Consider the following 119,700-nt stretch of genomic DNA (forward strand, 5'->3'; position numbering starts at 1 on the left):
CCCCCTCTAGTTCTTTTCTGCAGGTCAATTTCTTTCCCTCCCCCCTCAAAATCTTTCCTACAGTTTCTTTGTCGTTCATTCAATATGCAATTATTATTTATACATTTCTATTTTCATGGATTCTTCCTCAAATGCTGCACCTGATATATAAATGTATATTCATACACAAATGCATGTATGGTTTCTTTTAACGAATTTGATCTGTCCCTTTTTTATCCAATTTCACTTTTTTACAAAATGCTGTTTCCAGCACTCAAGTGCACATCCATGTATATGATCCAAAGCAAAAATATAATTTTAGTAAATAATCTCAAAGCCTTAATTATATAAGAGATGCAAAATCATAAAATGGATTAAGGCCTTATATATAATTTTTAAACTGCATAATATGGAAGCAGTTTGTTACCTCAAAGACCTGGCTAACACTGAAATCTCCTATCTTCACTCTACCCGATCGAGTAACCAACAGATTGTCAGGTTTAATGTCGCCATGCACTATATTCTGTTGATCAAAGAAAAGACAAGCAGTTGAATACATATAACAATCCAGTACTCTGAGCATCATAGGACAGATGGTGTTCATATCAAAGAGAAAATGCAAAAACAGGTTTTGCAAAACATACTGACTGAAATATGGAAATCAAAAAACCATTTCATATACATAATTTATAAACAGAGCCCATAAAATCATAATGTCACCAGCAAAATTTGACTGGGATAATCAAATAACTCGGTCAAGTCTATGAAGCATGAAAACTACCACAAAACTGCATTGCAGCATTCTGGAGCGCCTCCAAGACTCTGGGCTCTTTTTATAAATTTTAAAAAAGTGAAAACCGTTTTCTAGTCTGGAGAAAATGTTTCTATCATTAAAAGATATCTTCAGTATTATTATTTTTATATGATTTAATGGATAAAAGTTGATTCACACACTTGATTTGTTGTCTATCTTAATAGTATATCATTTATAGTTTGCTTGCTAAATATCAATTAATGGTGAAAATTTGATTTAAACACATACCAAAGTTGGCACATGCTTGAGGATTCATTTTCATTTCTTTGTGTATATGGCTGTAAGCATTAATATTTAATACTACTCACTTGCTATAGGAGAATTAAAGAGAACAAGTGACTTTATATAGGCATACTTCCATGGTGAGAAGCTCATATTTTCCACATCAACATGCATAAAGAGGGATTTACCCCTAAATATAAGGCAAGGGAATACCACTAGCTAAAGCACAATGATATGTAAAGGCAAGGGCTTCTAAACATTCGTTTAATGACTCATAAGAGAACAGCCCTCTTCTTAGTATAAGTTTACCACATGAGAGGTGCATAAAACCACATGCATATGCACAAGGATATTGTTACGCAAAAAGCGTGCAAGAAGATAATATTCAATCAAGGTCTGCTATCAATAACTTACATGAGCATGGAGATACATAAGCCCAGCTACGATATCTCGTAAGTACTTTCTAGCAGTAATTTCTTCAATTCCACCGGGAGGACCAGAACCTTCCCAAACCCATTTTCCATCAACATATTCAAGAACTATAAGAACAAGAATGAAGTTGCAATCAGTCAAAGTAGTAATACGATAATTATTTATGCATATGGAAACAAACAAGGATCACAAACATGGGCAAGCAGATGAGGAACATGCTCAAATTAAAAGTTAAATAAGTAGAAAGATTGTAGCCATAAATACCCATGTAGAAGTGATCTGTGTTTGGGTCATCAATCACCTCAATGAGATTGACAATATTAGGATGGTCCAGCATTTTCATGATCAGAACCTGCAACAGAACAAATATAAATTTAACTTTACCTAACAGTAGAGTGGACTATATGAAATACCTAATACTATAAACACATTAAGTAACAGCACTATAACGTCAGAACCAAGCTCTTCAATATAACAGAAGATGCTGGCCCTTTTGGAGATTTATTGGTAACTGTAACTACAAGAAATTTTACAGGCAACTTTTTAATCTAAAGTACATACCAATAGGGGTCTGTTTGAGATCATTGTTTGGTGTTAAAAAAAGTAGGTTTTTTTTAATTTTTTTATAAATCACTTTTGTCAAACCTACTTTTAGGAAGAGCATCAATTTATCTGCATCTCTCCAAAAGCAGTTTTCAGAACTCAAGAAAATGAAAAATAAAATAAAAAAAATCTTTTTAGAAAGTGCTTTTCCCATCAGAACGCCAAACGGGCACATAATATACCTCACGGAGAACATCACTCATTGCAGTCTCTGAAGGTGCAACACGCAGCTTCAACAAATGAGACTTATGAAAAGCCTGCAATTAAATAAAAAAGAAAACTCATATGGTAAGCAAGTGAAATGTCTTGATAGTGTGTAATTTGAGAAATTGATCTAAGTATCAAACTGTCTAGAATTTCACATCCAGAAGAACTAAAGAGAAATGCTACACAATGGAAATTCGAACATGCATAGCCACGTTCTTAAAAATGATTCCAACCACATAACCCCACATATAGTGGTGAGATAGGAGCAGGCAACACTAAATAACAATTTCCTGAAGGCAAAGTATTAATTTTTAGTTTCCTCTTCTTCCCTTCCCTCATAATTCTTGGTTAAAGGAGGAGGAATTGGGAAGTATAAGTGCATTTAAACCTCTCTCTACCTGCACTGTAGAGGAGGAACCAATTGCAGAACATTTTCTCTCTCTTCTTCTTGTTAAGCAGGAAGGGGAGAGGCGGTTGGAGGGCTTACTAAAAAAGCTGTTCTTACCTAGTCAGAATAAAAGAAAAAAAGAATTACAATGATGAAAGGCAGCTACCTTAATTGCATAATGCTTCCCATCTAAACTGCTCCGATACAAAACCTGTCAGATGGAAGAGGCCAAAAAGCTAGCAGGTCAGTTTCATCAACCAACTCATGCAATAAAGCACTTTCAGAATTATGCTTACCACTTTACCATAGCTACCAGCACCAATCTTACACTCACGAACATATTCATTGATCATTTTATTGCCATTCTCATCCTACAAAAGAACTCAGTAAAATGATTTTCATGTTATGATAGATAATGGCCAACCAATCAGCGATACACATAAGTAGTCAGAGTCCAAGAATATATGCATGCATAGACATCTGGAAGGTAAAACATTTGATGCAATTATGCATAAATATGACCTTCTTCAGCAAGTAAAACCTGATAATATTAATTAACCAAGAATAAGAAGTTTCAACATTAGAACCAGCCCATGAGGAAAAAGAAGGAATGACTAATATCACAGCTCAAGAGCAGACATGCCATGCATTATAGAAGGATCAAATGTGCCAAAAAAAAGAGACATGACCACTTTTTACATACGCTATTGCAAGCATCATTTATTAACTCATATGTAAGCCTCCTGTGCAAGAAATACATGGTTATCAGATATCATTGTACATGAATCAAATATGGGTTCCAGGTATGTGTATGGGAATTGGACCTACATTACTTTGTTCTAAGAGATGCAAGCAGTTTCTAAGTGATTTTGAAACAACAAAATAACAGGAGAAAGTAAAGAGTGAAGTAAATATGCACAAAAAAGAATAAATAACACAAATTCTTATTACCTCTGAGCGAATAAGTATCTGAGTTTCCTTAACAGGAAATTGCCTGCAAATCATTCCATTCTGTTCTCGAAATCTTAAAATCTCTTCTGAGCGTTTGACACGGTTTGGCAACTCACCATCATCCTCATAAGTAGTGTCGGTAATGTCACCATTGTATGAGCCATCGTCCTCATCTTCAATTTCTTCATCCAACAAAAGTTCCTGGGAGAGATTATAATTCCTCCCAGTAACAGGTCTTGATTGTCGTTTGGGCTTCCATGAGAATCCAAAGCAGCTACAACAGCCCATTGCTCTAGCAATTGAGTAGCTCTTACGATACATCAAAGCTCAACTTTCAAGCACTACCAGAATTCTCAGCCACAAAAAGAAATCCTATTCCTAATTCTGCAAAAAAAACACATTCCCCTTCAGCTAACAAAAATATTCATAAACACATTAGAAAGCTACCTAATATTAGAGATAACACAAGAAAGCATCCTCCTCTTGGCTAAGTTGGTTTTTTTTTTTATTCAGCATAATGCTATAAATGCAAAGACATCTTATATAAACTTCTTACATCATAACAGAAAAATACATCAAGTACTATCATTTGTGTCTGAAACGATTTCCTTTTTTATAATTATCTACCAATAGCACAGACCTTATTTAATTGAAAACTACTTCAATGACTGCTAAAAGGGTTTCCATAGCACTCACTTGAAGTGCGCATAATGTATAGAAGTTGGACAAATACACAGGTTATCATCAACAATTGAACTTGACCCTTCAAAGAAAAAGCAAAAAAGAGAAGAAAAGGACAGAATCCCAAACCTGAATTATAATAGTGTCAGATAGAAAGGGCTCAAATTGCCCAATTCAGCTTTTGCTATTCCAGAGGATGCCATTCGGCCAAGTGAAAGAAAAAACTTAGAACATCAAATCTACTAATGTTGGAAAAGCCACACATCCTTATTTTATGCCAGTAACAATAATAATAACAAGAATAAGTTGACCATCCTACAAGAATTCAAAAAAAGAAAATCGTTATTCAAACATAACAACTTCCTAAATTCATAACAAAAAGACAAACTTGCATAGATATCTAAGACAATAACAAAAAAAAAAAACACTTCGAACTCAAATTAAAAAAATTAAAAATCATACCTTTTACTTAGAAAACGAATAACTCATCCACAATAAATTAATTTAAGAAAACCTCAAAAGAAAGGGTAATTATGGATTAACAAGGGAAAGAGAATTGAATCCAAAAGAAACTCCAATAAGATTTTGAAAGGATAGAGAAGACCCAACAAGGAAAAAGATTGGAACTACGAAAAAGAAACCCTAATGAGCTAGATTTGCAGAGAGAGAGAGAGAGAATTGTAAAAAGAGTATAAAGAAAAAGAAGGGAGTTTTGGAAGTTGCAGAAGTACAGGTGGGTCAAACTAAAATTATACTTGAAAAGAAAAAAATAAAATAAAAACAGAGACAATTTTAGAAAATTGTGGTACAAGCGTGTCCGGAGATGCTGTGACTTTTGTGTTTATTTATGGGGAAAGGTACAACTTTAGCCCCTAACATTTCATGAGAGAAGCGGATTAGCACTTACACTGTTTTTTAGTGTAATTAAATCCTTAATCAATGGAAAGAATATTATTCATATCTATCGTGAAACAGGAAATTAAACTTTTAATATCTATTTTTTTTAAATTAAACTTCTGTTATTTAAAATTTCTTTTTTATTCAATGGAGCAGTAACAGATCATGGACAATATAATATAAGGCAGTCACTCCTTTAACACCTGTTATGAGAAACATAAAAGAAAGAAAAATCACCAGCATAGGAATGAATGGCTTAAAGAAGTAAGGCAAGGGGGAATCGGTTACTATTCCCTTGATTAAAAACCATTAACAATTTCCAAACAATCAGTCTCAATTAAAAGTTATGGGAAAAGGCTAACCATACCCGTTTACCCTATTTACATTGCTTGAAATACTCTTCCTTAAACAGAACAACAGAGATAAGAAATCATAATCTCACATCATCCAATTTCTGCTTCAATTAGGGTTACAAAAAGAAAGAAAGATTTAAGGAATCTGATTTTGTTTACAATAGTTTTAGAATAAGAAAAGGAAAAAAAAGAATATAGTCCTTGAATTAAAAGTCATGTCAAAATGTGTATGATTTATCTTTTTTCAATGGATTTCAGCTTTCATATGACTAGTTTCCATGTCAATTATTATAAACTGAAAAATATATCAAAGTGCTCTCCATGAACAGTGGAAACAAAATGACAGGAAAAATATATTCTACAAGTTAAATATCCTTAAAAGTAAGATTTAATTGCTAAAAAAATATTATTATTATTATTAAATTTCAGTACTTATTATTAATTCTAGCACTTAATTTTTAAATTTTTAATTTCAATATCATAATTTAATATTGATTTCAATTTTAGTTTTCACTAAAATTATCCGTAATATGTTGACTCAGAGTGAATTTCAGCAACTACAAAAAAAAGTTGAATCAATAGTAGAGTTGTTGACTCATCCAATTACTAAAATATTATCACATAAAATTAAATTTTTCTTTTAAATTTTAAAATTTTATTAATTTTATATGTTTAAATGATAACATTTTAATAATAAAAATACTAATTCAGTCCCTCTTTTTTATTATTGTCAGAATTCATTTCACGTCAATAATTTTGGTTCATAATTTATCAGAAATTAAAATCAAAATTAAATTATGACACTAAATTTTTAAAAATTTTAAAATTACATTCTAAATCTTTTAACAAATGTAAAGTGCATAATTCGTGGCCAACTAAGCCTAAAACTAATCCATATTTGTATGTGAGAACTAATTTTAGGGTGGAAATATACCTTCTCTATTTATTTAATTATAACATTATTTTCTTTCTTTGTGTGTGACACTAACACTATGAAGCGGTGCCACTACTATAATTTTTATTTTTATTTTTTTTTCTGAAAGAATTTGTACATAAAATTTTATTTTTGTTAATTCGAAAACGTTAGTTATTGCTTAAAATGAATATTTGATCTTTTTCTTTTTGATATTCTTCACCCAAATATAATAAAGAACAAAAGGACTCCATACTTTTCTTGGCCAATCAATGATTCGTGAGCTTTTTCATTTTCTTTATATTTTTCGAATTATAATTTACTACAAAATAGGCAAGGTTGGTCCAAAAGTAATTGAGTTTTCTTTGGGCTTTAATACGTTTCACACTATTATTTAATTTAATAAATACAATTTACTGATTTTGTCATATGAGTTCAATTTTTTTTTTTAAATTTATAAATTTTTGATCTGAAATTTAAATTAATGCTATTTTATAAAAAATAGACTGAAAGTCCCCATCTCTTGAAAATAAAAAGTAATTAAGAAAATTAATAATAATATTTAAATTATATTTTATACTTTTAATACAATTAATATAATTAAATAATAAGTAGTTATTGCCACCACTATTCTCGCCGGAACCACTCTTACTTCTATGGCTCTCGATACCGCTATCACCACCACCATAAAATAACTTTTACACCGTCATTATTAAAAAAAATAATTGTAAGAATACTGAAAATTAGCAATATTTATTTTTATAAAAATTAGCTATTATATATATATATAAATAATTTAATTTAATATAAAAATTTATTTTTTATTATATCTACCCTTTTCTAGACATTGTGTCCATAAATTTAGAAAATGGCTAAATTAAACCTACGTAATAAAGTCATTGAATATATTGAACTTTATTCCTATATTTAATTATGCTTAGTAGTTGAAGCTTATCATTTTCAATTCAGCCTTCAATTGGGAATAACCGACAAACTCGTCCTGCCCTGTACATTGGAAGTTTTGCAATTTTGTACCTCTATAATTTTGAATTATTCAGTTTAATTTTCTAAGAATTAAAATTAAATTCACTGTGGATTAATTTTTATTTAAAATAATATTTAATCAAATTAATTGAAATAGCAAAATTTCCTCATTTATTTATAAAAATATTTTTACTATACTAACTTTTATAGTAAGTTTAATATGTATTCGATTAAGTTTAATTTGATTTAATATCCTATTTTATTATATTTATATTTATAAAATATCTAATTCTATTCTATCAATATTTACTTTAATTCAATTTTATTTAAGTTTATAAATAATTTGATTCATTCAATTTAGATAATTCAGTTTGATTTTAAAATATATATAAATAATCGATTTATTTAATTTAGAATATTTTGATTCTAAACTAAACCAACCGAATGTGGATTATTGAAGATTGCATATCTTTAAAATAACTGTTGTACGATCCAAAGTCCAATTTTTTATAATATAATGCATTAATATTGGTAAATTAAATGTACTATGGTTATATGTCCAAATTCAAGTAAATATAATTTATAACTCAACAAAAATTGAATTTCCATGTATAACAATATTTGAATGTTAATATATATTTTGTTTTAAGTTTTATACATGAAAATATTAGGTCAACTGCTTAATTGTGACATTTAACTGCTAATTTATCATCTAATGTTTGATAGCGAAATTTCTCTTGTGATCTATGGTCCTATACAAGATCATCAATACGTGGATAAAGTAAAATCGACAATGAAAACTAATAATCAGATAATTTATTATATATATATATATATATATATGACCAAAATATTTTTAAAATACTTTCCATATTTTTAAGAAATTGACCAATAAATCATGTCTAAATTTGAATTATATACCAGAAGCATGATCTAATTAAGATCTTCAAGATGCATAAAAAAATGAATAAATTGTATTATTTTATTAACAACATATGATCTTAAATTATAACTCTGAAAATATTAAGAATATAATTAAGATATTAAGTTAATTCTAATCCTTAAGAATTTCAACTAAAAATCTTGATCATAAAAATAAATATATTTTGAAACTTTTATTAGAATATTTAATGAATTTTTATTTGAAAACATTATAAAATTAAATAAGGTAGGAAATCCGTGGTGTGTGCGTATATATATGTATATTAATGCTTACGGTGAGGACGGGTAATGATGCGATTAGAAGTAAATACCTTAATTAATGACATGGGTACTAATATTTCAAATCAGCAAGTGCTATTAATATATTATGTTATAAATATTTACTAAACTCTAATGTGTAATTTTAATAATTTAAACACTTACTAATTAAATTTTAATAAATCTCTACACTATTTTTATAATCATTAAATTTGTTAATTATAATGATATGTTTTACATTATTTAAATATTATTATTTTCTGATTTTATGTATTAAAGTTTATATATAAAATGTCATGTGTTAAAGTTTATATATTTAATTTCACACACTAATATAAATGATGAAACATAAACAAATAGAAAATCCATAAAAATATAAAACGTGCCAACTTCATCTGACGACACTTCCATGGCTGAATGAATTTAAATACTCTTTTGTTTCTTTTATATATAACTCTTGGCATGATCCCAGAAGGAAACTTCTTAGCATGATCTTTTCCTAGTTTTGTGACCATGACATTTGAATTCGGATAGGATATTAGCAATAAGGATTTGCAATTTTTTAATTATAAAAATTAAAAAATTTTAATGGGTTTTTTAAAGGAAAATTTTATAAATTTAAAATAAAAATAATGAAATAATAATTTTTACTGTGTAGTTTAATAAAGAAATTTGAATGTTGTTTATTATGTGACTAGTTAACCCATGTATCTCAAACTTTAATTTTTTATTAGACTCTATACATAAGTACTCCACTCATGCATAGGCATGGACATGTACCATAAATAAGTGCATCAAATTGATTTTTCATGAATGTATACATACACGAAGCTCAAAAAATTGGAAGTGTTGCTAGTATTATAGGGTTAGGAGGTAATAATTTTAGGAAAAAGAGAAAATAATTAATTAAGAAAAATTGTAACCACTTTTTTCTATCATATATATATATATATATATATATATATATATATATAAATGAAAAAGTATATATAAATTAAAACTATATATTAAAAAAGTATTATATCACAAGTATACTCTAGTAGAAAAGGTTTTGAAAATGGAAGTCCACATCCATAAAGTGCAAAATGTCAATGTCCCACTAGTTTTAATGGGGCCTGAATCTTATCGGTTGAATTATTAAAAGGGGTTTATGCATATTATTAAAGTCATAAAGTTGATTAAAAAATAAAAATAAAATAAACAGACATTGACAAGTTTTTAAAAAATAAAATATTGACACTCTAAGAAAGTGAACCCAATGGCCCCACTATATGGAAAAAATATAAATTTTATGAAAATATTATAAAAATTATAAAAATCTCAAAATTAACATTAATGATTTAATATCTATAATAATATAATATTATGAATTCGTGAATTATTCCTATGGTGAGTGTCCTTTTGTGAATAAGGTACTTAAATAAAATAAAGTTGAAAATCATAGTTTATACTTTTAAATTTTGAAGTTTTTACAGATTAATCGTAGTAAAATCTTGGATGTTTTCTTTATTTAAGAATATATAAATTAAGAATTAAATCAAAATTTTAAATATTAAAATTAAACAAATTATATGATATGAGAAACTTATGGCTTATAATATTTAGAATTTAATCTGCATTCATTAAGATATAAAGTGGAAAAAGCATTAACAAAATACTAGGGACCAAAACTCTCTTTTGCAATCCCCTAAAAGAACACTATCATCTAATCTAATTGGTGTGAATTCATATACTATGATTTAATAATAATTTAAAATAATTGTTTAATTCTTTGTCTTTGCTTCAATTTTTATATACACACGGTAGATCTACACTTGAAAATAAATTCTATGAAATTATTCATTTCCATCAAAATACAATATAAAATAAAATAGATAATCAGTATTCTTTTAAATATTTTTTCTAATAATTAATAATTAATAATTACAATATTTTTTAAAATCTTATTAATTGTTAAATAATAAATATTAATTATCAAAAGAAAAATAAAGTTAATTGCTCAAAAATTTATCAATTAATAGAGTTGTTAAATATATATAATAAACTATAGATTGTTGAAGCCTAAATCGGCTTTGAACTATAAGGACTTAAAAATATGCATGTTTGAAAAGATATAAAATTAAACCGATTAAATTTATAATAATTCAAAAGCAGATAAATAAAATTTAAAATGATTCGAACTCAAAATAAAATTTTTTTAAAAAGTTTTAAAGTCATTATAAAAAAATTTATAATTATTTGAATTTTAAAATAATTTTATCTAAAATTGGACTCCCGTTTACCATCTATTTATGTAAGAAGAAAAACTATGTTATGCTCATCACTGACTTGTTATGCTAGTATTGGCTTAATACATTATTTACTCCTTGAATTTTTTTAAATTAACCTATATCATCCCTGAAATTTCATTTTAACCTATTGCATTCTTAAATTTTAATTTCTAACTTGTTTCCTTTTTAATAATGTAATTATTGACCAATTTAACATTAATTATGACAACATAGATTGGCATGTTCTTACTCGCTTTTAAGCATTTAAAAAAGCCTTAAAATGGTGATGAGGCCATTATTAATAAAGAAAAAGTTCATGGATTGAAAAAAAAAAGATTATGTATTTTTGTCGAATTTAGTTTATTAATTAATTATATAATATTTTTTATTTCTCTAACTAGACATTTAAGAATTAATGCCACGGTAGTCATATATAGCCACATCACCATATTTACATATCACGCACTTAATTAAATCAAATTAGAAGTGAAATAAATTAAACATAAAAATTTAGAAAAGCACTAGGTTAAAATAAAAGTTGATGGATGAAATAGGTTAATATAAAAAGATTCACAAGTGAAATAATGTATTAAATATGCTATTATTTGCAATATATATATATATATAGTTGGGCGTGATCTAAGTATAACAGTTTATATACTTAAGATCTAATTCAAATGTTAAGAGCGTTTACTCTTGAGAATATAATATTTTAGGTTCAAATCATAACTATGAATCTTTGCATTCATAACGAGCGCAAATAATGACTATGCATGTTGTATAATTCATAACTTATCAGCCCATTTTTCTTGAAATATCTCCTTTGTCTTTTTTATATATATAATTGTAAGAGACTATATCCATGCTTAAATTTTCTAAAGCAAGTTTTGGATTCGTGAACAAGTCTATTATAGATTAATACTCTGGCAAGGGAATTACTGAAAAAGATAAAAGAACAAAAAAGTCAGAGAATGGACTGCTATAAACTTAATTCTTCTAGAAAGGGAATCAAAACCAACCCTTAAAATATTAGGCAGATTTCTGATTTGGCTTGGGGATAATAAATAAGTTATTATTAAAAATTATTTCCTTTTTATTCTCCCATTTAACTTACAAATGTACCTTACTAATTTTTTTTATAATATTTGTTTTTCCAATTACAGTTCCAAATAGAAAACTGGACCGATGGTTTGGTACGGTTTGAATTCAGATTGGAGGGTAAACTAAAATCGGAACCTTAATCAATCCTTTAGTTCAGACCGGAGTCGAAATTGTTCTACGAATCCGGTTCTGGCTCGGTTTTCTAACCGGTTCCGGTCCGTGGAAGGGTAAGGTGGCGCTAGAGCGCCATAAGAAACGAAAGGTCTAAGAATTCCAAATATTTCACGACTCTCATATTCATTTAACGCATTTAGCCGCCAACCCAGCAAAAGCCACTGCTGCCACAACCAGATGGCTGTTGTCGGCGTCCTTGCTCTTCAGGGTTCTTTCAACGAACACATTGCAGGCAACTCTTTTTTTTTTTTTTTTTTCTTTTTTTAATCACTTAATATACAGACAAGTTTCTCCTTTACCTTTTCTATTTATTGTTTCTTGTGAATGGGTATTATAATTTCACTAATTTGAATAATTCTTCTCATTTCATTTTTTTTGCAGCCCTTAAAAGATTGGGAGTGAAAGGAGTAGAGATAAGGAAGCCAGAACAGCTTGATAATGTCACTTCTCTTATAATTCCTGGTGGTGAAAGCACCACTATGGCTAAACTCGCCGAGTATCATAACTTGGTACTTTACACCCTCTCTCTCTCTCTCTATATATATATATATATATATATATATATATATATATATCCTTATTCATTTGTAAATTGTGATAAGTTATGAATGTGAAAGAAAGGTCTTTTTTTATTAGTTAAGGGTGACTGCAATTTTATCCAAGTTTCGAAAATTTATGTTTTCGTCATTGAAAATATTTGCATGCTGTTGGTCTTACTGTTTTCCGTTTGTACTTTGTTGGTCTTACGGCAATGGTGCCTTTTAGTGCTTTGTTTTTGAATTTGTTAAGTTAGAATGGATGTGTTCTGCTGTCTAATATTATCGTTTGCTATGCTTTCTGATGCATTTATTGATATGTTCATTTCTTTGTTGCAGTTCCCTGCTTTGCGTGAGTTTGTGCAGACAGGAAAGCCTGTATGGGGAACATGTGCAGGTCTCATATTCTTGGCAGACAAGGCCGTGGGTTAGTTTTTATCTCTTCTCTGCTTGTAATAAATTGGATTTTTATGTGTATGTAAAGTTTTGAGAACATCAGTTGGAAAGCTCATGCAATTTGATTTTGTATATAAAATGAGTGACTTGTTGATTTTCAGGGCAAAAGACAGGAGGTCAAGAATTAGTTGGTGGCCTAGATTGCACAGTTCACAGGAATTACTTTGGCAGTCAGGTAAGACATATGCAGTTTGTTCCTTTGAGTAGATGGATTCTGCAAAGATAGTGAAGCATGCATGCATAATGTGTTTACCAACTTTTGTCGCAATTTTCTATTGCAATAACATGCTCATTGTTCCTTGGAAATGAGGTGAAGAAGTTTTGGATTTGGTAACTTTAGAAATTTTTTCCTAAGATGTATGATATTGAAATGCATTTTCTTCTCGCAATAGGATTTATGATTCTGGGATAGGAATGGGTTTTAGGATCTTGTGAATGTTGCGGCCCTCGACAATTTTTTAAATTGTTATTGCCATGGTTTCTGCTAATTTCTTTTATTCTGGGCATTCATATTGATTGATTTTATTACAAATTATTGTAAAATGCATAGCACAATGCAACATATCCATTTCATCTGTAGAACATGCTGGAGTCCTTGATAATACTTTAGTCATTTTAATTATTTGGTCGTTGGCTTGAAAGCAAGAAAACTAAAAATTGCTGGAACCAACCAATTTATGAATTCCTAATTTATTGGCGTAACTCATTATCTGAACTTTTGGAACTTTAATTTGTTTGCTAAATTCATGTCTGCTCAGATTCAAAGCTTTGAGACGGAGCTATCAGTTCCAGAACTTGTATCTAAAGAAGGTGGTCCTGAAACATTCCGTGGAGTTTTTATTCGCGCTCCTGCTGTAGTTGAAGTTGGACCTGGAGTTGAAGTGCTGGCTGAGTATCCAGTACCATCTACCAATGTTCTGTATTCAAGTTCTGCTGTTCAAATCCAAGAGGTTTTCCTGGGATCTTCTTTATATTAAAATCTCTTGTTTGTTACCTCTCTTTCTCAGTGTGTTGTTGATCATATTGATATTTACTAAGACTTTATTTGGTGTCTCTTTTTTGCATTTTGTTCCCTTTTTCGCTTGCGATGACATCATTGATTTCCATTATAATGACAAGAAAGTGAAAGATGACATATGTTTTACTCCAAGATATTGCATTTTTAATTTGACATTTATACTGGTAATAATGTACTTTGAAGTGATTTATGTCAAAGAGTCCATTGGGGAATTAAAATCTACAATTCAGTCATCTTTCTTTGGTTGATCTTGATTTCTTTGTTGCTGTTATATCTTATATAATCACATAAAAATATGGAATATGTGAGATCAAACTATCATAATGAGCATTGGATTCGACAACAGATGATTGTCAAAATTGATGAATTTTTTAAATAGTTAAATCTACAATTTTTATTATATGAAAAAACCGATTTTTGGAATCCATGTGCGCAGCTGTGAGTAGTTAGGTGTTGAATGTTCCGCTTATAACCGGAATCGGAGACGAGTAATAATTTGGCTGACTTGCTGGATATCCAGTTGGAATGGCTGTTAGCTGTACGTTGGGTTGGAGCTTACACTCATGATCTCCTGATTCATGGGAATTGCATTACTCGAACATGATCTGAGGCTCACTTGTGGGGAGCGCATTAGAAATTCTTGGGTCCTAGGTGTCACTATCGAACTGATACTAGGGAAAACCTGATGTAAGGGAGAGCCAAATATGTGCAGTTGACTCAGATTTCATTTACTTAAAATTTCTGTAATAGGATACGTGTCTAATCAAGTTTGTACAACTTCTTTCTCCTATTCATTCTCAGCTATACTCCTACACGTTTTATGTGTAAATAAGTCTTGCTCCCTTCTAAACTGTGAGACATCATTAGCTACTTAATAATGGGATATAAAGATGGTTTTCATGACCCATGAAGTGTAAGCCGAGGACTGAAAATAGTAGACTATGCCTAATGATTTCTTGTTTCCAAATAAAATCCAGTTATTGTCAGTGATTGGTCTTAGACTGGATGATGTACATATGGATTTAAATTTTTAATGATATTGGATCTTCTGACCAGTAAGTGGACTCCATATGCATGGGACAAACTTCATTTAATTGGGGTTGATTCTACAAATTGGTTGGTTGATCTGGTTTATCCTGAGCTATATCTTGTACAAATTCTTAGTTGCTTCCATCTAAAATTGAAGTACTATAATTTGGGTTTGCAGGGATTTCAGTGATGGCTTGATACTTATAGTCTGAGTGACTGCTTTCAGCTTTTTGGGCAATCTGTTGAACTTATCTTTATGGTTTGATCCTGTTGATATGTTCAGTTGTATACCTCTCCTGGTCATTTGTGGATAAAGCAATTTAGTGTGAATACAATGGAGGGGTTAACATAATAGGTCTTTTGATTCTGATCGGACCTAAGAAACAGCTAGCTACTGAATAGTGTTGGTTAACTTCTTGGACAAATGTGGCTACTGGAATTTTGGAGGACATAGGTTTTGCGCTAAATGTTTTATTTTCTTGGTTTTCATTTGTCTTTTTCTTTTCTCTCTTGTTCCTTCCATTTCTATGTCTTTTTTGTCATTTTAAAAAGAGAAAAAAAGAAGAAAATAAAAGATGCAACCATGCGGGGTTCTATGGTTCTTCAGACACTGGACCATTTATTAATCTTGAAAATGCTATCTAGCTTTAGTTAAATATGACTTTTGATTTGATATCTACTCAGGAAAATGCTGTGCCCGAAAAGAGAGTCATCGTAGCGGTGAAGCAGGGGAATATGCTCGGAACTGCTTTTCATCCTGAACTGACAGCAGATACTCGATGGTATATATATTATATTATAGATTATATATATTTCTAGTCATATAAGGTTTATTGTCTCATGGAGGATCTATGATTTTGTTTGTTTGTACAGGCACAGTTTCTTCCTGAAGATGGGAGGTGATGCTCGAGAAGAGGCCTCAACTAGCATCGTCCCAGTTGGAGGAGTAGATGAAAGTGTCGATGAAAAACAAAGGATTGATCTTCCTATCTATCAATAATGGCAGTCTGATAGTGATCGGCATCTTTATCACCTTAATTATATTTTTTTTGGCCCCTTTTGAAGATTCAGAAGAAAATGATATTCCTTTCCCGGACAATTAGCTGCCACCTTGATATCAAATGCTTAACGGAGGCCAGTTTATTCTCTTAGGTTGGCATTTTCGATTCATAAATCAAATACATGTTCATGTGTCTCAACTTTGTACATAATGCTCAAAGGAAACAAGCTTTTCAATTTTTAGAAATATGTGTTCAAACACTTTGAAGTTGAAACTCAGCGTTTATGCATATTGGCAACAAACACAGATATGCATGTTTTCATCTATCAAGTTCTGTTTCTCCAATTTTAGCAGGCAACTATTGTTTTCATCATGTATTTATATATATTTGGCAAGAAACTATTTACTTAACTGTAGAATATGATTTCGTTTGCTGAAGATGGAAAATGGGCTACCTGCAAGTTTTGTTAGAATTAGCAAAGCTCCATTGAATTGTAAGGAAACTCTCAGTTGAATCCTTTATACTTTTTGACACCCTTATTTCTCCCTTATGAATTGAATCCAGGCAACAAACTGTTCCCTTTGTTAGGGTAGGGTTACAAAAGCTCCTTTACCAACTCCAACAAGCAATGAATGTGCCCATCTTTTCTTGATCTGTCAGCATCTCTTCCTTCTCCAAGAGTTTTCCAGTCACATGGATGGCGTATTAATAAAAAGCAGCTGTGCTGCTTTTAAGGGTCAAGAAGGCTTTTTTTTTTTTTTTTTTTTGGTCTTTCCCTGAACGCCTTCAAACTTTGAAGCTCAATGGCTAAGGATTAATTAAGAGGTAGTGAACATTGTAGATGAAGGCATGCACATGCATTCTTGAGATGAAACCCTCACATTTTTTCTTGCACGTTAATCTTGTCCAGGAATCTCTGATTTGTTTACCAATAAAATGTAGCAAACCTTGGAGGTTTATTGGGAGCTCTAACATGTTCCGAAGAATAATGTTTGCACGTTTGCTGTGTGTTGCTTCTCCATGGCTGTTGCTTGCAAAATCTAACCTCCAATCTTAAAAGTTTAGCTACACGATGACTTTACATTGTGTTTGCTTTAAATTTTATGTGGAATTCGTTTTTATAAATAAAATTTTAATATTATTTTAATAGAGTTAGTTTACAAATGTATTTAATAAAATTTATTTAATATTCATGCAATGCCACATATTAATAAAAAAAAAATTCCAAATAGAATAAATTGTGATTAACTGTGAGATTTGATTTAATATTTTAATTTTTAAAATTACTTTTTTCTTAAGAAACAAGTAATTAAAAACGGAGGAAAGAAGGAGAGAGAAAAAATTTGAATCAAGATATTAATTAAAAAAAACCTTCATAAGTTTAAAATCATTTGAAAATATTATAAAATTTGATTTAGTTATAACTAGTTTATTAATTTAATAACACAGAATTTTGTATAAATTTTTTATTTGTACCAAATATAGTAAATTTTGAACTTCTAAAACTGAATTCCATAAAAATAAAAGGCATTTAGACCCTATACAATATTAGAGTTTTCAGAAATCCTCAATGGTTGAAAGTTGCCAATAGAACCTGAAATATAGAATTGAAGAAACAAAGGCACCAAAATATACAGAAGAAGACACATTAACAATTCTCATTTGAAAAAACCTATTAACCTTTCATCAAAACCCTAAGGTAATTTTGATGTCTTACTTACAGAATATCAAATATTCATGTGGTTTAGCCTATATAATTAGTGAAGAAAAAAACAAGGAGGAAGACTTTCGTTGCCTTAGCATCTACATTTGCTCAATTTTCTGTTCCTACAAGTTTTTAGCTCCTTTATGATAAATTGAAACGAAAATAATATATCAAGAAATTCCCTACTTTCCAGAGTCGGTCATCTTTCACAGACTGAAGCAAAAGATTTCATGAATAAAGTCCAAAACATGGAAGGCCTAGCAAGTCCTTATAAATATGCTCCTGCAGTTCCAATCATTCAATCATCTCATCAGTGCTTGAGAATCATTCGAAAAGGAAGTGAATAATTACATTGATTATTTCTATAGAGCAAAATGGCTAAAGTAAGGTCATGGATTTGGGTGGCTTTCTTTGTTGTATTACTTGTAGCTGAGGCTACCATTGTCCAAGGTGCAGGAAATGGTAATGGGAATGGTAACAATGGCAATAATAATGGAAATGGAAATATAGGTGACTACAATGGCAATGGCAACAATGGCAATGATAACGGCAATGGCAACGCAGGCGATAGCAATGGCAATGGCAACAATGGCAATGGCAACGGCAACGGCAATGGCAATGGCAATGGCAGCAATGGCAACGGCAACAATGGCAATGGAAACGGCAACGGCAACGGCAATGGAAATGGCAATAATGGAAAGAAAAAAGATAAAAGTGAGGACTTCGATGAGGCCGAGCCTCTAAAGACAGGACAGGAAAGAGCTCGTTGCAAAGCGAAGGGAGCTTGTTACAAGAAGACACTCGAGTGTCCAGCACAGTGCCCCAACAAGAAGCCCCATAAGAACAAGAAACAGAAAGGGTGCCATGTTGACTGCAGCAGCAAGTGTGAGGCCACTTGCAAGTGTAAGTCTACTTCCCTACTCATTTCTCTTTGTGCTATAGCACAACGTACATTTATCTTAGGTAACTGCACATAAAATTAACTTGCAATATATGTCCATTTGCAGGGAGAAAACCAAACTGCAATGGATATGGCTCTCTCTGCTATGATCCTAGGTTTGTTGGTGGTGATGGGGTGATGTTCTACTTCCATGGAGCAAAAGGAGGAAACTTTGCAGTTGTATCAGATAACAACCTTCAAATCAATGCCCACTTCATTGGAACTAGACCTCAAGGAAGGACTAGAGACTTCACATGGGTGCAAGCACTTTCTGTCATGTTCGATACTCACAATCTTGTCATTGCTGCCAAGAAAGTATCAACCTGGAATGATAACATTGACGCCCTGATAGTGAAATGGGATGGCGAAGCAATCAGCATTCCTACTGATGGACAAGCTGAATGGGGAGTCAATGGAGAAGAAAGAGAGGTTGTCGTAGAGAGAACTGATGATACTAATAGTTTGCGTCTCAGAGTTGCTGGTCTAGTAGAAATTGACATAAAAGTCAGGCCAATTGGTAAACAAGAAAATCTTGTTCATAACTATCAATTACCTGATGACGATGCTTTTGCCCATCTGGAGACACAGTTCAAGTTCAAGAACTTATCTGATCTTGTGGAGGGAATTTTGGGCAAGACTTACAGGCCAGACTATGTCAGTCCTGTCAAAACTGGTGTGCCTATGCCAATGATGGGTGGTGAAGATAAGTACCAAACTCCATCTCTCCTGTCACCTCTTTGCAAAGCATGCAGGTTTCAGCAAAGTCAATCTACTGGGATCGCAACAATCTAATGAAGGACTCTTATTACCTTAATTATGAACTTACTGTCGAAAATAAAATAAATACACATAAATAAAACATAATTCTTTTGTATACAAACCGAGCATAAAAATGCTTGTGCATATGAAGAAATACTTGTTTTGATTTGTTAAGAGGTTCATATTTTGTTCAATACAAAAATAAGGGCTGTCAGAATAATTTGCCCATTTTATGCACTGTTTGATTTTATCAAAAGTAATTTATAATACTACAGTATCAGCTAGAAAGAACATGTAATCCATACAGTTTAAAGAAAACAAAAAATAAAAAAGTAGAATACCAGTTTTATAGGCATACAAAATCATAGTAATTGCGGATTAATCTAATATCATATCTAGTTGGTAATGTAATGGCCTTTCCCGTAAAGTTGAGTGGCCAAATTGCACCTTATTCTTATAAATGCTGCTGTCTGCTCTATCTCTGATCTAGTTTTAAAATAACCATATTGATTAATGTGGATTGATCAGATAGATTGCGAGTAGCACATGAGTAACATCAGAAGCAGGTTATATAGCAATAAATGGCCAGTCAATGTGAATCTTGAATCCATGCAGAAGTCCTAAAAGTTTCTCAATTCTCAAGAAGATTCACAATGCATAATAAATGTTAATAATAGTAGAAAATTGAGTGATCTCAGATCTTAATAGTCACCTGTGCAGGGAATTTAATTTGTGAGATCCTATGCATTGGTCACATGAGCATAGCTTAGCTAGAACGTCAAACTAGAAGGTTAATGTCTCCTTCAGTATTTTTATAGAAAAACATTGCTAAATGAGTTCTTACCTCAATTTAATGATAGATGAGGATGGAGATTCAGTTTTGCTAAACATTGCTTGTGAGTATTCAATGTTTACAATAGTTCTGTATTCAGTATAAAAATGATAGATGAGGATGGAGATTCGGATTCCAATTCTTCTATTTTCATCAATAAGCTATTTTTTAATTCACTTCAAATGAAACATCTGTGGCAAGGTTCATAGTAATGTACATGCCTTTGTATTAGTACTTGGGGAGCTCATATTTTATTCATATTTGTGTTTAGCAAGATTTTAGATTGCTTAATGTTGCTTAGCAAATTGTGAAATCTTCATTAGATCTCTACATCCAGAGATAGGACGGTCACATTTATATATCTATGTAACAAAATTTGAATACTAAAATAAGGCAAAGACTCTAGATTTGAGGAAATGTCACATGCATTCATAAGTCAAATGGACATAGAGCCTCTCCATTTTATAGGTGCATCTAAAGGCTTAGGGGGCTTGGTTGATAATAAGGTTTACATTAGGCAGAAGTTATTAATTCAAAATTAAACTCCAATTTTCAAGAAAAAAAAAAGAATCTAATGTGGACTAAAAGATCATCTAGTGCAGTGCAGAAAATATGACTCGAACCTGAAACTTTTCAGTCCCCAAGAGTAAACGCTATTGCCACTTGAATTAATTTCACATATACAATTTGTTTATTTTAAGCTTAACACATGGAATAATTTATAAATTTTTATAAGTAAAAACATCAGCTATTATCTAATTGGCTGCAATAATTTACTTTCTCTATTAAGCTAAAATATTGTGTTCAATAATACGCAATGCCAAGTGGGTGGGATTTAGTTTGATTTTGCTAGTTGATTTTCTACTTCATTTAGATAATGTGTAGAACCATCCTTAGAATTTCTTTTTTCTTTGGCCCATGAATGCAGGCGAAAGGCAAAACCTCCTATTGGTTTCTCCCCCTAAAAGAAGTTAAACCTTACTCTTAAGGTACTATTTCTATGTGCTTACGTTAATCCAAGTCATATTCAATGTGCCCTTTATCCCTGCCTAAGTGATAATTCTCTTCCTACTATTAATTATTTTGGCCAATTCATATTCTATTTTCTATTTTTCACAATTTCGAATTTAAGACTAAAAAACTATTGTTCATAACTAATATTTTAGCTATTTTATTTTTTGTTTTTGAATTAAGTTATTTAGAACGTAATGATTCAATTTCTTATGTTATTTTGTAAATTTAATGTGTTTTTAAAGATTATATTGTCTAGGTTCACCACTTATTAAATCTTGATAGTTTTGCTTTATTTTTTTTCTTAAATCATGCATGTATTTTAGTAATAAATCACTTGGCTATATTATATTTTAGTTTCAAAATTACTAAAAGAGACTTATTATGTCTTCTATAATATGTTTCAAACTTTGTATATCAAGCAATTAGATAAAAAATATATCAAATTGTGAAAGAAGGGTAAAACAAGAAAGCAGCAGTGTAAACTGTGAACTCTTAAAACCATTACTTGGAAAAAGCTGTTCAAGTCATGAAAAAGCTTGTTTACGAAACTTAAGCAAACCCCACTTAAGCTACCTACTAGCTTTTAATTTTAACTAAAGAGAGAAAAAAAAAAAAGAAAAAGAAATCTTGATCAGAATTAGAACCCATTTGGTCAAAGAATTACTAGCAGGAAACAACTGTACTTTCCTCTACTATTTGCTAATGGGAAGAAGCAAATTTGCAAAACTTAAGCCTTAACCAATGGCTGAGTTGGCTTATTTGAAGCTTAACCCTCCCTCTCTCTGCATGTGTGTGTATGTATATATATATATGCTCCTTCACTACCCTATTCATTGCAGCTCTCTTCTCCGTACTAACGTTGCTGTAAGAGTTAATTAGGAGAGGAGCAGCGTAGCTAAACACAGCCATGGATAAAAGAAAGTCATGTATGCTACTAGCTTTCTTTCTTGTTTTCGTCTTGATGGAAGCAAACACCGTTCAAGCTCAAAAGAAAAGCAATAGCAGCAGCATAAAGAAGTCCCCCTATGACGCTGCTATAACTCATTACTACATGTTGCCGACATTACCTACAGGGAATGAACAAGCTTATTGCCTGGCCAGAGGGGCCTGCCAGAACAAAACCTTGGTCTGTCCAGATCAATGCAAAGAGAGGAAGCCTGCACAAAACAAGAAGCAGAAAGGTTGCTTTATTGACTGTAGTAGCAAATGTGAAGCCACCTGCAGATGTAAGCTTCCCTGATCTTGTATCTAATTTTTTCCTTTCTTGCTACTTGCGAGTTTCGGCTCAGGATTACTAGAGTTGTCTCTTGTGATGTTAAGATACAAATCAGAACCGCAATTAGAGCCCACATAACCAAACATGAATCAGTTTGGTCTTGCACTCTCTAGCTAGCAACGCTTTTCCTATTAAATAACCATTATTAACTTCAAATTAATTTTTTGCGGCAGGGAGAAGGCCTAACTGCAATGGTTATGGCTCTCTGTGTTATGATCCTCGATTCGTCGGTGGTGATGGTGTGATGTTCTACTTCCATGGAGAAAAGGGAGGAAACTTTGCCATTGTCTCTGATGATAACCTACAAATCAATGCACACTTAATCGGAACTCGACCACAAGGAAGAACTAGAGACTTTACATGGGTGCAAGCTCTCTCCATCATGTTTGACACTCACACACTAGTTATTGCAGCAAAGAAAGTCGCACACTGGGATAATAACATTGATGCTCTTATAGTAAAGTGGGATGGAATGGTAGTTGACATCCCCACTGATGGCGAGGCGGAATGGAGGACTAATGGTGAAGAAAGAGAGGTTGTTGTTGAAAGAACAGATGATGCTAATACTGTACGAACCACAGTTGCCAATCTAGTGGAGTTAAATATAAAAGTGAGGCCAATTGGGAAAGAAGAGAACAGGATTCATAACTATCAGTTGCCAGAAAATGATGCTTTTGCTCATCTGGAGACACAGTTCAAGTTTTTCAATCTGACAGATCTTGTTGAAGGAGTTTTGGGCAAGACTTACAGGCCAGATTATGTTAGCCCTGTCAAGATTGGTGTTCCTATGCCAATGATGGGTGGAGAAGACAAGTACCGTATTCCATCTATCTTTTCACCTCTTTGCAGTGTTTGCAGATTTCAAAGACAGTTTAGCTTTGAAGCTATTAAGGAAGTATCTGAATACTAATAACAGAAAATAAAAGTAATGATGAACAGATTTAGTGTCTAAAAAATTTATCTGATTTTGTCTTCTCTGAGGTTTGTATTTGGAATATGAATAAATAAAATGCAAGAAAACTTGTCAGTGTTATTTATTAAGTACCTTTTTTGGTAGAACAGAGCATTTAGTGGGAGTAGCTTTATTCAAAGATTTTGCTTGCTGATGATTTATTTCTGTTGATTCATTATGTTTTAAAGATATGGAGCCATCATTTTTATAAACTAAGCCTTTATCAGACTGAATGACAATTTGACATATTATCAGAGTATCTTCAGTCAAAAGATAAGTTAGATTGTGTTTGTCTACACTTCAAATCCAGTAGTCAGCCCTAGTGAGCTTTCATGCATGGAGACATGCTAGAGATAATATTAAACTGTAATTGCAGGGCTAATTACCTAGGATGTTGGGTGGTTCTATACAAATTTTGTATTGCTTGCCTCATAATGTGATCTAAACAATTCTTTTATCATAGCTTATATTATCACTGAAGAAGGATGGAAGAGATTATGAGAAAAGGTTCTGATTGAATCCAATGAACATTTCCATGGGAGAAATGGAGGGAGGATCATTAGATCTTCCCAACAAAATGATCTGTGCATCTTATTCATACATAAGTTGTAATTAGCAACAATTATTCATTCCCTATAGAAGTGCTTCTCTATTATAAATAAGCAACTTATCATTTTTACAGAAATATATGCTGTCATCTGTAAGAGAAGGGCAAGTCGGAAACCATGAGAAACATATATATCATAGAGATTGAAAATAACCATATAATAAGAATGACAAATAATTGCACCCGTTTGGAGTTTTCAACAGTTTGCAGAAAACTCAAATATCTTATCGTCCCCTAGTTTTGCAATTTCAATATTTTCATTGCGCAGCAAGACATTTTTTTTCCCCTATTGCACAATTTACTAGAGCACTTTTAAAGAGGCAGTAATACTTTATGCAGAGTAAAACAATGGGGGTTGGATTTTGACAATTTTCCTTTTTCTGGTATACTTTTCTTTCATTATCAGCCATAAATGCTTATTAAAATTGCCAATTACTTGGGGACAATGCTTTGTTTATGTCCCACACGGAGCGAGTGTTTTGAGCCATGTCATGTACAGGATGCTTCTACTGCTAAACTCTTCTTTACTCCTCTGCATGGATCACCAAATGTGTTGATCGACACTCCAACATTACAACTCTTTGATCCAACACAAGCCTGTAGAATTAATTTTCATTTGTTTAAACCGGCACATGATCAAAACTGATACATGGGACTCCACTGAAAGAATGAATAGGGTCATACTCGTACCTTCTGTACAATGGAAAGAGCACTTGTGCTGCTACATTTGCCATGGCTATAACTTCCACAACTGCCATGTGGGGTTCCAAAGCTTGCAAACTTGATTGAAGAAATGACCTTATCTGGGTGTGGGCACTGTAATGATAGTACAGGTCCTGATCTTTTTCCTCCTTCTGAATCTGTGTTCCACATATCTACAGGTTGTGGGTGGGATTCCGACACATGAGAACACAAACTTCCAACCTGTCTTGTAGCAAAAGCTATTTGTGTTGGATCCCCACCAATTTCTTCAAGCAACACAAGAATGTTTCTGCTTGATTTGATCCAAGAACGAGGTATATGGTAGCTGCAAAGTTTGTTTACATCAGGCATGAATTTTCCAAAAAGTTTCTCAAAACTGTTTTCATTAGGCAATTCAGCACTTACAATGTCTGAGAAGGCTTTCCGCAGTTCTTCAGGCATTTGTTTGAACTATAACCTCCCCTGTAATTGCAAGAGTCGGCGCATCCGCTACTTGGAGACACATTAGTTGGCCAATATCGTCCAATACTTTGTCCATTCACCCAGGCCTCACCCTTTCCCATTCCAGTGAAATCAATTGCAACGGGATCATTACCGGCGGGTGCATCGAAACTGGTCTGGCTTACAAGTAAACAAGTTGTGAGATTCTAATCATTCAAGACAGGAACATAATGCAAATGAATAAGAAGAAAGAACCTGAAGGAGAATACAATTTCAATTAAATGAAGCAGTAAAAAGATAAGTAGATGTCTAATGGTAAAAGAATTGTTGTTACCTTGTACCATATCAAAGGCTGATTCTTAGGCAGGGTAGGCTGTGAAACCCATTCTGAAGAACTTCCACTGGAGATACCTGAATCTTCGCCTTTAAGTCCAATCTTCACAAACAGTATAAAATATAAAGAAAGAAACTTGAAGAATGTATTCTCTACCTTTTCTTAGGTTAGAAATTTTCTTCTCTTCATTCTGTCATGTATTTTTAGATTGCAGAGATTATGCTACTCACCATTTTCAGTTACTATCTATTCAATACTCTAGCCCTGTACTCTAGGACAATGTAGAAAAACAAACACTGACCTGGTACGTCCATTGCTGTGAAGAGAGATCAACAGTATTGCCATTTTGTGCTTTCAGCTTTACTGGACCGGTGATCCCGGCGCCAGTCAACTCATAAAAAGCTCCATAATTCTGAAACAGAATATACAACTTTTGATAAACTAATTCTTATATCTGGTAATGCTTGAATCTTGGAATTTATTCATCCAACATATATTATATTCGAAAAAGAAAACTCATTCGAGAGAACAACTAGCAGAAAATAACTACTCTACTGCAATTTGCTTATAAAAACTTGAAGTCAGGAGGGCTAAACCTGAAGTCCAACAGTCAAACTTAGGAGATCAATTGTATTCTTTCCAGGTGTGAGTGTAATGGGAATATCTACTGTAACCTTTGCATTGCTACTCTTGCCTGTTCCACTACCTGTACATGCTCCGATTTTTCATATGCAAGTAAAGTCAGTATCATTGCAGCTGTGCAAACCAAAACCATACTGTAAGCACTTTTGATGAAAAAGCAAAAAAGCATAGATGCATAAAATTTTCCTCTGCATTAACATTATCTTCCTTATATTTCATCAGGTATACAAACTGTATATGACCAAATATATTTATCTTCCTGATCTTCGCCTTTGACCAAAGATATTGAAAAGAAAAAAAAGAGAGATAGAAATAATAAGAAATAAACAGATAGTACTAAAGTAGATATGATTCTGGTGGGAGAAAAGATATAACCATTTATGAAAACCAGATTTTATTGTTTATTTGCAATCACCTGCAAGCTTTCCGTTAATAAAAGCATGAAGGGCATGGCCAAGTGATTCCACATGAAGAACAGTTTGAGATCCATCTTCGAGGAAGGGCTCATCACCTTTAATATTAGTGCTGTCAAAAATTAACCAGAAGGCCTTTCAGATTATGATTACATCATTTTAATAGACCCACAGAACATGGGACCTAACGATATTAGTAGATAATAGATTAGAGCAGCAAAGCCCATGCCACAAGGAAACAGCTGCAAAAACAATAGACTTGCATACCTCAATGAGTACCATAAGTAGTCACTCTTATCAGCTGTAGTATTTATTTGCTCCAGTAGTCCAGATTTCACAAATGCATCATTCTTTGAGATACCTACTGGTTCATTTATCCAACTCCAACCAGAGCCAATTGCCTTGGAGGAATCAACATCACCAACCAGAGATTGACGGGCGAAGCTTGGAACTATAGTCACTGAGTTAATCTGTCATGAACAACTCAGCTACTATTAGGCATATTAGGGGATAAAAACCAAACAAATAAAGGATTATAAGAAATATTTTATTTTGCTTGGTCATTCTTGTGAATAGTTTATGCATCTGCAGATGAACCAGCAGAACTAGCCTAGGCAAGCAAATAGATAAGCAATACAAGCTAATGATACAAACCTTTGCAGTATTGAGAGCTACATTCTTGCAGTCTGGTAAGATGCTCACAGACCATGCAGGCAAATTATATGAATTGCCATTGAAGGTTACAGTTTTGTCAGTGGTGGCAATGTTGGCAAGAAAAGCAGCACATAGTGATCCTGTTTTATAAACTGTTGCCTGAAAAATAAAATTAAGACAATTTAAATTTGGAATCATGCAAGGCTTACAATTGTAGTTTGTTACTGTTATCAACACCCTTATGAATTCACATCCTTTATCTAGTTTTTCGAGGAATTAATAGCACCAAGTGCACATTACATAGTTTCATCAGTTAAAGAGTTACAGCCTGCACACAGGAAAAATTAAAATTATGCATTTTCTTCCACACTTAAGGGTTGGAATGCTGTAGCATCATTAAAGTTACCAAGAGTCAGGCACACCTTTTAGGACTTCTGAATTTTGAGTTATAACCATTTCATCGCATTAACTTGCAGAATGAAAATTATAACCATTTCATCGCATTGGCTTGCACAATGAAAAGTTTGAAAACTAAGTTGACGGCTTGAAAAAGTATATTATAGAGTCTATCAGTCTGCACACAGGAAAACACTCTTGTACCATAACCAGTGAAGTAATATATAACACAAAAAAAAAAAAAAATTTACCTCCAAGTTAGAACCTAGAGAAGTAGTTGTTGGATCAGTGGCTATTAGTGCTTCCTCGCAGAGTTTTATGGCCTTATGCACATCTTTCAAGTGACCCCACTTAGGTTGTCTAAGAAGTCCTGAAGTACATTATACACATGTGAAATCTGTCAAGTCCTTTAACAGGTGAAACTTGCCAGAATTCTTAAAATATCAAACCAAGCCATTATAGATCAGCATATCTCTTTCACATTTTTTTCCTCCATAATGAAAGAACAGCATATATCTAGCATGTCCAGTACAGTTGCAGCATCAAATTGGCAGCAAATATAAACTAAGGTGCAGCTATTGAAGATGACAGGTAGAAAGATCAGAGAACGGATACCATATTCATCAAGAGGGGCATCATAATCATAACTTGTAGAGATGAAGGGTCCACCAGTAGTCCGGCCAAAGTTAGTCCCACCATGGTACTGCAGACAAGTAACCCAATATTGAATTTAATGTCATGTTCAATACTTGAATTATAGATATATCTTCATATGAAATAGAAATTTTCATACCATATAATAGTTTTGGAAAGTTCCACTTAGCTGGTAAAATCTTGCTACGGCAAATGCAAGGTCTTCAACTGGTCTGTAGGGAACAGCACCACCAAAGGATTGAAACCTAGCATTTGAAATAATTAGGAAAAAAAGCATTAGTTAAAAGCTAATTAGATAACAAAATGATAGGTGAAACAAGAAATAAACTAATATGTAAGGACTACTATTATCAAACATGTAACATCAGAATTATTAAATCTTTCAGTTTGAGTACTGAGTACTGACCATCCACTCCAGTTCTCTGTCCACATTTTGGGTTTGTTTTTAGAATTTGGGGTAAATTGGTCACAGTAGAATCCATTGCAGGTATTTATCTGCAAATTTATCCAAGCAATCAAGCAGAAAATCATATTAAGCAGGGAAGTGATGCCCCAATTAGAAGAAAAGAAAAATACACATAAGATGCTGTATCAATGATTGAACAACAACTTATGTAAAGACTCTGCAGTAGAGAAATGATGGGAACAAAAAAGGAACAATTAAGAGAACTCACAACAGGATCAGGGGCATCCGCTTGCTGGCACATGACCCAGGGCACTCCAGTGTCCAAAGATATGGCCATGCCTGCTGCCCAATTGATATAGGTTTTAGCAGCAGGTCCAAAAGCTGAATCAATGTTTCCATACTCATTTTCAATCTGTAATTGAAGAATTAAGGATAAAAAGTCTTAGTAAAAGTAAAGAACTAATTAAAAGAATTAATTAAAAGAATTGGAAAAAGAAATAACTGTATGCTTCTAGAAACACTTACTCCTCAACGACCTAAAAGTCAAACAGTAATAATTTAGGATTCATTTCCTAATGATGGAAGAGAACCCACTAATAGAATATCCATGATTAGTATCATCAAACATAAACATGGATTATTTACTTGCAAAACTAAACCTGTGATAAAATGATGGGTCCTCCTTGAGATGCATAAAGCTTCTCCTGCTTCATCATGTCCACAATCTTAGCCGTGAATCGCTGCATTTCAGCCTGCAACAATGAGAGAGAACCAAAATAACTGAGTAAATGAACAATTGTTGGCAGGACACACCAATTAACAAGTTACAAGAATCAAGAAAGTTAATACAGGAAACCTTGAATGGTTCATTATCAGTTCGAAACTTGATTCCGGGTATAAAATGCAGCCAAAGAGGAAAACCACTGCTCAGCCCCCATATGAACAACAGCAAGTTATATAACCAATTTCAATCTAACACATCAAAATCAAGAAAGAAATTTTGAAAAATGATATAAATATATTTACCCATAATTCCATTCTGCACAAACATATGGGCCGATTCGAATATGAACATAAAGTCCAGCTTCTGCTACTAACTTCACAAATTTCACTAGGTCATATCTTCCTTCAAAATTATACTGCACCAGATGAATATTTAATTACTGTAGTAATCAAGAAACAGAGAACCTCTGTTTTTTTTACTAAACAAAAAGATATCCTCTTCTATCAATAAATTAAAAGCAAAACAAACTGAACAAAGAAGTTCTGCTAATAAAGAAAAAAAGAATACAAAAATTAAAATCCATCTTTCATTTTCTTGAGAAACAAACAGAAGAGAAGCAGTAAAGAACCTGGTTACGAACTGGTTCATGTCCATTCCAGAATACATAAGTCTCAATAACATCAAGACCTCCATCTTTTGATTTCTGTATAAGACCTGGCCACATCTATACCAACAACAAGTACATTATGAATAGAAATACAAACAAATTAACATTTTCATTGAAACTAAAAACATAAATAACCATTACACCTACCTCAGGAGTGCTACGAGGATAATGAATGGAACCAGAGATCAAAACTCGGCGTTTGCCATCGATCAACAGAGCTCTATGATCATAAGTCACATTAGCAGCAAACGATGTCTCTGCAAGAACAACACTAAAAAAGAACACCACCAGAATCTCTTTCCTTCCCATTTCTTAATTTTCTTTTTTCCTGAAACTGTGAATTCTTTTCTTCTTTTTTTTTTTTTTTCAATCCTCTTTGTTAGTTACTTTCTTGAAACTGTATTTAATGGTTCTTTTAGACACAGTTGCTTTTGCTTCTCTATAACAAATTGCTTTTTAACTTAGCTTTGCTTTGGTATTTGGTTTTGTGAAGAGAGTTTAAGTTATCTTAAGACTGATACGACACGCCATTAATGCTCATCTTCTTCTTATTTTTATTATTGTTTAGTTCATTTCTTGAAGCTTAACAATGAGGTATGCTAATGAGCTGTGGTGCAGAGTGTGCGTTTTGTTTTGTTTTGTATGTTAACGCAGAAGATAAAAGGCGAAAAGGAATTTGGTGTTGCTCGAACCACCAAAATGTTTGTGTTCTTGCCACTCATTTTGTGCCATTTCTCGGGATTATGATTAAACATGTGTACGACAGACAAGACAATGGTACTATTATTTTATCGAAGCTATTAATTTTATAATTATCATATAACTTTATTATATTCTTATGTAGGAATCTTAAAATAATGTTTAATCAATAATATGTAATTGTTGTTAAGTGGAAACTCCAAAATTAGAAACAAGTTGGTAGTATCATTGGACAGCAACTATTACAGTTTAACATCTCTAAATTAATGCTTAATAATTAATAATTTATAACATTTAGTAAATATAATAAAATCAACCACATTTAGATATTATTTAATATATTTATCATTGAATGATAAATAAAATAAAATATTAAAAATAATTAGCGAAATCATATTTTTAAGATAATTATTTATATCGAACTGGAATATTTTCACCTATCTTATAAACTATAAAATGAATGAAATTTAAAATCATGACAATTTACAAATAAATTACTATGCAACATATTCTCTTAATTTGAAGAGATTAATTACAGTTATTAATAAACCAAAATTCAAATTTATTTATCAATAAAATTAACTTTTAAAATTTGTTTCATGAAAGTAAATATTATACAAATAAGTATAATTAGGCTTGGATATATAGTTCTAACGAGATTATGAAAGCAAGTGAAATCTTGGAATTTAGATCATGAAGTTTTCTTATTTCTTTTCTGAAAGTAGACAATGAATTTTAATGTGAAAAAGAAAATGTATTTTGTGATGTAAGAAAATGAGACCAAACCTCAACTTTCAAATAGAGTGTGGTGAAAGATTGTTGGTTTTGAACATGGGTACTTCTAGGACATAATTATTTCTTTCTCTTGCAAAAGAAATGAAAAAGGTTTATACTTCCTTTATATAAAAAGAATACTAAGAAGTTCAAACAATTGATTAGGAGTTAATTGCATGATGATAGAAGGAAATTTGAGTAAGAGTAATAAGGGTGTGGATGTGATTCTCAGCTTGAACTCTAATCTTAGTAGGAATCAAATCCTAAACAAGGATGTCCATAGGACAAGAAAGAAAAGAAAGAAAGGTGCAAGTTATTGTAAGTGTAGACAAGAAGCATAGTTATGGCTCATGATTGGTGCAACTTCTTTTTGTTAGTCAATGATGAACCCCATGATCAAATTGCAATAATTCTTGTTTACTTTCACTTTGTTTATGTGGATTTTCAAAAATCTCAGAATATATAAAAATATTTTTATATTTTAGTATCGAGTAATTAATATATATTTAATTATTTAAAATTAATAAATATATAATATCTATTTATATTATTTTAGTGTATAAATAGAAAAAAATACATTTGGAATGTCCAATTTCTTTAATTTTTTTATTATTGTAATGCTAAATAGTTATTAAAAAATAAATTAATTTCAATTAATAAGTGGATTACTGTTTATTTTTGCCTAAGATCTAAATAATTAGACAAGAATATAAGAAACATGTCCTTTTTTCTTTAAATACCAATTATTAATATTAGCAATCAGAAAAATAAACTTAACATAGAAACTTAATTGGATAAGTTTTTATATTCTATAACAAGCTTAGATTTAATCATTGGACTATCCTGAAGTAACAAAATAGACAGTTTAGGAAGTAATATGTCACTGAACGTTTTCTTCATACATTCACATATTAATCAAAAGATAATTAAATATGACAATAATTATTTCCATTGAGGGAAATATATAAATGAAAATAACTTGATATTATAACCCAAAAAAACAATTTAAAAGAACAACTATTAATATAATTTAATACCTTAATAATTAATAACCTTTGAAAACTAATACAATTTCAGGAAATCAACTGTTATAGACATATAACAATTAATTCAAACTATAAGAAAAAGAATTATTAAGATCACATTAGCATATTCCTTTCCGGTTGTTTGAATTATATCTTGGAGGCGTCGGTGAGGAAGCAAGAAGAGGCCATGTGCTCACTAATTCCACAATCACCTACCTTTGGAATTTGCCCCCACCAAGGACCAGTGTGTAACAGTGACATGCATCCATCCCTAGCAAATTATTGTCCAACCTGCTCCATTTTCTACCAATTCCAATTAACAATCACAATGCATCTAGATTTAGATCTAGAAGTGACCCTCCAGCAGCAAGGACTTAAACATTATTTATTAATAGATTTTAGGTTTAGTTCTTGCTAAATGGGATCAGAATTTTAATATATGTCATACTTAACATTTAGATGATAAAAGAAAAAAAAACTATTTTTAAATAGGTAAATTCAACGAGTTTAGCTAATATTCGACAGAAATTTAATAGTTTTTCAGCTGCCATATCTATTATTATCATTTAAAGTGTATCAGTTGAACATTGACTATTTAAATTAAAATGAAAATGGTCTAACTTTTTTCCTTTCTTTTTGCTAGTGATGTTGAATTACCCGGAATGAACATAAATTGGTCATGAATTGATTTAATGAACAAAATGTACAGATGTATTGCTTGAAAGGAGGAGAAAAGGGAAGGAAAAGAAAGAAAAAAAGATCCTTAAACGAGTGTAATGATTAGTTGCAGTATCAGATTCACGAGCCATTGGACAGACCCTTGAATGTAATAAACTCCAAAACCAAAAAGAAAAGAAAAAGAAAGAAGGGTAAATGTCACACAGAAGGTTTCGTACGTAGAGATCAGTATTAGGATGGTGTCCTTATCATTTTCTTCTTAAAAAACCAAAAAAGGAGAAGAAGAAACTAATAATTATCTGATTCAATTACATGAGATGCTGAGTTCATAAAATTGGCATGTTCTTCAGTCTTGCTTTTGTCTTGGCTGTAAGCCATTTGAGTGAAGTGGTTAGGTTCATCATCCAATTTGTGGAATTTCTCCAATCCAAACACATTGGCAATGCCACCCTTCTGAATTTAAGATTTTGGGGTTTTGCATACATGTGATCCTTTGTTGTTGTTTTGCGGATTCCCTTATTCACCTTATTTTTTCTCTCCCTTCCTTCCTTTTCCTCCTCACGGGGCTAAACAAATTAAAAGATTGAAAGCAGTTTGAAAAAACAGAAATAATAAAAAATATAAAAACTATTTAAAATAGGGGTCGACACCATTGTCAATATGGGTTCTGTATATATAAGTAAAAAGGAGAAGTAAAAAAAAAAAAATCTGTAGTTTTGTAACTTAACAATTTTCAATATGTAATTTTTTAAAATAAAAATAGATATATAGTTAAAAATTATAATAAAAAGAAATATTTTATCATTAAAATAATAATAATTTATAAGAATACGGTCATTTTTATTTTAATTGGTTATCATTATTATATTACATGTATTTGTTAATATGAATTTAGAGTTTGACAACTTAAAACGTTGTTATTTGATTATTAAATCGATCTCATCATATCAATGATTTCTTAAACTGTAATTTAGTAATCAAATAATAAAATTATGAGTTATTAAACTCTAAACTCATATTATCAAATATTAATAATATAATAATGATGACTAATCAGAGTGAAGATAACTACTGCGAATCACTAATTTTTAATAATGAGATAACCTTTTTTTATCATGAGTTATAAAAACCAGTATAATCACATGATATTATTTTATACTTATTTTCAAATAAAATTTAAAATATCAAAGCTGTCAATCAAGCCTAATTTAATTAATTAATTCTATTCGAGAGAGAATCTGAAATCTGAAATCATTGTAGTGATGATAAACATGAGGCAATGAATTTAACAATTTGATTAAGAGGCATATTGTAGTTGAGAAGTGCCCAACAATTTAGAGGATTCATTTACATCATGTTTGGGGCAGAATCTTGTTTATCATGGTCACAAAACATGAATTCAAATTCTTGCAAAGGAGAAAGACTCATTGCATATTGCTATCCAAATCAGCTGTATTAAAAGTTATTATCTATCTACAATATTAAAATCTCTTCAAAGCCATGAAGATTCTTGTAAGTACTCAGCACTGCAATTCATCATTCTTAAAAAAATATCAAAAAAATAAAAAAAAATAAAAAGAAAGAAGTTTTGGAAGCATTGGTATGTTAATGTTATGTCCATGGAATTTAGAGGAAGTGGAAACCTTAACACTTTCGCAAGCTTCCACTATTATCTAAAGTGACTTTCAATACTAAAATCTGAACACGAGACAAATTCGACCCTAAACGCACACATCAATTGACCTTTAGTGCTACAAGTTTGGTTTTGGACAGGCGGTGCTCCCACAGACAAATGTGGTCCTAAAAGAAAAGATTTCCACTGCTCCACTTAATAATGGAAAGAAAAACAAGTCCAACAACTCTACGCCATTGTAATCAAAGATTTCCTTGTTTAAACCATTTGATTGACCATTAATTACTTCTTTAATTTGAGATTTTGTTTGATTACTAGAAGTTTAAAACCCTTTTCAAGGAAGTTAATTTTACTTGCAAAGCTTCACATACAGATGGCTTTCTATTAATAATTGCACAGTATATGAGTTACTTATAGAGTGCTCACCTAATTTTTAAGTAATTAGTAAACTGAGAGAGGAAGAAACTGTAATGAGTAAATTACTTAATTACAGCAGTTTCAGTGCATGTCCGGTGAGGAACTTAGAATTATACCAAAAATACAACTAAAATAAATCGTACAACTATCAGCATCACCGCTCAAAAAGAATAATTAATATAGTTAAATATAATATATATATATACAAAGCACTATTTTAAGGGTTTTAAAGTAATTATGAGGTGATCTATGCATAGCCATTCCAGGTCCACGCATATTGAAGATAATTATTATAAAATTGATAGAACCTAAAATAGATGAAACACTAGGTAGATGATTTGGTCGTGCAGATATATGGCCTTATCCGCAACGTTGGAGTTAATAACAAAATATGTCTTTGTTCCAACCACTGTGTAAGCTTCATACAGAGAATAGGCTGGTTCACTTGAAGAGAATTTTTTCTATGATCAGATCCAATCATGTTGTACATGAACAGACCCGTAAAAACTCAGTAATTTTAAAACATAAATTTAAAATTTTAATTAAAATATAATTGTTTTTTTTTTTAACATTTGGGACAGCATGGATGGTACCACCTGTATGACAGAGTGGTGGTGATGTAAGATTTGAAAGTTTTTGGTGATGATTGAGATGTAATTACTGTAATATCTGAACTAGGAGGGTTTGAGATTAAAGAACTGCTTGCTGAAGGATATTTTAGGCTTAGCATCTCTTTTGTATCTTGGGCGTTTAGGATTTGTAATCCAATTAAATAGTTCGGTCCAGTATAATTATTTAAATTTCAATCCCTTTAAAATGAAAAATTGGAGCGTACTAAATAAAAAATAGCATCGGACTTAATTGAATCAATAATAATTTGGTATGAATCAATGCTATTTTGGTTCTTATACATTTACCGTTATAATTATTATTATGTATTAAATTTTTAAAATTTCTTGATAACCATTAATTAACACCAGCATCTCTACAATGTCTTGTAAATAATCATACAAAACAAAATTTATTAATAAAGTCCATTTTTCCAATGATATTTATTAGATCATATGAAGTTTCGTTTTTCCAATAAAGTCCATTCAGATTTTTATGTTCAAAGTCTAAGCATGTTTTGTTTTAAAGTCATTTAGCTCAATTTAAACTTGATTTGTTAATAGTTAAATTTATTATATTAAATGAGGTAAATTTAAATTAGAATCGTTAAATATTTATTATTATTATTATTATTATTATTATTAAATAATATTATACTTATTAATCATTACATATATATAACTATATATGCTATATGATATTATATATAATTTTAGATTTGAGGATAAAATTAATTTAAATTCGAACTTGAGTCATTAAATAAATCTATAGACGAGCTCATAAACGAGAATGTTTATGAGTCAGATCACGAACCTAATAGCGAGCTCCTTAAACCAATTAAGCTCGAACTCCAGCTTCTAAGCAGGCTCGCGAGCTAACGAACTAAGCTCTGTTATACTTGAGTTCGGTTCAATAAAGTTATTGAGCTTTGAAATTGAGCTCAAGCTTTACTTGATTGATTCATCGAACAATTTCAAATGAATTTTTTATTAATTGAATTATGAATGGCTAAGAAAACCCTAATTATAAGAATGGATTTTGAATGGCTAAAGATCTGCTTCTTGAACTTAGAGTTAAATGAGTAAATTTTTTAGATTTTAAACTTTCTTACTAATTCACTTACTAACTTATTAAAAATGGTCATCATCCCAATCAATTATTGAATTAACAAAAAAATTCAATTTCGTCTTTAAGTTTTACACTAATGTCAAATTGCATAAAAACACATCTTTTTAAAGTTAGTAAAACTATTTAATTTTAATATAATTTAATCTTAATATAAAATAATACTCTTATTAAAATCTTAATTAAATAACATTATCATAATTATTTAAGATTGTTAATTTTATAAAATTAAATTATTAATAATATCTAAATTTAGTTTTTTAAGAAAAATAATGATTTAATATTTTTTTATTTTTAACTTGATTCAAATCTTAATCCAATGAGCACGCTAGAATTAAAATAATAGGTCTTTGATTCAACTATATATATATATATATATACCAAAACTTATTTGAAATATTTTTATTATAATTTTGAAATTCATTATTTATATGGTTTGTATATTGCTAATTACTTTTATAGATATAATAATTATCACAATATATTATTATTAATTATTAATATCATATGACTAGTAATTATTAATTTATATTAGATATTAAGATCAGAATATGTACTGTCAAATAATTTTATTGATAATTAGTATAGTTGAAGAACCAAATCGAATTTTTTTTGAATTAAATACTTTAATTGATTGAAGTGAATTGGCCACTTTTAATAATAATTCAAATAAATTAGTCAAAAAATTAAAATATGAATAAATTGCTTATTAACTCTAAATTTGGAGTCACAATTAATTCTTTAGCCAATTTCATAATTCAAGGAGATGAAATTTGTAGGTGGATTGTGAATGGAAAAAGGTGCATTTTTTCCTTTAAATGTAGTTTGCTAGAATCATATCTACTTTGTGAGCAAATAAGCTATTAAAATTTTTAAATTTTTTAATCCAAGCGCTTTAATTAACAGAAAAACTAACGGTGTTAAGTGTTGAATTTGATCCTTTAATTCATTCTATCTCATTTCAATTATCTGGGTCTCTTTCAACCGTAGTATATTTCATTAATATTTCTATAGACTATTGGATTTTAGCAATAACTTTTGGTATTAAATATGATCCTCTAATTCATCCTATCTCATTTCAGTTACCTCGGTCTCACTTTATCTCTTATACTTTTCTCAATAAAATTTAGGAGCAAATATACTCGGGTCCATATCTTATTCGTCTTGCTGATGTATGTGGGCTTGATCTTGGCCAGGCTGCAATGACAAAGATTGTTAAAAATGCTAGGAAGTACCCAGTTGATGATCAGTCATCAACTTGATCCACCTATTACAAGTACAACTATGAATTGAATTGAATTGTTTTGCAGCCTCTTTATAGACAACAAGTTCTTTTTATTCCCTGTCTTGATGTTTTGTAATTCTAATCAAGATTTAGTTGAGTTCTGCTAGTTCACTCGCTCAACTAATATCATAAGATAAAAAGTATATAAGTTAAATATTAAAAAAAATACAAGACTATAAATAAATAAATAAAAATTCACATGTGAATCTAAAAAGCTTAAATTTTCATTGGATTTGGATCAATTTTTTTATCAAGTTTTATTGGTTTTTGTAATTATAATTTTTAATTGAGATATAAATTGAGCAGCAAAAGCATCACTTTTGAAAGTGAAAATTTTCAAATTTACATCATTTCTTACGAACTAAAAATTCTAAATAAAAAACATTATATATATATATATATATATTTAAAATTATTGTTAATATAGATATTCGTATCTAGCTAATACATAGAAAAATCACTAAATTGATTTTTTATTTTATTTTTAATATAGTAGCTAGGAAGTTCCAATCACTAAAAAGGCAACGCAAAGTGGAAGGCATCTCTTATCCAAGAAGATGGACATGGTGAGGTTACTTAAAGGCAACGCAAAGTTGTATTTTTGTATCCATATGGAGGAAGAATGTTTCGAGTTCTTTCACAGTAAGTTGCTGCAAGATATTAGATATAACGACAAATAGGAACAGCCAGCTGCTCTTCTTTCTTACTGGGCCAATAATTTCAAGATTACAAATAGAATTCCATATCAATTAATTAATATTGGTTCAACTGCTAAAACTTCCTAATAATTCCGGATGAAGCTCAATCTCTAGAAGAAATAGCGAGGCTTAATCACCAGGTACATGTTTTTGTTCCTATTTATATATATCTACATACATACGTATGAGGATGTTTATTCTTCTGAGTTCTTAAACAAGTTCTTAAAAACCCTAGCTATGCTTTGAATTATATTTGAAATCCCACACCTTTTAATGGTAATACTACAGGCCAAATACTCCACATCACTTGGCTATTGTTGCCCAATATGTAACTCGAGTTGCAACTTGATCATGACAGGATTTCATCAGTGCAAATTGGCTTCCAGGTTGTGAATTGTGACAAACAAGAATTCCCGCCTTTAACTATATAGATAGTGTTCTGTCAAGTATTATTGAATCATATTATCAATAATTGAAGACGATGGAATGGTAAGGACGCAATTTACAGCTATATATATATATATATATATATATTATTCTTTTATTGTTGGAGAAGTGGGGCTGGCTGGTACTGTGGTGGTGGTGGTGAAAAATGAGAATGCAGTGTCTACGTATAGACGTTGATTTAACATCTTTTCAAGGTGGTCAGGAACCGGTTCAATCGTTGTCGGATCCTCATACAGGGGAGAATCTTTCCGTGACAGAAATGTGGCTCATTCCACTTTCAACTATAGTGAGCTCATACAAAGGGCGACGGTATAGGAGATAGGCGAGTTACTAATACTTGAGTTTGTGAGATGTCCTCGTTTACTAATTAATGATGACTTGCTCACATGGCATGGGTCAGAATTTTTGAGGCCATGCTAGATTTTGTCTACCCTATCCATACATAAACATTTTGGTGACCACTTCTTTTTCTTATTATTATTGTATCATAATTATAAACATCTGAGGCTGTTATTCCTTAGTGATTATTGCATTGCTAATTTATCTTAGATAAACATAATATTTAAATTCTTTTTATAGGTCTTTATATTTTCCATGTCAATTAAAAATTATAATTAGATTAATTTAAATTAAAATATCAATATTTATAATTTAATTACAAAATATAAATTATATAATACCTTTTACATATAAAAGATATGGCCTCCACTATTTTCACATATATTAGTTAATGTTCCAAGCTATATTAATAAAACTGTGGACGTGCTAAATTGATTAACTTTATATGATAACATTTAAAATTTTATACATATATCAAATTTTAAAAATATCTATTATTATATTTGATGTTTACCTAGAGTATTCACACTTGAAACTACTTTTTTTTATTGCTTTTAAGATAAATGTAAAAAGATAATTATTTTTGCTACGTGGTTCACATTGAGTCTTATATAATTTCGGATATTCAGCTGCGTTAAAATTCTTGAGTGCTTTACAATCTGTAAACTCCCTATTCGGCACACTCTACATTAAATCTAAATATTTATATACTAAAAATTTTATTATTTATTTAAAATATAAAATCATAATAAAAAGTAATATATATATATATATAAGTTATAATTAATAATATGTATAAAGAAAAGAAAATCTTGAGCAAATCACAACAATAGATTATTTGACCGAGCAGATCAAATACTAATAAAAAAGATGTTAAGATAAAATAGGAATTATAAAATTAAAAAGATATTTTAGTGTTATGAAATGTATTAATTTAATAATGTAAACTCTATTTATTTTGTTAGAATTTAATTTAACTGTAATTAATTTTTTATAAATTTAATTATATAAAATATTAAATTAACTTTTACTACATTAAAAATATATAAATTTTAAATTTATAAATAAATTTTATAAATTTTAAATTATGAAAAAGTATTGTTAGCAATTTTTTTCAATTGACATGGACGGCTACCAACAAAACACAAGAACACTTTTAACGGAGACTCCACCACCACCACCACTGTAACTATAGCAACAACAAAACCAGATAATTTATATTTTTGCAAACTGAAACCAGAAAACCTTAGCACTTAATCATCTACCCTCAAATACACTTGTTGAAATGAATAAGCTAATAAAATGAAACCCACTTGGTAATTAGAGTTCATGCAGTGGATTAAGAGAAACGAAGACAAAATTAAGGATTTCGTACATGAGTAATTTGATTGATTAGGGAAAATTAATGGCATTGAGATAATTTGTTCATGCGCTGAATCAATCAAACAAAAGAGAGAAAGCGATTGCGATAGGACAGAATTTGAATGCAATGATGACATCTCGGGAGAGAAAGACGGAGCCAAGTGGTGTGGAAAAGGATTCGTCATTTGTCTGGAGATTAATCATGACTTTGACTTTTTTTATTTGGGGACTTGCACACAAAAAGAGAGAGTCCATTTCTTTTAAAAGTTGTTTTTGGTCATAATTTAATAAAATTATTTTTTAAATTTTTTAATATATATTAATAATGAATAGGAATATAAAAAAATTTATAATTTGATATTAAATAATTAATGTATATTCTATTATTTAAAATTAATAAATATAATTAATTATCTATAAATATTAATTATATTTCACTAGATATAAGTCAATTAAACATATAAAATATTATTAAAGTAACAATACATAAATAATAGAATAAGATAAATTAATAATAAAAATATGATTAATATTATTTATTTTTTAAATTGAAATTATTATTAATTAGTAAATATTATATTTATATAAATTAATATAATAATTATAAAAATATGTCTTTATATGAAAATTATTACTATGTGTCAATATTTTGACGTTGTTAATTTCATTCATGGACAGATCTTTAGATATTCTTAAAAGTCATTCTTTTTGTGTGAGATCTTAAATTGGGCAAATTCTTTTGCCCTCCATTCATTTATATTATTATCAGTGTGTATATTTGAACTCTAAATACAATGAAGATGGAAGTGGAAAAATCATGACCTTTAAGATTGCACTTGCAAAAAGTATTATTTTAATTTGGATTTTGAAGACTATTTTTAATAAAAACAGTTTATAATAAACTAATTTATAAAAAATTAATTTATTAAATAAAAAGATATGAAAACTTTTTTAACTTTTAACAACAACCTCAATCAGACTCCCCCATAAAATTTATAACTCTTAGGCTTTTTAATTCTAAAGACTTTAAATCTTATTATTTTTATTACTTGAGAATTTAGCTTTTTATTTTATATATTTAAATTTTATATTAGTTTAATAGAATAAGTGATGGAACGATATTAACCACATATATTAAAAGTAATAATTTAGATTGATTTAAGAATTTAAGAATTTATATATTAAATAAAAAAATCTCAACCATTCATTTTAAACTAAAATAATCAAACCCTATAAACATAAGTTAAATTCTTTTTACCAAAATGTTATAGAAATGTAATTCTTATTTATAAAACACCTAAAATCTAGAAATTTAATTGTAACGGGAGACTACCTTAAAAAATATATATATTTTTATTAATTTGATAAGAATTCAAATTTTTATTTTATATGATCTAAAGACAATTATCTAGTGTCCTAGAAATGGGATCGGGCCAACCAGTTCAATCGAGAATCAATAGTCGATGTGATTCAATTGATCTAAAACATTGAATCAATAGCCGATGTGATTCAATTGATGTAAAAAACTGAATTTACTATTGCATTGAATTAGACTGGCTAAACTGAAATATTATTTTTTTAGATATATTTGTAAAAAGACTTTATTAAAAATAAAACAATAAATTGAAACATCAAAAAAATTCAACGAATTTGTGTTTAAAATCGTTAGATCTTGTATCTAAAAGAAAAGTAGTTTTTAAAAAAAATTTAGTTATATAACTTATTTTGTTATAGTTTATATATTTTGTTTCTATTTTCTATTTATAGAATATGATTCTATGATATATGTATTATTTGATTATTTAAATTTTATTATTAAGGCATTATTAAATACTATTAAAAATTGATAATCTATTATTAATCTATTATAATATTTTAATTATTATTAAAAAATATAATAAATTTTTATTATAATAATTTAATTAACAGTCCAACCGGTCAAATTGAAAACGCCTTAACTGATTTATTTTTCAGATGATTTTAAAAAACACTGCAGTAAATCTTTATTCGACTTTTAAAATTTAGGATTCCAACTTTATTTAATTATCAAAAGATCCAACTTTACTTTACTATCAAAGGAATAGACCTAATAGAGAATAAAAAAATAATTTTATATAGCCTAATCATTAAAAATAAGAATAAAATTTAAAAATATTAAAAGGAGAAAAATAAAAAGTAAATCAATGAAAGACCAAAAAATTTAAATCTTCTCTTTGTTTCGAAATTAACATATAGATATAGAGATACAAGAAGATATAGAGACACAAGAAATAACCGATTTGTTTTATTTTTCTTTTCAATTATTATTCTTTTAGAATTTTGGAAGGAAGAATGTTCAACGTTGATGGGAGTTGTTGGATTATACAAGAACCATAAAGAAAAGCACAAGGCATGTGTGTAAGACCAATTTGATTGCTATAAAAACCCCACTTCCCTATTTCCCTGAATTAAAGCTTCACAGTCATGGGGAAGAATAAGACTTACTTAATTCTTTGCATGAAGATAATATTGTTGTATAGTTTCTTTGTAAGCATAGCCGATGGAGTAACAAACATCGCCAGTGATCAAGATGCTCTTCTTGCCCTGAAAGTTCGTATCATTCGTGACCCTAATAACCTATTGGCAGCCAACTGGTCCATTACTACCTCTGTATGCACCTGGGTAGGGGTTACTTGCGGAGCTCGCCATGGTAGAGTTACGGCTTTAGATCTTTCTGACATGGGCCTAACAGGGACAATTCCTCCTCATCTTGGGAACTTGTCATTCCTTGCATTCATCTCTTTCTACAACAACAGGTTCCATGGCTCTCTGCCCGATGAGCTCTCCAAGTTACGCCGGATAAAAGCCTTCGGCATGTCAACTAACTATTTCAGTGGTGAGATCCCATCATGGATAGGGTCCTTCACTCAACTTCAACGATTGAGTCTGAGCTCTAACAAGTTTACAGGTACGTAGGCAAAACTAACTCTGTAGTCATTATCCTTTTAAAGAGCTAGTTGATATTCAAAGCTAACTTTAGTTAATTCAAAACTATATGTCCCAAAGGTCTGATGTTGGTATTTCCAAATTTGAACTGAAAATGATAAAACCCAAGACTAACATCTTATCTTAATTTATTTGCTTTAATTCCTGTACTTGTGTTATCTTTACTTTTGTTAACTTGAACTCCTTTTCTTACAGGTGTTTTTCCAACATCGATATTCAATCTCTCAGAACTCAATCTTTTATCTTTGTCTTCTAATAAACTTCAAGGCTATATTCCAGCAGCCATTGGAAATCTCTATAGCCTGAGAATACTGAATTTGAGTCATAATCATTTTTCAGGTTCCATACCCTCTAGTATCTTCAATATTTCTTCACTCCAAGTGATTAATTTCAGCCATAACGAGCTTTCAGGTTTGTTGCCAGCCATCTTAGCCAACAACACCATATCTTCACTTTGGCTACTCGATTTTGGGACCAATAATCTAACGGGTCGCCTCCCACCAAATATCTTCACCCATCTTGCTAATTTGAGAGCTTTGTATTTAAATTCCAACCTATTTAATGGTCCAATTCCTTCCACTTTGATGGCATGCCAGCAATTAAAACTTTTAGCTTTGTCATTCAATCATTTTGAAGGAAGCATACACAAGGATATTGGGAATTTGACCATGCTTCAGGAATTATATCTTGGTGGTAACAACTTCAGTGGTAAGTCACTTTTCTCTTTCTGTAAGTTGGAAATTTAAAAACGCCCAGTTACAAGTTGATTCTATGAAAAACAGGGAAAAGAACCAGACAGATCCTTCAACTATGACTCCTAGACCACTTGTGCCTTTATTTTTCTCTTTTCCAATGGAAACATTTTGTTTTAACATCAGCTAGCCCAAAGAAGTAGAAAAAAAAAATCGGATCCATAGCTATGGCATGCATTGCAGGAATCGTGGTTCAGATACTTCTAATCATCCCAAAACTCTTTTACTTCCCTGAAGGCTGTTCCAAGCATTCTCAATCATTATTTGATTTCTCTTCGGGTATCTCTTTGTCTTTTACTTTGCTGAGTCACCATTGTTAATTTACCTTACTGATTCAAAAAATATTGAAGTATATATAAAGTTAGTCTTCTCCCATTGCTAAGCAACGATCATGATTTTGGAGATGCAGTTGGTTTAATATGGAATAGAGATCAAGAGTCAAGCTTGATAATTTGATTGAATCAGTTCCTTTTTCTTTTTTGTTAAAAGATTGAATTAGTTTATCTTTTGAAAATTTATATTTTGGAAGAGAAAAATAATGGTGAAAATAGTGAAAGTGATAGCGACCTAAGGAAGGAGAAGTGGGACTAAATTCACCAACTAAACTTTAATATCATAAACGCAAAAAATTAATTAGAGCCCAAGTGGTCTACCAATGATAATTAAGGCTTTTGTCTGCATCTTTTCTCTTAAAAATATAAACTTTCATAATAATTTAATAATTTAATTTTTTAAACAAAATAATTCTATATTAATAAAAAATTTATAATTAAAAATTTATATATATATTAACAAAAATTTTATGATTAAAAATTTATAATTATATTAAACAAAATTTTTGTAATCAAAATGTTTTTAGTTTGGTTTCTAACTATTCCTAATATTATTAATTAATTTTGAGCTGAAAATAAAAACAAGTCAAATAATTCCTGAATCAATATTTCTTTTAAGAAATAGTTGGAAATAGCTGAATCGTTAGTAATAGCTGATAATTGAGAACGAATGTTAATAAATCTTAATGATAAGATAAGATCTTACCAAAAGTTGCTATCTATAAGTTGAGTTATTGTACAAGAGTGTTATAAGCTTTAATTATTATGCATTTTTAGAGCATTTTTGATAATATTTTTTTTTATATGTTTCTCTATTAAATTATAGAATTTTAAATAATTTATTTTAATATATTTTGAAAATATATATGTATTTAATGTCTTAAACTTATTAATCGTAAGTGTACGAACTAAATAATAGTACGTGCAAGTTCGCAACAAAATTAATCTCACAAAAAATGGTAAAGCATATATTATAAAGACCAACTATTACACAAAATACTAAAAATGAATCTAAATACTGTAAACTAATGTTTTGAGAATGATTTTAAGATTTAAGCAAAAAATTAAATAATTAGAAAATAAATATGTAACTGGAATGATTAATGTAAAGTATATGATAAAATAACATTTAGTCTAGCTTATACTTAGTAATCCCCTTATTTTTTTTAAGTCCAAATCTAATGAATAAGATGGTGATGTGCGTTTTCTCTAAGTCATTCAAGCTAATTATGCAACTTAAGTTTCTTATACCAACATAGATTAAAGTAAAGATGATGTTTCTAATACTTTTAATCTAAAGATTTTCATAACAAATACTACTATTAAATTGATATAATAGTTAACTAATAATAATAAATAAAACTAATACATGTATGAAGGTAAAAAAATCATTTATTGAACTCATAATATATAAGATTCATACATAAATAAAAAGCTAAACTAAACACTTATGAAACTCAACCTGACATATTTAATCCAATGGTAATTATAATTAATTAGAAAAAAATAAGATATATAAAACAGAAAATTAAAACTTCTTCAAAATTTATAAGTTCTTCAAGGAATGAAGATGATTGATCCTCACTCTCCACATTTTGAAAAGTTTCTCTGATTCTTGAAAGAATAATACTAAGACTAACTAAATGTTGTAGAAGATGATATATAGGAAATTCGTAGAGAGAAAAATAACAGATCCTCCTTTCCCTTATTTAATTCATCTTTATTTCTTGTAGAGATTTTTTTTCTTTTTAGAGTCATTCTTTCAGGATAACACTACTATAGTTATCATTTTCACTGTCCTAAACAAAATAGACAACTTAAAAGATAATTATCTTTAATTACATTATAACTAATTAATTTCCCTTCATAAGTCTTGATAAATTCGGTTAGGCCCGCAATATTGGTAGTCCATTTATTTTTATTTCAAGCCTTGTACAGCCGTACTCCAATTAAAGCTCATTTATACATTTTTGGCTCATATTCTCTTTCTTTTGCCAATATCACATAAAATTATACAAAAATGCTAAAGTGAAGTAAAAAGCATATATTTCTATATATATATATATATATATATATAATATATCAATAAATTACTAAATATCTCAATTATATATATAATTGAGAGAGAACGCGACTATTAAATTATTTAAAAAAAAAGATAAATTAAAAAAATTTAAAACCTATTTTTTTTACATATACTTCTTGTAATAAAAGAATAGTATCATTTAAGAGTTCGTTGCTTGATAATTAAACTGCTATTGATTTTTGAAAAGATGAACTGCTATCCTCTGGAATGGAAAAAATAACGTTGAGCGCATATTTTGACATTGTAGGCACTGAAATTCCGAAATCTATGGGAAATCTTTTGTACATGGAGACACTGAGTCTACCGAGCTGTGGTTTAATTGGCCCAATACCTTCGAGTATAGGAAACCTGACTCGGCTAAAGACTCTTGAACTCCGCGAAAATGGCTTAACAGGTTTGGTATCATTAGTCATTAATTGTTTGTACTGTAGGCTTGAAATAATTTAAATTGTCTATGTATAGTAGGATTAGAGTAGAGGAAACAAAGAGTATATATAGACTAACAATAAACAATGATTTAGATCTAACTATTATTGATCTAAGCAATCTACGGATATAATTTCTTATGAGTAATAAAATATTATTTTAAAAATTTTAATGCAAGACTTTAATTAAGTATTTTACTATTTCATTTATACATTTTTAGACATATCTAACTATTATTAAGATTGACCAAAATTAAACTAATAGGTTTGCCCTCAAGTTATAATCGTCTTTTCTTTTTTACATTATTTATATTGCTTGGTATGAGATAATCAAATACTCCAATACTTTAATTAAAGTAAAAAAAATGCATCATAAGTTTTGTCCAATGTCGTTTATATTACTCAATGTGGGATAATAGATTTATTTGAAAAAAAATTGCGAGTTGTCTATATTCTGAAAATAATTAAAAAAAAATCTGTATTTTAACTTTTATTTTTAAATTTATCTGGTGTTCTTTTCAGAAAAATCAAAGTATATTTTTTTAATTTTAATTTTATTTATTTAGTTTCATATACTTAACAAATAACTAACATTATATTTAAACAACATTTCTTTTTCTATTTTATAAATGTTTGTCTTCATATTTTTTTAAAAATAATCACAAATTCATTAAACGTATTCCAGATTTAGTTTGTATTAAAAATATACAAACATATACTTCTCTTATTCAATATATAATAAAGAAGATTTCTTTCATCTTATTGCGATTTTTGTCTCTTTTTAGATATGATATTCTACATATCTCAAAATCATTAAATCAGCAAAATAATTTTTAGATTGTTTTTTTTTTTAATTTCATTATTGATATAATAAAATCAACCAAAGTGAAACAATATTTTACAAAAAATAATATATTTCAGATTTAGTTTTTGTCAGAAGTATATTAAACATATGTTTTATTTTTTTTACATTGTTGCAATTTTTTCTTTACTTTTTTTTTTTTTCAGATATGATATTAAAAATATATTTCCAAATTCTTAAATTAGTAAAATAACTCCTAGATTTTTGTTTATTGATTATTGGTAGAATAAAATCGAACAAAATACAATAATATTTTATAAAAACTAAATCTATATAATTATATCTGAAATTGACCTATAGCCTCTGATATTTCTTCTTTGTCAATGATGATCAATGCTAGAATCACTTCTAAAATCAATATTGTTGGCTGGTTTCTTGTATTAATTGATTTCCACAACTAGTTTTCGGTATTCAATCCAAGAATATGACATTTTATGCTTGATTTTTTATATATATATTTTTATTCTTGGTTTCCTTCAAAAAAACATAATTGTGTATAATATTATGAATAAAACCCCGTTTCTGAATACTCTGAGATCGACAATTCTTCAGGAATTTTTATAAACTTTTTTCTGCTTTCATAGCATGATGAAAAGACTCTTTATACTTTTTTCACAAGTCCAATAAGGGACAACTAAATACTCCAACATTTCCCCCCAAGTAAACATACCTCGTGAGCTGTGTTGAATATGGGATAACTATGTCTCATGGGCTCTGTCCAAGCTTTCATTTTAAAAGCTAATTCATGAAATGTAAACCCACTAATAGATTTAGGCTTTGATTCAACTAATATTAAAATAAATAGAATTAATACTTGATTGGTTAGAATTTATTACTTTTAAATTGCTTGTATTTATTATTATTTAGCAACATGTGATTTCTAATAGTAGGCGTGGATCTTCTTTTTAATACTGTGCAAAAATAGATAAACATGATAAAATTAAATAAATAACTAGTCATTATCCGTAAACTGTACGAGTGTTATTTAGTTACAAATAATAATAAAATAAGATTACAAATAAAATTTAATAAAATTCTCAATAGTTTATAATAATTTATTATATTTTAGAATAAAATGATAATTTAAATATTTTTAAGTGTCTTTCTTAAAAATATTTCTAATATTATAAAATTTTATCGCAATAGTATAACAACTATTTTAAAGATATTTATTAATTAATGACAATAAGTAATCACAATGTTAGCATCACATACATATGTAGGTATATCCATAATAATAGTAGTAAAAATAAAAGCATAAATAATAACAATATCGACCATGCCAATACAAATCTATCATTAGACATGTTAGTGAGAATGCAAAAGAGAAGGAGTAGCATGTTATAAAATGAAATAAAGTTTAGTTTGGCCACTGACCTTGTGGTATGGATTTAATTTAGTATATCTTTTTTTTAGATTTATGAACATTTTAATTTAAATTTTTGTATATTTAACTCAAATTGGCCTTATTTTGAACAAAAAATGAAAGAGTGAGTTAAACACTATGCCCAACTCACTAAAGTATTATTAATCAACAAATATACAACCACAATACGACATAATGATAATTAAAAGAATATAAAATATTAATTACTTAATATTAAAATCCTTATAGTAAAAGTAAAATAGCATGCTTAGCACTATAAAGAATAAGTCTTCACTAAATCTAGGAACTGATTAACAATATATATTACATTCATTTTGTAATTATTTATTTATAGTTTCCTACTTTGTATTCTCTTTCTAATTAGCGTAGGTGTGGGCACTTCATTCTTTTTTCAAAAATAGATCAAGATTAAATAACAAAAGCGTTTTTGCTACATTATGAGCTAGAGTATAAAAAACCCTAGGCACAAAATGAAAAACCACATTAGAAAAACTTTTTGACGAGCTTTTTGAGCCCATAATTGCTCTTTATAAATACAAAGATGCCGAAGTTCAGTTTCCAAGCTTCTAATAGATAGAACATCGCTACCTCTAGATAAAGTATGGACATGATCCAAGTTCTCTTTGATAGTATTCGTTTCTTTTCTTGCATTTATGGAGTGGTTTCAATTCGGTTCACTAAGGTAGGGCAACCTACATTTAGTTTGGAAAGAGAAATAAACATTGGAGAACCAATAAAAGATTGGTGCCAATGTGTGTACATAAGAGATTGCACCTGAAAACTATGTTCCCAACGTTTATTAAAACGAAATTGTCTCTTTCAGCGCATAGAGTTATATTCGTTTTAACTAGTAAAGGGCAGTGATCAGACCCCAGATCTATTAGGTGATACATTCGAACATTGGAGAGGAGTAATTGCTAAGAATGAATGATTAGAGCTTGATTAAGTCTATCTTGGATGTTATCATGCCAAGCTCTACGGTTATTCTAAGTGAAAGAGGAACCAAAAAATGGGAAATCCATTAAACATAGATCAAATACAAAGGGCACAAAAGGTCAATGATGAGATTAGTTAAAATCTTTTCCTCCTTGCCTTTCTTTTAAGGACAATATCGAATTGAAATCACTCAGAATAATAAATGATATAAGTGTAAGTTACAATAGTAAGAGTAGAGAAAATTCAATTGGCATTATCTAATATTGTTGATGAAGTTACAATAAACTAAAACAATATCTCAAACTATATTTGAATTACAAACTTTACAATGAAAGAAAAAGTCTTGCTGATGTTGAACAAAAATACATAATTTTCTCCAAGCAAGAGCTAAGCCACTTGAGTTGCTAATAGGATACAAAAAGAGATAGTCATTAGAACCCACAACTTGATAAAATTATGGCCATTCTAGTGTTTGGATTACTGGTTTCTATAAGGAAGAACAAATCCGAAAATTAGGTATTACAAAGCCCTTTGAGAGAGCGAATAGTCAGATTTTTTTCCCACACTCTGGCAATTCCAACTTAATAGCTCCATCGGTCCATCTTGGACCAATAATGGCTGGCCTTCCTTACTGTGTCAGTATAAAAGAGAAAGGGGCATTCCATAACAAAGGTAGAAAACTCAGTAGTGCCTTTTCTTAGTTCTTTCTTTATTGGAATCAAAATCCTCATTAGTCATGGTAGTAAACTGTGCATGACCCAAACAAGCTTAATCATTTCCATTTCTTAATAGGAGCCAAAGAAAAGGTTCCTAAGTCGTTGTCAGGCAAAGTAGATGATATAAGAACTTCTGAAGTAATGAATAAAATGAGGCAAAGTGTCTGTTAGTAAATCTAAATCTATTTGTAGAGGTGGAGTTGATAGATGGACCAATTTGGACTAAAAGAGTAAACTTTTGGTTGGGGCTAAGCTGGTAATAGATGGGGTAGCTCATGTTGAGTATATTGGAGTAATTTGAAGGAGCCTTGCAGATTGGTTGTGTAACAACCAGAATCATATCACATGAGATATTGTCCGCTTTGGCCTCCACTAGCCTCACGGTTTTGTCCTTTTGGCGGGTTCGAGAACTTTCCAAGAGGTCACCTATCCTGGAATTTCTCTGAACCAAGCGCGTTTAACTTTGGAGTTCCTACAACTCCATAGCCAAACAACGAAAATGCACCTTATATGATTAGTTCTGACTCTTTACATATATGTTATCAACCATTCCCCGCTCCATTTCGATATGCAATTCGATTCATTTATGTACCCCGTACCTTAAAGTGCTGCCATCCTAGAAGTCTGCCAGAAGCCGCTCCTTGTCCAGGTATCGTATTCTTGCCCTGGCGTCCACTTTCCGCCCTCGTCGGACCGCTTCTCTAGGCCAGGCTATCACATGCCTGCCAGCTTCGTCCTCGAACCACACATCTACTATAGGAGTTTTGCTCTGATACCATTTGTAATGACCTTGAACCAGATCACATGATATATTGTCCGTTTTATCCCCTGTTGACCTCATGTTTTTGTCCCTTTGGCGGGAAGGTCACCCATCTTGAAATTTTTCTGAACCAAACACGTTTAACTTTGGAGATCTACAACTCCACAGCCAAACAACCAAAAGGCACCTCATATGATTAGTTACAACTCTTTATATATATGTTGTCAACCATTCCCCACCCTGTTTTGATGTGCAATTCGATTCATTCATATACCCTCGTACCTTAGAGTGCTGTCATTCTAGAAGCTTGCCAGAAGCCGCTCCTTGTCCAGACATCGTATCCTTTCACCGGCGTCCACTTTCCACCCTCGTCGAATCGCTTCTCTAGGCTAGGCTGTCACAGGTTGCCCAACAATGAGCCTTTGATGTCTAGCAAGTGGTATGAACTGGACTTAGAAGAGGAGAAAGGAACTGGACTGAATGTCCTACATATAAACCCCAATTGATCTAGGGTGGCAGGTGTAGATGGTAGGAGACATATCAAATGGAGAGGACTGCAAATCTAGAGTGTCTATAGAGCTAACTATACCTATCTTAGAAAAGGATGCGTCAATAGAGAAAGAGTATACAACAAGTTTACTAGCACTCGAACCTTGTAGAGTAGATGTAAAGTAAGCTGAGGACACATTCATAGTAAAGAGATTTGCATGCAAGCAAAATGAGTCAGATCCGTGAGTATTTAGATATACTTGTCATTTTACCATCCAAGTTCTGCAATGCCAATAATAAGTGTTAGGATTTGAAGAAGGATTTTGGTGTATTGTATTGTATTGTGTAAAATGCCAAAATCATGAACCCTAATACAAAAGCTATACTAAGAATGTAGAAAAGACTAAACTACCCCTACAATATACAAAGAATTACATTATTTAACATCCCTCCTCAAACTCACGAGGCGATGGCAACAAGCATCGAGAGTTTGTCAGACAGAAAATGAAACCGTGAAGCAGTTAAAATTTTTGTAAACAAGTCTGCAAGTTGTAAGGAAGAAGAAACAAAAGGCAATGTCAAGGTGCCATTCTGAAGGTGATGACGAGTAATATGACCGTCAATCTCGATATGTTTGGTCCGTTCGTGAAAAACCGAATTGTGAGCAATCTGAATAGCACTCTTATTATCACAATGTAAAGGAGTCGGTTGCCCCAGAAAGACACCCATATCAGCAAGCAACCATCGCAACCAAACTATTTCACAAGTGGTGGAAGCCATAGCTCGACATTCAACCTCCATTGAGGATCGAGAAATGACGTCCTGCTTCTTACTTTTTCAAGAGATAAGGGAATCACCTAGAAAAATACAAAATCCAGTAGTTGATTTGCGGTCAGTAGGATCACCGGCCCAATCAGCATCAGAGTAAGCACATAACTCTAATGATGAAGTAGATGAAAGTAGAAGAGTTTGAAACTGAGTGCCGCGGAGGTATCTCAAAATGTGAAGAACAACAGCCCAATGAATTGTAGTAGGAGAAATAACAAACTGACTGACTATATGAACAGCATATGCGATATCAGGACGAGTGATAGTGAGATAAACCAAACTTTCAACAACAAATCTCAGCAGTTTTATTATCAGAAAGCCGAGCACGCTAAAAAATATCAGAAATATACTTAGATTGAGAAAGAAGATACCCTTTTAGAGAGGAGGCAACTTCAATACCCAAGAAGTAACGAAGGGAATCCAAGTCCTTCATAGCAAAACAACGAGTCAGTTCGGACTTTAATAGACTAAACCCGACAGCATCATCCACCTATAATAATCATATCATCAACATACAGAGAAAGCCGAATTTGACCAGCCAAAGTACATTTGACAAATAGAGCAGAGTCATGATTGCTAGGATGAAAACCAAGTGAAGTAATCACAGTAGAAAACTTTTCAAACCAGGCACGAGGAGCCTGTTTAAGACCATAGAGAGCCTTCCTGAGTTTGCAAACTTCACCAGGCTGATGATCAAGACTAGGAGGAGGAACCATATAAACTTCTTCGTGAAGATCGCCATGCAAAAAAGCATTTTTAACATCCATTTGAGTTATATCCCAGTGACGAACAGAAGCAACAATAATGAGTGTTCGAACTGTGGTCATTTTAGCAACGGGAGCAAAAGTCTCCTCATAATCCAGACCATATTCCTGAGAATAACCTTTAGCCACTAGACGAGCTTTATACCTTTCAATAGACCAATTAGACTTAGTTTTAATCTTATAAATCCAGCGAGAGCCAATAGAACATTTACCTGTAGGAAGGGACACTAAATCCCAAGTATGTGTTTGATGAAGAGTAGTTAGCTCCTCAGCCATAGCACGCTGCCAGAGCGGATCAAGAATGGCTTCTTTGAACGATGAAGGCTCAGAAAGACAATGAATAGAAGGTAGAAAAGAAGAAAATGAACTCGAATAATAAGAATAATGAAAATCAGGTTGTTTAGTGGATTTACGATTTTGTACCGGACATCGAGGTTCGATAGTATCCGCAGTCTCAGGAGATGATATAGGGGAGGAGCCAGTAGAAATGTCAGGAATGCCAGCAGAGGGTAGCTCATCAATATCAATAGCAAAAGGATCAATGTGGACAAGATCAGACATAGATATATTATGAGGACGATTAGGGATAGTAAAATAAGGAATATGTTCAAGAAAAACAACATGACGAGAAACATATAATTTATGATTGACTGGATCAAAATAACGATATCCTTTTTGACCTGCACTATAACCAAGAAAAACACATACAGTAGAGCGAGATGTTAACTTACTACGTTCAACATGAGGAAGAAGGACAAAGCATGTAGAACCAAAGACACGAAGGGAAGAGTAATCTGGAGGACAACCATACAATCTTTCATAGGGAGACAAACCAGAATTATGAGAAATAGAAATTCTGTTAATTAAGTGAACAGAAGTAAGAATTCCCTCCCCCCATAATTCACTAGGAACGCTTGCAGACAACAAGAGGGATCGAGCAATCTCAAGAATGTGCCTATGTTTTCTTTCAGCAACTCCATTTTGTTCAGGAGTATCAGTTCAAGAAGTCTGGTAAATTGTACCATCTAAAGCAAGTAGGTTTTTAAAACCATTTTCTCCTCCCAAGTCACATCTAAAACACTTAATGACAGTTGAATGTTGGATTTTCACAAGAGATCAAAATTCATTATAAATGCCAAAAAAGTCTGAACGACGTTTCATAAGTGCAATCATCAATAAAAGATACATAGTAATGAGAACCCCCTTTTGTAGAGACAGAAGAGGGTTCCCATACATCAGAATGAATGAGTTCAAAAAGAGTAACAGAAATAGTAGTACTTCTAGAAAAAGGCAATGCAGTAAACTTTGCTAGTTTACAACCACTACAATCAGAAATATCATGAGTTTTCAAATTTTCTAAAGCTCCTGTAGATACTAAAAATTGCAAACGAGACACAGAGACATGGCCAAGGCGAGAATGCCACAAATAAAACACAGACGAGGACGGACTTAACCGAAAGGATGACAAATTAACACCAGAAGCAGATGCTGCAGTATGAGGAGTTGTGAGCTGATCCAATACATAAAGTCCTCCTTCTCCATGGCCGATCCCAATCACCTTCTAAGAATGTGGATCCTGAATTGAACAAGTAGAGGAAGAAAAAGAGACTGAGCATCCAGTATCACAAATCTAACCAACAGAAGCAAGATTCAAAGCAAGACTAGGAATGTGATAAACATTGGATAAAGATAGAGAAGGCGTAATAACTGAACCAACACCTTATAATGGCATAGGTGTACCACTAGCATTCATAACAGGGACTAAAACTTTAGGGGTTAGATAAGTGAATAATGATAAATTAGGTGGCATATGGTTTGAAGCACCAGAATCTAAAATCCAGGAGGAAGGGGATATACCTGAAGAACTAGATGACAAACCTATTTGAGAGGAAGCAGACATGGCATGAGGCTGAGAAGCAAGGAACTGCTGAAACTGTTCGATCAGTGATGAGTCCAAGGAGGAGGTTGATAGAGCATTGTGAGGACGAGGTAGAAGGGGTGGTCCATTGTGAAGAGGCGGTGGTCGATAAGACCACTGTTGAGACTGCTACTGTTTTCCTCTGCCCAATTTCGGACATTGAGATTTCCAATGACCTTTTTGCTTGCAGAACTCGCATTCATCCCGAGCAACAGATCCAGATGGTCTGAAATGAGATTTAGAGTTTCGAGGAGGCATGGAAAAAACGGATGGAGTAGAAGCTGAAGAGATCTATTTTACAACCGGGTGCTTCAGATTCAGACGAATTTCTTTGGCCAAAAGCTCACTAACAACAGAGTCAATGGAAGGCAGTGGATGACGATGCAGAATAGACCCGCGAAGTCCCTCAAACTCATCACGAAGGGCCATTAAAAATTGTACTAACCTCTGCTCCTTTTTTCGTGCAACATAAGCCCCAAAGGTTCGCAATTCAGCAGATTCTGTGAGAGCCAATTGACCCCACAAAACTGTCATAGATTCATAAATTTCCCGAATGCTCATATTTCTCTGCTGAAGGACACGAATGTCAGACTCCAATTGGTATTGTTTTACAAAATTAGACTGGGTGTACAGTCTGGCCAGATGATCCCAAACCTCCTTAGCTGTCTCAAATCTTGCTAGCTAAATGCCTATGGAATGTTTGACAGAATTATTGATCCAGGTTATAATTTTTGAATTATCGACCTCCCATTTATCCAGTAGTGCCACATGGTCCCCGCTTACCTTTTAGAAAAATTTTCATCGCATAACTCCAATAGGCATAGTTTTTACCATCTAATTGAACACTGATTGCTTGGAGCGAATCATCCCTAATTTCAGCTATCATGCCCACAGATTAACAGTGAAAAAAAAATGTTTAGCAGATAGTCTCACAAGCCAAAGAGATTAACACAAGGAGAAAATACCCACTCCTTTTATACAGAAAATCAACAACAATCAACAAAACAACACACTAAAACACCAACAAACGAAAGCGAAACCAATTTCCAAAACCAATTTTAGTCCAAATACCTTCTTTTAGCTCATATGAAATAACACCGTTTCACAGCAGCCAAACAACAAACTCACGCAGCAAGAAGACGAAGACGCACACAGACCCAAGAAGGACCCAACAAGAAGAAGACGCAGCAAGAAGACACAGATCCAGCAATAACAGCAGCAAGAAGAAGACGCAGACCCAGCAGGCAGTCAACGCACACAAAACCAGCAGACTTAAGAACATAAGCAGCCCAAACAAACAGCAGCAAGAAAAAGACGGCAAAAAGGAACAATTTATTTTCCAAGAGCCAGAGGCTCTGATACCATATTAAGATTTGAAGAAGGATTTTGGTGTATTGTATTGTATTGTGTAAAATGCCAAAACCATGAACCCTAATATAAAAGCTATACTAAGAATGTAGAAAAGACTAAACTACCCCTACAATATACAAAAAATTATATTATTTAACAATAAGAACTTCTCTTCCAAATATTATTAGGATATCATGGTCTTCTTTGCTCTAACAACTTATAGTCATAAATATTTATGCTCTAACACAAATTAAATGAATCCAAAACGATTTTGTCTCTTAGTATCTTCAGTTTGACATTAGTTATGATCTTATGAAATATGATGAGATCCTTCCCTTTATAAAAATCCCAGTCCAGCCTACTCTTTATGGATACTCTAGGATAATACTATTATAAAAAAGAACTCATTAGAGCAAAGAAGGCTATGATATTGTAATAATATTTGAAAGAGAAGTTCTTATTATTGCAATTCGCATATCTACAGGCTGAACTCTGACTTGAAGGCTAACTTCTGATTAACTTTTGGAACCAAAACAATATTTAAATTTATGCAATTGATCATATTAATAAAATAACCAGCAAGATAATTAAACAATCACTAAAATTCTTTCAGTAAATTAGTAAATTTGTATTTTACTATTCTTTTTACATTTTTATATATATTATAATTATAGATTATTGATATAATATTAAAATTGATAGGCCAATATTAAGCATTGAATTAAACTTAAAATCATATACATAATAATCTCTATAATATCTTGAAAATTAAGTTAGGCCAAAATTCATCATTTCAAGAAAATATTTAATAAAACTGAAAGTCATTTAAAGTTATTTAAAACACGGAAATTTGGAAATTAATTAATGAGTAACTTAATAATTGAGTGATTCAAAATTAAGATGAAAAATTATATGAAATTTTAATACTTAAAAATCAATACCTTAATAGTATTAAACATATGGTAAAAATGTAGGGTATTAAATAGGAAAAGTATTGTTTTTATATTTAAAATTTATTGTATTAATAACATTACAATATAATTAATATTAATTTATGTAAATATAGTTAATATATTAATTTATAAAATAAACAAATTAATCTCATCTTATACAAAATATTATCAACCATCTATTGAATTATGATTATGTAAATTCAATTTAGTGCTAGTAACCTTATAAACATTTTTTATTTATAAATTATAGCGTTAAATGACAGCTATGAATTATGACAGGTACCATTCCAGATGAGATCGGTGACCTTGCTCACCTAGAAGAAATTATTCTTAACGTTAACGGTCTTTCTGGACTCGTTCCTTCTGGAATCTATAATGCTTCAAAGATGACCGCGATAGGATTAGCTCTTAATCAACTATCAGGCTATCTTCCTTCGAGCTCAAATCTTCCAAATCTTGAATTCTTTATCATTGAAGATAATAACTTCACCGGTCCGATTCCTGTTTCTCTCTTTAATGCTTCCAAACTTGGTAACATAGACTTGGGCTGGAATTCATTCTACGGCCCTATTCCTGACGAGCTTGGTAATTTAAAAAGTCTAGAGGTTTTCACTTTCTGGGTAAATCACCTGACCGTCAAATCTTCGTCTTCAGGATTGAGCTTGTTCTCTTCTTTGACAAAGTGCAAACATTTGAGACGATTTGATCTGAGTAACAATCCATTAAATGGCAATCTTCCAATTTCTGTTGGAAATCTATCTTCCTCTCTCGAAGTGGTCGAGATTTTTGATTGTGGAATTACAGGCGCCATTCCTAAAGAAATTGGCAACTTAAGCAGCTTAAGTTGGTTAGATTTAGGTGCAAATGACTTGAGGGGAACCATTCCTACCACAATAAGAAAATTAGGGAAGCTCCAAGAATTAAAACTTCACTATAATAGATTAGAAGGGTCTTTTCCCTACGAATTATGTGATTTGCAGAGTTTGGCTTATTTATATTTAGAGGTAAATGCGCTTTCTGGACAAATCCCATCATGCCTAGGCAATGCGAATTCTCTAAGGACTCTCTCCATGGGAATGAATAAATTTAGTTCCACAATACCTTCAACTTTGTGGAGACTTGCAGATATCCTGGAACTAAACTTATCATCCAATTCTTTAAGTGGCTCTCTCGCAGTAGATATTGGCAATTTGAAAGCTGTGACACTAATTGATTTATCAGGAAATCAATTATCAGGTCACATCCCATCTAGCATAGGAGGCCTTAAGACTCTATTAAACCTTTCTTTAGCTGTTAATATTGGAAGGCTCTATCCCTCAATCATTTGGTGATGCAATAAGCTTGCAGTTATTGGATTTGTCAAACAATAATCTTTCTGGAGAAATTCCTAAGTCCTTGGAGGAACTCCGGTATCTCACATATTTCAATGTGTCTTTCAATGAATTACAAGGAGAGATACCAAATGGAAGAGCTTTTATAAATTTATCAGCTAAATCATTTATGGGGAACAAAGGACTATGTGGTGCCGCTAAACTTCAAGTTCAGCCCTGTGAAACTAGCACTCATCAAGGATCAAAGGCAGCTAGTAAACTTGCATTGAGGTATGGTTTGATGGCGACAGGATTAACAATTTTGGCAGTGGCGGCTGTTGCTATTATCTTCATCAGGTCTCGCAAAAGGAACATGCGGATAACTGAAGGATTGTTACCTTTGGCAACATTGAAAAGAATTTCATATCGAGAGCTTGAGCAGGCAACAGATAAATTTAACGAGATGAACTTGCTTGGTAGAGGGAGTTTTGGGTCAGTATACAAAGGAACTTTTCAGATGGGTCGAGTGTTGCAGTAAAAGTTTTCAATTTGCAGGTAGAAGGAGCATTCAAGAGTTTTGATGTCGAGTGTGAAGTATTGCGCATGATTCGGCATCGAAATCTTGTCAAAATAATAACAAGTTGCAGTGATATCAACATTGATTTTAAAGCCTTAGTTCTTGAGTTCATGCCTAATTATAGCCTTGAAAATGGTTGTGTTCTCCGAAACATTTCTTGGAACTCCTAGAGAGGTTGAACATAATGCTTGATGTTGCATCAGCAGTAGAGTACCTTCATCATGGTTATGCAATGCCAATAGTTCACTGTGATTTAAAGCCCAGCAATATCCTACTAGACGAGAACATGGTTGCTCATGTAACTGACTTTGGCATTGCAAAACTCCTTGGTGATGAGCATTCTTTCATACAGACCATCACATTAGCTACTGTTGGCTACATGGCACCAGGTGATGTATCTAGTTTCTATGTAAAGTATAATGCCATACTAGCTAGGCTTTTCTTTTTCCTTAGTATTGTAATAAATAAACGAAATTAATGTATTTGTAGAGTATGGATCAGAAGGAGTTGTTTCAACTGGAGGTGACATATATAGTTTTGGTATTTTGTTAATGGAAACCTTCACAAGAAAAAAGCCTACAGATGATATGTTTAATGAGGAAATAAGCATGAAGCAATGGGTTCAAGAGTCAGTACCTGGTGGCGTAACTCAAATTACAGACCCCGATTTGCTAAGGATTGAGGAACAACATTTTTCTGCTAAGAAGGATTGCATATTATCTGTCATGCAAGTGGCCCTTCAGTGGTCTGCAGGTAATATTGCAGTGTTTGGATTTGCAGCAACATAGATGGAAGTGTCTCCTCAGACAAAGCCAATCTCAATAACTGGAATGTCCAGTGTTGATCAACATTATTTAGATGAGTGTTTCAGGATTCACAGATAATTCAATATTGTTCGTGTGAAATAATTATGACAGTTCTTCCTAAATACAATTAAATTCATCTTCATTTCAAATGTGTACATGTCCAATCACATAATGCTGCATAAACATCAGGTTGACCAGACCTCATTTATGATTTTAATTTATGCAGCGGTTGTACTTGTGAAAAATGCATATCAGGTCGCTCATAGTGTAAGTGGTTGCGGCAAGAATAGTGCCAGTATGGTCGTAATAGGCATAATTGAAATGCATTTCTTGCTCTTGCATTCTCCTAATGTAGAGAATGCAAGAACTAAGAATATCCATTAGCATGCACAACTGGCCTATGTTTACTGTGAAATCATGCTCTTTCAGGATTTTTCAAAGGTTTATCACCCAATTTATTAATTTGATATATTGGCCATCCTTTCCTCTTTCTTGTAATATTCTCATAAGATATGATTAACAACAAAAACTAATTTTACACCGAGATTTTACAGATTTTAAACATAGCAGTCCGGATATGTACTTTTCTCTTTCTCCAATATCTTGTCGTTGATAACTCACCGTGAATGTGAAGTCGAAACTATTAATGGAAGAACAGTTACAAAACGAAGAAAGACAAAAAGTACTGTCGCTGTAGAAGCCCCGCAGACCATACACATGCATTCCTGCATGAACTAATTTGCTCTGTAGTAGTGAAGGACACATGTTTTACAGCTCCCAATTCTGAACATGTTACATCAGGACCCAAGGAAACATAAGAAGACATCATGTTCATTCTCATAAATCTTTTACTTTCCTATCTATTATTTGTTCTTATAAGAATTAAAAATTGATTTAGATGTAGTTCAAAGTTCAAATATGTCTTCTTTTACTATTCATGATACAGGAAAATGTCTGTGTAGTTATACTATTTGCCCATATTAATTTTATTACTAGGAGAGGTTATAACTTAAATTAGATGTAGTTATAAAAATTTGTAATTTAATTTAATTATTCTAATTGTAAGTGGTATATAAGTAAAATATGCACTATATTAATGTATTTAATTAATAGAACATATCAAAACTGAGTACATATAGGGAAATATAAATATAATTTCATAAAATTATTACATTGAGAAAAAATAGACGTAATTTTGACTATGAAATTGTCCATACTAACAAATCCTTATGTACCAGCAAATTCAAAAAATGTGTTAACAAATAATGAAATCTAAATTTTTTTTGACATTTATGTTTAAATGAATTAGGATATCAACATTGTGATGCCTAAAGCATTTTTAAAAGACTCTTTATATAAATTAAAATTTTTATTATAAAAAGTCATTTAATAAAATAGGACCCTAATACTTTTTATTTTTTAAATATAAAATAAAAAGTAAATTTATCTCTCTACATTTGGAAAGCCAACTCTTTATCCTTATTTTAATTAATATATTATAAATAATTTTCTCTATAAAAAAATTAAAATATTAATACTTGTTGGATAAAATAAAATAAAAATAAAAATATAAAGAAACCAATTGACTAAAATAAAATTTTCTACTTTTTATATTTAAATATAAATAAAATACTCTTTAAAATAAAGAACACCGTTAAGATGCTCTCATACTCTATCTTCTTTATAAAGTTAGAGGTTATATAAATAATTTTACTAAATATGATATATTTAATATATTACATAGAGAAAATTTGTAAGCTTTTTCAATTATTTTATTATTCTTTTTGTATTTCAGTAACTTTTCAGTTTAATTTTTTTTTAATATGGTCTCTTTGATTATAACATATATTAATTTAGTTAAACATAACTACAATAATAATTATATGCACACACACACACACATATATATATATATATATATAAAATTATGAGATATAAAACTTTTTTAACACATACAACTATATTTTGATACATAGAGTTCTTGTTTTGATATTAGTATATATTTTTGACACATCATATTCAAGTTTATATATAATTTTATCATTTTTCTATTAATTTATTAATTAATAAATTGTATCCTTAATTAAACAGTGACTCTAATACTAAAAAATAGTATTTTAATAATATCTTCAATATTATATTAACTAATAAATTAGCTTTCTAATTACTATTAATTCTAATTCTAAGAAATAATATTTTAATATTTTTACTAATTAGTAAGGTGGTTTTCTAATTATACAATATTTCTAATTCTAAAAATATAATCGTTAATTATATTCATAGTATTAATTTATATATACATATTTTTAAAATAATTTTTATATTATATTATACTAATAAATTATTTTGAAACTAATAAAATTCTAAAATATCTAAAAAAATTTAAAAAAGACATCTAAAAATATTTATTTTATTATTAATTTTTAAAATATTATAACTAACTATAAAAATTAATTATTTTATTAAATTTTATCTATAAAATTAAATTATTTTATTATTTATAATTAAAATAATTATAACAACCATATAAAATGCAAGTAAACGATTGCTTATTGTAATTTTATAAATATTGAAACATGCTTTTTTAACTATTCGAATAAGAAATTATTGGTAAATCATTCAAAATGCTTTAAATATAGAAATGGATTGAACAATTATTATCAAAAGAATTATAAATAAAATAAAGAATTATATATATATAAAATTAAGTCACTGGTCTACCCAAAGTCCATCTAATTCATTTGCCACGGTACAGGGGCTGTGCCGGTAGGATGCCAACCGCTAGCGTAGTTATCCATTTAAAGTTATTTGAATTTGAATTTTATTAAAATATATATATTTAAAAATCTATTTTTAACTCATTTGAAAAATTACTTTTATTATCCGAACCTGTCTCGAATCTAAATAGAAATATCTTATACTATCCAAACTTGATAAAAACTCGTTTAATATATATAATTATTAAATAAATTTTATAAATATTTAAATAAATAGTAGGTATCCTATTCATTAAACACTTATTTATATAAATATTCAGATAATTAAATTAATATTTATTTAGCAATAATTAATAAAAATAAAATATTATAAAATTTAAACTATAAAGTTTTAAATAAAATTTATAATTTTATTTTTTATTATTTTATTTCACATATATATATATATATATATATATATATATATATATATATATATATATTATTTAAACGGTTATCAAATACTGAAATTAAATACTTTATATTTATATCGTTTAAATAACCAGATTCAGATAACGAATACTTAAAAATTTAAATTTGAGCCCGATCCAGACACAGTACGGATATTAAAATTATTTCTATTCATCTTATTAGAGCTTGGTCGGATTAAATATCCAAACACATCCATTTTATTAGAGTTGACTCGGATTAGATAACCAAAAATATCGGTGCTCACTAATTCCACAATCATCTAACCCTTCGGCCTCTGCCCCCACTAGGGACAGTGCAGCTCTCCCTATTATATTTCTGCTCTCTTCCGTTATTAAATTCTCAACTGCTATCTTACCCAATCAAAATTGCAAAATTGAGCAAAATTTTAGTTTTGATTATTTTTCTCCCATTTATAATTTTAAAAAATATTTATTAATTGAGTAATGCTTATTTATATTTAAATAAATTAAATTCTTTTTTCCTTTTCTTTATGTTAGTGATGTTGAATTTTCAGTGGAAATTCTATAGTTTTGGGATCACTAAGACACCCATAAAACGAAAGAAGTACTGTAAACTTAACTAAATCTTTATATTTTATGATAAAGATAAATATTTTATTTGATCTAAAAATTGAAATTTTAGCTTTTATTTAAAAAGATCATATATAAAATTTAATAAAATAATAATACATATCATAAAAATTTTATTTTAATAAAATGACATAAATAACAATATTATATCAAAATATTTTTCTAATTTCTATAATTTAAGTTTACATGAATTAGTTCTGAACATTTATATATATATATATATATATATATATATCATTATAAATATTGAATGGATTAGGACATTAAACTTGCCAAGTGATATATTAAGAATATATATATATGGTAAAGATGTTAAGAATAAAAAATATAGACAATTAATAAAGGTAAAACTCTAACTAAGTGAGTAGCTAATTCGTATTGATTGTATCAAAACTTAATTCTATTAGCGAGGTTCTGTATTTTTAACTCTCACCTTAATGAATTAATTATTTTAAATTTTTAATATGGTATCCTGTTCATTTTTCAGTAGATGTGGTTATTCCAAGTGAGTAAAAAATATAAATAATTTATTAACGAAGTGGTTAATTCTAATAATTTTTATATCGTTACCGATAACGAAGAAAATGGAAAAAGATTTGAAGACTGATTAAAGGATATATACAAATTAAAAGAATTGTTACAGAATTTTCTGTTATGCATTAGGGATGTTTAATATATAAAAATAGTGATGATGTGCAACTTTTATATTTATTATACTTTTAAATTAAAATAATAATATGTATAAATGTAATTAAAATATTCACTAATAAATTATTTTTATAATTAAATAATAATTATAGTCTTACAAAAGATTATATTTATTTTATTTGTAATTATATATTGACTAACAATATTGATAACAGGAAAGAACCGTAAGATATTAAAAATTTTAAATATAGATACAATCATAAAATATTGGTAATTATGCGATTTATTAAATTTTTATTATATGTATTTATAATTAATCAAATTTTATACCTATATAAAATTTTAAAATAAAATAATAATTATAATCCTAAGAAGACCATATTAATAATATCTATAATTAATATATTAACTATTAATATTGAAAGAAAAAAAGATAAACTTCTAAATCCTAAAAATTATATTAGAAAAAATCATAAAATATTGAATATGATCATGATATTGTTAGTTATTTCATTTATTAAATTTGTATTGTATATAATATAATTTAATATTAGTCAAATTTGATACATGTAAAGTTTTTTGATTAATGAAGTGCGGTTATGATTTTTTAAATTAAGAAAATTTATGACCAAAATAATGTTTGAATAAACGACTATTTTCTAAATTAAAATCATTATTTAATGAAAAAAATAACTTATAAAAAAAATATCCTGATAAAAAATAAATATAGAAATTGCACATCATAACTAAGCCTATGGATAGAAATTGACATAGGTATCATTGTATGCAATTAATTTTTATCTTTTTCACTTTCAAATTGTAATTTCTAGGAAAAGTTTACAGTGAAAGTGATCATTAATTAACAAAAAGTTAAAATTTAAATTCATATGAGTAAAAGGACTTGAATTTGAGATCTACTCAAGTTGATATATGTCAAATCTCAGTGTGCATACAAGAAATGTAAGTTAAGTATTAAAGATGGGATATTTTAGGTGATATTTTGTATATTTTATGGGAGGAAAATTCATGTATCATGTTGTTATAAGAAACTGACAGTTTTTAAAATAATTTACTTCACCCTTGACTTATATCAATTGGACAAAGGTCAAATACAATTAATTTAAATTTTTTAGTAAATAATTTTTAAATTTATATTTAAAAATCAAATACATTTTCTTTCAGTAAATTACTCTTTGAATTTATATGTAAGAATTAAATACATTTAATTTAAAAATAATATTTATTTCATTAATTTACTGATACAATATCTAATAATGTACTAATAAAGCATGTTTGACAAAATTTAAAATTTAGATTTAATGTAATAAATATTACTTTTAATCTTTATATTTCAATTAAAATTTAAAATATTTAGTTTAGAAAAAGTATATTAGATATATTTAATTTATAAATACAAATTCGGAAAGTTATTTCCTGAAAAAATTTAATTTGAATATATTTAATCCTAAATTCACCGTACCAATCACACTTAAATCGGAATTTTGAACGTGGGGATGGCTAGGCGAACCACTTGTACAAATGCAATTCAAAGTTGTAAATTATTTGAGTCATTTTATGGTTGATGACAGCTAATAACTAAATTGTTATTGTTAGTGTCATTTCAGTAGACTTAAATCAAATCTCATTTATTAAGATGAGGTATTTGTGTAGATAACTTTAGTGGTTATATCAGCTGTCAACTATATAATAAGAAATTTTTATTTTTTATATTTATAATAAAAATAAAAATTCATCTACTGTAAAGAAAAAATATTTGAATTTGAGATGTTTATTCTTTAAAAATAGAGACTCTTGTCATTTGAATATTAATTTATACTATATTTAGTTAAAATTTACTAAAAATTTTATTTTATTTATAAATAATTTTTCATATTTGGTGTATTTAATAATAATAATGGAACTTTCTTTAATGAAATAAATTTGTTGAAATAAAATATATTAAATAAAATTCATATAGAAAATATACGAGAAATAATAAAATAAAATGTTAAATCTAAAAATGATATTTTGATATTATTATATATATTAATTTAATAATTTAAAATTTTTCTAAAAATTCTATTTATTTTGTTAAAATTTAGTTTAACTATAACCACTATAATTCTTTTTTGAAAGAACCAATTTTTTGAATTAATTATATTGAATTTTAAAAAAAGTTTTATTTCAATTAAATAAATAAACTTTAATTTCTATAAATGAATTTTATAAAACTTTTTAAAATTAGTCCAATCATACAAAAAATAAATAAATTTATACCACATCTCACTCACATTTGAGATTGGAAATTTAAAGATACAAGCCCCTTATCTAGATATGACACTTTCTCTTTATTGCATTCTTTTTATCTTTTTTTTTTTTTTTTAATTATTGAGACAATGTGGTATAATTTAAATTTATTATAAATATAATTGAAAAAAATAACTTGAATGGTATTGTTATAAAATTATTCAAAATTTAGAATAATTTTATTCTATTTTATCTTTTCCTAGTTTTAATACTAAATTTTTCTATTTTAACTCTTTCTTTTATCATGAATAACTCATACATATTTTTCTCATGACACTTGTTTATAAAAAAAATTTAGGATGGATTAAATATAATATATCTAGCCTTTTGCTTTTTAATAAGAATAAATTTAATTTAATTTTATTTGAATAAAATTATATTGTCCAGTCTATTTCATTTAACTACAATTATGTAGAAGCTTTTGGAAAAAATAAAATAAAATATTACAAACTCATATATAATATAATAATAATGATTGTATTGTCAATAATATTAAATATCAATTACTAAAATTATATTCTAAATAAATGACAGTAACAACAAGTTGAATTCAAGTTCAGTCTTGGTGGTTGGTGGTGGGTCAATGGTACTTCACGCGACACGTTAGTAAATGGATAATTAAAGTTAGCTATTTCTGATCATCCCAATTTTAGAAATTTAATCAACTTTTATAACAGTATAAATGATAGAGCTATACTAAATGCATGCAAATTAGAAAAATAAAATTTTTAATAAAAAATAAAGACAAATCTAAAATTAGATTGAAAATTATATTTAATCAAAATTTAGAGCATGGAGGAAGAATGAGAAATTTGAGTGAAAATAAAAAAATAATGTAAAAAACAGAAAAAAATGTAATACCTAAGAAACATAATAAGTTTAGAAGTATTAAAATAAAATTATCACAGGAGTTCAATAAAATAACAACAATGCTACTATAATTATTTTTTTTATTATATTTATAATATTTTTAAATCACTTCAACACTTTCTCATTTTAAATAGGTAGACATTTATTTTCCTAGTTAATGATGTGGGGTCTATTATATATATATATATATATATATATATATATATAACCAATTTAATTGCTACAAAAATCCCACCTGCCATTTCTATAAACTAAAGCTTCTTACAGTCATGGAGAAGAAAAGAACTTGCTCAATCCTATGCATAATGATGTTATTGTATAGTTTCTTTGCAAGCTTAGTCGAAGGTGTAACAAACCTGGCCACTGATCAAGATGGTCTTCTTGCCCTCAAACTTCGTCTTATTCGTGACCCAAATAATCTATTGGCAACCAACTGGTCGACTACTACCTCCGTATGCACTTGGGTAGGTGTTACTTGTGGAGCTCGTCATGGTAGAGTTGCGGCTTTAGATCTTTCCGACATGGGCCTAACAGGGACAGTTCCTCCTCATCTAGGAAACCTGTCGTTCCTGGTATTTATCAGTTTCTATAACAACAGTTTTCACGGATCTCTGCCCAATGAGCTCTCCAAGTTACGCCGGATGAAAACTTTCTGGTTGACAAAAAACTACTTCAGTGGGGAGATCCCATCATGGTTAGGGTCTTTCGCTCGACTTCAACAACTGAGTCTAGGCTTTAACAAGTTTACAGGTAAATAGGTGTCTTAATATGTTTGCATTTATTTGTTCAAATATGTTAGATGATATTCGAGGCTAACTTTATGTAGAAAAGAAAAACACTTAATGATTTGAGAATACTGAACCAAAAATGACAAAACCCAAGAGCACTTATCGTAATTTATTTGCTTTAATTGCTTTACTTATATTAACATTATTTCTGTTAAATATGAACTCTATTTTGCACAGGTGTTATCCCGGTGTCGTTTTTCAATCTCTCAAAGCTCAATTTTTTTGATTTATCTTCCAATAAGCTACAAGGTTATATTCCAAAAGCAATTGGAAATCTTAATAGCCTGAGAATATTGTCTCTGGAGAAGAATAATTTTTCGGGTTCTATACCTTCTGGTATTTTCAATATTTCTTCACTTCAGGTAATTGATTTAAGTGATAACAGGCTTTCAGGTTCCATGCCAGCCATCTTGGATAACAACACCATGCCTTCACTTCTGCAACTTGATTTTGGATTTAATAATCTCACAGGCCATCTCCCAGCAAATATGTTTACACATCTTCCCAATTTGGAAGCGTTGTACTTGAGTTGGAACCTATTTCATGGTCCAATTCCTTCCACTTTGATCAGATGCAAGCAATTAAAACATTTAATTTTGCCTTACAATCATTTTGAAGGAAGCATAGACAAGGATATTGGGAATTTGACCATGCTTCAGGAATTAAATCTTGATCTAAATAATTTTAAAGGTAAGTATCATTCTTTTTTTCTTATAAGTTGAAAATTTAAAAGGGATGAGTAGAATTAAACCCTATTATTATAAGAAAAAGAAATAAATAAAATCGTTCCTTCATAGGTTTATTTGATAGCTTAAATCTTTTTTTGACAGGAGCAACTTACATAATAATAAAATCTCTATAATTGAAAATTTTAGCATATTAATAAGGCAAAATCCATTATTAGACTCCTAACATTTTTCAGTTTTATTTTATTGAACTCTTAAATTTTTATTTATTTTATTGAGTCCTTATAATGTTATTTTTTTTTTAATTTTATTAAAAGACTTCTTATACATATTCGTCAAATGATATTCTATTTATTTCATAAGATTTTTATTTGTTCCATTAAGTCCTTTTATTTTTTATTTTTGCTTTGATTAAGAATTATTAGGTGCTCAATAAAAATATAAAAAAAATTACAAAGCTTAAAAATGCATTGTGTCTATTATTAATTAGTTTTATGTTGAAAATGAAAAATTAAATATTTTTTAATCAACTATTTTTTTTTGTGAATAGTTGAATATTGATGAATTTTAATGATAATATGAAGAATTTTATTAGAGATGCTGCTGTCTATAAGTTAAATTGTCGGATAATAAGCTTCAATAATTATGGCTTCTTATTCTTCTCATAATTAATTTGATATCTTGTTTATTGAAAAATAACTTTTGACACATATATTTTTGACATTATAGGCACTGAAATTCCAACATCTATTGGAAATCTTTTCTACATGGAGAGACTAACTCTACACCGTAATGGTTTAATTGGTCCCATACCTTCGAGTTTGGGAAACCTGACTCAGCTAAAGAGACTTATACTCAGTGAAAATGGCTTAACAGGTTTGTTATCATACATACTTACATATATAATTGTTTGCCATGTAAATTTTTTATTTTTGTTCAATATCTTGCAAAAATAAATAATAATTGCAAAAGTAAATAAATATATGAAATAAAACAATGTTGATCGCTGGTCAGACTTGGTTTCGTATGTACATTAATGATAGACCAATCACACTTCCTCTTTTTTAATATTATCTTTCGTTCGATTTCAAAAAAAAAAAAAAAACAAAGAAAACATTATCTTTAGTTCAAATTTTATTTATATATTAATCTTTAATAGGTTATTTTTAAATGAATTTTTTTTAATATGACATGTTATTTGAATAATGATTTGAAATAAAAAGATAAATGAGAGAAAATATATATTTAAATTAATGGTAGTTTTATTAATATTATAAATGTAGAATTTATTTAAAAATTCTTTATAAAGGAAAGAACCTCATTTTAAAAAATTTAGTTTAATTATATTTAGTTTCAAAAATTTAATGCTCTAGAATTTCATAAAATATTTTATTTACATCAAACACATAAAATATAATTTTATAAAGCTTATAAAAAAAATCTATTTATATCAAAATACAATATAAAACATTAACTAATTAAACTTTATTAATTGCGTGATCACTAGACAAGTATTGTTCTCTCTATCTCCGCTTTTTACTCGCTGAAAGGAAAGAAATTTGATGGTTTAAAAAGTTATGGTATGAATTGAAATTTTTTTTAATGTCAAACATCTGACATAAAATGATAATTTAATAAATATTAATATATAAAAATAAGAAATAGTTAGTAGATAGTTGGTGGGTATTTCTTTATCTTTTTATTTTTATTTTTATTTTGGCTAGCTAGGATTTGAATAGGTTTAACTGAATTGTTATTATATAAAATTCAAAAATAATAATTATTTTCTTTGGCATACAGGCAATCCATAATTTAAGAAAAGGAGGTTATAGGTGTACCAAGTTATTAGATTTTTTTTCCTTTTGAAAAATGGCAAATTATTAGATTTGATTATAGTGACTAGTAATTTGGTGGGTCGGGTAAAATTAAATCCATTTTGATAATTAAGAGTCAAAAATTCCCTTATAAGAAACTGACTCAGCAAAAAGAAAAGTAGCAAAATTGATTGAATCCAATATTTAAATTTGGCTTGATTTCTTAAATTTCTAATTTGACATTAGTTCTAACGTCAAATTATTATATTGTTTTAGGAAAAACAATATATATATATATATATATATATAGCATTCACATTCCATAATTTACGGTAACTTTTAATTACTTATGTATTTACTCAAAAAAATTTATAAAATTTAAATTAAATTTACATAAAATATATTAATATGTAACTTTTAGATAAACTTAAGTATTATAATGTTTTTATAAATTATCTTTAAAATAAAATTTTTTATTTAAATTAATCTAAATTTTATTATCTTTCATCCAATAAACATATTATTATAAATTAGATACCCTAAAATTCACATGATTTAATGATGACTCGTTTTCCTTTCTCTATTTCTTTTTCTATTTTCTTCTATAAATTTCATTTTTATTTTTACGCTGATTTTATTTTTATAAAGTATAGCGTCAAATGACAGAGCTGAACTATGACAGGTACAATTCCAAATGAGATTGGTAACCTTGCTAACTTAGAAGTTATAGATCTTGGAGCTAACAATCTTACTGGACTCGTTCCCTCTGGTATCTATAATGCTTCAAAGATGATGGTGATAATATTGGCTATTAATCAACTTTCGGGCCGTCTTCCTTCGAGCTTAGGTCTCCATCTTCCGAATCTTGAAGACCTTCTTGTTGTAGATAATAACTTCACCGGTCCGATTCCTGTTTCTCTCTTTAATGCTTCCGAACTTAGAATTATCGACATGGGTTTGAATTCATTCTTTGGCCCTATTCCTGATGAGCTTGGTAATTTAAGAGGCCTAGAGGTTTTCAGTTTCTGGGTAAATCACCTGACCATCAAATCTTCGTCTTCAGGATTGACCTTGTTCTCTTCTTTGACAAAGTGCAAACATTTGAGACGTTTTGATCTGAGTAACAATCCATTAAATGGCAATCTTCCAATTTCTGTTGGAAATCTATCTTCCTCTCTCGAAGTGGTCGAGATTTTTGATTGTGGAATTACAGGCACCATTCCTAAAGAAATTGGCAACTTAAGCAGCTTAAGTTGGTTAGATTTAGGTGCAAATGACTTGAGGGGAACCATTCCTACCACAATAAGAACATTAGGGAAGCTCCAAGAATTAAAACTTCACTATAATAGATTAGAAGGGTCTTTCCACTACGAGTTATGTGAGTTGCAGAGTTTGGCTTATTTATATTTGGAGGTGAATGCGCTTTCTGGACAAATCCCATCATGCCTAGGCAATGTGAATTCTCTAAGGACTCTCTCCATGGGAATGAATAAATTTAATTCCACAATACCTTCAACTTTGTGGAGGCTTGCAGATATCCTGGAACTAAACTTATCATCCAATTCTTTAAGTGGCTCTCTCGCAGTAGATATTGGCAATTTGAAAGCTGTGACACTAATTGATTTATCAGGAAATCAATTATCAGGTCACATCCCATCTAGCATAGGAGGCCTTAAGACTCTATTAAACCTTTCTTTAGCTGATAATAGATTGGAAGGCTCTATCCCTCAATCATTTGGTGATGCAATAAGCTTGCAGTTATTGGATTTGTCAAACAATAGTCTTTCTGGAGAAATTCCTAAGTCCTTGGAGGAACTCCGGTATCTCACATATTTCAATGTGTCTTTCAATGAATTACAAGGAGAGATACCAAATGGAAGAGCTTTTATAAATTTATCAGCTAAATCATTTATGGGGAACAAAGGACTATGTGGTGCCGCTAAACTTCAAGTTCAGCCCTGTGAAACTAGCACTCATCAAGGATCAAAGGCAGCTAGTAAACTTGCATTGAGGTATGGTTTGATGGCGACAGGATTAACAATTTTGGCAGTGGCGGCTGTTGCTATTATCTTCATCAGGTCTCGCAAAAGGAACATGCGGATAACTGAAGGATTGTTACCTTTGGCAACATTGAAAAGAATTTCATATCGAGAGCTTGAACAGGCAACAGATAAATTTAACGAGATGAACTTGCTTGGTAGAGGGAGTTTTGGGTCAGTATACAAAGGAACTTTTTCAGATGGGTCGAGTGTTGCAGTAAAAGTTTTCAATTTGCAGGTAGAAGGAGCATTCAAGAGTTTTGATGTCGAGTGTGAAGTATTGCGCATGATTCGGCATCGAAATCTTGTCAAAATAATAACAAGTTGCAGTGATATCAACATTGATTTTAAAGCCTTAGTTCTTGAGTTCATGCCTAATTATAGCCTTGAAAAATGGTTGTGTTCTCCGAAACATTTCTTGGAACTCCTAGAGAGGTTGAACATAATGCTTGATGTTGCATCAGCAGTAGAGTACCTTCATCATGGTTATGCAATGCCAATAGTTCACTGTGATTTAAAGCCCAGCAATATCCTACTAGACGAGAACATGGTTGCTCATGTAACTGACTTTGGCATTGCAAAACTCCTTGGTGATGAGCATTCTTTCATACAGACCATCACATTAGCTACTGTTGGCTACATGGCACCAGGTGATGTATCTAGTTTCTATGTAAAGTATAATGCCATACTAGCTAGGCTTTTCTTTTTCCTTAGTATTGTAATAAATAAACGAAATTAATGTATTTGTAGAGTATGGATCAGAAGGAGTTGTTTCAACTGGAGGTGACATATATAGTTTTGGTATTTTGTTAATGGAAACCTTCACAAGAAAAAAGCCTACAGATGATATGTTTAATGAGGAAATAAGCATGAAGCAATGGGTTCAAGAGTCAGTACCTGGTGGCGTAACTCAAATTACAGACCCCGATTTGCTAAGGATTGAGGAACAACATTTTTCTGCTAAGAAGGATTGCATATTATCTGTCATGCAAGTGGCCCTTCAGTGTTCTGCAGATTTACCTGAGGAAAGGCCAAATATAAGGGATGTTCTCAACACTCTCAATCACACTAAAGTGAAGTTTCTCAAGGATATTAATTAAATCTGAAATAAGACCGAAGTAAGGTAATATTGCAGTGTTTGGATTTGCAGCAACATAGATGGAAGTGTCTCCTCGGACAAAGCCAATCTCAATAACTGGAATGTCCAGTGTTGATCAACATTATTTAGATGAGTGTTTCAGGATTCACAGATAATTCAATATTGTTCGTGTGAAAATAATTATGACAGTTCTTCCTAAATACAATTAAATTCATCTTCATTTCAAATGTGTACATGTCCAATCACATAATGCTGCATAAACATCAGGTTGACCAGACCTCATTTATGATTTTAATTTATGCAGTGGGTGGTTGCACAGGGAAATGAAAGATGGTCAGTTGTGAAAGTTGCATGAGAGGCAGAGGCAAGAACAGTGCGCATATCATCATAATTGGCATCATAGGGATCTGAAGTAAGAATAGCCATTTTTATTGTGGGATTGTATATGTTGTTGCAGACTCGTTCACAGGTTTATCACCCAATTTCTTGATTTGATACACTGGTTCTTCTCTTCTGTGCAAGATTCTTATAAAACATGATTTAGAAGTAGGAGTGACTAATTCTGGATGAGGATATTAGAGATTTCAGATAGCAATTTCTATAACACAACTTTTGCCCAAATGAAGGCCCAGGACTGCAACTGTAAAACTTGCAACTCCCAAAAGTGGCCTCCGCCAAGAAAAAAGAAAAATTGCAAAAGGGAATTGTCAAAAAAATAACAAAACTGCAGAGGGCTAAAGATACCTTTTTCCTTTAATTTTTTTTCTGTTTCAAATAAAAGAAAATAAAGAAAATATTGAATCAATTAACATTGTTCATCAAATGGTATCCTAATAATGGCATCCTATCGATGAAAAAGAATAAATTAGTGAATAGCATCTTAGTAATTGAACCTCTAATTTCTTGCAATTTTGAGATTGGAAGTCATTAAACTGCTAATTCAATGATTTCAGATAATAAAGTAATGAACCATTTGAAAGATCCTTGGATGTCAAAATTAAATTCGAAAAAATATTTATAAAAAGAGGGAATACATAGTACATTGGTGCTAGGATTTGGATTTTACATGGCGCCCTTGTCATTTGCTTCTTAAAAAATTAAGTAATTATTAGCTTCCATTACATAAGATGCTAAGTTCATAAAAAATAAATAATAAAAGGATATCATTTTTGGATTAGAATGTATGTAGTAAGTATTTAATGGAATTAGATTATATATATATATATATTTTTTTTTTGAGTTTTAATCATTCAATCAGTTTAATATTTTAATTAAAAATATTTAAATATTAAAAATAAATAAAATTTAAATATATATTAAGTTAAATTAAAAATTAAAATATTCGACTGACTAATTAATATAAATTGAGAGATATAAACATGTTTTTGACCATCAAATCAATATACTTCATCATTATTACAATCTCTATGTAAAAGTCAAATTTGGTAATGCATTTGGAACTAAAGTTATCTGACTCGATAGCATATTTCTTAAACTCCACAATCTGCATTTGCTTGTTTGGAGCTCAGGTTTTCTTTCTTCATTTCTTGATTAATTCTTTGTAGTTTTCTTTTTAAAAAAAAAATAGGAAAAGAAAAACTCCTAGCTTTCTACTTTGTGCAAGTTCAAAAGCTAGATAAATGATTGAGAAAACTGAATTATTCTGATTATATAATGGTAGGGAATTTTAGCCATATTGTTGAAGACAGTAAACATAAAGAACAAGAAGGGGAGCCACTGCACAGGCAGAAAAACCTATACAGGACTATTCATCACAAGCTACTAGAAAATGGAGTATCAGACACTGCACATGCAGAAAAGCCTGTGCAAGATTACTTATTACAGGCTGCCAGGAAATGGAGCAACCACCCTATACCAGGGAAAGATCACTTCAACCTTTCTTAGAAATAAAAAGGGACGTTGGACATCGTTTATAAAGCAATCAATGTATAAAATAGGCAACCGTTGCAGCTTATGTATATATACTCAAATTAACATATTGTAATCTCAAAATTCTAGAAAAAATAATAAAATCAATTTCTTTATATATATATATATATATATATATAGGTAACATCATTATGAGGTGTGGCCACTGTCACTTTCGACCCTTTCATTAAACTTCTATTAATTACAACTGTTAAGGAAGAGAGCTTAGCTTCAACTTTAATACCCGTTTCGATACACTTTTATCGTTAACCGTTAGCCCCAACTTGGTCGAGTTTGTGTTATGTTAGCAACTGGAAAGAGATACATGGCACTTGGCAAAAGAAGGCGTTGATTATGGTGCCTAGATGTTTGATACGCAGCGTATATTATATAATAAAGTCAAACATAAAATGGAGAATATAAACTCCAACTTAAATGGATTATATATATAATTAAAATAATTGTTTGCTATTAAGAACCTATAGATGAGACGATAATGGTCTCTTCTAGTTTAATTAAAATCTCGAGTTTTAATTTTAGATATGCAACTGTATTAAAAACTCTTGATGAAATATGTAAAAATTCTATGGGACACATTCTAAATTAATTTTAAATATATATATTTAGGCTGCCGGCTTAAGAACTAATACTGCATAATTAAAGAATTTATGGTTAGGTAGTTTGTACCAATCAAGAAAATTCATGACGTGGAGTGACTTAATCAAATATGATTTTGTATCTCTTAGTTGTTTTTGACTTTCACGAATCTAAGAATTTGTATCTTTGATGTATCTATATACAGCCAATTTGATTGCTACAAAAATCCCACTGCCATTTTCTCTGAATCAAAGCTTCATACCGTCATGGGGAAGACCAAGGCTCAGTACTATTTAACTCTTTCCATGATGATGTTATTCTACAGTTTCTTCACAAGCCTAGTCGATGGGGTAACAAACATCAGCACTGATCAAGATGCTCTTCTTGCCCTCAAAGTTCGTATCGTTGGTGATCCTAATAGCCTATTGACAACAAATTGGTCTACTGCTACCTCTGTATGTACCTGGATAGGCGTGACTTGTGGAGCTCGCCATAACAGAGTTACAGCTTTAAATCTTTCTCACATGGGCCTCGCAGGGACAATTCCTCCTCATCTAGGAAACCTGTCATTCCTAGTATTCATCAATTTCAACAATAACAGTTTTCATGGGTCTCTGCCAATGAGCTTTCCAAATTACGCAGGATGAAAACCTTCACGTTCTCAACCAACTCCTTCAGCAGTGAGATCCCATCATGGATAGGGGCTTTCACTCATCTTCAACTATTGAATCTAAGTTCTAACAACTTTACAGGTATTCGGGTGCCTAAATATGTTTGCAGTTTTATACATAGGTGAGCACAAAACTTCATGCGGACTAACATCTCCATCTACGTTACCATGCTATATTGCTACATTCAAAAATTACTTTCTTGCTGAGAATTGAATTGAACCAAAAGTGATAACCAAGACAGTCTTATCTTAATTTATTTGCCTTACTTAAAACATCATTACTTTTGCTAATTGTGGACTCTATTTCTTACAGGTGTTATCCCCACATCGTTATTCAACCTTTCAAAACTCAGTATTTTTTATTTGTCTTCTAATAATCTACAAGGTTATATTCCAGAAGCAATCGGAAATCTCTATAGCCTGAGACTTTTGTCTTTGGAGAAAAATGAATTTTCAGATTCCATACCCTCTAGTATTTTCAATATTTCTTCACTTGAGCAAATTGATTTTAGCAATAACAGGTTTTCAGGTGCCATGCCAGCCATCTTAGTTAACAACACCATGTCTTCACTTCTGATGCTTGATTTTGGGACCAATAACCTAATAGGTCTCCTCCCGCCAAATATGTTTACCCAATTTTCTAATTTGGAAAAGTTGTATTTACATTCCAACCTATTTTATGGTCCAATTCCTTCCACTTTGATCGGATGCAAGCGATTAAAGATTCTATCTTTGTCTAACAATCATTTTGAAGGAAGAATACACAAGGATATTGGGAATTTGACCATGCTTCAAGTCTTACATCTTGCTAGCAACAACTTCAGCGGTAGGTTTCGCTTTTGCTCTTATTCTTTTACATGTTGAAAATATATAGGCAAGAATATAGAAGTTGTCGGGATAATAATATGAATGGTTACTTAATTTTTTACTTAGTTTCATTTTGATTACAAAATTCTTATTTGTTTCATTTCAATCATTCAATTTAATTTTAGTTGCAATTTAGTCACATTGCCAATAAACAATTAACATGTCACATTTTTCTTTTTTAATTATTCTTTTCTTATTGATTCATTTTGCCACGTGTCAATCTTTTATTTGCAAAGTAATTAAATTGAAATAGAATTAAAATTGAATCTCATTGTCCATGCAAATGGTCCCTCCTAAGGAAGAGAACTCTTCTGTTCCGGGCGCAGCGGCCGAGCCCTTTGCTAACTAAAAGGAAACAAATTAAAGTTTTGTGACTAAAATAAAACTAAGTGCAAAGTTTAGTAACCATTTATATTTATATCATTATCCTGAAGTTGCCTCATCTTTCTAGCTAAACATTTTTCCATTGAACAAATCTTACAATTTTATGCTGAAAAATGAAAAATTATTTATTTCCTGAATTCTTTAATTATTAGTGATAGCTAAGGGCAATCATGGTTTGGAAGAATTCAAAGATTTGAAAATTTTTCAAACCATACCGTAACATTAAAAATTTTCATCATATGAACCGTTTCATTTTTTCAGAATAATTCGGTTCGAAGATTTGGATTTAACATAATAGTTCAATACAGAATAATACAAAATAGAGATTCAAAGAATTTTTTTTCATAAAATATCATATTATATGAGCTTAAACCATTTCAAATAAGCTTAAAAGTATATCAAAAGATTAAATCAAATATAGAAAAAATAGAAGTTAGTAAAATTACATATTACATACTTCTTTTGAGTACTACGTAGCAAAATAATATATTACTTGATTACTTTTAATAGAAATGAATATTAAAAAAACTAGAATTTATACTTAGAGTTTGTAATTTTAGATTTGTCATGTTTGGGCCAATGAATTTATAATTTTATTAGACTATAATTGCTTAATTTATTAGGTCTTTTTACATCTAAATTATAAGTTTGGACTTAATTAGTTAGACTTAGACTTATATATATATATATACATATGTATATATACACATATGTATATATAAAAAAGTATGTAAAAAAAAATTAGATTATGTTTCCTCTTCTTTTTTATTTGATTTGTTCATAATTTGTCTCCCCTCGATCAAAAAGAAGTATATATACATATACATATGTATATATACACATATGTATATATATATATATACATATGTGTATATACACATATGTATATATATATATATATATACATATGTGTATATGTATATATATATATATACATATGTGTATATATATATACATATATGTATATATACATATGTGTATATACACATATGTATATATATTACATATGTATATATATACATATATTGCCAATGAATTTATAATTTTATTAGACTATAATTGCTTAATTTATTAGGTCTTTTTACATCTAAATTATAAGTTTGGACTTAATTAGTTAGACTTAGACTTTTATGTATATATATACACATATATATATGTATATATATATATATATATATACATACATATATATATATTGAAACCAGCTTTAGTTCATCTCGGTAGAGTACAAGATAGTTCGATACAGTTTTTTGTATGAATAATTAATGAAATCAAGAACCATACCAAAAAATAATTCAAGTACAATTCTTTTTAGAGAAAATCAAATGGTCAACAAATATTAATTTTCGGTTCTAAATACTCTTAGTTTAGTTTTTTTAGGTCTTTTTACATCTAAATTATAAGTTTGGACTTAATTAGTTAGACTTAGACTTATATATATATATATATATGTGTATATATATATACATATGTGTATATATATATACATATATTGCCAATGAATTTATAATTTTATTAGACTATAATTGCTTAATTTATTAGGTCTTTTTACATCTAAATTATAAGTTTGGACTTAATTAGTCAGACTTAGACTTTTATGTATATATATACACATATATATGTATATATATACACATATATATATTGAAACCAGCTCTAGTTCATCTCGGTAGAGTACAAGATAGTTCGATACAGTTTTTTGTATGAATAATTAATGAAATCAAGAACCATACCAAAAAATAATTCAAGTACAATTCTTTTTAGAGAAAATCAAATGGTCAACAAATATTAATTTTCGGTTCTAAATACTCTTAGTTTAGTTTTTTTTAGTGCAGTCTGGGATCTCTAAATTCCATATTTAGCCTTAAAGATAGTTGATAATTTTTCTTTATTCGTAGGAGACTTGATGAGCTATGGACTCGACAATAGAAAGTAGACATTCTTTTATATTCATTATAAAAGTGAAAACTTACTTATTATGGAATAAAGAACTTAAACCTAAAATTTCTCACTCTTAAAAACAAACACACTTACCACTTAAGCTAGCTAGATCCCACATAATGTATTAGCTGATAATTAATAACGAAGATAAAAGTTTCTCAACATTTTTTAATAGTTAAATTATTGGATATAATTATTATAAGCCTTAAAAATTATGGTTCTCAATAATCCGTGAAGCTAAGTTATGTCAAACTGAATTAATTGTAAACAGATTTAATACAATAAATAAAAAGTTTAATTATCAAAGAAATCACATATTTTATATACTTATTTTCATATTTTGCATCTAGTTTTTATTTTTTTAATATTAATAATGTATTTTAGTATTCCTTTTGCTTTTAACCTTCGGCAAAGTTATCATCCAAGATTTATTAACGTGGCTATAATCTCAATGATAATTAGTTAACACTAGAGTTGCTAACTCATCAGTAGACATTTTAGAAAAAAGAAATTTACTATTCATATTTGAAATTCTTGAAATACTTACTGTCATTGTAACAAATAAAAAAAAAAGAGAAAAAAAATACGAATAAGAACTAGATAATTAATTTTGATGGATAAAATATTAAAAAAATATATGATATCGAATATTCTATTTATTTATTTAAATAACATCAATTTTATGAAATGAATCAATGCTTTCAATACTGGTTCAACCCTTTTTCTTACTATTAATATTGTCAAATTATAGTCACGGTAATAAATTTCGGTTAATTACTTTGTCAGAAGTTAAATTAAAACTAATATCAAAATATGTTATTAGAATTTTTTTAAAAAATTTAAAAGTTACATGACAAATTTAAAAATAATTTAAAATACAAAATTTATTGGTGATTAAGCCTAAATAAAATAGTAAAAGTTTATTTAGGCTAAGAAGCTTCTTAAAGTCGATCCTAAATATATTTAAGTCAATGAAGAGCTGACAAATTGGTTGGGTTTGATTCACATTCCTATTCCTTATCCATCTCATAATTAAACTGCTATTCTTGTGATTGAAAAAAATAATAATTTTTAGCGTATACTTTGACATTATAGGTGCTGAGATTCCAACATCCATAGGGAACATTTTCCACATGGAGTTATTGGGACTGGCAAAAAGTGGTTTAGTTGGTCCTATACCTTCGGCCATAGGAAACTTGACCCACCTAAAAGTTCTTGATCTGTTGGATAATGGCTTGACAGGTTTGATATCTTAAATCTGCAACTCTTTCCCGCATGAAATTTGTGCTTGAGCGTATGCATAGATTTTCTTTTTCTAATGTTATGAAAAATAAATAAAGAAACATAAATAAAACAATGGAATATGTTCAATTAAAAAATTGTTTTTTAATAATAAAATTTCTTTTATTAATTGTCTATTAATAAAGAAAAAAAATATTATTATTAAGTTGAAACTCTCTCAATAATCAATCTTTAGTTTGGGGGGTTGACACTTAGTACCGAAAATAAAAATGTCAAAATGGATTGATTCGTTTAACAAATAAAAATAGTGTATTAGGCTTAAACCTTGGCGGGTAGAAACGGATTGATCCATTTATGACATGACTTAAAGCGTGTCATATATTGAGTTGACCTACAAACTTATTACAATATTTTAGTTACTATTTAAATAAATGTGTTATCCTATTGTGTTATATATATTACCATAATTAATTTACTTACTATTTAAGTAAATATGTTATAAGTGTCGTGTCGTGTTGTCCAATTAAGTAAACGTGTCACACGTGTTATATACTTGTAATCCGTTTAAATTTTATATTGGGCAAGGGTTGAGATATGCTGACACTATTAACAAATGGTGACTGATATTATGACAGGTGTAATTCCTGATGAGATCGGTAATCTTGCTAACCTAGAATTAATAAATCTTGGAGTTAACCGTCTTGCTGGAGTCGTTCCCTCTGGAATTTATAATGCTTCAAAAATGATGGTAATCTCCTTATCTTCTAATCAGCTATCAGGCCATCTTCCATCGAGCTTAGGTCTCCTCCTTCCGAATCTTAGACGGCTTTTTCTTGGAGGAAATAACTTTACTGGTCCCATTCCTATTTCTCTCTCTAATGCTTCGGAGCTCACACTAATAGCCTTGCCATCGAATTCATTCTTTGGCCATATTCCTGACGAGCTTGGTAATTTAAGAAGCCTACAATATCTCTACTTGTGGGGAAATCATCTGACCATCAAATCTTTATCTTCAGGATTGAGCTTATTCAATTCTTTAACAAAGTGCAAAGATTTGAGAATTTTATATCTGCACGACAATCCATTGAATGGCACTCTTCCAATTTCTGTTGGTAATTTATCTTCCTCTCTCGAAGTGTTATCGGCTTATCGCTGTGGAATTACAGGCACCATTCCTATAGAAATCGGCAACTTAAGCAACTTAACATTGCTAAGTTTATATGAAAATGACTTGAGAGGAACAATTCCTGCCACAATTGGAAAATTAAGGAAGCTCCAAGCTCTATTACTTGACCATAATAAATTAGAAGGGGTTTTCCCCCCTGAGTTATGTGATTTACAGAGTTTGGCTATTTTATCTTTAGGGGTAAATACGCTTTCTGGATCAATTCCTTCATGCCTAGGCAATGTCGATTCTCTAAGGAATCTTTCCATGCAAATGAACAAATTTAATTCCACAATACCTTCAACTTTGTGGAGGCTTGAAAATATCCTGATCGTAAACTTATCATTCAATTCTTTAAGTGGGGCTCTCGCAGTAGATATTGGCAATTTGAAAGTTGCGACAATTATTGATTTATCAGGGAATCAATTATCAGGTCAGATCCCACCTAGCCTTGGAAGCCTTAAGGATCTATCGTCCCTTTCTTTAGCTGACAATAGATTCGAAGGCTCTATCCCTCAATCATTTGGCGATGCCATAAGCCTGCAGTTCTTGGATTTATCTAACAATACTCTTTCTGGAGAAATTCCTAAGTACTTGGAGATACTCCGGTATCTCACATATTTCAATGTGTCTTTCAATGAATTACAAGGAGAGATACCAAATGGAGGAGGTTTTACAAATTTATCAGCTCAGTCATTTATGGGGAACAAAGGATTCTGTGGTGCAGCTAAATTTCAAGTTCAGCCCTGTAAAACTAGAACTGATCAAGGATCAAAGGCAGGTAGTAAACTTGCATTGAGGTATGGTTTGATGGCGACAGGATTAACAATTTTGGCAGTGGCAGCTGTTGTCATTATCTTTATCAGGTCTCGCAAAAGGAACAGGCGGACAACTGAAGGATTGTTACCTTTAGCAACATTGGAAAGAATTTCATATCGAGAGCTTGAACAGGCAACAGATAAATTTAACGAGATAAACTTGCTTGGTAAAGGAAGTTTTGGGTCAGTATACAAAGGGATTTTTTCAGATGGGAGGAGTGTTGCAGTAAAAGTCTTCAATTTACAGGCAGAGGGAGCATTCAAGAGTTTCGATGTAGAGTCTGAAGTATTGCGCATGATTCGGCATCGAAATCTCGTCAAGATAATAACAAGTTGCAGTAGCGTTAACATCGAATTTAAAGCCTTAGTTCTTGAGTTCATGCCTAATCATAGCCTTGAAAAATGGCTGTATTCTCCAAACCATTTCTTAGAATTCCTACAGAGGTTGAACATAATGCTTGATGTTGCATCAGCAGTAGAATACCTTCATCATGGTTATACAACACCAATAGTTCACTGTGATTTAAAGCCCAACAATATCCTATTAGATGAAAATATGGCTGCTCATGTAACTGATTTTGGCATTGCAAAACTCCTTGGTGATGAGCGCTCTTTCATACGGACCATCACACTAGCTACTGTTGGCTACATGGCACCAGGTAATGTTTCTAGTTTATTCCTTGAACTTTATCTTTATCTTCTTTTATTTTACTATTAAGTTGGCCTGTGAGGGAATAAAATATAACTTTAAGAAAACTTTCAAGTATTAGAGAGAGTATTCCAATATATCAAGAAGAGTATTCAAGAGTGCTATAGATGAGCGTGTAAAATATATAATATTAATCTATTAATATGAGTGTTGCACCTGTATTAAGAATATCTTTTTAACTCGTGCATATATTTTTTATTAAATTAAATAAAGTAATTTTTTTACAAAATTCAATATATTAACTGAAATAAGTTTAGGGTTAAATTAGACTAGAATAAGAATGAGTTTTTCCGTAAAAATAAAAGGAATCAAAATAAGGAAATATGAAAATTTTAGGGCTAGTTCTAGCTATTTCAAAAATTATCTTAAAATTTATAGGTAATTGTTTTATTTGAGAAATAGTCAAATAAATAAGTTGTGTCAGAATTAATGAGACCTATCCTAAATGTAAAGAGTATTTGCGGTCGAAGATAATAGGTCAAGTCTTTGTATTTTTGCATTAAATAAATTATCATCTATACGATGAGTCCGAAAGAATGACTGTCCCATATAATAATCTACGACCCATATCGAGTTTCTAATGAATCAAAGAAATAAATTATACCATATAATGACTTAAACATTATGAAAGATTTAATACTGTCATGGATTCAAACAAAAATTCAAAGTCTTACATGCCAATTTCTATGTAAAATATAATATAATGCTAGGCTTTTTTTATTCATCACTATTTTAATAACTAAACGAGATTCAAATGTAGAATATGGATCAGAAGGAGTTGTTTCAACCGGAGGCGATGTGTATAGCTTTGGGATTTTGATGATAGAGACCTTCACTAGCAGAAAGCCCACAGATGATATGTTTAATGAGGAAATGAACATGAAGCAATGGGTTCAAGAGTCATTAGCTGGTGGAGTAACTCAAATTGCAGACCCCAATTTGCTAAGAATTGAGGATGAACATCTTTCTGCTAAAAAGGATTGCATAATATCTATGATGCAACTAGCCCTTCAGTGCTCTGCAGATTTACCTGAGGAAAGGCCAAATATTAGAGATGTTCTCAGCACTCTCAATCACATCAAAGTGAAATTTCTAAAGGGTATTAATTAAGCTAAAGTAAGACCAAAGTGGTGTAGTAGCCATGTTTGGATTTTCAACAGCATAAATGGAAGTGTCTCAACAAGACAAAGCCAGTCTCAATAACTGGAATTTTAGTGTTGATTACCATTATTTAGATGAGTATTTCAGGATTGTCAGGTAATGAAATTTTATGTATTGAAACAATTATGATATTTATTCCCTAATACAATCAAATTCAGGTTGACCAGATCTCACTTATGATTTTAATTTAAATGGTGGATGTGGTTCTGAAAAATGCTATCAGGTACTCATAATATAAGTGGTGGTGGTAAGACTACTGCGAGTATGATCATAATAGGCATCGTATGGAAATTAACTTTTTTTGTTAATGCAGAAAAGGCAAGAACTAAGAAATTAGAAGTAAATAGCTCTGTCGGTGTCCAAGTTTGTCATTTTCTTTAATTGGTATTAATACCTATAATCGTTTTGTTTTAGTACCTAAACTTCAGATTAACTAATTTACTTATGTGCCAATGTGCATGCCGGAGAAGATAATATCTTCCGTATCAGATGCTACGATAGGCTAACTGTTACCAATTCTCTCTTCTGCCATCTTTGTTGTTCCTCGTTGATTTGTAATACATCTTCAAGAATTAGTGAGAAATAATGAAGACGGTGATAAAGAGGAGAGAAAGTAAAATTAAAAGTGATTTTCTTTAAATAGTATCCAAAATTTTTAATTTTTTTTCAAATTGTTATATGACACTGAACTATCAATTATGATTTTAATTTAATTTCTAAGATCTAAAACTTAAAAAGCTTATATATATTAACGAACTAAAATCACCAGAACATTAAAATTGAAACTTCTATTCACTTAAGCTAAGATAAAAGAGTAGAAAAGGAAACTTAAGTGATAAAACATCTTTGTCTAAGTTATATAGATAAAAAATGCTCTGGCATTCTTAAATGTAAAAACTTGCAGCTCCCAATAATGGCCTCCGCCAATAGAAGAAATAAAAAAAGAAGACGTAAATGCACAGAAAAAGCAAACAAGAAAACACCCACAAAAACCAGAATTCGGATTTGGATTATTACACTGTAAGGACATTTAATACGCAATAATCTTTAGAACATCTCATTACAGTATCCATCCATCTATGGCACCATAATATCTTCTCCTGCAATTCCTGCTAATGCATAGAGGAAGAAGGACACTCCAAAATCCTAAAGCATAAGAAACAAAGACAAAGGCATAAAAGAAAATAGGTTCATCAATGACTTGATTGTCCTCCTCCTCCTCCTCCTCCTTTAAATTGTTTTCTTCTTCATTTTCTGAGCATTCTTTCTTCAACGGTTCTCCACAAAGATTTGGATTGCCAATGTAGCTACTCCTAGATAACGTAGAAAACTGCTCATCAAATGGTATCCTGCCTAAAAGATCATTGTATGCTACGGTAATAGTTGAAAGAGAACTCATCCGGCTAAATTCCTGAGGAATTTGCCCTGTTTGTGTGAAAGATCCAGGCTTTCAAGTTCTCAAGATTTATGAAGGATGTTGGAAAATGGCCTATTAAAAGATTACTGGAAAAGTTTAAAGAACGAAGTTCTTTCAATTCACCGAGTTGGTCTAGAATTGTGCCTGTCAATTTCGTTAGCTAAAAGATCAACAGTCATTAAAGTAAGTCGAATTCCTTGCTAAGAATATGAATTCCCTGGTAAGAATATGAATTCCCTTTGGTGGTAAAATCAATTGGTACCCAATTAAAACCTGATTGCGACTTCTGTGTCCAAAATAAGTTGTTTTTCAAACAAGAAGGGATGGACCTTGAGAGTTCATTATGGGAGAGATCCAAGAACTGCAACCTTTTCATTTGACATAGTTGACTTGGAATGTGTCCACTGAAATGGTTTACTCTTAAAAGGAGTGCACCTAAATCAGGAAAAATTGGCATTTGATCTGAAATTGGCAGTTGACTTGGGCTACCTACTTGTTTGTTGTAGCACTAACCAACTGATCATAAAGTGGTTGCCTTATTGCTGCTTTCAGATTTAGGATATGATAATCACATTTTTAACACATGCTCTGCAAATAATACTCTGCAGCCCTGCACAAACTCGAGCACCTTCAGAAGTTGGATCTCCACGACAATAGGATTGCCAACGGTTCCAGTCTCTACTGGATAAATATGCCTAGTCTTTTCTACTTAGACTTGTCAAGAAATAATCTACAAGGTGACATTCCAAAATGCATATGTGAAAGTCAATCCTTCACTGAGCTGAGGCTTTCTGGCAACAAACTGGAAGGATATTTCAATTCATGCTTAAGTAATATGACTTCTCTCAAACATCTATTTCTGTCTGATAATCTTTTCAATGGAACATTTCCTTCCTTGCTATTTCACAACCTGACAAATATTGAGTATTTTGTAATCTCACATAATCACTTCAAAGATGTTATTCCATTTTTCACTTTTGCTATTTTATCGAAACTCAGTTACCTTGACATCTCGTTCCATCCTAATCTAGAAATTGAAACTGAATCACCAACACGGTCTCCATCTTTTAGCCTAAAGAAACTTAAACTAGGTGGCTGTAACCTAAACAAAAGAAGTGGCAGAAATATTCCAAACTTCTTATCCACACAGTTCCATTTGGAGTCTTAGATTTGCCATATAATTCGCTCGTTGGGATCTTCCCTTCTTGGCTCCTCTACAATCTGACTTCAGAATTGTGGATAAGAACCAACAATTTGAGTGGTCCATTTCCAAGAAGCAAAGGAAATACTAGCTCACAGCTAGTTACGCTAGACATCTCTGACAATGTTCTATATGGGCAACTTCCTGCAGACATCAATCTTCTTTTCCCTGAATTATGCCGTCTAAATGCCTCCAAAAATATGTCACCAGCACGTCCCACAGTCTTTGGCTGAAATTAGGCAACTTCAATATCTCGACTTATCAAGCAATTATCTTGCAAGGAGGGATACCACATGGCATATTCACTAATACGACACATCTTCAACTTCTGAAGTAATCCAGAAATAACTTGGATGGTGAAGTACTTGTGAAGAATTTCAGTTTGCCTAACCTAAGATGGCTTTATCTCGACAGAAATGACTTTGCAGGACCAATTCCGGACAGTCTGTCAAAATGTTTGTATCTGCAAGTTCTTAGCATTCAACAAAATGAATTTTCAGGTGATATTTCAACAAGCTTTCCTGTCCTTCCTGAATTAAGGGTGTTGAGTCTGAAAGGAAACCAATTTAAAGGGGAGTATCCCATTGCAGGTGTGTCAATGGAAACACTTGCATGTTTTAGATCTCTCAGAAAATAATTTCTCAGGTGAAATTCCCACATGCCTCAACAATATTACTTCAATGACGGAAGGATATCCTATTTCTAGTCAAGATTTCGAATTACACAGTTGGGTTTCCATTGATCTCATCAGCAAGCAACGGTTAGTTGAGTATTCGCAAGTGCTCCCCTTCTTGTTTGCAGTAGGTCTTCCGTTGAACAAATTGACAGGAACAATTCCCATTCAAATGATGCAGCTGAGAGCGATTCAAATCTTGAACATGTCTAGTAACCTCCACGCTGGTCAAAGTCGGTCATCTCTTGCTAACTCAAGTGTATTGGAGAGCTTAGATCTTTCCTGAAACAGGTTCTCCGGCACGTTGCCCACCTATCTCAGTTACTTAACCTTCCTTACGTTGTTCAATGTTTCTTTCAACAATCTCTCTGGCCCAATACGACGTAGGACTCAACTTGACAGCTTTTCAAATGACAGCTACTTAGGCAATCTCAACCTTTGTGGGTATACATTACAGAAGAATGCGATCAGCAAGTAGAGAAATCCGGATATGAAAGAGACAAAAAAACTTTGACAGGAATCATGGGAATGCCAATTCTGATATTCTACTGCTGCATATTCTTCTCCATTGCATATTGATTACTGTATATTTTGTCGTAAGAACAATATTCCGTCTGTATAACGTTCCATTTGCTGAAATATTTTATCCATTTAACAGTCAATTAGATCAGCTTCTTGCTGTTATACTAAACATGTCTTACTGATTTACAGATACATCTTTTGGTGTGGTTAGAACTTAAAACTTTAACACTTGATAAGATTGTCTGATTGAGCTGCCACTATAATTTAGATGAACTACAAATCACTATCTAATAACCATAAATTATAAATTAGTAGGCAAAAAAAGAAAAAAACTCTGCGTTCAATAATTAATAGCTAAAAATACAAAAAATAGCATCAATATGCTTAGCTTGATAGTGAATTTTTATATTTAATTTGAATAAAATCAGAAAATTAAATCCTCTTTTCCTCATTTATAAATCAAATAGCAATTAAATTGGTAATATAGTACGAATAACAATTATGTCGTAAGGCAATGGGTCAATGGTTAAAGACAGAAGCTTCATCTGAAAACCATAGAAATGATAATACTAAAAGACAGAAGCTTCATCTAGGAAGCACCAAAATGGTAATACTACCTTTGTGAATAAAACTTATTATTAGGAAATATTTAAACCTCACCCATTTTTTATTTTAACAAAAAAAGTTACTCAGCAAATGAAATAGTTAAGATAATAGTCACCTAAAAATATTACCATTTAGTAGACAAAGTAACTATCAAAAGATTTTGATTTTATATTAGCTTTGTAAAATAATTGATTGCTTAATTAAAATTAAAATAAATTTTTTAGAGTGAAATTAAAATTAATTTTCTTTGAAAATAATTAATAAAAGTCTAATTTTACTATCTTATGCATAATTAATCTAACAACTCTATTAATATTATATAACACATATTATGTATATTTTATTAATTAAGAAAAATTAGAATTGATGATAATTGCTAAGAAAAATAATTAAATATGTATGTATTACTAAGACAAATGATTAAATATGCACATGTTGCATATTAACATTGGTCAATCAATTTTACATTTTGCTAAAACGAACTATAGATATTTGAATGCTGCTTAAAAATGTAAATTGGTGTAACATCCATGGCTCTTGATGAACACTGATAGTGGTTGGTAGAATAAAAGTAACGTAAAAATTACATAACGAATAAGAAAATAAAAAATATATGAAAGAAGAAGAGAGTGAGTATATATCTGAAGACCATATTTAATAAATTAAAATTTTTAAAAAGTTAAAGTAAATAATTGAGAAATAGATTCTTCAAAAAGAAAAAGAAGAAAAAGAAAAGGAAAGAATAAGTTTAGATAGGGGAATATATTTTTATTTTTAAGCATATTTTTATAAATTTTATGCCAGCTTATTTTTGGAAGCTGATTTTTTTGCAGATAAAAATTATTATTATTATTATTGTAGAAAGAGGTATTTGTGTAAATAACTTTAAAAATTATCAATCAAAAATAAGAAAAAAATTTCAAATCCATTGTGAAAAAAATAATTATAAAAATACTTCTATTTTTTTATTTTTTCAAAATTATCTCTTGATGTTTTCAAAAGTATCCATTCTTCACCTCTTTATTTGGCTAATGCATACCTTCGTCGTTTTGTTTTGAATTTACATTTTATTTTATTTAGAAAAGATTGAAATACCTAACGTATACTTAATATCTACTATTTTGATTAAATATATACCTTAAACTATTATTTATATTAAAAAGTATACCAGACATATACTTTTGTATCAATATATATTGAATATATACTTTTTTTTTATCTTGTAGCAATTTATTTTAAATTTCAGATATGATATTCTCAACACATATCTAAATTTTTAAATTAAAAAAATACCTTTTAGATTTATTTATTTAATTATTCATCATTCATATCACAAAATTAAACAAAATATAAAATTATTTTATAAAAATCAATATGTTTTAGATTTATTATCTGTAAAAATATATATTGAATGTAAGCACTTTTTTTAAGAGTATATTTAATATAACTTTTTCATTTAAAAAAACTAAATTAGATATTTTATAAATAAAATACCATTTTAGAATATTTTTATAAATAGTATTCTTTTTTTCAGGATTTTGTTAATGAATTTTGCAGGTATTCTTATAATTATTTTATATTTTTCTGGCATTTACAAAGGAAACCCAAAATAAAGCAGCCCAACTAAACCCACGAAAACTCAGGGCATCCAAGAAAAAGCCCAAAAGCGATCAATGCAAGAATTAACAAACAAACAAACACAGATCCATGGAAAATTTGCAATTTTTAAAACACAATAGAATGGCATCTACCAAGATATCAAAGAAAGAAGGAGAGAAGAAGAAGAAGAAGAAGAACGCCAAAGAGTCACCAGGAAAAACCCGAAAAACACCAATCAAGAGAACACCTTCAAAATTACCCAAGAAACAGGAAGACAAAAAGAATAATAGTAACAAGACTCCCAGTGGGAAAGTTAAAGAATCGCCCGAAGACTCAATCATCTCATTTTCAAGCTCTGATTCGCTTCAAGAAGTACAAGAAGCAGTGACCAAGAAAGAACTAGCAAAGAACAGCAAACCCAAGAATCAAAGCAGTAACAACAGAAGCCCCAAAATTGAGAAAAGCAAGAAAAGGAAAATAAAAGAAGATGATATTGGAGAAAGTGAAAATGGGACAATGTGTAGCTTCCCCATGGCTAGGATAAAGAGGATAATTAAGACTGAAGACATTGGCTCTAAATTGACTCAAGATGTTGTATTTCTTGTCAATAAAGCCACGGTACAATTCTCATTCTTGATATGTTGCTGTGTTAGGGTTAAGGTTCTTTTTCCTTTGTTCTTGATTTTGTGCTTTTTTAGCGAACATTGCTTATATGTCTTAATGTGCAATTAGATTTGTTTTTAAATTGTGGTATATGATAATTGTAATGAATTTACTTATAATTTGGTTACAGGAGATGTTCCTTGAACAATTTTGTGAGGAAGCATATGAATGTGCAGTTAGAGAAGAAAACGAATCTCTTGCTTACAAGCACCTGTGTAATCTCTCTTTCCATGATTTTGCTTTCCCAATTAATTTAGTTATGTAGTTTTTTCTAGTAATTGCTGTGCATAGTCGTATACAACTCATTTTGAACTTAAATCAACTTTCTTGACCTGTTTCTAGTGCTGGTGTTTCTACAATATCAGTTAACAAAGTGGGATATGATGGTAAAATTGTAAAGTTTAGGAAAACAAACTTGAGTGCTTAAGGTAGTAAATTCATTTGGTCTTTTCAATTGTTGTTAAAAACGAAATTCTTTATTGTAGCACATTTTTAATGAGTGTTCGAAGCATTAATGATTTCCAGGACTTATTTTGTTATTGCAATTTACTTGAGACAAATACTGCTCTAATGAGCTAACCTGATATGAGTGTTACATCTAAGATTGTAGTAACCTTTATGCAGCTTGAAAATTCGTATATTATTTGCTTGTCTATCTTATTTTTTGGCCTAAACTTTCGGATTTCCAGCCTTGGAATTGCACATTGTCTGAAAAAGCATAGAATTATAATACTGCACTTCAAAAAATAGTATTCCTGTATTTTATTGAGATGGTATTAAGATGCTTTCTTTGGTTTTTTCGTTTCAGCATCAGTTGTTAGTGGGCAGAGGAGATTTGACTTTCTTTCAGGTGCTTATGAAGTTTTCTTTGTGCTCTCTTCCATCTTTCCCATTTAATGATTAAATCTAAACTTTTTGTGCATGGAATAAGCTGTTACTTGTCTGGTATTATTATTCTGTGATGAATTGCTCATTTATTTAATGTTGTTAGATTTCGTGCCCAAGCAACTAAAAGCTAAGGAAGCTTTGAGACGGAGAACATTGGTGGAGACTGTTCAAAGACAGGAACAGTACTTGAGTAGATGATCCACGCAGTCTGTCCGGTGGCATAGTAAATCATTGTTGTTTCACAGGCTTGTCTTTTGTTTCTCTAACAACTAAGATTGGACTCCATGCTGACTTTGTAGGCTCTGCCCTTTGTTTTCAATTGGCAGCATATGAGGATGTTTCCTTACTAGGATCTGGATTTGATAATCATCCTCATTTCCTAGGCTTTGCTCCTTGTTTTCAATCTGCAGTGTACCTTACCAGGGAAAGCCATTGTTTCCTTGCGTGTTGTATTGTATCCATGTGTATACATCTTAAGACTACAAACAGTAGATGGATTAAGGCAGCAGTAACATGGCCATTCTGGTATGCAAATGGAATTCTTCTCAGGTTTGGTTGAATTTAAGTTAAACTTTATACTCAGGTTATTTACTGGTGATAATTCGCACATGTTCTTCCTTCTCCCTGTCCCCTGACAAGTAATTATTCGAGTCGTGTGACTAGGGTTGGTTCTATTTCAAACCAATTACAGACATATCCCCTTCAGCTCTTCTGCGGGAATTTTATTGTTGTCTATGCGTTGGAATTTTAATACAGCTTCTCTGATGGAATTTTAATACTGTTGTGCTGTTGGGGGATTAAACAAGCACTTAGCAGTCCGGCAAGCTCATCAGACCGTTGCCTTTGCAAAGTATTATCCAGTTCAGGATGAAATGAAATGTATAATCGCTGGGCTTGGCGACTTATTTTCTTCACATTTTATTCTTTTTTGACTGCATGTGAAATTATCAATCTAATGGTACGTATTTGTAGTTGAGTATTTGCCTTACATTTCTGTTCATCTCTTTCCCTTTCCCCTAATTGTACTAAGCTTAAACCAGGGTAACATAAGTACACATGCTAAGCATACTAATTATAACAGTTTCAGATCAGTAAATATATTAATAACATCAATGTCCGTGTTGGGTAAAATGGAAGAAGTGGCCTCCAACCAACGAATGAAATTAATGAAATGTCATCTTTTACATACTTATGTAAGGTTGGTGTCATCTAAGCGGGTTTAAGTACCAAGTTGCCTCTGAAAATAGTCCTAATCAAGCTCAGATTTTAGTATCTTAATAATACCTCCAATAACTAGCCAACTAATAGTTGGGTCCATGCTATGTAGGCTGACAGCAGTGGATGAAGGTGGCTGGTCACCTTTTGGGGCCTATCATGTTTCTTACTAAGCTCGTAACAAAGTGCAAATCTGCAAATGTCAACGTTGGTTGGTCATCCCTGTTTGCATTATTATTCTTAATTTAAATTTGCCAAGTTCTCTAGGAATTCTGCTCAAATATACTGCCCACTAATTACTTGTGTTTCAGGGCATGTAACAAAGACAATATATTATTATTATTATTATATTAAATAAGTACATATGGACTCCTATGTTTTAATTATTACCAATTTTTTCTTCTCCAACGAGATCCCTAGCCTGCCAAATAAAGGATTAAAGGCTAATTGCCAGCATTCCGATCCACTAAGAAGAGGGGTGAGTGATGAGTCACAGGAGCAATGAGGATGATTGGATGAAACATGGGTCAGAGGATAAAATTGATGAAATCTAGTAGGCCAGTCACCAGTGGACCCAAAACTGACAAACCACCATTTTAGGGTACTCATAAAAAAACAAATCACTATCTAAAAAAACAAATCTATAACAACTTATTTCTTAAGATTGTGGCAAACAAATATCAGATTTTACCCAAAATATACTTACAAGTGAAAGCAAAGCAATCATGCAAGTCTCCATTTGCCCACACATACCTCCTGATATCTCTTCCTGTTTTTGCTGCTTTTCCAAGCAAACTAGTTGCTCAAACAGTAGTGTCTTTTTTTCCCTCTCTCTCTCTCTCTCTCCACTAATTCCACTCCACCTATCCAAGAAAGATTAGGGTACTTACAACTATGTTTTTGTAACTAAGAATGTACATTATACCTAACTTCATTGTCTCCCTTCCATAATAAAAACCCTCTTTTCTCTCCCTGCTTTACACATCAAACACTTGCAGCAAATTGCAAGGACCACTCTTCTTTTTTCTACATTTGCTTGCGTTGTTTTTAGTAATATAGCTTGGCCAGTGCCACCGCTATCCAAAAACTAGAAGATAATAAAATGGTGGCAAAAATTCTCTTCTCATTCTCAGTTCTTCTATTCTTCCTTCTACATTGTTCCACAACACTAGCTCAGGGTCCAGCAGCAGCTCCGGCACCACCCGGCCCCACCAACGTCACGAAAATCCTCGAAAAGGCTGGTCAGTTCACTGTCTTTATTCGGCTTATGAAATCCACCCAGGAAGATGTTACACTAAATGGTCAGCTAAATAACACAAACAATGGCATAACTATATTTGCACCAAGTGACAGTGCCTTTCAGAGCCTAAAATCGGGCACACTTAACTCCATAAACGATCAAGGAAAAGCTGAGCTTGTGCAGTTTCACGTTATCCCAACTTATCTTACAACTTCCCAGTTCCAAACAGTGAGCAATCCATTGACCACGCAGGCAGGATCAGGTGACAGGTTTCAGCTTAATGTCACCACTTCAGGAAATTCAGTGAACATAACTACAGGACTTACTAATACAAGTGTATCCGGCACTATTTACACTGATGGCCAGCTTGCCGTTTATCAGGTTGATAAAGTGCTACAACCAATAGATATTTTCACCCCCAAACCCCCAGCTCCGGCGCCCGCACCGGAAACAGCAAAGAAGAAGAAGGCTAAGGCTGCAGAGAGTCCAGTTGTTCCAAAGGACGTTAATGGTGCAGAAAGATTTATTGAGAGTAACAATATGGTGTTCTTTGGAGTTGGTATAGTCACAGCAATACTTTCTTTGTGACATAAAAGGCTTTTGACAAGGCATGCTGGGGTCAGGCGATCAGTTTTCCTGCAATGGTGTATGATTTTAATGAGCCGGGTTGAATATGGCGGTGGTGGTGGTGATTATGAAGGCTTATGGTGAGTGCTTTTTGAGTTTTTGTTTTGAGTAATTGTTGTTTTTGTTATCAGTCTCAATTGTATCATTTAATTAAGTTTGTGATTAAGATTGAATTTTGATGTTCTTTTCCTTTTCTTTTCTTGGGATTTTGATTCCCATTTCTTTCTTTTCAGATTTATTTGTACTTTCAGAATTTTGTAACATAGTTTGGAAAGAATTATTATGAGTCAAGCAATTTGTCCTGGGAATATGTCCTTGAAAGTTATTTATTTTTCTAGAAGCAGTTCCCAGCAAGCAGACCTTTAGGAATAGAACATGAGTGGGGAAAAAACAGGAAATGTGTCATGGCATGTGAAATAGAATGCTGCTTTTGATACATACGGTACCCAATAATTTATAACATTTGATGGGTTGTTAAAGATGAAAGAGAAACAAAGTAAGAGCTAAAGGCATCACAATCAAGTTATCTCTCTAGAATTCCTGTGGGAACTTACTAATTAAAGAGTAGGAATAATTATAAATACCTTCCAAAGTTTATCCTATTATATACTTTCATCTTTACTTTTTTTTTCTTAAAAAGAAATATTACTTTTCTATGGAAGGTATTTATAATTACTTTTCATTCCTTACATTTATATACTACCCAATAAAATAGTTGTTTCCTTAATTATTTGTTCAAATTTTTTGTATCTAGTCTAGATGTATGTCTCCATTTGGATACCACATCAATAGATAATTAATATATATTTATTACTATTAAACGATAGAATATATGTCAATTATCTAATATCAAAATGTAAAAGCACTCATCTATGTGTTACTTTTTTTATTTATTTTGATATATATATGTTAGATTAAAAAATACAAAGTTAGTCGAAGAATTAATATATCATTTTTATTGGGAACAAAGTGTTTTATAATAAAAAAATACTCTTGTCTAGGTTTGATATATATTCTCACCTATATACTAAATCGATAGATGATTGATACATATTTATTATTTTTAAATAAATGAGTATGTGTTAATCATCCAAGACCAAAATGCAAAATATTTACACTCACCAATCCTAGATAAGAAAGAATTACCCAAATAATAATTGCTTTGGTTCGGTGACCGGACATTTATTATTACTAGTTTTTTTCTCCTAAAATAATACTCTCACCGTTCCATAGTAATTGTGGTTTCTTAATTGTTCATTTGGATTAAAAAATATTTAATAGATTTAATTATAAAAAAAAGTAATTAATTTAGATGAAATTACATATCTATAGATTTTGTAAAATTTATTATATCTATTCAAATATAAGGATAAAATAGAAAAAAATATATTATATTGGATATATAAAAATAATAGATAATTGAAACTTTATTAATTTGAAAAAAAAAACGGATAATATAGAATTAATCTTTCATTTTATAAAACAAAAAAAAATCTTCCCATCCGCTAATGCACTAACATACTAACATATGGTAGTAACCAATACATTTAAGACAATTTTGTACAATGGGAACAAATTTACCAAGTAAAACATAAAATAACAAAAGAATAGAGATCAAATAAGACACTTGAGTTGTCGTTCTTTATCATTTCATTCTCCATTAACGGAATATCACTTTAAGTGAGGATCAAATGTATTACTCCTACAAATTTAAGAATGAAAATACATGATAGGCAAGAAAGGAAAAGGTCCTAAAATTCATCATGATTGTTTGTACTACGAAAACCTTTCAATAATTATTTAGATTGCTAATTAATAACTTCGTAAAATTTAGATTCTCTATAAAAAGAAAACAAATTCCTGAATTGTTTTTAAGTTGGAAAAGACATTCCTTAATTCCCTTGTTCTCTGTCTTTCTGTTGTTATTGCACAAAATATATATTTATCATCTAAAGTAGTTTGCAAATGTGGTATTCTTGCTAGTTGACACAAAAGGCATGAATTAAAAATTAAGGGCAATCATAGTATTTGTTGGATTCTGTTTTGGGACATATTATTTGAATCATTAAGTTGAATTTCTTGGCAGAACCGCAATGCCATATATATACATATATTAATTGGGTTCCAGACTTCTACATACCTTAACAATATTGTCATAGACTCATGTCTGAAAAAAGAAAGGTTGGTCAGAGGAAGCTCTGCTAGATATTTGATGTCTTTCTAGTGGTAGGACATAAATGATACGAGCCTAATGGTTTGTGGCGAAAGCAAACCTGCTTGCAATGTATTTCTAATATCACTAAATTTCTGATATCTAACATTTTATTTGGACATCCATCAAAACAATGTACTAGTTAGTGTTGACTTTCAGTCCTAGGTGCCTGTAGCACTTGAAATACAAGTTATATATTTATGTGGTTTTTGTTTTTGGCTTACATATGGAAGGTAATTAACCTTAGGTGCTAATTAAGTTGAGATATGCAGCCTACTGCTTTCCTGCAATAGGAAACAAAAAAAGAATATGTTTATATGCTTCAAAAGCACAAAACAAATGTCCAAGAGCGTATGGACGAGATATGCAGCCTACTATTTTTCTGCAATAGGAAACAGAAAAAAACATATTTATATGCTTAAAAAGCATAGAACAAATACCCAAGAGCATACAAATGAAATGGTAATGATTCATTTTAGTTTAATTAAGGCATTGAGTTCGAACTTTAGCTTTGCCACCCGTAAGGGCTCTGTCCAACACGCTATAGATTAAATCTAGATATGTACACACAAAAAATCACAAAAAAAATAATTAATGAAGATAGTAGCCATTTGTATGCAATGCTAAATATTATCTAATTAATGAACTTTTTTAAGTAAACAAACTTATCAAGTATGCAGCTTAAGTACTTAGAGATCTCAAATAATGTCTATGGATAGGTATATTGCTGTATTTCAATATGAAAAAACAGGATCTTGTAATTAACTGTAGAGAAAAGAAAATGAGAAAAAGAAATTAAGAAAAAGCCTCAAATTAGTTTGGATGCAAGCATTGATCCTCTTGAATCTAACCAACTTGTAGGGGTATCCATACTAGCTGTGATAAATCAATGAAATTCAGATATTTTAATTTTCAGCTTAATCGCCCAGTACTTAAAATGATGAAGTTAAACACACATCACTACTAATCTCTTTAATTTAATTTGTTCCTAGCAAATCATGTTGAATTTACTTTGAAACCGCAAGATATTCCTGAATGCTATCAGAAACTAACTTTATACTTTCATGGGGTAATAGCAATTCAGCAAGAAACATACCTAGATTGAAGCCATTAACGGCAAACTTACTGGGGTAGCTTTTGTTGGTTGCAAAGTACTACAGAGTATTTCCTCCAATTGATACCCAAAACCACTTCTTCATTTACAATTGTGTCAACAGCTGAAGATGGTAAGGAATTGACAAAATCAATCTTTAAGCTCCTCTTGATTGCAAGCTTAGAAACTTGGTCAATTTCATCAATCTACCAAGTTTCTGATGCACACTATTAAGTGTTTGATCAACTTGCTTCCTTATTTTTGCAAGTATATATGGTAGTGAGTAATATTTTGAGTTTAAGCCTTGCTCTTGTTGTTATGTTGGATCAAAGAAAGGGCTTAGAGGTTATTACTTAATCCTTCCTTACTCATCAAATCGCAACTTGTTGAGATAAAATTAACTCCGCCAAAATTAAGTGGATTATACTTTCATCAAGTTAAAATGTCATAGAAGGCTCTATATCAGTGATAAAGCTATCCTTCCTGCTTGATAAGACAAGCCTCTTTTCAACAATCATATGCACAATCTTAATTTTGCCTATGTACCCTCTTCAAATCTCCTCATGTATGCATAAATGTTTTAAATTTTCTTAAATTCCAAGCAAACAAATGGCTGCAGCAGTATTATGTCCCTCTCTATTAATACACTTCACCTTTTCAAGTGATATGAGATAAGGTACTAGCAACTATAGTTACAGTGTTTTGTAACTAAAATTGTATATGACACCTAAATTGATTCTCTCCTAAACCACAATATAAACCCCTCCCTATCCCCTTTTCACTCATCAAACACTTGCACTTGCAAACAAGTACTAGTTAGTTCCCTTTACAATTTTACATTCATTTCTAGCTTCACTGCCCGATAGCACTACAAAGATGAAGCAACAATATTTCTTCTCATTTTCACTTGTCATTCTCTTCCTTCATTGCACCAACATTCTGGCTCAGATTCCGGCCGCTGCGCCAGCACAAGGACCAGTAGCTGCATCTCCACCAGCACCTCCAGTCACATCACAGCCACCAGCCGCATCACCAGCACAGCCATCTTCAGTACCTGCCCCTACCAACGTCACTAAAATACTTGAAAAGGCAGGCCATTTCACGGTCTTCATCCGCCTTCTGAAATCCACACAAGAGGAAAATCACTTGCTCACTGTCCTCAATAACTCAAACAATGGTCTAACCATTTTCGCACCAACTGATGGAGCGTTTTCGACCCTCAAATCAGGCACTCTCAACAGCCTAACCGAAGAACAGAAGTCCGAATTGGTGAAGTTTCACGTAGTCCCATCCTTCCTGTCAACTTCCCAGTTTCAAACTGTGAGTAACCCAGTAGGAACGGAAGCTGGAGCTGGTGGCAGAGTAGCATTAAACTTCACAGCCTTTCCCAATTCAGTAATCATCACAACAGGACTTACAAATACAAGCATTTCTGGCACTGTATACTCAGACAATCAACTTGCTGTTTATCGGGTCGATAAGGTACTTCTCCCAATGGACATTTTCACTCCTAACGCTCCAGCTCCAGCACCAGCTGTACCGGAGAAGAAACCCAAGAAGGAGACTCCTGATGCTGCAGTGAGTCCTATTGCTTCTACAACTACTACTCCCACTACTGCTGCTGCTGCAAATACATCCGGTGCGATGAGTTGTGTGCATAATCATGGGGCGATTCTTGGAGTTCTTGGCATAGTAGCTGCAATTTTGTCTTTATGAGATGGAGAAAGATGGTTTCTGGATTTTGATTCTTCCGAGTTGGATTGAGTGAGTGGTAATCAGCGCTGCGAGTGCTCTTGAATAATTGCCATTTTCCTTCCAGTCCTTTTCGTTTTTTTTTTTTTTTTGAGAAGATTTGAGTGTGATTCTATTAGAATAGACGTTTGATATTTATACCATTTCCCTTTTCTTTTCAAATTTCATGGATATGCAAATCTTTAATAAACTTGAAGTCTACTTAATCATTTTTTTTTTCTCAATCATTATTATTAAATTAATTTAGAATTTGTATGCATGAAAATGAGAGGACTTTTTCATTCAGCATTAATTAAATGCTAAGTTCGGTATTAGATTAAGCAAAGAAAAGGATAATTACAAATAATCCCAGGTTTACTCTATTGCACACTTTCTATCTATGTAATTTTGAAATAGCATCTTTCGTTTCTCACACGAATTCAAGTAATATGTCTATTTATAAAATGTAAAAGACAAAATGTATATTTAAAGATATGAATTTTATAATTTATTCCCTTTAATATTTTAATTTTTAATTTAATCTTACAGAACTTTATTCTTGTAATCTCTTAGATATTTTTATTTTTTATTTAATCTAACAGATATCTGAACATTTTTTATAACATTTAAATATTTATGAATAGTACACATTGACAAATTGAATAAAGTCATAAGTTAAAAAGTATTTAAATATCACAAAATAACAAGTTGAAATATTTATTAAGTTATACATTGAAAATCTAGGTATTAAAGTAACCAAATAAATAAAATTTAGATGAATAAATATGTATTTAATCAGTACAAAATGATAATACAAGAAATAATACCTTTCAGTTTCATCCATGCCAAAAATTCTTAGCTATACAATGTATATGTCCAATGGCGGGAAATGAATAAACATGGTAAGCAAATGGAGATGTTACGGCGTAAACCACTTGTTTGATTGCTAGTTCTTAGCTTGAGGGGGGTAGAAACTAGTGTCATGTGAGTTTTGTTTTATCCGTAAACTTAGCCCACGTGCAGCCTAGCTCACTTGTTTTACCCAGTGTGAAATTAGTTCTTAGCTTGCGGAGGATGGGGGCTAGGTGTGATTATAGCCTCCTCTAGCTTTTTAAGACTTATTTCAGGTCCATGTAATTTTTTTAAATTTTTTGTGTTAGCCTCTCCAAAAATTATTATATTTTTGTTTGCAGTTCTTTTTTACATTCTTTGTAATAGATATGCCATTTTATTTCCCTCTAAATTTCTAGGCTGGAAACGTAACATGATATGAGGATACAAGATTTTCTAAGAAGAAGAGAAGGTTGTTCGTTGAGAAAGAGTCAATACACAGCCCCTCAAACTAAAAAAAATGACCAAAAAAACTCATAAGAAAGCTTGTTTTTCTCTTTCTCACACTAAATTTTTTTCTAACGGCTAGGGTTTGTTTTGTAGCCTTCCGAAAGAATGAGACATCAAATGTAATATGTGGGCATATTTGAATTAGATAAAAATTTACGTATATTCAAACTTTCTCATTAAAATTTGTTTGAGTTTTAATGTATTATAAATAATGCATGAATTTAATCTTTTATAATATTATACAGAAAAATAAAATATTTTGAGCTCATACTGAATCAGAAAGAGCTCAGATCGAGTTCATTTTTAGCTTGCGCGAGCTGAGACTGAGCTCGGGTGAGCAAAACCTAAGCCAACGCGAGCTCAGGCCTAGGGCTTGGGATAACTTACCAGTTCGACTCTTGATTTTTTCGATTTTAAGGATTTTGTGGATCAAATTTAACCATTAGCCAATTTTCACCATCATGCTTATAAAAATTTTAATCTCGATCTTTACTGATGACAATTTGAGTTCAAAGCACAAGATTACAAATTCAAGTACTTCCATTAAAATTTGTGTAAAGTTTATTATAGATTTTTTGGATGGGTAAATTATATTGGCCTTTACTAAACTTTACACTTTGTAATAAAAAGATACTAAACTATACAGTTGCTAAATTTTAATCTTAAAAATATTAATAAATATTTTCGGCACATTTAGAAGGTAAATAATATGAATAGTCACCTGATTTCGCATTTTGTAACAAAAATATACCAAAACTTTTGTTATAAAAAGGTATTGCACATATATTAAAATTTTATTACATTTTTATTAAAAAGTATAAAATTTAAGAATTGTCCATATAATTTACCTTCAGACTTGTCAGAAAAATTTATTAGGTGTTATTAAAATTAAAATTAATTAATTATTTAGTTAGAGATTAGAATTCTATACCTTTAATTGTAACATGCAAAGTTTGATCAACACGAATGTAATTTATCCTAACTTCATTTTTAAAAGTTGCATCAATGAGCTTTATTTGTCCTTCACAATCTGTGAGGAAATTACTCAGAATTATTAGCCCTGTGTCAATTATTTATCCGAATTAATAAGTACCATTTTCGCAGGATTGGATATTGCACATAATTTTTGTTTAGCTTAGACGTCTATCTTTCCTTGATAAAGACAAGCCCCATTTCAACTTCCATGCACAGATACAATTCCCCACACACCCACTTAATTAAAACTATATCATCTTAGGATAATCACACCCACTCTTAAATCTCTCTCTTTTCCAGCTTTTTAAGCTAACTTGTTCATTTTATTAAAGTATCATATCTCTCTCTGCTAATATACCCTCCACCAAAGTATGCTTGTAACTAAAATTGCCTATCTCACCTGTTTTTATTATATCTTTACCATTATAAAAACACCCTTTATCTCCTCTTCACACATCAAGCACTTGTACAGGCAATAATATCTTTCCATCTTCTAGCACTAGAGCCCATCACGATTCATTACAAAGATGAAGCACCAATCTGTCTTCTCATTTTCACTTATCCTTTTCCTTTTCTACTCCACCAGAACCATAGCCCAATCACCGGCAGCCGCCCCTGTTCAGGCACCACCAGTTGCCCCAGTACAGGCACCACCTGCACCTCCTGTACAAGCACCACCTGTACCACCCTCGCAAGCACCATCCACTCAGGTAGCAGCATCACCTGGCCCTACAGACGTTGTCAAGATCCTCGAAAAAGCCGGCCATTTCACCATCTTAGTGCGCCTATTGAAAGCAACCAAAGAGGATTCTGAATTACTCTCAGAGCTCAACAACACAAACAATGGAGTGACAATGTTTGCACCGAACGACAATGCGTTTTCGAGCCTTAAAGTAGGCACTCTCAACTCCTTAAGCGATGAACAGAAAGCGGAGTTAACTAAGTTTCATGTAGTACCTACATATATATCAAGTACACAGTTTCAGACTGTGACCAATCCTGTCAGGACACAGGCAGGAACAGGTGATCGGGTAGCACTGAATGTAACTACAGTAGGTAGTTTTGTCAACTTAACTACAGGACTGACAAATGCAAGCGTTTTAGGAACTGTATACTCTGATAATCAGCTTGCTATTTATCAGGTTGATAAGGTACTTCTTCCGTTGGATGTTTTTACTCCTAAGCCTCCAGCACCAGCTCCTGCACCTGCACAAGAAAAGCCTGGAAAGAAATCTCCTGATGTAGAGACTAGTACTCCTACCTCTTCTAAGGATATTTCAGGTGCAGTAAGTATTGTTGGGTATAAGAATGTGGTTTTTCTTGCAATTGTTATGATGGCTGCATTGTTTCATTAGAAATTCTGGGTTTTCTTTTCTGTTTAGTTTCTCATTTTGTTGTTTCAATAATTTTGCGGCTTTGGACAATGATGATTTTGAAATAATTGTCATTTCTCTGATGTACAAGTGTATATCCATCATTGCTATCGTGTATATAATTGGTTTTACAAAAAATTACAAGGTCTTGGCGGCACAGCACTTCGAAAGTACCTTGAAGTTCGATCATCATCCAGCAGACAATTGGAAAGAAGACGATGAAGAAGAAAATTGAGTTGTTTTTGCTTCATTTGGTTGCTTGCCTAAGATCTTGATGAATTCGTATCTGTTTCTGTTTATAAAAATTATTTTTGAGTTGTGCATTATTATTCTTATTATTATTGTTGCTGATTTTGATTAATGAAGTCACAAATAATTCAGTCAATTAAACTCCCATTAATATTCTTCTATTGATCTTGCTTGAGCAGTACAATGTAATGATTTCTTGAGAAAAGAGGACAAAAGAATTAAGCTTATACTATTGCAATAGTGTATTAGTGCACTTTGCAATTAATATGTATATGAAAAGAAATTCAGTGCGTACGTATGAAATCTATTTTGGCCGTCGTTCTAGATCTGTCATTGGAATGAAATATTTCAATACTAGGGCCATTCAGTATTTTATTTCGGACTATTCCATATTATGTATTAATTTTAAATCATTAAATATAACACCACAAAATTAATATTCATAATCTAATTAAATAGCATATTGGAAAGCAACAAGCAAACATAAACTCAACCTTTTATTATTATAGAAATACAATAATGAAATCTTTTTCTATAATATAATCGACTTAGGTACAAAATAGATCTTGTGGTATAAAGCCATGAAAATCAAATTATATAATTTTTGAGTTGTTATTATTAAGTAATATAAGATTAAATCATAAAAATATTTTAATGAATTATAAAAATAATACATGGTTAAATTATAGAGGATAAGATAAGGTGATAAGATAAGGTGATAGATAAAGATAAAAAGACTATTATGCAGAGTTTTAAATTTTTGATTTTAAAATTATAGATTTAATTTGTTATTTCTGATAAAATAAAAATATTTTTTATTGAGTTAGGGTTAAATATTATTAAACTACTTAACTCAATTTAATGAAATAATTTTTTTTATAAAGTTACCTTATTTCGGCCTATCTGGTTAATTTTGGCCGGAATGACCATTTCAGCTAATCTTGATCGTTTCGGTCCGAAATTCGATTCGGAATAAGAAGTATTTTGTTCCATTTTTTTTAATAAAATGAGACATTCCGACCATTCCGATCGGAACAGAACATAATCAATAACTTTGGTATACACTCGACTAATAAAAGAGTAATATATATTTATGAGTGTTTAATATTTTAATATCGAATGATTAATACATATTTATTCATTGATGAAATATGTCAGTTATCTATCGATTTGGTATATAGATGGAAACATACACTAAGTTTAAAAGAAAAATTTATAAAAAATAATTCCTTATATATATATTGAAAAAATCCGAGATGAGCCTAGCTTCTCACCTTCTATTTCAGACAATTATTTTGTTTTTGTCTTAGAAAAGAAGGAAAATCCACATTATCGTGAAAATGATTGTTGGTACCTTGGGGGATGATACACAATTTCAAATCAATGATGCATATTATAAACATGATGTATCATGTTTATCTTGAATATGAGAAAAACTCACTCCGATATAATATGCTTATGTAAAGCAATTGTACTGCAATACTAACGGGTTACTAATAAAATGACACATGAGAAGTTATAATATTAAAATGGTTATATTCTAGAATTTGAAACCTTCGTTTCTTGATTATCTTGCTTAAAAAAATATCATTATTTATTCATTTATATAAAATCATTTACCATTTTTATAATATAATTGATTTATTATTTCAACTCAGCATGTGAGTTGAAATCACTATTTCATAATATAACTTTTAAATTATAAATATGAAAAACACTGAAATCTCCTTATATTAAGTTTTTATGACAAGAACAATATATCCAAACTTTTGGGAAAATTTATGATTTTATTCCAATGTACAAGAAAAAATAAGTTTATTCAAATATTTTAAATTTAGTTACATTTCTATCCATCATACGTCTTTTAAAGGTGCTAAACATATTATGATCTAAAATCCCTAATTTGTATATAATTTATTTTTATATTTATCAAAAAAATTTATCGATATTATTAAAATTAAAATACAGTAATTATTTAGTTATAAATTATAAAATATAAAATTTGATAAAGGTAAAATTTACAAGTCGTTTTTGGATGTAATGGAAGGCAAAGAAAGACAATAAACCCTTTGATCTTATTAACTAAAGAGATGCGACTTTGGACTATAGTTAGCTCAGCACCAATCAAGAATCTCCAAGGAATTCCAGGAATTCTTGGTATACATTCGTCTCAACCCCTAACTCTCTTTTCTAGGTTTATTGATATTGAATCTATTAAAGCTATTTGGCCACCCATTATATTTTTGCTTCGTTTACATTTACACATACATCAACTATTATGATTACATCAATAAATTCTGCCTTTCATGTCATTTCTGAATTATAAACAGAGAAAAAAATCTGAAGTCTTTCCTTTTTTAAATAAGAATTGGAAGTCAATTATGCTCGGCTACAATGTTGTATTTTGTAAAGTTTGGTATAAGGAACCCCTCACAGAAAAGGAGAAAGTGTTTTAGTGGTGAGGTCTAAACATAGTATTTAGGCCTATTAGTCAGCAGGTATCCCATTATTGTTTGTTAACATGCACAGACAATTGTTAAATTGTATCTAGTATTGAAAAATATGTAGTTAAAATTGGCAAAAACATATTAATAATCAGATGCTTGATTAATAGCCATTTTTGAGGATATTGGATTGTGACTGATAAAACTAAAAGTGATTCATTCTCCATCTTCAGCTAAAACGTCATAGAAGGCTCTTTCAGTGACTGCAACTACATAACACTCCCTTCCATACAGACAGCACTGATTCATGGATGGAATCTGTTGCATCTCCACTTGGAAAAAATAAATCCCATATTGATTCATTAACCAGTTGCAGCCAGTATTACATATCTCTCCATCGATACCCTTCACCTCTTTACAGGAAAGCATAAGCTAATAGGAAATGAAATCTGTCTTGCTAAATTTACACTTCACACCTAATTTCAGTTTGCCTCTTATCCCTATAAAATCTCCTCTTATCACCCCCTTCTTCTCACATCAAACACTTGTTCAAGCACTACTCCAGCAATAACATATTTTCCAAGCAATTTTAGCTAAGAAAAGGAACATTACAAAGATGAAGCAGCAGCAGCAGCAGCAACAATCTGTCTTCTCATTTTCACTTCTCCTTCTTTTCCTCTGCTGCACCAAGACATTAGCACAATCACCAGCTTCAGCTCCAGTAAAAGCACCACCTGTAGCCCCAGTTCAGGCACCGCCTCCACCAGCCGCATTAGCACCATCTGTGGCACAGGTACCTAAATTACCTGGCACGATCGATGTGGCAAAAATCCTTGAAAGGGCGGGTCATTTCAAGGTTTTTGTTCGCTTACTGAAAGAAACACAATCAGATGCGGAGTTAGTTGTGGAGCTAAATCATACACATAATGGAATAACCATCTTTGCGCCGACTGATGGTGCATTTTCAGGGCTCGAAGTAGGGACTCTCAACTCATTAACTGATAATGATAAGGTAAAGTTGGTGAAGTTTCATATAGTACCTATATACATATCAAATACCCAGTTCCAGACTGTGAGCAATCCACTAAAGACACAGGCAGGAAAAGGCGGCAGAATGTCACTGAATGTCACCGCTACAGGTGGTACTGTGAATATCACTACAGGAGTTACCAACACAACCGTTGCAGGCACTGTATACAATGATAATCAGCTTGCTATTTATCAGGTCGATCAAGTTTTACGTCCTATGGAGATTTTCGCTCCTAATAAGCTCCCTCCTGCTCCTGCTCCAGCTCCTTCAGTTTTGTTGGCGCCGCCACCAGAGAAGCCTAAGAAGGCTCCCATTGTACAGAGTCCTGCTGTTCCTATTAATGATATTTCTTTGGCAATGAGTTTAGGTGGTCTTGATAATGCGGTGATCTTTGCAGTGGGTATACTTGCTGCTGCAATGCTTTCTTTGTAAATGAATTTCTATTAGGTATTTATGGGGTTGGGGTCCCTTTTAGCAGGGTGTTATGATTTTGCTGGAGTTTGATATTGTACTGAGTTTCGATGTCAGTCATCCTGGAGACTACGGCTCCAGTATAACTGAGTTAGTACTTGTTGATTGATGTCTAATTTGAGTACTTTCATGAATAATAATTTTCATTTTCTTATTTATACAAGTATATGTAGTTCATCTATACTTCCCATTGTTAATCTTCTTTTTTCAACCATTACAAAGAGAGAGTGACATTTGTGAACGAAGAAACTCAAAAAGAAAAGAAAAATGGCAGCTTCAGGTTTTTCAACTTCATTCAGAATTACTCTCTAGTATCAACTTGAACCAATAGTCAGTGCACTTGGCCTTAAGATTCTTATTGTGTAATAAAAATTTTATTGTCGATATTTTAATTACTAATACTGTATTTTAATGGGACCAATTTATCTAACTTCGATTATAAACCTGTCAGAATCTTGATGTCAAATGAGCTAAATTGTTTTTAATTAAACAAGTAATAAGCCCATATCTCAAAGGTTACATTGACATTTCTATTGGATTTATGATAAAAACAAAGAAATGGAATAAATTAAAATAAATTACATTGTAGATTATATTTGGTTAAAATCCATAATTCATTTACAAATTCAAAATTTACGTGTTTTGAATAAAGTGAAAATTTATATAAAATTTTATATATTTAAATTTGAGTGGGATTGATTATAGCTAAACTATATTATAACAAATTATATAGAATTTTCAAATGAGTTTCATATTAATTTGTCGATATATTACATACCATCAAAATGTTTCATTCGATTTTTTTTTTAATTTTACTTTTTTTCATATATTTTTTTTAAATAAAATAAATGTTGAATGAATTTCAACTAAATATAGTATTAATGAAAAATTATAGAAAAAAAATGGACTGTATTAGGTTTAATATCAAAAGCTGATAAAAGTGCCTAGAAAAAGAAGTAGATAAAAATGTGTACCAAAGAAATAGATCAAAATGATTAGGCTTAATATATAATTCCACCTCTAAACTATACCGATTTAATCTCTTACACTCTTTGGGCCTTTATTGCACCACTTCATTCTATGGCACAAATAGTCCTTCACTGTTACCTGTTAGGATAATTATACTAATGGTCATCTAATTATATACTTAATTTAAATTTATTTTATAAAAATCATTTAATTTTTATTTGAGTTACACAGTAGTCACTTAATTTCAATTTTTTGTATGAAAGTTACTTAATCTTTTAATTTGGATTGCATAATGATCATTTTAGTTTGGGTTTTAATTTGTTACATATTTCCATCAACGTCAAATTCAGAGTATGTGATCTTTACTTTACTACTCATACAATTTTCTTCATCTTTATTATGTTTTTCACTTTGCTTAACACCCTCATTTAAAACTGTTTTGCCCTTGTTACCTAAAATATCTCTGTTAATACCTATGTCAATAGACTTATTAAAAAGTGAATCACACCCATCTAGCACATCATAGTTACTATCACTATGTGATTTACTTTTTGATAACATAGGTATTGAGAGAGATATTCTAAGTAGTAGCAATAAAGGCAAAACAGTTTTAAATAAAGGTGCTGAAAAAATGGAGGAACATAATGATGAAGAAAATTATGTGAGTAAGAAGGTAAAGATGAGATACCTTGAATTTGATATTGATGGGGACATGAAACAAATTGCAGTCTAAACTAAAATGACCATTATGTAACTCAAATTAAAATTAAGTAACTTTCATGAAACAAATTGAAATTAAGTGACCACTATGCAACTCAAATTAAAATTAAGTGATTTTCATAAAATAAATCAAAATTAAATGATCAAATTGAAACCAATTCATAGTTAGGTGACCATTGGTATAACTATTTTGTCACTTGTCGTTTTAATAGTTTCAATGGACTGGATCATTTGATCTTTATAGAGTTTTAGAAAACAACTATCGTTTTGAAAACCATTTGGATCAAAGAATTTTGGAATCTATGGATTTAATCAACCTTTATGGATTTAAAATTTATAAATTTTTAAAATTTCATTATTTGCATTAAACATCAAAATAATGGATTTTTATTTAAAATAAAGAATAATTTTTAAATAAAATAAATTTATTAAGAACGATATTAGAAAAAAAAAGGTATTGTAAAAAATCCGTCATTATTTTAAAATGGTAAATTTTGAAGGATGAGAAATTTTTTAAAATCTATAGATTTAGACTACTTTTTACTTACCAAAGGATAAAATTAAACTAAATTCAGAAATTTTATAAAATCTTTTGCCTAAAATCCTTCAATCTAAACAACTCCTCGGTTGTTTTGGTGCTTCAGAATTACAAGATTGTGGACAGTTGGGTAAGAAAGTCATTTCGGGCTTTCCTAGTTACATATGGTTCCTCAATTATGCAAGTTTTCAGAGTAATTATAGCCACCTTCATTGAACTTTAAACTTGATTTTAATTCAGTCGCTAAATCTTATTTTGTTTGGTTTCAATAGTTCAACTTCAATTGCCATTATTATTTAGCCACTTACAATTTATTATTTTTTATGTGTCATCTTCGTTGCCAGAAATAAATAAACAGTAACGCAATTGAAGTTAAATAATTAAATAAAATAAATTTAAGTTAAATAAATAATTATATTTAAACAAAACGCATAGTTAAATGTCTTCTGATATAACTACCCATGCACCTTTACATGGTCCTTTCTTTCTTTTTAATTTTTATTTTTTGAAAATGATCTTGAAATTTGACAACAAAATTCGATGATTAGTGCTTCAATAAAATAAATAAGACTAACCAAAGCAAGATTGTTTTAAACTTAGAAGTGATCAATCAACTTAACCGCTACTATGAATAATTCAACATGATCTTCCTTTCTTCCATAAGTTGATTGTTTTCATACCATATCAAATATTAGACTGATTTATGTTTAACATGATCTTTGTCTTTTATAAGTTGATTGTTTTCGTAATGTATCAAATATGAGACCAATTTATGTCCGAGTTTGAATATAGTAAATAGTAAACTTTTTCCCATTAGTATTGATTATAAAAATTCAAACTCGTAATCTCTGAACAATTAGTACTTTAAAATCTCGCCATAATGCCATTAGACAAATGCGGCATTGGTTCATTCTTTGATAAGTTAATGTGTCTAACTAGTTAAGAATTGAGAGGGTCATCTTACTTAGCAGCCATGTACTCTTTTTTCTTATCTTAACTAGTTAGGGTTTGGTGCTTGGATTCAGAATGATGAAACACTAAGGAACAATGCATTTCATCTCTTTAGCTAAAACGTCAGAGGAAACTTGTCTTGATAGAGATATCCTCCCTATATGATGCAAACATGTACTATTTTTCCACTTTCTACATTTATGCACATATCAATATGCAATTCTGAGATCTTATACTTGTTGGATAAATCAACCAAAACCCCACTTTAACTATCCTCCTATATATCTTGATTTTGAGCTCAATTACCAGTATTATATCTCTGTCTATAGATACCTTACACCTTGCCAGGATAGATATGGCACCAGTTACTAAGCTAGTATAACTAATATTGCATATTTTACACCTTATTTTGCTTCTGTCTTTACTACTATAAAGTTCTAGCATTCTCCGATTTACCACATCCAAACAGCAGCTTCGTAACCCATCTTTAATTTCCAAGCAATTAGACTACAAGCTACTCTGCTAAATATGGTTCAACAATCTCGCTTCTCATTTTCACTTCTCTTTCTCTTCCTCCACTGCAGCACCAAAATTTTAGCTCAGGCACCAGCTGCAGCACCAGTAGTACAGCCACCACCAGCAGCTCCAGTAAAGGCACCGCCTGCGCCGCCTGCACAAGCACCATCAGGAGTACAAATACAACCATCACCTGGCCCTCTCGATGTGGTTAAAATCCTTGGAAAGGCAAGCCACTTCACAGTGCTTGTTCGCCTATTGAAAGCTACACAAGTTGATACAGAATTGTTCTTGCAACTCAACAACACTAACAATGGAGCAACCATCTTTGCTCCAACTGATGGTGCATTTTCAGGCCTAAAAGTAGGCACTCTGAATTCCTTAAGCGATGGAGAAAAGATTGAGTTAGTGAAGTTTCATATAGTGCCTACATTTATATCATCTTCACAGTTCCAGACTGTGAGCAATCCTGTCAGGACATTGGCAGGAGCAGGTCACAGGTTTGCGCTTAATGTGACTACAGGAGGCAGTACAGTGAACATAACTACAGGACTGACCAACACGACAATTTCTGGAACTGTCTACACCGATACCAGGCTTGCTATTTATCAGGTTGACAGGGTGCTACTTCCTCTAGACATATTCACTCCTAAACCTCCTGCTCCAGCTCCATCACCAGCGGCACTGGCACCAGAAAAGTCCACAAAGGCTCCCATTGTAGAGTCTCCTGTTGCCCCTAAGGATCTTTCCGCGTCAATGAGTTTATTTATGCAAAATAATGTTGTTTTCCTTGCAGCTGGTATAGTTTGTGCATTGATTCCCTTATGAGAAATGCAAGTTTTGACCAGGTATATGTTGAGTTGCGAACCCTATTACTGTTGTTCTATAATTTGCGGCGGCTTTGGATTCTGGAGTGGTGTTTGTCAAGATGGTGGCTGATTTTGAATAATCCCTATTTTCTTCCTCAATTTACAATCGTAAACATTATTGTATCTTGTCATCTACAATCAAGTTCATGTTGTCACCAAAGAATACGAAGCTTGTTTATTGGGATTTTGTCATCTACAATCAACTTTATTTATAGAAAAATAAATGGTGGAATGAGTTGTTGTATTGTAATGAATAATTGAAAAAATAAGATGATTTACTATTAAAAATTAGGAGTTTTAAATTGAAGTTCTCATCATAGCACTAAATTATTTGTTGTCTTTTATTGGACATTTTAGAATCTATTGAAAAAATAGTAATATTTTATTATGTAATTTATATTCTATCGATTTTCCTATAAATTAAAAAAAAACAAAAAAAATAAAGTGATGACATGATATACAGATTATTATTATTTAATTAATTATCGTACAATTATTTATATAATCAGTCATTATGCTAATAATATAAAAGAAATCACTTTCTCCATTTGAAGTTAAAATGGTCCATCATTGAGCCAAAATTATTTATTTAATGAGTTATGACACTAATTTGTTTATAATTTAATGGTTGAATACTTTTTTTTTTTTTTTGAGAAATTAATGATTGATACTTGTCTCTTAGCTAACCACGGCCTTGACAAATTAAGAAAGAAAAGTGGAAACGAATCTGCCTTGAAGATCCTATCATACTTCATGTTAAATATAAGAGTTTTTGTGATACACATAAAGTTAAATTCAGAACTGCAACGAAAAACACAGAACTGAGAATGAAATTAACCCCAAATTAAAGCAAGCCATGCAAATTTTTCTTCTGGTAAAGAACAAAAGAAAAGAAAAAGTTTAGGGAAAAACACATGTAATTCATGGTGAAGAACAAAACCCCATTGATGGCTATAGCCAAAAGAAAGACTTAGTACCATGGCATAAAATGATATGGGAAAAACGTCATACAAATCCGTCTGTTGATTAGAATATAACTTGTTTCAGAAAAACATTTCTCAGGAAAGCAACGGAAATTCCTAAAAATAATATTAAATTATATAAAAAAAAGGTATTTGACATATTTTATAAGATATTACTTTATTTCAGATATAAAAGACTACTAAAATATTTAAATTTTATAAAAAATTTTAATTTCAATATAAAGAATGTTAGGATTCGAAGATCACAAAGAGTGCCTAAGAAGAATCCTAGATATATGGAATAAGTGGATCTGCCAACGTGGACTTTTCTATTGCCTAGTATATTTACTTTTGTTATTTCCTCTTATTAGAGCATGCAGTATTTCCTAAAAATCCTTTAGTGGACGTTGATGGATATGGCTGTTAAAGTCATGATCTTTTTGTTATATTATGTCCTAGAAAGTAGGCTAAGTTGTTAATTCCTTTTGTATTTAAACTTGTTGAAGTTAATGGAAAAGGAGAAAAAACAACCAAATAAACTTTGTGGTGCATTCTTACCCTAAAAGAATATTGAATTTTATTGAGCTACTGACTAGGACCTATCATTGTATCAGAGCTCGGACTACTATGTCGACAAACAAAGAAAGAATCGAGAGAGCAAAAGAAAGAATTGAGCTCTTACAACAATGGTTTGATTCCATGGAAAGCAGTCTTGGAGAGAGGATGCAAAGGCTGGAGTCGACAATCACTAAGCTGTCCAATGTTATATTGGTAGATAAGGGAGCTGAATCGGAGGATCCAATGGGCTCTCCAACGCGAATCAAAAGAGAAGGAGTGAACGACGAGCATAAGCCAATGTTTGAGTCTAGACCTGCTAAACTGGAATTTCCTAAATTCCAGGGAGATGATCCAACAGTTTGGCACACTAGAGTTGAACAATACTTCGACTTCCAAATGACAACTGAATCCAAGAAAGTACCTTTGGCCTCTTATCATTTCGAAGGTGAAGCCAATGAATGGTGGCAATGGCTTAATAGAGCATACAAGAATGAAGGCAAGGTAGTAACATGGGAAGCACTCGTGGAGGAGTTATGGGCGAGGTTTGGCCCAGCAGAAGGAGAAAATTTTGATGAAGCTTTATAAAAAATAAGGCAGACAAGTTCATTGCGTGATTATCAAAGGCAGTTTGAGCAGTTGGGAAACAGGGTTCACGGATGGACACAAAAGGCTTTGGTAGGGACGTTCATGGGAGGTCTCAAACTTGAGATAGCAGATGCAATCCGATTCTTTAAGCCAAAAACTCTCAAAGATGCCATTGAATACGCAAGGATGAAGGATCAGCAGCTGCAAAAACAATGATTCTACAAACCATACAGCCAAGCGTCCTACGAGACTCCACCACCTAAAAAAGAGGCAACCACACCAACCAAGCGCCTCAAATTCGAAGAAATGCAGAAAAGGAGGGCACGAGGCTTATGCTTCAATTGCGATGATAGATTCACTCCGGGCCATCGTTGTCTAACTCCTAGGATCTTGTTATTAGAAGCAGAGGAAACTGAAGTTATGAATAATGAAGATTTGGATATTCAGGAGAGAATTCCAGAAATTTCATTACATGCGTTATTAGAGTGTTCGGGATATAGAACCATGAGAGTCAAGGCAAGAATTAGATCATACATGTTGAATGTACTCATTGACAGTGGGTCAACACACAATTTCATCAATGATAAAATAGCACAACTCCTGCACTTACCCATCTAAGCTACACATCCCTTTAGGGTAAAAATTGCCAACGGAAGCAATCTGGAGTGTCGAGGCAGATTTGACAATGTGGAGATCATTATACAAGGTATCCTATTTACTGTTACTATTTATGCTTTACCTCTAATGGGTTTGGACATGGTTTTAGGAGTACACTGGTTAGAGCTATTGGGGAAAGTGACATGTGATTAGAAGAAGATGACCATGGATTTTACACGGGATGGTAAACAATTTCAGCTTCGAGGATTGGGCAACTCTCCACTCGATGTGTCTACTGCCAAGTCAGTGCTAAAACATTCAAAATATGGGTGTTCTGTCTATGCCATCAGCATACAAACAACATGTGTCAATGAGGGGTTTGAGGGCGAGCCAATGGCCACTGATATGCAGAAATTATTGGAAGCATATGGGAATATTTTTTAGAACCAAACAAGCTGCCGCCTCAAAGGGAAATTGAGCACAAAATTACTATTAAGGAAGGCGTCGAGCTCGTCAATGTGCGTCCATACAAGTATGCCTATTTTCAAAAATCAGAAATTGAAAAACAAGTTCATAATATGCTACAATTAGGGCTAATTCGTCCTAGTACTAGTCCTTTTTCATCTCCCGTCTTACTAGTTAAAAAAAAAGGATGGTTCTTGGCCTTTTTGCACCGACTATAGAGCTTTAAATGTTGTTATAGTTAAAGATCATTTTCCTATTCCCACAATTGATGACATGTTAGATGAGCTCCATGGAGCTTCATATTTTACCAAACTTGATTTATGGGTAGGTTTTCACCAGGTACGGGTACATCCTTTTGATATTGCTAAAACTGCATTTAGAACCCATAATGGCCATTATGAATATCTAGTCATGCCATTTGGCTTATGTAATGCACCTTCAACTTTCCAAGTTCTCATGAATTCAATTTTTTTCCGTATCTAAGAAAATTCATACTTGTTTTCTTTGACGACATTCTTATTTATAGCCCTAATTGGTCTCAGCATATTGAACATGTTCAAAACGTTTTTGAAATGTTAAGGCATAATGAACTGTATGTGAAACTGAAGAAGTGTACTTTCGGGCAACAAAAAATTGAGTGTCTTGGCCATATTGTCACTTCCCATGGGGTTATGGTGGATGAAACAAAAATCCAATCCATGGTGAAGTGGCCTTGTCCTACTAATGTTTCAGAATTGCATGGATTTTTAGGCCTTACAGGTTACTACAGAAAGTTCGTGCAGAACTATGGCATCATTGCTCGACCGTTAACCAATTTGCTGAAGAAAGGGAAGTTTAGATGGAGCCAAGAAGCTGATCAAGCTTTTATGGAATTAAAAAAGGCAATGACCAGCACCCCCACATTAGCAATGCCCAATTTTGAACAGCCTTTTACTATTGAGACGGACGCATCACACGGAGGCATTGGGGCAGTCCTTATGCAGCAATCACAGCCAATCGCCTACATGAGTCGAGCCTTGGGGATTACAAAACAATCCTGGTCTATCTATACCAAAGAGATGTTGGCAATCCTGGAAGCTGTTCGCACATGGCGCCCTTACTTACTTGGAAGGAAGTTCATTATCCATACAGATCAGCGAGCATTAAAATTTCTGTTGGAGCAGTGAATGGGAACACCGGAACAACAAAAATGTGTGGCAAAATTATTGGGATATGACTATGAAATAAAATACAA

General features: G+C 30.9%; 16 protein-coding genes across 19 annotated transcripts in view; 14 read left to right on the plus strand and 2 right to left on the minus strand.

Annotated features, from left to right (window-relative positions):
- The window catches only part of LOC8263149 (serine/threonine-protein kinase GRIK2), a 7,073-nt gene extending 2,023 nt beyond the window's left edge, over positions 1-5,050 (minus strand). The window contains exons 1-9 of the mRNA XM_002530246.4: positions 4,740-5,050; positions 4,407-4,592; positions 3,597-3,980; positions 2,942-3,016; positions 2,812-2,856; positions 2,233-2,307; positions 1,712-1,799; positions 1,430-1,554; positions 407-502 (exon numbers count right to left, since the gene is read on the minus strand). Of these exons, the coding sequence (XP_002530292.1) occupies positions 407-502; positions 1,430-1,554; positions 1,712-1,799; positions 2,233-2,307; positions 2,812-2,856; positions 2,942-3,016; positions 3,597-3,917 (825 nt within the window). The 5' untranslated portion in view covers positions 3,918-3,980; positions 4,407-4,592; positions 4,740-5,050. The remainder of the gene's footprint in view (positions 1-406; positions 503-1,429; positions 1,555-1,711; positions 1,800-2,232; positions 2,308-2,811; positions 2,857-2,941; positions 3,017-3,596; positions 3,981-4,406; positions 4,593-4,739) is intronic.
- Positions 5,051-12,248: 7,198 nt separating this feature from the next.
- Positions 12,249-16,553, plus strand: LOC8263150 (probable pyridoxal 5'-phosphate synthase subunit PDX2). The gene is made up of 7 exons (XM_002530247.4): positions 12,249-12,401; positions 12,551-12,678; positions 13,045-13,132; positions 13,263-13,336; positions 13,920-14,111; positions 15,893-15,990; positions 16,082-16,553. The coding sequence occupies exons 1-7, from the start codon at positions 12,347-12,349 to the stop codon at positions 16,206-16,208; spliced, it is 762 nt and encodes a 253-aa protein (XP_002530293.2). The 5' UTR covers positions 12,249-12,346; the 3' UTR covers positions 16,209-16,553.
- A 1,640-nt stretch (positions 16,554-18,193) lies between these two features.
- Positions 18,194-19,850, plus strand: LOC8263151. Its single transcript, XM_015726049.3, has 2 exons — positions 18,194-18,817; positions 18,922-19,850. Exons 1-2 carry the CDS (start codon positions 18,289-18,291, stop codon positions 19,644-19,646), a joined length of 1,254 nt encoding a protein of 417 aa, XP_015581535.2. The 5' UTR covers positions 18,194-18,288; the 3' UTR covers positions 19,647-19,850.
- Positions 19,851-21,950: 2,100 nt separating this feature from the next.
- Positions 21,951-23,768, plus strand: LOC8263152. The gene is made up of 2 exons (XM_002530249.4): positions 21,951-22,685; positions 22,909-23,768. Exons 1-2 carry the CDS (start codon positions 22,367-22,369, stop codon positions 23,643-23,645), a joined length of 1,056 nt encoding a protein of 351 aa, XP_002530295.1. The 5' UTR covers positions 21,951-22,366; the 3' UTR covers positions 23,646-23,768.
- A 645-nt stretch (positions 23,769-24,413) lies between these two features.
- LOC8263153 (beta-galactosidase 8) lies at positions 24,414-30,973 on the minus strand. Its single transcript, XM_002530250.4, has 19 exons — positions 30,475-30,973; positions 30,289-30,384; positions 29,963-30,075; positions 29,793-29,859; positions 29,596-29,688; positions 29,205-29,348; positions 28,937-29,025; positions 28,670-28,775; positions 28,492-28,579; positions 28,128-28,246; positions 27,481-27,639; positions 27,094-27,296; positions 26,829-26,938; positions 26,368-26,477; positions 26,073-26,183; positions 25,772-25,873; positions 25,402-25,613; positions 24,985-25,321; positions 24,414-24,891 (listed from the first exon to the last, which is right to left on the minus strand). Exons 1-19 carry the CDS (start codon positions 30,634-30,636, stop codon positions 24,784-24,786), a joined length of 2,529 nt encoding a protein of 842 aa, XP_002530296.2. The 5' UTR covers positions 30,637-30,973; the 3' UTR covers positions 24,414-24,783.
- Positions 30,974-43,514: 12,541 nt separating this feature from the next.
- On the plus strand, positions 43,515-60,296 carry LOC112533704 (LRR receptor-like serine/threonine-protein kinase GSO2). Of its 2 annotated transcripts, none has more exons than XM_048377967.1 (4): positions 43,515-44,365; positions 44,743-45,111; positions 47,821-47,967; positions 59,241-60,296. In XM_048377967.1, the coding sequence occupies exons 1-4, from the start codon at positions 43,882-43,884 to the stop codon at positions 60,290-60,292; spliced, it is 2,052 nt and encodes a 683-aa protein (XP_048233924.1). In that variant the 5' UTR covers positions 43,515-43,881; the 3' UTR covers positions 60,293-60,296. The 2 variants fall into 2 exon arrangements, with proteins under 2 accessions (XP_048233924.1, XP_048233923.1); XM_048377966.1 differs by having other exon boundaries at positions 43,524-44,365; positions 44,599-45,111.
- On the plus strand, positions 60,295-61,796 carry LOC107260725 (probable LRR receptor-like serine/threonine-protein kinase At3g47570). The gene is given in 4 exon segments (XM_015726044.2): positions 60,295-60,777; positions 60,780-61,001; positions 61,004-61,237; positions 61,338-61,796. Coding segments are annotated over 4 exon segments (1,071 nt in total). The 5' UTR covers positions 60,295-60,461; the 3' UTR covers positions 61,637-61,796.
- Positions 61,797-69,487: 7,691 nt separating this feature from the next.
- LOC8279904 (probable LRR receptor-like serine/threonine-protein kinase At3g47570) lies at positions 69,488-75,910 on the plus strand. Of its 2 annotated transcripts, XM_048378664.1 has the most exons (5): positions 69,488-70,007; positions 70,223-70,735; positions 71,461-71,607; positions 73,228-75,234; positions 75,335-75,910. In XM_048378664.1, the coding sequence occupies exons 1-5, from the start codon at positions 69,527-69,529 to the stop codon at positions 75,682-75,684; spliced, it is 3,498 nt and encodes a 1,165-aa protein (XP_048234621.1). In that variant the 5' UTR covers positions 69,488-69,526; the 3' UTR covers positions 75,685-75,910. The 2 variants fall into 2 exon arrangements, with proteins under 2 accessions (XP_048234621.1, XP_048234622.1); XM_048378665.1 differs by lacking the exon at positions 70,223-70,735.
- Positions 75,911-78,435: 2,525 nt separating this feature from the next.
- LOC125370896 (receptor-like protein 43) lies at positions 78,436-79,811 on the plus strand. Of its 2 annotated transcripts, none has more exons than XM_048378323.1 (2): positions 78,436-79,001; positions 79,193-79,811. In XM_048378323.1, the coding sequence occupies exons 1-2, from the start codon at positions 78,980-78,982 to the stop codon at positions 79,741-79,743; spliced, it is 573 nt and encodes a 190-aa protein (XP_048234280.1). In that variant the 5' UTR covers positions 78,436-78,979; the 3' UTR covers positions 79,744-79,811. The 2 variants fall into 2 exon arrangements, with proteins under 2 accessions (XP_048234280.1, XP_048234279.1); XM_048378322.1 differs by having other exon boundaries at positions 78,436-78,961.
- A 4,017-nt stretch (positions 79,812-83,828) lies between these two features.
- Positions 83,829-87,332, plus strand: LOC8279902 (probable LRR receptor-like serine/threonine-protein kinase At3g47570). The gene is made up of 2 exons (XM_025159715.2): positions 83,829-85,955; positions 86,766-87,332. Exons 1-2 carry the CDS (start codon positions 83,927-83,929, stop codon positions 87,113-87,115), a joined length of 2,379 nt encoding a protein of 792 aa, XP_025015483.2. The 5' UTR covers positions 83,829-83,926; the 3' UTR covers positions 87,116-87,332.
- A 5,914-nt stretch (positions 87,333-93,246) lies between these two features.
- Positions 93,247-95,317, plus strand: LOC8279899. The gene is made up of 4 exons (XM_002532567.4): positions 93,247-93,802; positions 93,978-94,062; positions 94,656-94,697; positions 94,839-95,317. The coding sequence occupies exons 1-4, from the start codon at positions 93,293-93,295 to the stop codon at positions 94,931-94,933; spliced, it is 732 nt and encodes a 243-aa protein (XP_002532613.2). The 5' UTR covers positions 93,247-93,292; the 3' UTR covers positions 94,934-95,317.
- A 1,593-nt stretch (positions 95,318-96,910) lies between these two features.
- On the plus strand, positions 96,911-98,006 carry LOC8279898 (fasciclin-like arabinogalactan protein 12). Its single transcript, XM_002532566.3, has one exon. The coding sequence runs from the start codon at positions 97,053-97,055 to the stop codon at positions 97,776-97,778; it is 726 nt and encodes a 241-aa protein (XP_002532612.1). The 5' UTR covers positions 96,911-97,052; the 3' UTR covers positions 97,779-98,006.
- Positions 98,007-101,895: 3,889 nt separating this feature from the next.
- LOC8279897 (fasciclin-like arabinogalactan protein 12) lies at positions 101,896-103,083 on the plus strand. Its single transcript, XM_002532565.3, has one exon. It carries the CDS (start codon positions 101,999-102,001, stop codon positions 102,836-102,838), a length of 840 nt encoding a protein of 279 aa, XP_002532611.1. The 5' UTR covers positions 101,896-101,998; the 3' UTR covers positions 102,839-103,083.
- A 2,445-nt stretch (positions 103,084-105,528) lies between these two features.
- LOC8279896 (fasciclin-like arabinogalactan protein 12) lies at positions 105,529-106,927 on the plus strand. Its single transcript, XM_002532564.4, has one exon. It carries the CDS (start codon positions 105,697-105,699, stop codon positions 106,522-106,524), a length of 828 nt encoding a protein of 275 aa, XP_002532610.1. The 5' UTR covers positions 105,529-105,696; the 3' UTR covers positions 106,525-106,927.
- Positions 106,928-109,748: 2,821 nt separating this feature from the next.
- Positions 109,749-110,890, plus strand: LOC8279895 (fasciclin-like arabinogalactan protein 12). The gene has a single exon (XM_002532563.3). It carries the CDS (start codon positions 109,852-109,854, stop codon positions 110,695-110,697), a length of 846 nt encoding a protein of 281 aa, XP_002532609.2. The 5' UTR covers positions 109,749-109,851; the 3' UTR covers positions 110,698-110,890.
- A 3,440-nt stretch (positions 110,891-114,330) lies between these two features.
- LOC8279894 (fasciclin-like arabinogalactan protein 12) lies at positions 114,331-115,590 on the plus strand. Its single transcript, XM_002532562.3, has one exon. The coding sequence runs from the start codon at positions 114,443-114,445 to the stop codon at positions 115,256-115,258; it is 816 nt and encodes a 271-aa protein (XP_002532608.2). The 5' UTR covers positions 114,331-114,442; the 3' UTR covers positions 115,259-115,590.
- The last annotated feature ends 4,110 nt before the right edge of the window (positions 115,591-119,700 follow it).

Source organism: Ricinus communis, chromosome 8 (genome assembly GCF_019578655.1).
Source record: "Ricinus communis isolate WT05 ecotype wild-type chromosome 8, ASM1957865v1, whole genome shotgun sequence".
Classification (NCBI taxonomy): Eukaryota; Viridiplantae; Streptophyta; class Magnoliopsida; order Malpighiales; family Euphorbiaceae; genus Ricinus; species Ricinus communis.

What these genes read in the sequence shown, in the direction of transcription:
- LOC8263150 (XM_002530247.4), top strand. Translation starts at nt 12,347, where the DNA reads ATGGCTGTTGTCGGCGTCCTTGCTCTTCAGGGTTCTTTCAACGAACAC. An exon ending in TCGCCGAGTATCATAACTTG is followed by an intron (nt 12,679 to 13,044) that starts GTACTTTACACC and finishes TCTTTGTTGCAG; the next exon opens with TTCCCTGCTTTGCGTGAGTT. An exon ending in CTGACAGCAGATACTCGATG is followed by an intron (nt 15,991 to 16,081) that starts GTATATATATTA and finishes TTGTTTGTACAG; the next exon opens with GCACAGTTTCTTCCTGAAGA.
- LOC8263151 (XM_015726049.3), top strand. Translation starts at nt 18,289, where the DNA reads ATGGCTAAAGTAAGGTCATGGATTTGGGTGGCTTTCTTTGTTGTATTA. An exon ending in GTGTGAGGCCACTTGCAAGT is followed by an intron (nt 18,818 to 18,921) that starts GTAAGTCTACTT and finishes GTCCATTTGCAG; the next exon opens with GGAGAAAACCAAACTGCAAT.
- LOC8263152 (XM_002530249.4), top strand. Translation starts at nt 22,367, where the DNA reads ATGGATAAAAGAAAGTCATGTATGCTACTAGCTTTCTTTCTTGTTTTC. An exon ending in ATGTGAAGCCACCTGCAGAT is followed by an intron (nt 22,686 to 22,908) that starts GTAAGCTTCCCT and finishes TTTTTGCGGCAG; the next exon opens with GGAGAAGGCCTAACTGCAAT.
- LOC8263153 (XM_002530250.4), bottom strand. Translation starts at nt 30,636, where the DNA reads ATGGGAAGGAAAGAGATTCTGGTGGTGTTCTTTTTTAGTGTTGTTCTT. An exon ending in CGGATGCCCCTGATCCTGTT is followed by an intron (nt 29,026 to 29,204) that starts GTGAGTTCTCTT and finishes ATAAATTTGCAG; the next exon opens with ATAAATACCTGCAATGGATT. An exon ending in CACAGCAATGGACGTACCAG is followed by an intron (nt 25,874 to 26,072) that starts GTCAGTGTTTGT and finishes CTGTTTGTGAAG; the next exon opens with ATTGGACTTAAAGGCGAAGA.
- LOC112533704 (XM_048377966.1), top strand. Translation starts at nt 43,882, where the DNA reads ATGGGGAAGAATAAGACTTACTTAATTCTTTGCATGAAGATAATATTG. An exon ending in TGGTGGTAACAACTTCAGTG is followed by an intron (nt 45,112 to 47,820) that starts GTAAGTCACTTT and finishes TTGACATTGTAG; the next exon opens with GCACTGAAATTCCGAAATCT. An exon ending in CCGCGAAAATGGCTTAACAG is followed by an intron (nt 47,968 to 59,240) that starts GTTTGGTATCAT and finishes GAATTATGACAG; the next exon opens with GTACCATTCCAGATGAGATC.
- LOC8279904 (XM_048378664.1), top strand. Translation starts at nt 69,527, where the DNA reads ATGGAGAAGAAAAGAACTTGCTCAATCCTATGCATAATGATGTTATTG. An exon ending in CAGTGAAAATGGCTTAACAG is followed by an intron (nt 71,608 to 73,227) that starts GTTTGTTATCAT and finishes GAACTATGACAG; the next exon opens with GTACAATTCCAAATGAGATT. An exon ending in TGTTGGCTACATGGCACCAG is followed by an intron (nt 75,235 to 75,334) that starts GTGATGTATCTA and finishes ATGTATTTGTAG; the next exon opens with AGTATGGATCAGAAGGAGTT.
- LOC125370896 (XM_048378322.1), top strand. Translation starts at nt 78,853, where the DNA reads ATGAAAACCTTCACGTTCTCAACCAACTCCTTCAGCAGTGAGATCCCA. An exon ending in AAGTTCTAACAACTTTACAG is followed by an intron (nt 78,962 to 79,192) that starts GTATTCGGGTGC and finishes TATTTCTTACAG; the next exon opens with GTGTTATCCCCACATCGTTA.
- LOC8279902 (XM_025159715.2), top strand. Translation starts at nt 83,927, where the DNA reads ATGGTGACTGATATTATGACAGGTGTAATTCCTGATGAGATCGGTAAT. An exon ending in TGTTGGCTACATGGCACCAG is followed by an intron (nt 85,956 to 86,765) that starts GTAATGTTTCTA and finishes ATTCAAATGTAG; the next exon opens with AATATGGATCAGAAGGAGTT.
- LOC8279899 (XM_002532567.4), top strand. Translation starts at nt 93,293, where the DNA reads ATGGAAAATTTGCAATTTTTAAAACACAATAGAATGGCATCTACCAAG. An exon ending in TTCTTGTCAATAAAGCCACG is followed by an intron (nt 93,803 to 93,977) that starts GTACAATTCTCA and finishes ATTTGGTTACAG; the next exon opens with GAGATGTTCCTTGAACAATT. An exon ending in TCTTGCTTACAAGCACCTGT is followed by an intron (nt 94,063 to 94,655) that starts GTAATCTCTCTT and finishes TTTTCGTTTCAG; the next exon opens with CATCAGTTGTTAGTGGGCAG.
- LOC8279898 (XM_002532566.3), top strand. Translation starts at nt 97,053, where the DNA reads ATGGTGGCAAAAATTCTCTTCTCATTCTCAGTTCTTCTATTCTTCCTT.
- LOC8279897 (XM_002532565.3), top strand. Translation starts at nt 101,999, where the DNA reads ATGAAGCAACAATATTTCTTCTCATTTTCACTTGTCATTCTCTTCCTT.
- LOC8279896 (XM_002532564.4), top strand. Translation starts at nt 105,697, where the DNA reads ATGAAGCACCAATCTGTCTTCTCATTTTCACTTATCCTTTTCCTTTTC.
- LOC8279895 (XM_002532563.3), top strand. Translation starts at nt 109,852, where the DNA reads ATGAAGCAGCAGCAGCAGCAGCAACAATCTGTCTTCTCATTTTCACTT.
- LOC8279894 (XM_002532562.3), top strand. Translation starts at nt 114,443, where the DNA reads ATGGTTCAACAATCTCGCTTCTCATTTTCACTTCTCTTTCTCTTCCTC.